The sequence below is a fragment of the Archocentrus centrarchus genome, chromosome 22 (assembly GCF_007364275.1).
Source record: "Archocentrus centrarchus isolate MPI-CPG fArcCen1 chromosome 22, fArcCen1, whole genome shotgun sequence".
NCBI classification, from domain to species: domain Eukaryota; kingdom Metazoa; phylum Chordata; class Actinopteri; order Cichliformes; family Cichlidae; genus Archocentrus; species Archocentrus centrarchus.
In genome coordinates this window covers 27,617,000-27,743,427 of record NC_044367.1, presented here as the reverse complement: position 1 = coordinate 27,743,427, position 126,428 = coordinate 27,617,000, and the positions used below count along the sequence as shown (strand labels likewise).

The 126,428-nt window shown below is 43.2% G+C and overlaps 15 protein-coding genes across 26 annotated transcripts; 7 read left to right on the top strand and 8 right to left on the bottom strand.

The window, feature by feature from the left end:
- Positions 1-16,281: 16,281 nt before the first annotated feature.
- gale (UDP-galactose-4-epimerase) lies at positions 16,282-19,770 on the top strand. Of its 3 annotated transcripts, none has more exons than XM_030719055.1 (11): positions 16,282-16,446; positions 17,013-17,156; positions 17,288-17,403; positions 17,743-17,817; positions 18,313-18,357; positions 18,443-18,556; positions 18,672-18,738; positions 18,857-18,942; positions 19,024-19,101; positions 19,211-19,325; positions 19,455-19,770. In XM_030719055.1, the coding sequence occupies exons 2-11, from the start codon at positions 17,036-17,038 to the stop codon at positions 19,514-19,516; spliced, it is 879 nt and encodes a 292-aa protein (XP_030574915.1). In that variant the 5' UTR covers positions 16,282-16,446; positions 17,013-17,035; the 3' UTR covers positions 19,517-19,770. The 3 variants fall into 3 exon arrangements, with proteins under 3 accessions (XP_030574915.1, XP_030574914.1, XP_030574913.1); XM_030719054.1 differs by having other exon boundaries at positions 17,743-17,856; positions 18,181-18,357; positions 19,211-19,330; positions 19,455-19,769; XM_030719053.1 differs by having other exon boundaries at positions 16,283-16,446; positions 17,743-17,856; positions 18,181-18,357; positions 19,455-19,765.
- Positions 19,771-20,072: 302 nt separating this feature from the next.
- Positions 20,073-23,810, top strand: zbtb8a (zinc finger and BTB domain containing 8A). 2 transcript variants are annotated; one of them, XM_030718239.1, is made up of 4 exons: positions 20,073-20,233; positions 21,445-22,307; positions 22,414-22,583; positions 22,733-23,810. In XM_030718239.1, exons 1-4 carry the CDS (start codon positions 20,169-20,171, stop codon positions 23,048-23,050), a joined length of 1,416 nt encoding a protein of 471 aa, XP_030574099.1. In that variant the 5' UTR covers positions 20,073-20,168; the 3' UTR covers positions 23,051-23,810. The 2 variants fall into 2 exon arrangements, with proteins under 2 accessions (XP_030574099.1, XP_030574098.1); XM_030718238.1 differs by having other exon boundaries at positions 21,445-22,319.
- Positions 23,811-26,243: 2,433 nt separating this feature from the next.
- Positions 26,244-29,256, top strand: hmgcl (3-hydroxy-3-methylglutaryl-CoA lyase). Its single transcript, XM_030718240.1, has 9 exons — positions 26,244-26,387; positions 26,631-26,714; positions 26,844-26,951; positions 27,058-27,153; positions 27,267-27,415; positions 27,511-27,574; positions 27,657-27,845; positions 28,296-28,421; positions 28,561-29,256. Exons 1-9 carry the CDS (start codon positions 26,292-26,294, stop codon positions 28,660-28,662), a joined length of 1,014 nt encoding a protein of 337 aa, XP_030574100.1. The 5' UTR covers positions 26,244-26,291; the 3' UTR covers positions 28,663-29,256.
- Positions 29,257-30,775: 1,519 nt separating this feature from the next.
- On the bottom strand, positions 30,776-33,615 carry gjb3 (gap junction protein beta 3). The gene is made up of 2 exons (XM_030718245.1): positions 33,342-33,615; positions 30,776-32,669 (listed from the first exon to the last, which is right to left on the bottom strand). The coding sequence occupies exon 2, from the start codon at positions 32,605-32,607 to the stop codon at positions 31,756-31,758; it is 852 nt and encodes a 283-aa protein (XP_030574105.1). The 5' UTR covers positions 32,608-32,669; positions 33,342-33,615; the 3' UTR covers positions 30,776-31,755.
- Positions 33,616-36,501: 2,886 nt separating this feature from the next.
- Positions 36,502-38,561, bottom strand: gjb10 (gap junction protein beta 10). 2 transcript variants are annotated; one of them, XM_030718247.1, is made up of 2 exons: positions 38,425-38,561; positions 36,502-38,051 (listed from the first exon to the last, which is right to left on the bottom strand). In XM_030718247.1, exon 2 carries the CDS (start codon positions 37,947-37,949, stop codon positions 37,158-37,160), a length of 792 nt encoding a protein of 263 aa, XP_030574107.1. In that variant the 5' UTR covers positions 37,950-38,051; positions 38,425-38,561; the 3' UTR covers positions 36,502-37,157. The 2 variants fall into 2 exon arrangements, with proteins under 2 accessions (XP_030574107.1, XP_030574106.1); XM_030718246.1 differs by having other exon boundaries at positions 38,366-38,527.
- Positions 38,562-40,322: 1,761 nt separating this feature from the next.
- On the bottom strand, positions 40,323-45,785 carry ppie (peptidylprolyl isomerase E (cyclophilin E)). 3 transcript variants are annotated; one of them, XM_030718242.1, is made up of 11 exons: positions 45,647-45,785; positions 45,295-45,393; positions 45,170-45,213; positions 44,123-44,149; positions 43,792-43,873; positions 43,601-43,704; positions 43,389-43,512; positions 43,066-43,251; positions 40,825-40,967; positions 40,491-40,571; positions 40,323-40,458 (listed from the first exon to the last, which is right to left on the bottom strand). In XM_030718242.1, the coding sequence occupies exons 1-10, from the start codon at positions 45,675-45,677 to the stop codon at positions 40,503-40,505; spliced, it is 909 nt and encodes a 302-aa protein (XP_030574102.1). In that variant the 5' UTR covers positions 45,678-45,785; the 3' UTR covers positions 40,323-40,458; positions 40,491-40,502. The 3 variants fall into 3 exon arrangements, with proteins under 3 accessions (XP_030574102.1, XP_030574104.1, XP_030574101.1); XM_030718244.1 differs by having other exon boundaries at positions 40,323-40,454; XM_030718241.1 differs by having other exon boundaries at positions 40,323-40,571.
- A 2,660-nt stretch (positions 45,786-48,445) lies between these two features.
- Positions 48,446-58,019, bottom strand: pabpc4 (poly(A) binding protein, cytoplasmic 4 (inducible form)). 2 transcript variants are annotated; one of them, XM_030718235.1, is made up of 15 exons: positions 57,449-58,019; positions 54,940-55,133; positions 53,215-53,330; positions 52,154-52,293; positions 51,431-51,525; positions 51,219-51,356; positions 51,020-51,115; positions 50,654-50,923; positions 49,913-50,003; positions 49,742-49,834; positions 49,518-49,621; positions 49,321-49,411; positions 49,110-49,240; positions 48,897-49,021; positions 48,446-48,802 (listed from the first exon to the last, which is right to left on the bottom strand). In XM_030718235.1, exons 1-14 carry the CDS (start codon positions 57,639-57,641, stop codon positions 48,920-48,922), a joined length of 1,854 nt encoding a protein of 617 aa, XP_030574095.1. In that variant the 5' UTR covers positions 57,642-58,019; the 3' UTR covers positions 48,446-48,802; positions 48,897-48,919. The 2 variants fall into 2 exon arrangements, with proteins under 2 accessions (XP_030574095.1, XP_030574093.1); XM_030718233.1 differs by having other exon boundaries at positions 49,491-49,621; positions 57,449-58,017.
- Positions 58,020-58,496: 477 nt separating this feature from the next.
- On the bottom strand, positions 58,497-61,126 carry zpcx (zona pellucida protein C). The gene is made up of 9 exons (XM_030718232.1): positions 60,692-61,126; positions 60,504-60,616; positions 60,358-60,434; positions 60,112-60,283; positions 59,935-60,040; positions 59,772-59,857; positions 59,629-59,702; positions 58,650-59,544; positions 58,497-58,575 (listed from the first exon to the last, which is right to left on the bottom strand). Exons 1-9 carry the CDS (start codon positions 61,109-61,111, stop codon positions 58,554-58,556), a joined length of 1,965 nt encoding a protein of 654 aa, XP_030574092.1. The 5' UTR covers positions 61,112-61,126; the 3' UTR covers positions 58,497-58,553.
- A 2,443-nt stretch (positions 61,127-63,569) lies between these two features.
- Positions 63,570-70,149, top strand: tmem54a (transmembrane protein 54a). The gene is made up of 6 exons (XM_030718249.1): positions 63,570-63,711; positions 64,789-64,982; positions 65,726-65,785; positions 67,129-67,305; positions 67,392-67,529; positions 69,740-70,149. Exons 1-6 carry the CDS (start codon positions 63,678-63,680, stop codon positions 69,860-69,862), a joined length of 726 nt encoding a protein of 241 aa, XP_030574109.1. The 5' UTR covers positions 63,570-63,677; the 3' UTR covers positions 69,863-70,149.
- A 92-nt stretch (positions 70,150-70,241) lies between these two features.
- Positions 70,242-74,904, bottom strand: LOC115772202 (histone deacetylase 1). Of its 2 annotated transcripts, none has more exons than XM_030718236.1 (14): positions 74,762-74,904; positions 73,975-74,087; positions 73,757-73,874; positions 73,606-73,680; positions 73,345-73,483; positions 72,643-72,784; positions 72,474-72,566; positions 72,266-72,374; positions 72,023-72,163; positions 71,815-71,923; positions 71,577-71,707; positions 71,294-71,464; positions 71,115-71,166; positions 70,242-71,023 (listed from the first exon to the last, which is right to left on the bottom strand). In XM_030718236.1, the coding sequence occupies exons 1-14, from the start codon at positions 74,811-74,813 to the stop codon at positions 70,996-70,998; spliced, it is 1,473 nt and encodes a 490-aa protein (XP_030574096.1). In that variant the 5' UTR covers positions 74,814-74,904; the 3' UTR covers positions 70,242-70,995. The 2 variants fall into 2 exon arrangements, with proteins under 2 accessions (XP_030574096.1, XP_030574097.1); XM_030718237.1 differs by having other exon boundaries at positions 71,312-71,464.
- Positions 74,905-76,639: 1,735 nt separating this feature from the next.
- lck (LCK proto-oncogene, Src family tyrosine kinase) lies at positions 76,640-93,010 on the bottom strand. The gene is made up of 13 exons (XM_030718210.1): positions 92,865-93,010; positions 91,145-91,257; positions 90,509-90,569; positions 89,589-89,679; positions 88,043-88,141; positions 87,787-87,890; positions 85,142-85,291; positions 84,898-85,050; positions 82,041-82,220; positions 80,085-80,161; positions 78,197-78,350; positions 77,924-78,055; positions 76,640-77,823 (listed from the first exon to the last, which is right to left on the bottom strand). Exons 2-13 carry the CDS (start codon positions 91,250-91,252, stop codon positions 77,627-77,629), a joined length of 1,506 nt encoding a protein of 501 aa, XP_030574070.1. The 5' UTR covers positions 91,253-91,257; positions 92,865-93,010; the 3' UTR covers positions 76,640-77,626.
- Positions 93,011-95,494: 2,484 nt separating this feature from the next.
- fam167b (family with sequence similarity 167 member B) lies at positions 95,495-97,960 on the bottom strand. Its single transcript, XM_030718714.1, has 2 exons — positions 97,573-97,960; positions 95,495-97,116 (listed from the first exon to the last, which is right to left on the bottom strand). The coding sequence occupies exons 1-2, from the start codon at positions 97,882-97,884 to the stop codon at positions 96,853-96,855; spliced, it is 576 nt and encodes a 191-aa protein (XP_030574574.1). The 5' UTR covers positions 97,885-97,960; the 3' UTR covers positions 95,495-96,852.
- Positions 97,961-100,025: 2,065 nt separating this feature from the next.
- Positions 100,026-107,021, top strand: LOC115772942 (myotubularin-related protein 9). Its single transcript, XM_030719403.1, has 11 exons — positions 100,026-100,430; positions 100,707-100,763; positions 101,134-101,242; positions 101,367-101,492; positions 102,482-102,655; positions 103,423-103,640; positions 103,722-103,883; positions 104,799-104,940; positions 105,385-105,605; positions 105,719-105,870; positions 105,990-107,021. The coding sequence occupies exons 1-11, from the start codon at positions 100,246-100,248 to the stop codon at positions 106,088-106,090; spliced, it is 1,647 nt and encodes a 548-aa protein (XP_030575263.1). The 5' UTR covers positions 100,026-100,245; the 3' UTR covers positions 106,091-107,021.
- Positions 107,022-107,677: 656 nt separating this feature from the next.
- Positions 107,678-111,075, top strand: tdh2 (L-threonine dehydrogenase 2). 2 transcript variants are annotated; one of them, XM_030719409.1, is made up of 9 exons: positions 107,678-107,928; positions 108,056-108,262; positions 108,839-108,881; positions 108,967-109,037; positions 109,118-109,267; positions 109,360-109,532; positions 109,611-109,701; positions 109,784-110,053; positions 110,151-111,075. In XM_030719409.1, the coding sequence occupies exons 2-9, from the start codon at positions 108,070-108,072 to the stop codon at positions 110,294-110,296; spliced, it is 1,137 nt and encodes a 378-aa protein (XP_030575269.1). In that variant the 5' UTR covers positions 107,678-107,928; positions 108,056-108,069; the 3' UTR covers positions 110,297-111,075. The 2 variants fall into 2 exon arrangements, with proteins under 2 accessions (XP_030575269.1, XP_030575268.1); XM_030719408.1 differs by having other exon boundaries at positions 108,006-108,262.
- A 767-nt stretch (positions 111,076-111,842) lies between these two features.
- srrm1 (serine/arginine repetitive matrix 1) lies at positions 111,843-124,473 on the top strand. Of its 3 annotated transcripts, XM_030719398.1 has the most exons (17): positions 111,843-111,951; positions 112,839-112,928; positions 115,280-115,402; positions 117,502-117,672; positions 118,813-118,907; positions 119,004-119,252; positions 119,346-119,528; positions 119,631-119,750; positions 119,875-120,083; positions 120,288-120,368; positions 120,891-120,977; positions 121,186-121,321; positions 121,954-122,043; positions 122,282-122,764; positions 122,869-123,055; positions 123,385-123,564; positions 123,680-124,473. In XM_030719398.1, exons 1-17 carry the CDS (start codon positions 111,931-111,933, stop codon positions 123,788-123,790), a joined length of 2,616 nt encoding a protein of 871 aa, XP_030575258.1. In that variant the 5' UTR covers positions 111,843-111,930; the 3' UTR covers positions 123,791-124,473. The 3 variants fall into 3 exon arrangements, with proteins under 3 accessions (XP_030575258.1, XP_030575259.1, XP_030575260.1); XM_030719399.1 differs by lacking the exon at positions 120,891-120,977; XM_030719400.1 differs by lacking the exons at positions 111,843-111,951; positions 112,839-112,928; positions 115,280-115,402 and adding an exon at positions 115,498-115,771.
- The last annotated feature ends 1,955 nt before the right edge of the window (positions 124,474-126,428 follow it).

Below are 126,428 nucleotides of genomic sequence, written 5' to 3'. Positions count from 1 at the left end.
GGACGTGAACCAAGGGGAAAAATGTATCTTAGTAATGCCTGGAGCACTTTTTAAGCATATTCCTCCTGTTAGAGGATGATGATGATTTAGCTGTCTCTTCATATTTACTTAAAGCAGTGAGATTGGTATTGATTTCCTTTACAAACACTTACTCTAGCAACTTAGATTGTAGGCTATGAAACAGTTGGATGCAGCCGTGACGGCTTCCATCAGATTGTGAAGTAGCGTTTTGAAGCTTTCCACTCGAGCATCTTGGATTTTTGAAAAACTGACGTCAAGTTAGAAGTGGATCTACAAAACCGAGGACACTGCTCACTCATGAAGTTAGTGTAGACTTGTCCAAAGGCATGTCCCACTTTAACATCCATTTTAATCTATGTGGGATCATAACATAAAAATTATCATGTTGTTTTTTTTAAAAAAAACCCAGAAACTAGTGATTGGGATCAGAGATTTAGCAGGAACATCTTCACTGAGGTTGTAAATCAAAGAACAGTAAGGTCATTTTCTCTTGGATTTCTATACAATGCATCTCCTTTTTGTAGCAATAGGAGTCGCCCCCTGCTGGCAGTTAGAAAGCATGCAGGTTTAGGCCACACCTGCGCTGGCTTCAGTGAAGTGTACAGTCTGTATGTAGCATGTTTCCCAGAAAGTTCTTTTAGTCTTATATACCTACTTTCAGCTGCTCTCTTATTCACCAGGGGGCGCCGCAGCGGACAGCTCCACATGTTTGATACCCTGGATCCCCTCCAAAGTTATCTGTGTCTCCTGCTGGGATCAAACCAAGAATCTTTCACTTGTTAGCTGAATGTGTGAACCACTTTTCCTTTCATTAATGCAATAAATGCTCTTTCATTATAGTACTGAACTGTTTTCCTCGGCTGCTCTCACTATTCTCCACAGAGGTTTGTCAAAGTCTAACAAATGCATAAAATGCTGGAAACATTTTGGGCTCAATTATGAAGTTCACCCTTAACATATGTACATTTCTTGACATTTGATTTGGGAATTTTCCAAACAAAGAATTCACAGAATTGGTACACTCTTCATTAGATTGCATAATTTGCATTCTCTTGTAATTGTGCTGCTTCCTTGATTATTAAATGATCACCCTAATTAGGGAGCATAATAGGGTTAATCAGACTCTGCTCGTCACACTTATTATTATTCCTGCAAAAAATGAAGGAAAAAGATACAGTACTTGATTAATTATATCAGGCTTTTCATCAGCTGAGCTCCCATCCCCCCCTCTGAAATTAATATCATGTTGTAAATGGAAGGAAGGAGCTGGCCGGACACAGACAGATGAAAGATTTCACTCAAATTAATTAAGCACTAATTATGCGGCGGGAGTTGGGAGCAGTTTGCATAATGAGCTCTATCAAAAGAGATCAGTCATGAAGAGGGACTGTAGAGTTTCTATACAGCCTTCAGATCATACAGACACACCACTGCACTGCATGAAGAGGGCTAGCAGAGAAGTGGGAAGAGGGTTAAAGCACTTTGAGGCTTGAGTCGTGAGGTTGAGGAGTGTTTTGTTTGGTTTGTCAACATGCCGAGGATCAGAGGCTTCCTCACTCGTGCCACAAATATGGATTATTCCATTCTCACTTAAAGGTATCACATCTGTCCCGGGGTTGTGTATGTAATTTTTTTTCCCTCCCAGCTTAAGAATGAGATCATGAATTCCCTGGTCTGGCGTGAGGAAATAAGAACAGAATGTACCTATAAGTCCAAGCTAATCACAAACAACCTGCATCCACACTCGAGGGAGCTTTAAAGACCCTAATCACCTCCCGTTCCAATTCTTGTGGTGTTCTGTTATTGCTGATCAGGGACTACACTGTGGCTATCTATTTAGACAATGGGAAAAGGGATTAAATAGACAGAAACTCTAGGTCTTAATCGCCTGTTTAATCACTGCAACTGTGCAGTCTGTGGAGCTGAGTTACTTGAACTGATTTGTGCCATAGCAGCAGCAGCAATCATGCATTGGCTAATCAGGGTGCACAGCCCGGAACTGCCCTTCAAGGTCTCCGAGTGGAATTACAAAGACTATGATTAGTTAATCAAATGAAGAACCCAATGTCCTTTCTTTATTTGTGTATACACCTTATCTAAATGGAAATTGTATAGCTGAGGCACTTCCAGAAGGGCACATCTACATGTGAATGATCCTCCTTGAGTTCTTGGCACTGAATGCAGAATAAGATCTTTCACTCCCAATCATCGTGTTATGGCATTGTGGGGACTTTTACATGTCTGAATGATATTTGTTGTCAGTGTGCATGCGAACGATGCAATCACTCCTTCTGTTGTGAAGTAAATCATGAAGCACTACACAGCAACTCTTCGAATGCACGTGATGATCTGTGGCAGAATGTCAAGATTGCATTATTCTGAGAAAGGACAGAAAGGGGAAGCAGACAGGAAGCTTACTGATGATAATGAAAGAATTAATCAAATGTGCAAAAGGCCATCATATATGTCACAAATAGCAGATAGAATTGTTCTCTGCTTAAAGGTGCTATATGTAAGCATTTTATCATGAAGGTCGATATGGTGGCCTCATATCCTCTTGTGTTTCCTTAACCACCAGCTGACCTGAGGCCTTTAATACAAAGTGAGTTCATCATATCTGCGTTATCTTTCCATTATCTGGATTTTCTTACCTTAAACAATTAGTCTTAATATCACAACTGTGTCATGAAGACATGGGAATTTTTATTCTTTCACCTGCAGCTTCACATCCATCCATCCATCCCTCCATCCGAAGTTGGATTCTGGTGGCAGGGGTCTAAGCACGGTATTCCTGACATCCGTCTCTCCAGCCACACTTTCTCAGTCTCAGAGTAAAGAAAAAGAAATAAAAAAAACAGAATTCAAATGTCAGCTTAATCTATAATAATAATAATAATAATAATAATCATAATAACAATACATTTTATTTCTAGGCACCTTTCAGGGCAGTCAAGGTCACCTTACAAGATAAACAATAAAATACAAACAGCCTGGTCAAATAAGGTCAAACAGGTATGCTATTTTATGATTATAATGCTTATAGGACAATAAAATTGTACAATTGAAGCCAGCAGGGGAAAAAAAATCAAGGAATAAAGTTGTGTTTAAGAATCTGTTTATTTCTGATGTTCATCAGGGAAAGACACAGATTTTAGACCACATTAAAATTTTTTAGCCCTTCCTACTATCTGCACAGAGGTCCTGCAGATCTTCCAGGAATGGTAACGCTATCCTCCAGAGAACTGATTGGTCAGTAAATGGTGATTTCATACCTGCTGATCTCTAATCTGCAACATACAACAATCAGGTTAGGTTTGCGGCACAGTACATGGTACAAGATACCATGGTGATGTACTCCAGTAAAAAGTGATTCACCGCCATAGCACAGAAAATCCAGGGTTAACTCTGAAGTTATCTGGATAAAATGAAATCCTGCTTTGCAGTACAGGGCCCTGTTTAGACTGTAAGTAAGCAAAAGATGGACAGTCGCTATGGTGTCACCCGCTGGTTTGCAAAGCCCTGTTTTTGAAGCCTTAAGGTGGCCGTTTTCACCATCAATTCAATTCAGTTCAATTTATATAGCACCGAATCACAGCAACAGTTGCTTGAAGCTGCTTTATATTGTAGGTAAAGACCCTACAATAATTACAAAGAAAAGCCAACAGTCAAAACGACCCCCTATGAGCAGCACTTGGTGACAGTGGGAAGGAAAAACTCCCTTTAACAGGTAGAAACCTGCAGCAGAACCAGGCTCAGGGAGGGGGGGGTCATCTGCTGAGGGGGGTGAGAGACAGGACAAAAGACATGCTGTGGAAGAGAGACAGAGATGATTAATAACTAATGATTAAATGCAGAGTGGGGTATAAACAGAGTAAAAAGAGGTGAATGAAAAGAAACACTCAGTGCATCATGGGAACCCCTCAGCAGCCTGGGCCTATAGCAACGTAATAAGTTACAGAATTTATAAAAAAGTAGCAGCTGAGACCATAAAGTCCTCAGGAAAGTGTTCACTGAGGTCATCAATCAAGGAAGTCCCCATTTTTCCAGAGGTTTCTATACAACTACAGGAGTCACCCCCTGTTGGAGAGTACAAAAAAAAAAAAGTTATGTCCATCTTTTACATACAGTCTATAGCCGGAGCACTGCTTCTTGTGTTTGTGTGTGTGGGAGAGTAATCATTTTCTACAGGAAGTGTTTACCATCAGTAATGTTGGCTAATACAGCGAGGGCTCACGTAGTTTTGTTTCTGCGCGCACAGTTTCTATTATGTGGCTCTGTGACCCACCTTGTTCAGTCAAATCATTTTCCAAAGAGCGTTTTTAATTGTTTTTTTTCTCCTTAATCTATTTTCTAAAATTATTTTTTGAATTTTCCACCTCAATCAAAACATATAAACCTTCGGTCAAACCTTCACTTCAGATCCAAATGTCCACTTGGCTCTAAATAAGTGACAGTGATGCTATTAAAGCATTTCTGAAAATTCTCAACTGCAGCTTCACCAAATGTGGTTTAATAAATCGCGACAATGCTGCAACCGTTTTAGTCTTCGAAGTTGTTTCAAGTTGCTTTTAAATAAAAACTATGTCGTGGTTTCAGCACAGCCACCTCCGGGGTGGAAACACTGAAAAGATGTTTGCCTAGCACCTGGCGCAAAAAAGTTAATGCATGCATGGATCTTTTATTAAAATACTTGTGCTAATGAAACTAGGAAAGTTAAATTACAAACGAAACTGTAGTTGAAGAGTTCCTTCAACTGGAACCAGCCTCCTTTGAGCTTTAAGTGAGCTTTAAACGTGTTAGTTTGTTTTGTGTAATATTAAATATTTTGTGTTAAACGGTTGATTAATTAGAGGATAAAATGTCAAGATTCAAAAAGCATAAATGTTTCCCTATATTTTTCCCACTATTTATCACTCAGAACCATCCACTGGATTACATTTAGATTGATTTTAAATAAAGTCATTTTTTAGCCTTAAACCTTTCTCTGCCTTCTGTTGGACATGCTGTTAGACATCGTGACTGTTGTTCTCAAGGAGAAAAGAATTTCCCTCCATTGCTTTGTGATAACTTCCTTCCAGGGGCAGTAGACTTGACCTGCACACTCCTACCAGAATCACCTCTATTATTAGTCAGTGACAGCAGCCCCGTGGAGGGCAGAGGCCTCCCTGAAAGGTACGGGGTCGTGGACGTCCCAATCCATCTCTGTCTGCCAGGCGATTGATTGTGATTTAGTGCGCGGGGCAGGAGTTGGTGGGGTTCCGTTCTGATGAGCGATAGTTGGGAACCCTTTGACTCCCAGCACATGGCAAGCAGAGGCAGGGCTGTGATGAGGGGTCACAGGCAGCTGGTGGGGGTAACTATGGTGGATAGAAGCAAGGTGGGGGTTGTGTGGATCACAAGATAGAAGGTGTCAGAGATGCGGGACAAAGCCCCCGTTCCCCACCAGACAACCAACCGCCTGAGTCTATCACTTTGCCCATCTATCACCCACCCAGCTTTGTAGGTAATGCAACAGTTGCTTGCTAATTGTTCATCATCAGGGGAATCCATCATCAGTGACAATCAGCGTGAATAAAAGAGGGGCAGGGAGGCCACACCAAAAATATGAGGCCCTGTGAGGGGCGTTGTGCCAGCTGGATGAAATAAGTGGGTTTATCCATGTCTAGAATGCTCGCTGAAAGAATGAATTGCATTAACATCCCAGCTTTACCTCTAGGACATGTGAACATCAGTTGATGGATGCCCGAGAGTGTAAGACAGAGCTGATTGGATACTTAGAAATGAACAGCTTCTCCAGTTTTTGATTCTGGATGAAGATTTTTCCAATATTATACTCTCAGAAACTCTGCGGACATACTGAGTCTGCCTTGATTAGGGGACTAAAATATGCTCAGAGTGAAGAGGATATGTTTGATATCCTGTCAGATGCTCCAATTTCCCAGTTCTCCTCCAAATATCACCGACCCCAGACAGATATGCATAATACACAATATCTGACTGGAAATCAGAGGGAAATGGCTTTTACTGTTTTTTTTTTCTTCTTCATTTTAAAATCTCAGTACTCAGGAGCAAAGTTCAGACAGAAAATATTCATCCCAGGTTTTTTCTCCCGGTTCAGGTCTGGTGTGAGACACAAGCTGTTCCCGGGTGGATGTTAAGCCCAGCCGCAGCCTCGCTTCGCTGGGCCGCTCCGGCAGCTTAACTCAATAATCAACCTGAGACCAGCTTTGCTAGGAAATACACTGCATGTGTTATACTGCATTTTTATATAATGAGGGGGTTTATCTGCTGTTTACTTTTTATTATCCATCCACCCATCCATTAGCTGTTCTCGCTTACCCTTTTAGAGGGTTGTGCGGGGCTGGAACTCCAAACAGCCAAACCCAGAACCTTTTTGCTGCGACGTGCACTTTATACCATAATGATTATTTTCACCCATTTACATTATATCCAAAAATATTTCACATTCGCCTGTTTGTTGTCTCAAATGCATGTGACCATAATATTATGAGGCCAGCAGTGAACAGGGCCAGCATATTGTCAGTCACAGGAAGTTGTGTCAGCCAGGTGAATGTGTAGCCAGTAACCTGATCTGCTGTTGACAGAACAGGGACAGGTGCACCAGCCAAACTAATCCATACGTGCATGCCAGACACAGGTCGTCCATTAGGGCAGATTGATTCAAAGCATTAAAAGACTGTTCCTCAACAATCCCTGGCCCGGCCTTACCTTTGCTGTTGCCACGATACCAAATTGCAGTAATTCAAGATGGCCTGGACTGGAAAGGGAAAGGAATGTTCACTGTTTGCCCAGCTAATGCTGGAAACATTTTGCCACACAACAGCTGAGGGAACATTTCTGGAAGTTTTGTCTGAGCTTTAGAAAATGAAAATGAAAGAGCTGGTTGGTTTGGTATCTGATGTATTAGATATAAAGAATCCTTATTTAATCTAAGTTTCTTTGTGCAGAAATATCGAGTACATTGGGCTCGTGGGAGGACGCGGGCCCTGCATAGCCATTTCACATAACAGCCTTGTATAAAAGACACATAAAGCAGATTTCACTTTGATTCAGTGTTATTATCAAACCCACTCCTATAAGGCCCCAAATGCCAAATAAAGGTTTACTGACAGAGGCCAGACATCTGCTCTCTGATTGGTTGAAAAGCCAGCAGTAGTTTCACCTGTTTTCCACAGCCCAGCGCGTGGTAAACACCCTGAGTCAGACCTGCAGGGAGAAGGAGCCCATCTGGTCAGCAGCATTAACAACCAGCTCTTTAACAATGGCTTCCAGGAAAAGGAGAAGGGCACAACAGGCCATATCAGCCAATAAAAACAGGCTATGCATGACATTTAGCGCCTGATGTGGGGCTTAGCAGTATACAGGTTACCTACTGTCCACACCAGCCTCTGGCAATAAAACAGAAACCAATCTCACAGAGCGAGGGGGATGCTGTGCATAAAGCTGCCTGTTTCAGCTGTTGATCTTATAAAATCTGTATAAAGATGCACACAGAGCATAAAGGAAGGGGATCATTTTCATATAAATATCAAATATTCAAAGACCACTTTGAAATCTTTTTCATAGCGACCACAATGGAAAAGCGTCGTTATAATCAAGGACTGTCAGATTTAGAAGGATGCAAAACAGGAGAACACGAGGCAGATAAGAGGAGAGAACCATGTCTGCTTCTAGACGTGGAAGTGGAACCAAAACCAGGAAGAGGGTATTTGACTAAATAGTGCCATCTTGTGTTCTTCTGTTAAACTTTGAAAGTGCAAAATGCCAAATTGCTGAGTTTTGGATCACAGCAGCTTCTTCCCTGATATTAAAACACCCAGTTTAACATTATTTATAAATTATTGCACACCAGCTGCTTTCTTTGCACATTATTAAGCCTTCTGTGGAGCTGAACTAGAGCACATGATGTCAACAGGCTGGACAGGTTAGGAAACAGAGGCACCTCGGTTTATTGAATACCTGATAGTCTCTGTTTTTACAAGTAGGATGCAAAGGATGGCTACAAACTCTGAATAAGATCCTGGGTATACAAAGAGGGATGTGAAGGCAGAAATGTTCAGGGTGGAGTTTGAACAGCAAGCAATGGGCTCTCTACAGCTGCTGGCACTAATGAGGATAATTACCCCAGTAATAACATTAGCCTATCTGAGGGAATGGAGGGGAAGGACAAGTGGTTGTGTTTGTGTGTGTGTGTGTGGGAGTGTTTGCAAGCCTGTGTGTGCGTGCGTGCGCGTGCTCATGCCTTTTCTTCTATCTCACTTGCGGTCTCTCCCTCATTCCCTGAATCTCAATATCTCTTTGTTAGCCCACAATAATTGTATTTGGGCCTCATATCCGCCATATCAGATTTGAGTTTGTACAAGGTAATTAGCAGAGGAAGGGAAGCCTCCACACCAGGAGGACAAATGCCCCCATGACATCATTCTGGCTCCACTCAGGAGGGGAAGCTTTTTTTCCTCTCTTTCCCTCTTACTCATCTTTCTTGTCATTCAGCTGTCAAGAAAGAGCAATTAATGGGGGCAGACTTGTAGTAGCAGGCAAAAGTTGATGACATTGAAAGGGAGGAGAGCTCGGATTAAGAAGATAAAGAAATGAAGAGACGGAGGAGAAAATGGGGCGGAAAGTGATTTGAGATGAGATGGAGGGCTGTGTTTTTGCAGCAGGCCAGTAATCTCCAATCAGCTTCTACTAACAGACAGCAGGGGAAAGTTCCTCGGCGTTAATGCAGCTTACCATTCAGAAGGAGCCGGTGTATCCAGCGGGGAGTCGGGGGGGATGAGGGGAGGATTAACTGGCACTCAGGTGGAGAGAGATGAAGAGAATCAGACGGAGACCCTGTGGATGGTCACACCCTCTCTCGCACCATCTATCACACTCCTTTTTATTCTCGGTGAACAAATGTACTCTGTGTTTAATGAGTGGAGTGTTGGAAGAGGGAGAAAATGACAGAAGCTTTACTTTAGGGGTGACTTCTGTATCTGTTGATGATTTTAATTTCTAGTCAGCTATTTCTCTCTCACTGTGAATGGCTTGGATTTAGAATCTGCTTGCTATTGAAGAACAGCCCAGTTTTTCCTTACACTTCTTCACAATGCAGTTTACAATGATCATACAAATTTAAAAAGCTCCACAAACCCATTTGACAGTGATTTACTTTTTTTGCTCTAATACATCGTTGTAAAAAGGCTAATTATTGCAGAAGCATTGCTGAATCAATCATTCGTCATATCAAACGAAGCACGACTGACAAACATGTCTTTTAATTTGAAATCTTTTGGCTGAGCCCATGTGCTGGTTGAAACATTTTTTTCCTGAGGCCTCCTCATCAGCTGCTCCTCTAAACTGACTTAAATTAATGGCAGGTAATCTCCAGTTGCCAGCTGTGCAGCACGACTGCCTTTCTCCAAATGATCAAAGGATTCTTCTTCTTCTTCTTCTTCTTCCTTATGGCCGCGTGGCCTTTCATCAACTTCACCCCTGCAAAGTAGATTTATAAAAAGAAAAAAATATGCTGCTCAAAAAAAAAAAAAAATGAAAGGAACACTTTGAAAACACATCAGATCTCAATGGGGGGAAAAATCCTGCTGGAGATCTGCACTGATATGGGCTGGGTAATGTGTCAGGAATGAAAGGATGCCACATCATTTGAAGGAAATAAAAACTATCAACCTACACAGGCTGAATTCAAAGAAACCCCGAAAATCAAACTGAAAAAAAATGATGCAGCAGGCTGAAACATTCTGCTGAAATTTAATTGTTTTCAGTAGTTTGTGAGGCCCCCATGTGCTTGTATGCATGCCTGATAACACTGGGGCTCCTAATGAGACGATGGTGTCCTAGAGGATCTCCTCCCAGATCTGGACCAGGGCATCACTGAGCTCCTGGACTGTGTGAGGTGCAACCTGGCAGTGTTGAATGGACTGAAACATAATGTCCTATTGGATTTAGGTCAGGCGAGAATGGGGGGGGGGCAGTCAATAATATCAATTCCTTCATCCTCCAGGAACTGCCTGCATACGCTCGCCACATGACACCGCACACTGTCCTGCACCAGGAAGAACCCAGGACCCATGGCACCAGCGTAGGGTCTGATGGCAGTCAGGGTGCTGTTGCCTAGCATGCAGAGGTCTGAGTGTCCCTCCATGGATATGCCTCCCCAGACCATCACTGACCTATCACCAAACCGGTCATGCTGAACGATGTTACAGGCAGCATAACGTTCATCACGGCTTCTCCAGACCCTGTCTGTCACGTGTGCTCAGGGTGAACCTGCTCTCATCTGTGAAAAGCACAGGGCTCCAGTGGAGGACCTGCCAATACTGGTATTCTATGGTAAATGCCAATCAGGCTCCACGGTGCCGGGCAGTGAGCACGGTGCCCACTAGAGGACATCGAGCCCTCAGGCCACCCTCATGAAGTCTCTTTCTGATTGTTTGGCCAGACACATTCACACCAGAGGCTGCTGGAGGTCATTTTGTAGCTCTGCAGTGCTCATCATGTTCCTCCTTGCACAAAGGAGCAGATCCCGGTCCTGCTGATGAGTTAAGGACCTTCTGTGGCCCTGTCCAGCTCTCCTAGAGTAACTGCCTGTCTCCTGGAACCTCCTCCATGCTCTGAGACTGTGCTGGGAGACACAGCAAACCTTCTGCCAATGGCACGTATTGATGTGCCATCCTGGAGGAGTTGGACTACCTGTGTGACCTCTGTAGGGTCCAGGTATGACCTCATGCTACCAGCAGTGACACTGACCCTAGCTAAATACTAAACTAGTGAAAAACAGTCAGAATAGATGAGGAGGGAAAAATGTGACTGTCCTCCACCTGTAAAACATTCCTGTTTGGGAGGTGTCTCATTGTTGCCTCTCTAGTGCACCTGTTGGTAATTTCATGAACACCAAAGCAGCTGAAACTGATTAACAGCCCCCTCTGATACTTACTGACCAGATCAGTTTAATATCATGCATTCATTTCTTCTAGGCTGGACTATTGTAATTCATTATTATCAGGTTATGATCAGGCCTAAAAGCTCCCTGAAAAGCCTTCAGCTGATCCAAAATGCTGCAGCTAGAGTACTGACAGGGACTAGAAAGAGAGAGCAGATTTCTCCCATATTGGCTTCTCTTCATTGGCTCCCTGTTAAATCTAGAATAGGATTTAAAATCCTTCTCCTCACATACAAGGTCTTGAATAATCAGGCCCCATCTTATCTCAACAGAGCACTTCTCTCTCAGACTGCTGGCTTACTTGTGGTTCCTAGGATACTTAAGAGTAGAATGGGAGGCAGAGCCTTCAGCTTTCAGGCCCCTCTTCTGTGGAACCAGCTCCCAGCTTGGATTCGGGAGACAGACACCCTCTCTATTTTTAAGATTAGGCTTAAAACTTTCCTTTATGATCAAGCTTATAGTTAGGGCTGGATCACCTGATCCAGCCCTAACTATAAGCTTGAAACTATAACCCTGAACCCTCCCTTAGTTATGCTGCTATTGGCCTAGTCTGCTGGGGAGGTTCCCATAATGCACTGTTTCTTTTCATTCTCCTTATTTACTCTGTTTATACTCCACTCTGCATTTAATCATCAGTTATTATTAATCTCTGGCTCTCTTCCACAGTGTGTCTTTTGTCCTGTCTCTCTCCCCTCACCCCCATCCGGTCCCAGCAGATGACCCCCCCTCCCTGAGCCTGGTTCTGCTGGAGGTTTCTTCCTGTTAAAAGGGAGTTTTTCCTTCCCACTGTCACCAAGTGCTGCTCATAGGGTTGGGTTATTATAGGGTCTTTACCTTACAGTATAAAGCGCCTTGAGGTGACTGTTGCTGTGATTTGGTGCTATATAAGTAAAACTAAATTGAATTGAATCAATATCCCAAATATTTAATTGACTTGATGCTATACTGTGATTAAAAAGTGTTCCTTTAATGTTTTGAGCAGTATATGCATACTTACTTACTTAGGTCCTTTGCCCACTGCGGAGCATGGCCTATCAATGAACTCTGGGCCCCAGATATGCTGTAGTGCCTCATCTCCTTTGCTATCTGTGGCACTCTTCCTGTTTCATACATCATCCTGACATTGCAGTTCGATACTCTGATGGTCTTCTTGGGTTGCCTCACTCAGGCCCGGCTGGTGTAAGCGCAAGAAAAGGGCAGTATATGTATAGTGTAGTTTTAAAATAATGGGTTTGGCATTCAGTTGACAGACTGTTCATCATATGAACACTCATTTCTTCTTAACTGTTGTGGCTGATGCAAGAGCAGACGCCTGCCTCAGAGGCCCTGTTTTTGAAGCCAATCCGAGACCGTGAAGTTCTGGAGACCATCTCAAACCTGTATGCATGAGACTTTTGTCACTAGTATGGTTGATGTGATCATTTGCATAAATATTGGATCTTTTCATTTGCATTACTACTAGTTGCTTTCTGGAATAGACTCTAAAACAGGCTTGTTTTTTGGCAGGTTACCATTTAGCCACTGCAAGAAAACAATGGCACAGCACACTGCCATGTAGGTGTTAAAGAGTAGGGTCTGCTCATTTTGTTGCTACTGTGTCATCTCAGCTTTTCAGGTCAGAGGCTCTTTGTTGGAAGATGATAGAACATATGACTCAACAGCAGCTATTTCTTTCTTTGGTAAAAATAGAGTAGTTTCTCTATCTGTAGTCATTTATTTTTCATGACATGGCCATGTTCTGGAACCTCTCCACACTTCCATGTATATATCTGATGGTAGGAAGAGCAGCCATCCCTGCCTGTGCACAGACAGTTAGGTCCGAGGTGTCAGGGTGAAGGTGGGATGCAAAGCAGCTTGCAGATGTGCAACATCTGCATGCAGGTTGAAGCAGCTTGGATAGTGTGCCCTATGAGCGAGCTGCCAATAGGATGTGGAGAAAGGCATCAGTGGATGTGGAATGACATTGTTGCTCCTGTTGGAACGAATGGTATGCTCAGTTTTATGTATCCTTATATTTATCATCATATCATCACATATTTTTCTTACATTCATTCATAGTGTAATCAACATAAATTCTTAATGAAACGCTCAGTAATGCATAAAACTGAAGGTCTGCTCAAACCTGAACAGAAATGTTTGGATCGTCTGCTCTCAGAGGTTACACCCTGTCCTACCCTGGTTCAAGTTTGGAAGAGGTTAGGCTGAGCTCCCACAGCCAAAAATGATGTAATTGCCTGGATAGTTGGAGAGAGTTATGGGACCTCAAAGGATACAGGAAACTGTGGTAAAAGGAAAGGAGCACTCCAATATTTAATCCCCTAAATTTGTTCCATATCAAGATAACAATGCCTTTACATCTTGAAAATATTAACTTTCCTGGAATGATGATATCTGAAAGAGAAAAGTGCAGTAACTGGAATAGCAGGCCCCCCTCCCACTGAGCTTTAGGGTTGTGTTGCTGCAGCTGGCAGCTTCTCTCAGCTGGCAAATATTGGGGTGGGTCCACCCATCTGAGCCACACACAGGGCCTTTCTCCTGGCACACACATGAAGGTTCTGGCTTAGTCCTCTGGCAATTTAAACTGGCATACAAGGCACTCTCCACAGTGGTCATTTAACTTCTAAGCCCCATCTGGGTCATACTACACATTTTGTACTCCATTCACAGCATCTGTAATTGTCCTGCACCCAGCCTGCAGAGCAGCTGTCCAGCACTGGAGGGCAGAGGTGCTCGTCGCACTCCCTGCAGCCCTCCACCTCCTCCCTCAGCCGCAAACAAACACGGCGCCGGGACGGCAGCCCGAGGGAGGTGTGCGCCCATACATCCGTTCATATAAAGACACAAGCAAAGCTGAGCCCTGCTGCTAACCTGCATCACTGCACAAAGTCAAAAATGAAGTCTGAAGTAACCCACTGAGGCCAAACACTGTAACTCTGAAATGGTTGCAAAATGAAGCACATTCATAAGAGAGATCGTGTTCTTGTTTTTCTCTTACAGCCAAACAGTAACACGTTGTCCCTCCGCTGAGTTTTAAATGTTTCCTTCTGGCTCCTCTGCTCTGTCCTCTGCTGAATGGTTGGATTAGCTTTTGTTGTTATTACCATTGAACATTGCTGAATTATATTGCCATGCTCACCACCGCCCCCACCACCAGCCCCTTGAGATTTCTTCATCAGCTCCAAGTCCTTTTTAACAAAGAGATGGAATTTATAGGGAATGAAGCGAGCAAGCTTCATCTCTCAGGTATCTCTTTCTTTCTTTTTTTTTTTTCTTGCTTCACTCACTATTCTGCTGCCTTTCATCGTGTACCAGCGACACTGAACCGGCCACTGGGATCAGAAACGGTCCACGAGATAAAAGAGTCCTGCTCCGTGTGCAGGTTTCTGTTCAGTGTTGGGGAGGTTGAGTGAACAGAGAGAATCATTTTAGAAAGAACGTCACTAAACATGATGTCATTTATCAACAGCATGTGCCTGTTTTTCTTGATTTCCATCATTATTTATTGATCTAAATATTGTTCCAGCTATATCATGTTTGGATTTTAAATATTATTACAGTTTGTGTCTTAATATACTTTATTTCAGCTTCCTAAAACACCTTTTCAACGTGTTCACTGAGATGTGCTGTGCAGCTTAGCTGAGTTTCTTTGGCCTATTTTGAAGGGTGGAGGGCAATAATTTATTCAACCACGTATTAATTTTTTTCCTTATAGCCTGTGAATGATTACATGGATAAACAGACTGTTTAATATGACATGTAAACGCTATAAACCTCTTTTTATTTCAGTTTTCTTTGAGAAAGCTTTCTGTATTTGTTGTAGTCCTACGAAGCCGCACTGCCACTGAGACTTCACTGTCTTTTTTAGGTAACGTGGCACTTTTCGCTTTGCCATCTGGTGCAGCTCAGAGCGTGCACAGAGGTGGAGGATCGGCACAAACACTTCCCTGTGTGAACGGCACGGGGGCGTGGCCTGCTTCCACGTCACGTCGCTCGCGTACACGGCAATGGGGTTAGAGATGCGTGAAGTTAACGTAAGTGTGTCATTTAAATCCGTTTAATGCTTCAGAGTAAGAAATAATTTTAAAAAGTATTTATATGCTCAGTGAAAACGTCAAAATGCAGCATGTTCCCAATAACCTGTACAATTATAACAAAGCACACGGGACCAAACACAGAGCTAATGAACTGCTCATTGTTCTTTTAGTTCCTCATCAAGGAGTCGCTTACATCTCACTGCATCCCTTCATCCTCCTCTGTCACGACAACCCTCTGCATCTCCTCCTTCACTACATCCAGGAATCTTCTCTGTAGTCTTCCTCTTTTCCTCCTGTTCCTTTGTCCAGTATATCCACTGTCCCTCCTCTGGACATGTCCAAACCATCTCAGCCTGGCCTCTCTAACTCCAAACTGCTCACTCTGAGCTGTCCCTCTGATGTGCTCATTTCTGATGTCTCCCAATGAAAATCAGCTCTGCCTTTCTGTCAGTGCCTCCATCTCCAAACAGACATCATAGCAGGTCTCACTGCCATGTTGTAAACCTTCCTTTTCACTCTTGCTGCTGTCCTTCTGTCACAAAGTGTCTCCTCTGTCACTTGTCTCCACACACTCTTGTGCACCATCTGTTGCTTTGGGTGGGAGGTCCCGGGTATTTAAACCAAACTCCACCTTTTCTCCTGTCTCCCAGAACCACAAAATTAATAAAGAAAAAAAAATAATAATAATAATAAAGGGTGGCATGGTGGTCCAGTGGTTAGCAATGTTTGTCCACAGTAAGGAGGTACTGGGTTTGAATCCAGCCCGGGCCCTTTCTCTGTGCGTGTTCTGCTCTCACAGTCCAAAGACATGCATGGGGTTAGTTTAACTAGTGATTCTAAACTGACCCTAGGTGTGAATGCCACAGGCGGCCTGTGCACTCTGCCTCTCACCCTATGACAGCTGGGACAGACTCCAGAACCTCTGCGACCCTGAATTAAATGAGATAAAGAAAATGGATGGATGCAACTACTGATAATAAAGCATCTAATTAACATCAGTGTAAAAATAATTTTCAGTGTAACATGAACAGAATTTAAAGAGTGAAGAAAAACATCTATGTTGGACTCTAAACTAAAGGATGTAAAGAAGTCAGGTAGTTAAACATAAGTCCATCAGTTACAGTTTTCCTGTATGGTTTTACATACGCTGGTTTCGCTTACTGATGAATGTAAAGTTGAGCTTTGGGACGATTATAAGTTGTGTGCTTTTATTTTGAAAGCAGGCGTGCAGGAAGTTGCCTGTTAATCTTCCCTTGACGTCGCTCCGCGTTTTATAGGAAGTAAAGAAATGTGTACAGGGAAGAGAAGACTTTACTGAATGAACTGACGAGAAACCTTCATCAGTCATTTTTCCTGCTTCTGTATCCGACCGCATTTCTCAGGAGTCTCCACCGGAAACGACCGTTTACGCTTTCAGAGGGAAATTCAGTGAGTATTTTACAGAAAACCCAAATGAAACTGGAAGCTGCGCTCTCATTTTAGCAGTTTGGTAATGAAATTGTGTCTTTGCTCTTGAGTAAGACTTCAGGATTTGGGTTTTTAGCCTGAAGAAGCAGTGTTTACATATTTTTTTAATCACATACATAGAAAAAAAGCTTCTAAAGTTTCATGCATCCAATAATTCATCAATTTGAATTAAGTTTAATCTGTGGAGACCTGCAGGTACATGATTACTGCCTTGGAAAAAACTCTTAAGGTCTTAAGGTTGAGTCATAAAATGTCATTGCACAAAGCACAAGGAAGTTGTAGAATCTATGAAAAGAAGTGGGTGTTAGTGACTGACGTATTACTCTTCAGACACTTTGTTTCCTGTGGTCGGACGGGTTAGATTTAAACCTGCTGACGTGGGACAGTTCAGGTGTGTCACAGATACGTAGACATTCAGGTGTGTTCAGATATTCTGCTCCTCCAGCAAAGGTCACATCTTTTTGCTGCAGGACTCAGGCTGGGAGAGGATTTCGAGTGGAGGTCTGACTGACTGTCTTTGATTGTAGGTTTTATCTGTCAGGCTCAAAGAATGGCAGAGAAGGTGCTGGTCACAGGTGGAGGGGGCTACATTGGGAGTCACTGTGTGGTGGAGCTCATTGAATCAGGCTACCAGCCAGTCGTGGTAGATAACTTCAGTAACGCTGTGCGAGGTAGGCTCTGCTACACACACCAACAAAGACATTTATGAAGAAAATTCTCAGTTTGACACTTTAATTTTCTGTGTGTGTGTGTGTGTGTGTGTGTGTGTGTGTGTGTGTGTGTGTGTGTGTGTTGTGTTAAGGAGAGGGAGATTTGCCAGAGAGCATACGCAGAATAGAAAAGTTTCTAAACACCAGAATTGAGTTTCATGACCTGGACCTCCTGGACCGGCCCGGACTGGAGAAACTGTTCAAAAAGGTCAGAAAGTTGTTACAGTTTTATTCTTCCTGTAACTGTTATAAGGTGTTTTTTGTTTGTTTGTTTGTTTTTTTAGTAACGTCAATAAATATTTAGCTGAAATAATTGTTATTTGCAGCCCAAATTCTGCTTTATTGTTGCACAGGTAAAACGATCAGGGCGATCAAATAAATGCAGCAACTTTTAGCTTTTATATCTTTTTTTTTTCTTAAAAATGTTCCTGTTGGCCTCATAAATCCTTATGAAGCAGTTATTATGTAGTGTTTGCTTGTTTTTAATCTGAAATCTTTGTGTTGCCCGTATCTGTCACACATGCACTCCTGTGTGTGTGTGTTGCAGCATTCCTTCAGTGCTGTGATACACTTTGCGGGTCTGAAGGCTGTGGGCGAGTCGGTGGAGCAGCCGTTACGCTACTACAAAGTGAACCTCACCGGCTTCATCAACCTGCTTGAGGTCAGTGGCTCTTTGGTGATCTGATCTCAGACGTCTGTCCTCCGTTAAATCTGCACTTTCTCTCTTTGCTCTGAACTCATCAATAATCTCTAATCCGTGTTTGCTGAGTGCTGATTTGAAAATGAGCTGATGAATTCTAACACTGCATCCCTCTGAAATGTGTGTGGAGCTCACCGTGACTGCCAGAATCTGCCGTTTCCTCCTCACCCCTGAGCTGAATGTGTGCGCATTGTGGACTGCTGACTCGCTGGCCGCTGACTGTATGTGTGTGTGTGTGTGTGTGTGTGTGTGTGCCGTGTTTGTGTGCATCTGCATGTGTCCCAGGTGATGCAGGCTCACAGAGTGCGCAATCTGGTCTTCAGCAGCTCGGCCACAGTATATGGAGACCCCCAACACCTCCCCATAGATGAGCAGCACCCCGTGGGGGGCTGCACTAACCCATACGGCAAGACCAAGTACTTCATCGAGGAGATGATCAAGGACCACTGTAAAGCTGAGAAGGTGCTAATCTGAAGATTGAAGCACATTCACAGGCGCGCACACTTGCACATCACAAAGTGTCTCATTATTCCTTCTATGCGGGCAGGACTGGAATGCAATGCTGCTGCGTTACTTCAACCCAATCGGCGCTCATTCCTCCGGTCAGATAGGAGAGGATCCTCAGGGTATCCCTAACAACCTGCTGCCGTATGTTGCTCAGGTATCTAGAGTCTCTGCCAGACACCATGCTGAGTGCATCAGAGGGATTGTTGTTCACTGTTTCATCTATTTCTATGAATGAGATGATTCTGATTTGTTTGCATTGCTTAATTTAGGTCGCTGTTGGGAGAAGACCGTGTCTCAGCATATATGGAAATGACTATGACACGATCGATGGCACAGGTAACGAAGACGAGTCTTAAACTTCACCGATTTGTGGTTTGAAGCAGCTTCAATAGAGCGCTCTGGATAACAGCCAGATATTCAGAATCATTCAGGTGGGATTTCTCTCTGTTTCTAGGTGTGAGGGATTATATTCATGTTGTGGATCTGGCAAAGGGACACATAGCTGCTCTGAAGAAGCTGAAGGAGAACTGTGGGTGCAAGGTATAACAGCTAAGAACAAGTTTCCACTGCAACCATTCTCGCTGAGATGCTTCAGGTATTTATTATCATGTGTGCCTGCAGGCTTACAACCTCGGGACAGGAAAAGGCTACTCTGTGCTGGAGATGGTGAAAGCCATGGAGAAAGCTTCAGGAAAAGAGGTGAGCCGTCGGTGGGTTTGGAGACGGGAATCAGGCTTTGTAATGTGTGAAAATACCCTCTGATCCACTTATTCGTCAGTGCAATTGACACGGTGCCTGTTCTGTATAGATCACGTATAAGATTGCCCCTCGCAGAGGAGGAGACGTAGCATCCTGCTACGCTGACCCTCGTCTAGCTGAGAAGGAGCTGGGCTGGAAGGCTGAATTTGACCTGGAAAGAATGTGTAAGGAAAGCCACGCTGGAAAATCTGATCTCCTTCTCCACAAACGTTTCTACATTCAAACAGAAGTGTTGTAATACACACCCACACACACCCAGTGATCTCTTGATGTCATTTCTTTGCTCCATGTAGGTGAGGACCTCTGGCGCTGGCAGACCATGAACCCCACCGGATTTTCCAACGGAGTTTCCTGATGCAACCCGAGCCGACTGCTGCTTTAAAATCACCAAAGCCAACCATCAGCTTCCTCATTTTTGCAGTGACCTCAAGAGAAGCTGCATTTTTTTATGTTTTACTGAGTCTAATTTTCTATTTGTTCAAATAATGATTCAGGTGATTTTAAGAATTGTCTAAATGTCTGTTTACTCTTTGCTCAGATAATAACATTTTCTCTATAAATGTATGGCTATGTGAGCCCCAACAATGAAATAATAAATTAATTTTCTTACTGAAAAGCTGAAACATGCACTTCGCCTTCATTGTTTGTAATGATCGTGAAATTGGCTGCTGTGCTTTTCGTGTGTTAGTAAGGCCGGGGCAGATTTAAGACCTCTACCTGCGGTAGGTTAGAGGAGCCTCATGAATCCCCGCAGAAATACGATGCTCCGTTTGCAGCGAGGGAGCCTGTTCGGTGCGTTCATACGGGGCATTTAAACGGGGCACTGGGACTTTAAATGGCTTCTTGAACCCTCGGGCACCCAGTTAATAAACACCCACGTCAGCACAGTGCTCCAGTCGGTCTAACCGGGTTTCGGTCTTTAGGGCTGAGCAGGAAGTGCCTGACTGTGGACCCTGGTCGAGCAAAGAAACGAGCGGAGGGGGGCAAAAGGCAAACAGAAATTAAACATGGATATGGTGGCGGACTTGGGGGCGAGCAGACTCTATAGGGCGCCGGGTGAATCGAGCCACCAGTGAGTATCGATGGATTTTGTCAGGGGTATCAAGGCGTGGGGCGTAAGCGGGTCCTGCCGACACCTCGCGCCTGGGAAACAGTCGCTCGGTTTGGGCAGCAGTCAAATTCTCCCCGCTGCTCGCTGCTGCGCTCCGGACCTCCGGCGAGAAGCGGGGGTGGTCTTGAGGATGAAAACGGGCGTGTTAGCGCGTCATTACCCCAGACTGTTACACAATGCGAACAGATAGATTTCTCCGCTCGCAGCATGCTCAGTTGCCGGAGGTTTGTGTCTGTTTTTCTATTGTGTGCTGGCTGAAGCCTGAAGTGGGCGTCGCTCCAGGACAGACTGGGCTGCTCTGGTGCGCCGCTGCCCGCTTTTCTCTCGCAGGACTGCAGCACTCTCGTGTCGTTTTGTAGGTCGAATGATGTGTGATTTTACGCGCAATAGCTCGGTGGAGATTTTAGACTTGATTTCGTGTGCCATGAAACGCACCGTGGAGTCTCGCGGGCGGGCGTTGCACCGTGGGGTCTCGGGCGCTGCGGAGCCTGTCACACAGCCTCGCTTAGATAATAATAAACGAATGCGTGCCATCCAGAGCCTGCACGAAGACGGATAAATAGGTTACCATGAAATAAGAACTGTTCTGCAACTGAAGCTGTTGTAGATCTGTTCTTTCTTTCTTTCTTTCTTTCTTTGCATGTCCGGTTGCAGTATTTTATTTTCTCTTCCCACAAGTCTGATGCGTTTATTTCATCGGGGATTTCTGGGCGCTTAAGCCCTCAGAAATGATTAAAAGGTTTTGTCACCCGATGCTCTCTGACTGACTTGAGTCGGGTGTAACCCGTTAGAAGAAGATTTTTGCTTGAGGGATCCATCAACAAATCAAAATGCAGAAAAAAGTCAGGTGGGCGGGCCCTCTGCTGAGCTTGCGTAAAGACAGAGATGCAATAATTGACAGCTACAAGCATGGGGTTATATGCTGCGCTTGTTATGTTGAGATGAGTGTAGCATGATTACCATCTGAGGCTGTTAGCAGACTATTTGTCCCATGATTTAAAATCCAGGATCCTGTTTTTCCCTTCTTTTATTTATCTTGTTAATTTGGGATTGTGAAGAAGTTCAGTAATGAATGTCGGCTCGGTCTGCAGGACTTCTGTGATTTCTTATTTTCATGTGAGTGTGTCCTGCATACAAAGCCAGTGAGCGAGCTGTCATGTTGTGTCCTGCAGGCAGCCTCAGAGATGGTTCAACACGGCTGACATCACAGTGGCTCACCAAAGCAACCTGCTGAAGCAGCTCAACCAGCAGCGCCGCCAGGAGCTTTTCTGTGACTGCAGTGTGTTGGTGGAGGGCCAGCTCTTCAGGGCCCACCGCAATGTTTTGTTCGCCAGCAGCGGCTACTTCCGCATGCTGCTGTCCCAGGGGCCCGATGACTCTGTCAATGCCACCTTCGACGTCTTCAGCCCAGAGACCTTCACCGTCATCCTGGATTTCATCTACTCCGGCCAGCTGGACCTCTCCAGTCACAATGTGATTGAAGTCATGTCTGCAGCCAGCTATTTGCAGATGAACAATGTCATCAGCTACTGCAAGAACTTCATCAAGTCCTCCTTGGACATCAGCGTGAAAGACGAGGACAGCGATCGCTGTCTCAGCTTGTCTGAGACCTGCAGCTTTACCAGTGGAGCAGGAGAAGACTCCACAGAGCAGCATCAGGGGCCCTGCTCTGTCAGCCCTCCGCCTGCGCTCTGGACTCGGGACAACTCCAGATCACAGTCTAGCTTCATGGGGAAGGACTCGGACCAGGATCCTTCAGCCTCAGCCCTGAAGACTAATCCAAGTAGCCCTGCTAATGAGCTCAGTGCAGAAGCAGAGGACCTCCAGGACCCTCAGGACCCTTTGTACACCTTGCCTGGATCAGAGCGTCGGCGTGGAAAAGGGAGTACAAAGAGGCGAGCAGCCAACAGCACTCGGTCCAACCAGCATGAAGACTTGGACATTCAGGAGGCAAGGACGCGAAAGGCTGAAAAGGCAGAGGAGCTTTACGCCACTCTACCACCGATTGTGGGTGTTATTGGACACTTTAATAAAGGTGTGTGCAGCTGTAAGTGAGAAAATAAATGATACACTTCATGATGGCTGTAACGCCTGGACAGAGAGGACAGAAGAAGTCACATTTTCTCTGTTCCTCTTTGCAGATTCAAATCCTACCATGCGCTTCAAATGCCCCTTTTGTACGCACACGGTGAAGAGGAAGGCAGACCTGAAGCGTCACCTGCGCTGTCACACTGGGGAGAGGCCGTATCCATGCCAGGCCTGCAATAAGCGCTTTACTCGCCTGGAGCATCTCCGCAGCCATTTTGAGACTGTAGGTGTAATCACAAGCAGGTGGTAAATGTATGGTTTCTTCTGTAGCTGTGTACGCATACAGCTCCAGGGAAACAAGCTGCTAAACAAACTCACATTAATATTTAATAACTCTTTATCTGATCTTTACATTTTTTTCCAATCTCCCAGATCCATCAAGCCAGGAAGCTGGTGTGCAGGAAGTGTAAGTGTCATGTGACAGAGGAGACCGGGCATGTGGTGTGTGAAGGCACGAGACGCTACCGCATGTGCACGGCGTGCATCCAGGAAGTGGGCTGTGACGACATCCCCATGAACAGCCTGGAGGGGCATAACGAGGAGCCGGCCCTGTTACTAGGCGTGGACGGTGAGGAGGAGGGGGATGCAAAGAGGAGCTGGATGGTGACCGATGACGATGACCTGGCCGAAGACTCGGGGGCCGACCTCATCATCCAGCAAGTGGACGACAGCGATGAGGAGCTGCAGTGAAACTGGACCAAAGTGCGCGTGTGTTCAGAGATGTACCCAAATTTGAATTGTGTGTTTAAGGTGCCCCTGGTGTGCTACAATATTTTCAGTCATTTTCATTCTTGGAGCCTCGCAGTTGGTTTGCTGACATATTTTATAGTTAGAGTTGGCACAAAATGATGTAGCGGGAAATGGTGGCAGATTTCGAGGCAGCTAGCTGCATCTGGGTGTAGCTGCTAAATGGTGACGTAGATAAGTGACAGAAGAACAGCCTGCACTAAAAATGTGTTTTTGTGGGGGTGGACGCAACAAAGAACAGGAGAAAAACCCCCAAAAAGCACAACAGGGGTACTTTAAAGCCATGCAAGAGAGTTTATGCATAAAATATTGGATTCACTCCTGTAATAAAAAACACACATTTATGATATATTGTGTATTAGTTTAGTCTTTTTTTTTAATGAGTTTGTTGATCTTTGTGAAAAAATGGGAAGTTTTCTGTTAAGCTTCAAGAAGATACGCCATATCTGAAGCATGCATATTCTGTGTTTGCTTTGCTTTAATTATGATATAATATAATATCCTTTCAATAAGTTTTTTCTTTCATGCGCATGAAAAAACTCCACAGCTTCGTCCCTTCTTGATGCTTTCTGCTGACCAAAACGGTGAAGAACAGAATGATGACCTGAAGGGAGGCTCGTGATCGGAGTTTTAAAAAATGTTTTAAGATATGCAGTATGATACAAACACCTTCATAATTTATTTGTTTGTTTGTTTTTTACTTTTTGACACATTAAAGATATTTTTATACATTTGTTTCCGAGTCTTTAATCACGAATAAATGAGTGAGTGCTGTCGTTCCCTTCTCCTCATCCAAATGAGGTTCTGTTTTTTATTATTCTAATAAAAATATTTGACTGCATAAAAGTAGGATTCAGTAAAATAATATCAAAGTAAATAAAATAAAATGCAACAGTTGTGGAAAAATGGTAACAATGAAAAAGTGTAATAAACTGTACCTTGTGTATAATTTTGTCATTTGTAGGTATTAAAGAGTCTTCTAGCATTAACATGACTGAATACAAATTGTCCCATTAATGCCACAATATTACCAATATAATCAATTTTGGATCATTATGGCATCTCTGAGAAAATGTGTTCAAAGCAAACATCTATAAATGATTTGCTCATAAATGTATTTTATGTTACAGTTAGGTCCATAAGAATTTGGACTGACACTTGTCATTTTTGTGGTTTTGCCTCTGTACCACCACAGTGAATTTTTCAGCAAACAACTGAGATGTGACTAAAGTGCAAACTTTCAGCTTTAATGCAAGGGGGTTTACAAACGTTTGAAAGAATTACAGCTATTTTCATACACAGTCCCCCATTTTCATGCACTATTTGGATGAGAATCTTTTGCCTACCTGAAGTCATCAAACATTTGGTGGTGACCCGTGGACATCACCATGCCCTCCATTGAGATGCTGTCTCGGGCCTTTACTGCAGCCACCTTCAGTTGCTGCTTGTTTGTGGGTCTCTCTGCCTTCAGTTTTGTTGTCAGTAACTGAAATGCTGCTCTGGGTTGCTTTCAGTCATGATCCATCTGCTCTGTGCTTCTACGAGCAGTCGCATCAATAAAAACCAGTGACCTGGTTCCACTGAAAGCCATACATGCCCACGCTGTAACTTTACCTCCACCGTGTTTGACAGACGATGTGGTATGCTTCAGATCTCGAGCTGCTTCTCTCCATTATTCTGGTACGAGTTCATCTTGGTTTCATCAGTCCGACTGTGCAGGTGCTTTTAGAGCAGGGGTGGCCAACTCCAGGCCTCAAGAGCCGATGTCCTGCAGATTTTAGATGTGTTCCTGATCCAACACACCTGAATCACATATAGAAGTCATTAGCAGGACTCTGGAGAACTTGACTGCAAGGAGGTAATTCAGCCATTTGATTCAGGTGTATTGGATCAGGGACACATCTAAAACCTGCAGGACATCGGCTCTCGAGGCCTGGAGTTGGCCACCCCTGTTTTAGATGTTTCCTACCAAAGTCTAATCTGGCTTTCTGTTCTTGAGTGTCACCGGTGGTTTGTCCCTTGTTGTAAACTCTGTATATTCCCATTCATGAAGGTATCTCTTGATTGTAGACTTTCACAGTGATGCTCCACTGTACTTCCTTGAGTGTTTTGGACTTGGTTAGATGTAAAATTGTTTTTCTTAACTATAGAAATATTTCCGTGAACATCCACTTTAGTTGGTGTTGCTGAGCTGGTCAGTGCACTCGTTCTTTTTAAAATGTACCAGATTGTTAATTTGGCCATGTTGGCTTTGCTTCATTGACTCATTGACTTCATTAAATACAGACTCACATGTAAAATACAAGGTCTTGAATAATCAGGCCCCATCTTATCTCAAAGACCTCATAGTCCCATATCACCCCAACAGAGCACTTCGCTCTCAGACTGCTGGCTTACTTGTGGTTCCTAGGATACTTAAGAGTAGAATGGGAGGCAGAGCCTTCAGCTTTCAGGCCCCTCTTCTGTGGAACCAGCTCCCAGCTTGGATTCAGGAGACAGACACCGTCTCTATTTTTAAGATTAGGCTTAAAACTTTCCTTTTTGATCACACTTATTGTTAGGGCTGGATCAGGTGACCCTGAACCCTCCCTGGTAACAGGAGGTTTCTTCCTGTTAAAGGTGATTTTTTTTTTTCCTTCCCACTGCTGGGAAGAAACCCCCTATGAGTGCTTGCTCATAGGGGGTTGCCTGATTTTTGGGGTTTTCTCTGTAGGATCGTTACCTTACAATATAAAGCACCCTGAGACTTGCTGTTGTTGTGAGGTGATGATATATAAATAAAATTGAGTTGAATTTACCACAGAGCCTCTGAAAATGGAGGCCTGTATATACAAATATCTGCAATTCCTAAACAGTTACTGCAATACTTCAGTTAAGCCCCTTGAATTAAAGATAAACACATCCTGATTGTTTGCTTTGATTTGACCACAGATGCAAAATTACAAAATTTGTGGACCCAATCACATTTTTCAAAGGAAAAGAAATGTAACTGCTCACACTGGGAAAATCAGAAGTGAGCTAAATTATATATTAAAATATAATAATCTAAAATTAAATCCGAACAAAATTATTTTTCACTTCCAATCTTTCACCCATAGATGGCGCCCACGCGGTGCCTTCGTTAGCCGTGACGCTTCCGCTCCTGGAGAGGACGGCATGACGTCAGAACGGGGGCTGGACCAGCATGGCGGCCGTCCTGAAGCTCGTCAACAGAAGCGCTTTCGGCTCTGTAATGGGGCAGCACTGCCTGGCGTTCAGCTCCGCGGCGGGGCTCAAAGCTGTGAGTTTGTATCCTGCTTGAATCCCCGGCAGGTGGGACTGCGCTCCGTACCTGAGCCGCTGTTAGCGTCCCCTGCTGTTGTGCTAGTTATCGTTACATAACCGAGGCCCTCCAGGAGCTGCTGGTGATTTAACACCGTTTGTTCCGTGTGTGTGTGTGTGTGTGTGTGTGTGTGTGTGTGTGTGTGTGTGTGTGTGTGTGTGTGTGTGTGTGTGTGTGTGTGTGTGTGTGTGTGTGTTGTAGGCTGGGGTTAGAGCAGGTCAGGCTCTTCCAGAAAAGGTGAAAATAGTGGAGGTGGGACCCAGAGATGGCCTTCAAAACGAGAAGGTAACGTGTGTTTATGGTGGAGCAGGTGCATGCTTCTTGTATTGCGTCAGCGGAAGAAATAACCTGAGTTAAGCTCTTCTTTTGTTTATGTCGTGCCTGTCATCAATCCTCTCTCCTTCACACTTTCAGACTCTTGTACCCACAGAGGCAAAAATTAATTTAATCAACCTGCTGTCAGAGTCGGGGCTGCCCGTCATTGAGGCCACCAGCTTTGTCTCTCCGAAGTGGGTTCCACAGGTGAGCATGCGCCCCCACCTGTGCTGACACACCCCGATAAGGGCAGTGCAGAGACTGCGTGGCTTCATTCCTTACATACATTTGGTTTCTGTCATGCAAATATCAGATGGCAGACCAGGTGGAGGTGATGAAGGGAATCAGCAGGAGGCCCGGCGTGTCTTATCCGGTCCTCACCCCCAATCTCAAGGGTTTCCAGGCTGCTGTGAGTGTGAAGCATCATATCACAGCACTCATCACTACATAAACATCCTGCATATCCAAATTCAGGCGCTGTAGATGGTGCTTCAGTTGGCTTCTTGCTGTTATTTACTGCAGGTGAAGGCAGGAGCTGCAGAGGTAGCCATATTTGGCGCTGCGTCGGAGCTCTTCAGTAAGAAAAACATAAACTGCTCAGTGGATGAGAGTTTGCAGCGCTTCGACGAGGTCATGCAAGCAGCTAAAGAGGCCGGTGTGCCAGTTAGAGGGTGAGATTAATGGTCTTCCTCTTCGACTGTCAGCAAACCTTTAAATCACCTGAACTGCACTTTAATTCTTGCTGATATGTTTCTCGTCATCACAGTTATGTCTCCTGTGTCGTCGGGTGCCCTTATGAAGGCAGGGTGGCACCTGAAAAAGTAGCACACGTGAGTTCTGACTTCTTTAAACAAGCACAAATCTGTGTGTCGTTAATTGATGTCCCCACTCAACCTTTCTTCTGCCTCGCAGGTAGCTAAGCGTCTGTACTCCATGGGCTGCTATGAGATCTCTCTGGGAGACACCATCGGAGTGGGAACTCCGGGCAGCATGGCTAAAATGTTGGAGGCAGTGACTAAAGAGGTGCCCGTCAGCGCCTTGGCCGTGCACTGCCATGACACCTACGGCCAGGCTCTGGCTAACATCCTTGTAGCCTTACAGGTCAGGCTTATTTGGGACTACTAACTATTAGTAATGCAGTACTGTAATTGGATGTTCTCTCATTCACAGCAGTTTGAGTTCACCTCTCTGTAGCTAAATTAGTGACTATTTCAGTAGGCTTATTTGCTTTTCAACCCTTTAACCTTCTAAAAAAAGCACCCTTGGGGGTGGGGGGTGGGGTTCTGCTTTGTAACTGGAACAGGAAGTTCACTTGGAGAGTGAGGAACATCTCTGTGCACAGTGAGTGAGGCTGAGGTTGTTCTGTGTGAAGGGGGGAAAAGGAAGTTATTCTATTGCTTCTAATTTTCTCTTCATGTGATAATAAATCACATGACAGCGTTTTGCTTCCAGCTGGTGGTGGTATGATGATGCCGCTAATTACCACCAACTCTCTGTACCCACTCTAACTGAGAGGGCACTGTTGTCTTTATTTTCCCTGTGTTTTTTTAGATGGGGGTCAGTGTGGTGGATTCATCAGTAGCTGGACTGGGAGGCTGTCCCTATGCCCAGGGGGCTTCTGGGAATGTTGCAACAGAAGATGTCATTTATATGCTGCACGGACTTGGAATTCAAACAGTAAGAAAAGACGCTTGTTCTGTGGAGATGCTGCTTTTGCTGTTTGCATGGCCCGGCTACTTGATATTTATTGCGCTTAATGTGAGCTATCTGCTGAAGGGCTCTAATGTGACCCTTGAACTCTGTGTCTTCACCTCAGGGAGTCGACCTCTCAAAGTTGATGGATGCTGGAGCGTTCATCTGTCGAACCCTCAACAGGAGGACCAGCTCCAAAGTGGCGCAGGCCACCTGCAAACTGTAGAGCCAAACTGCAGCTCTGTGTCTCAGACTGAACGCTGCTGTGTGACCGTGTAACCCGGAGCCTTTCTGCCCTGTCTGGGATTTTTTTTGGTTAACATATCTTCTGTGAAAGATTGGGATCAGTAAGATATCACAGTAGAATCAGAATGAAATATGTGAGTAGATATTAATGACATGACAGCATTGCTGGAACAGTGCCTTAAGTAAAGTCAGTCTAATCGTAGACTTCATGTCACAACCTGTGTGCCTGTTTTTAATGGTGTGCTTACACTGGTTTCCAGGCAGTGGGCAACATGACGCACAGACTTTATAACAATAGATTATCCAGTAAGCATGTCGTGAGTATGGATAAACTCACTGTTGATGGTAGAAAAGACAAAAGTGTTGTTTTGATTTTCCATCATCCTCCACGAGCAGTAATGTCCGTCTTCAAGGGGAAGCCGAGTCCTCGTGAAGTCGAGCGTTCAGCCGGCTCGTGAAACATCGCAGATGCAGCTGATGTCTAATTTGAGGTTATTTTTATTTTAAATGTATTTATTAAATCCAAATGTTTCTGTAGACTTTTAGTTGTTAAAATAAAGTTTATTTAATCGTGTGTCTGAAGTGTAAAATGTAACGTGGGGGTTTGATCTGGTTTGTTTTCAGTCATAAAAATTAGTTATAATCATAAACTCTAATGCAGTCACCTTTACACCTCACACCTACAGCCAGTTTACAGTCACCAGTTAACATGCAGACACCATTACAGGGGGTCCCAGCACGGTTTTGAACCAGGAACCTCATCACCGTGAGGTGGGCGTGCTAACGCTTCCGCCACTGTGTCCATAGCAACTGCAGCAGGAAATGGAAGTGAGACTGCATCTCAAAAGTCTCTAACTTTCCGGTTTGAGGAAATGACTCGGCATAAACAAAATCTGTTTACTGCACCTTTTAAAACCTGATTTGCGAGCCCAACAGGCGGAATAACATTCTTAAACACCCACAAACCTGCCCGTTAAGCATCTGAGAGGAGAGAACGGCGTAACCATCCAGAGAGAATTCCAATGGCTGAAATCTTACGGTCACGTAAGCCTGCTGCTGGTTCATCCAGTCTGAAAGCAATGGGGGGGGGGCAATGATTAAGCAGAACTGTGGGAGTAAAAATGTGCTGGTACAATCTTTAGATAACGCGACACAGCCGGCCAAAAGGCATTTTCTAAAGTGTGTATAAATGTAAACGTATTTTTCCAACTCAGAATATGTTTCAGAATCAGGAAAACTTTGTGAGCTTCGGGTGTTTCAGGGTAAATATCCGGTACTGTGCACCTGGACTCTCACAAGTGGAGCTCAGGGTAACATATGGATGGATGCATGAAATCCATAAAATCTTTGGATGTCCCACCTTTGACAGGCCTGTAGGAACCGCAGTTGGGGACTGATTTATTTTTTTTATATCCAGCCTCTCATAAACAAAGTTACAAATATTCCTCACAGGAGTCCAAATCACAGATATAAAAACTTGAAAATGAAAAAGCCATTTTTATCCAACTCCAGTGGCATTTTCCCACGTATGACACGATGACAAATCCATGCTGCTGTACATATTTATGTTATAAAATTTCCATTAATGTTACTGGATAGCATGATGGCGTGGTGGTTAGCACTGCTGCCACACAGCTGCAATGATATCTAGAAGGCCTGGGTTCAAGTCCACCTCGGCCCAGGTGTGTAGTTTCCTCCCAAAGACATGCAGTTACTGAGGTTAGGTTAATTGGTCACTCTAAATTACCCGTGAGTGTGGATGGTTGTCCATCTCTGTGTTAGCCCTGTGACAGCTGGGATGGGCTCCAGCACCCTCCCCCACAACATGGAACAGGATAGGTGGAAGAGAATGGATGGTTATTGGATCTGACATTAACAGAAATTTACTCTTTCTAAAAATAATGTTCATTTGGATTTGGTATCTCCATCCCTTTAAATATTTATTTGAGAAAACTAACACCAGTAGGGACCTGAAAGTTTGCATAATTCTTATGAAGACTTGTTTCCTTCACCAAGATTTTATTAGATTTCATTCTTCAGGCAAATCTGGGATGATCAGGTGGGACGCATTTGATGAAAAGACCAAACAGAAACATATTCAGGATATTTTATATCTTTACATTTATAAAAGTGAAATATTAACAAGGACAGGAAATACATTTCCAGGACGACGAGTGACTCATAAAAATACTTAAATACAGTTCAAAGCGCCGTCTGTGTGTCACCGTCCTTGTGGTCGCTCCACAGTGTCCCAGCTCTGCCAGCACTGAGTTAAACAGCAGCATTCCTTTCGCCTTTTTGAAGATCAACAGTGGTCTTGGATCAGGAGGCCTTGTGTACAAGAACGTCCAAACACAGCACGTCTACAACATTAAACCTGAGACCAAGCAACATGTCCACCGAGGATTCACTCACAACAATGTAATTTACACATTTTTGTTACCATCGTGAAGCTTTTTGGAGAAATAGATGCAACAGAAACCTTTTTTTTTTTAAGCCAGCTTACAAAACTTCAAGTATCACTCAAAGCTAAGTATGACCTCTGGAACCTCCACACTCCACCAAACAACTGTTTACTGCAAAACTGTGAGAAATCAGTTGAAGTTAAATAAAAAAGGGTCACTGAAGCACAACAAGATGGCAAACACACTGCAACAATAGCGTGCTCTGACACACCACTGTGCACACTGGCAGGGAGGGCAAATACCTCTCCAAGGTGTGTCCTCCTTCCATGTGAGAATTTTTGCATCCCCTCCTGTGTCAAAACTCCAAAGACAGAGTAAACATTTATTCAAAAAATTCAAACCACATTACTATCAGATCATTCCTGTCTCGAGCTGACTTGTAAATATTGTGGGAGTTGATTTGAAAACAAAAGTTCATGTGCTCTTTAAGTCTTACATGTGGACACAAGGGCCCACAGGATGGATCCAGTACTCATGACTCAACTTCCGCTTTCTGGCACAAGCTGTAGTTTGGCTCATTGTTCTGAGTCTGTTATTTTTTTCACTGTCACTGGGTTGTAGCCTAAGCTCTGCAGAGCTCTTGCTCTTTGGCCTGGTTTCAGCTCTGATCATGAAACGGAGAGGTTAGGAGCAGAGGCTCGTATCTTCTCCTCAAGTCTGAGTGCACACGATCTGTATGGAGACTTGCATGGTCTGAAGGCTGGAGGCTTTTCCTTCAGCTCCTGCAACCCAGCATGGTTGCAGTTGTTAAAGGGGTCCTCAAAGTCATTACTTTGGACGGCCATGTTGCGGTTGTGCCTTTTGACCTTGTTTGCGCACCTTACAAAGCGCTTGGCGATGAGATAAATGATCTCACAGATATTCAGGACAATGCAGAGAGCCGAAGCTCCAACCATGAAATATGTGAAGACCTTCTTCTCAGTGGGGTGGCCGATGTAGCAGTCCACTATGTTGGGGCAAGGCGACACTGTGCACTTGACCAGCCTTGGCAGGTAGAAGCTGTCGTAGACTCGGTGGAGGATGTAGAGGAAGGAGATCTCAATGCCTGTCTTGACAAAGAGGCTGATCAGGTAGGTCCACCACAGGCCGCCGTGTTTCTTCCCCGTGTTGTTGTACAGCTTGCGGTCCTCGCCAAACTTGGCCCTGTACTTGCGCTCACGGTCCTCACGATATGCCACATGCATGACCACCATGAATGATGGGCAGGTGACAAAGATAAGCTGCAGGGCCCACAGGCGGATGTGGGAGATGGGGAAGAAGTGGTCGTAGCAGACGTTGGAACAGCCGGGCTGCTTGGTGTTGCAGTCAAAGTCTTTCTGCTCATCACCCCACACTCGCTCCGCTGCCACCACGTACACCATCACCCTGAACACAAACACCACTGACAGCCAAACCCGCCCAAACGCTGTGGAGTATTTGTTCACGCCACTGAGGAGGGCTTGAAAGGTCTTCCAATCCATGTTCTTGTCTGACAGTTAGATATCTCGTCTCTGGAATCACTGCTAGTAGTTTATCTTCAGACCTGCATGTGGCAAAATGAAGAATGGTTGAGCATGTATTCAGTGTCAGCTGCAGTTTCTGCTTTGAGACTCTGAATATCAGTGTCGGTGAGGTCTTACATAAGATGTTTTCATTATAAATAACTGTTTTTCCTACGTAAGAGAAAACAAAAACAGTCTATCTTCTAATCAGAGCGACCAGAAACACCCACAGACTGTAACACAGTTATGAGAAGACCTCAAGCCAACTTACTCACAAAGGAAATAGCTGAACCAACATCAGCACGCCCAGAGTTCATACACATAAAGAGTCATTCTTGGAACTTTATGGTTAAAGAGTTAAACATTAAAAACAAAAACAAATCAGCACCAGCCTTCTTATGAGAATCTGTTAAAAAGCAGACTTCGGTCATTTGAAGCTTTATAAGTGTTTAAAAAACAGCCTTTTACGCAGCGGCCAGATTGCGTTTTCTGCGGGCTTTCGACTTTGTGGCGAGTAGCTATGACTCTATATAAACAGCTCTTCTCAACAACCAGCGATAAACTAATAGTCACATAAACTGCTTCGTGAAAGTCCGGGAATCGACCACTCAGACGTCGAGACACGTGGCTCAAACCGCGAAACACGTTTAGGAAACTGAACTCATCTTTAACACATCAGAAGAAGAAGAAGAAGAAAAACGGTTTTCACTCACCAAAGAAGCTTTAAACCATAATGGTTCCAGACGGATTCCGGTGCCTGTGTACACCCCGATGATTTCTCGTTGCTCTGAGATCGTTTTGTTCCTTCAACCCGCAGATCTGGTTCCAGTCGGCAGGTAAAGGAGCGCAGCAGCGCTGAGCAATGCGCCTGTGGGTGTGGGTGTGGCTAAACAAGAAAGGCTGGAGCTTCACCCCAGATGTTCCTCTTCTCTCTCCCTCGCTGTGCCCCTGTCTCGCCTGCAATGCTTCAGGGCCTTCTGCAAACTAAAGGACACATTCGTCACTATTTCACAACAAATTAGACAATTCAAAAAAATTCCTCCTCTCCATCTCCGCACATCTTCAGAGGCACAACAACATTCACCTGATTGATTCAATCTTTTGAGACGGTGTTAAATGGCACAAACTTTCAAATTTTCTTATAATTTATTATTATTATTATTCAAAGGTTTCAGAGGTGAAGTGCTTAGTTTCCTGTTTAAAGATTCCCAGGACAGGATTGCTGCCTTGTCTCAACTTGTTTCTCTGTACTTAGAGTATTTGTAAGAGGAGGGCACACCCTCAGGTGAATACATTTTTGCTGTTGCTATGTGTGACTGCTGGGCTATGACGAAGCTTTCCTTACATTAAGTGTGGGGCAACCTTTTGTTTTTTTTTAGGAGGTTAAACCCAAAGATCAGAGCCTTTTGTTCTTGGGGAGATCAGTGTGTTAATGAGACTTTTGTTTTATCGTGTCATTAGAAAAAAATTCGGATTCACTTTTCTTCTTTTACTTAAATCCTGCTTTTATGTGACTTTGAAGGCTGAGTATTGTGTTTCCTTTATTCTTTTCAAAGCCGTGCTCTTCTCAGATGACACCGTTTCACTCGCTCGCCCATCTTCACTGTAAGATCAGAGGCTGCGGCTGTTTTCTACACTTCGACTCTTTACCTCCTGATTTTTTTTTTTTTTTTTCTGTTGCAAAACAAACATGATCTTATTATTCTGCAGATGAATGTAAGCCCTCTGATCCTGTCTGGAATATCCAGCATCTCTTTGGTTCCAGGCCTTTGCTACTACTTGCAGACTCTTGTGCTGAAAGTATTTGAATTACATAATGTTAAAGAATAAAGAACAAGTATTTCTAGCCCAGAGTCAAGTCAGGTTTGTTTGTACTGCTCAGAATCACAAACACAATGTCCTAATGGGCTTGTTTCAACCTCAAAGGAGTCCAGGAAATGCTCTCAGAAACCCTTTCAGAAGAAGATCAGAAGTACCTGTTCAGGTGCTGCATGAATCTTTTTTTATATAATTTGTGTTCAAACAACAAACAATTTTCTGTCACTTTGTAAATGACTGAATCTGTGAAAGCAGCACTTGTGTGTGTGTGTGTGCGTGTGTGTGTGTGTGTGGGGGGGGGGGGGGGGGGCGTATTTAAGCTTGAAGCTTTAACTGCAGTTGTGCTTTTCAGGAAATCCTGTCAACACAGCATCTGTACTTGGAAACTTTGATCAGTTCGGTGGACATGAATTACACTGAGTGAGGGGAGGGTTAAAAAAAGAATCTTCTAGACACCAGATGAATAACTGGTACAGGCACGCCTGGAAAAATGCAGCCTGTAACTCAAGCATGGCAAGTTTTAACTCGACAGCCCAGAACAACATAAACACATCGCTGTTCTCTGCTGGCAACAGGAAAGTGTGGAAAGAGAGGAAACTCAGATAAGACGACAAAAAATATCCCGAAAGATAAAATCTCATTAAAGAGAAAAACACACTGAAACAGAATGAGGAAAGGACACAGCTGAGCATAAATAGGATACATTACATTACACTCAGCACAGCCAAGGCTGGATCACCAAAAAATTGTGTCTGCATTCATCTTGTGATTCTTCTTGTGGAAGAATCGTGTGAGAAAATTTACTTTTATGATGATAATTGATTCATTAATTTCACACTGAGCCAAAGTCCTGTTTGGTGACTTCTGCTGCTTCAGGCAAAGCTGTATTGTTCCATGACAGGAAAAAATTATGGCCATTACTACAATTACTCTCATTATCGTTGGCTTGTGTCTGACATGGTGGAAAACAACAGATTCCAAATTGTTCTCCCAGTAAAAGCTCAAACTCAACAACTGTGAGGTAAATACAGCACTGTATGTATGAAACAGTGGAAACCAGCAAATGTTCACATTAAAGAAGCTGTTATCAATGAGTTCATTTCAAATAATCACAATTATTGACACTTAACATTCAGCTAATTGATGCACAAAATATTGAATTCATCTCTAGACTGATGATTGCTTTTTGAATGCCTGATGAAGTGAGGACCATAACATGAACAGTGGGGGTGGGGGAGGTGGGGGTACCAACATGGACCCAATGAGCACCTTTGGCAGACTTCTGCTGCTGTTCTGCTACAATAAAGGTGAAATATTCCAAGAGAAACCAGGTTTCCAAATGTTATGAGGATCCACAGACCTCACTTGTTAACAGATATCCTCTGGAAACAATGTCTGCTGAAATATATGTGAACAGTTCCAGTGAACTGTTGAGGCTGCTGCCTGCAGATTATCCTATCATTGTTTGTGGAAAGATGTTTTGCTGCTGGAGTTTTGCAAATGCCATGGTAACATGTGGTCTCACAGTTCACAAAGGCATCTGAAAACCTCAGCAGATCAAACTGGAGGGCAAGAAAACGTCACCTTACTCTCACTTCATCTCTCTTACAGTGTGAAAAACCGGAGTTGTCCATTCAGAGGGTGCGTGGAACAACAAATTCCTGCACTGGGTGGATCCACACGTCAGCACGGATGAATCAAACAGAGGAGTGGGTGGGCCCTCCTCTGCCCTCAAAGTACCAATCAACCTTAAAAAAGTTATGAGGGCACTGCTCCTAGCAACAACAAATCACAGCAGGGAAAGGCTATTATGAAACACACGGAAAAAGGAAGAAGGAAAAAAGTCACAGAACTTCTGCAGATTCAACTGACCCCTTTCCTCTGGACGGGCTGCCTGCTGTTCTTGTGTATATCCCCCATGTGAATTATTATGCAACTTTATGTTTACTACAGCAGCATTCATGCTGAAGTTAATACATTATGTGCTACTGTGCGCGGACCTCGTGAGTCTTCTTTGTTCTTACAAAAACACACTCAAAATGCAAAATTATAGCCTTTAATGAAAAATAGTCACAACCAACATGCACCTCGGTGCAGTGAAATATGCACATCATGATATCATCAACAACTGTTTATCATAGGAATTTTTGATATCTTTGCTCTCCACTGCACGTAAACAGGAATTAGTGTAAAACAACAACAGTAAGGACAGTAAAACGCACAACTTTTCAAATCTTTCCATAAATAATGAAAAATACAGTTTACCAGCATACACGTCTGAGTCAGAGGGAAAGAGCGCAGTTTGAACCAAGCATCTGGAGGCTTGGCGAGCGCAGAGGAGAATCTTACACAGAAAACCACATGTGTGTGTGTGTAAAACCACACTCGCCAAACCAGCGAGTGACTCATGTATTTGATCTGAAGGCTGGATGGGACACTGCATCACACACACTGGCTTTTATTCCCTGCGAGGCCTAAAGAAATGTAAACTGTCAAAGAAGTCTCTACAGATCCCACATCAATGACACTTCTTGTAGTGCAGAATTTTACATTTTCAAAACACATGGAATAAACTACACTGTAGTTCAGCCTCCGAGAAGAAAAAGAAAATCTGCTGACACGTCTTTCAAGGAAGTTTCATGTAAGTTGAAGAGAGATGGCTTTCCTTTCCCGTGTCTTTTTCATAAAGTCTTTGTCATGTTCTCAGTATCTCAAGATACAGCGACACTGTACGAGGGTGCGGGAGTATCCGGGGTCCTTTTGTCCGTCGACTTCAAAGTGTTCATCTCCATCAGTTTGCTTCCGCTGGACATTGCGTGGGTGTTGATGTTGCGAGAATGATGGACTGAAGTGAAAAACTCACGGCAGCGTTTGCCGAGTAGGTAGAGGATTTCAAAAAAGGACAGGAGGATGCAGGCCAAGCTGGTGACCACCATGAAGATGGTGAAGATTCTTTTCTCAGTAGGCCGAGCGATGAAGCAATCCACCGTGTTGGGACAGGGCACCTGTGAACACTTAATGAGAGTGGGAAAGTCGTAGCCCTCGTAGATGTGGTAAAGCAGGTAGACAAAGGTGGCATCCACACCTATTTTAAAGACCAATGTGAGGATGTAGGTCCACCACAGGCCTCCGCGCTTCTTGCCAGTATTTTGGTAGAGACTCTTGCAGTTCTCGCCATACTTGAGCCGGTGTTTCCGTTCCCGGTCCTCCCTGTAGGCCACGTGCATCACCACCAGGAGAGAGGGGCAGGTGACAAAGATAAGCTGCAGGGCCCACAGGCGCACGTGGGAGACGGGGAAGAAGTGGTCATAGCAGACGTTATGGCACCCGGGCTGAGCTGTGTTGCAGTTGAAGTCTTTCTGTTCATCTCCCCACACCTTCTCTGCTGCCACCACAAACACCATAACCCTGAAGAGGAAGACAATAGAGAGCCACACTCTGCCGAAGGCTGTGGAGTATCTGTTCACCCCGCTGAGGAGGCCCTGGAGGAATGCCCAGTTCATGATGAGTTTTGTTCACAGTCTGTCTTCTCGTCCTGCTGATGGAAGACAGAGGGATCCCTTTTCGGCCGCAGTGGCACAGACCAGCGTCAGTTCTGTGCCAGCCTGAGACAAAAAGAAAATACAGTTCAAGCCCAAATCCATAAAAAGGGAAAAGAAACTAAGTGAGGAGGAGCTCGCTCATAAACGCGCACGTTCGCGTGTTTACGCCGTTTCAAGGCAACGGTAACATAAAAACGTTTAAAATGAGGAGAAGAGCGACTTTAAACTTAGGTTATAAAGTCTGTTTTCACTGACATAACTTCTAACTTTAGCATTCATCTATGTGCGGAGACAAGTCAAACCAGCCTTTCAAAGTTTTAGCATTCCGTGCGCAATTGCGCAAAACCAAAGCACACACCAAAAGCACCAAAACTCACAGAAACAGATTGGCTTTAGTATCAGATCAACTTCTTTCCAGGTCCGTGTGAAAACTTACAGCTTAAACGCTGTTTTCGCGAGTCGGAGTCGGAGCGCAGGAGCGGAGTTCGGACGATCCTCTCCGATGAGAGTCTCACAACAGTTCCCGACAGGATGGGAGTGGAAGGGGTGGAGCCGCTTGCCAGTCTTGCCCTCTCAACTTGTTCAGGTGAGGCACCTCTGCTCCACCTAGTACTTGATCAATCATCGGGAGACATTCGGCTCATTTGTAATGCGTAAGAAGAACTTCTCTGCATTTAACCGTTTTTAGTGTTATTTCCTTAAAATGCACATTTTAGCTGAATGAATGGAAATGAATGGAGAGGCGGTTTGACACTGAGCCTGCTCAAGAGCACATCAAAAAGCTTACAGGGAGACCCTACAGGCAAATTATCTGCAAGGCGAACGGAAATATATATAAAACAAATATGTGTTTACAACACTTTGTGTATGGACATTTATGCAAATATGCTGCTGTTTAATGAGATTTCTTATTTGCATATTCAGTGGGTAACGTTTGACAAACAAAACGCCTTGAAAAGTCATTTCCACTGAGATGTCAGAAACAGTTTACAACTGTCTGAACTTTGGTTCTTATTCTGAGGATGAAATCACTGCTTCTGCTGCACTGACCAAACTTCAGCCCTAACGCTTTTACAGTAGGATATTATTCAGAGCCTGATCTACAGGATGCTGTCTCACTCCTCCCTGAGCCTGGTTCTGCTGGAGGTTTCCTCCTAGAAAGGAGGTCGTCTGGTTGTTGGGTTTTCTCTCTATTATTGTAGGGTCTCTACTCTACAATGTAGTTGAATTTGAATCAGGCTTTATTCAGTATTTAGATTTCTGTTCTGGAAAGTGTGGAAATTTGTGCATATTTAGGTATATTATGCCTAATTTGCATATTAAACACAATTTTCGTAAAACAAACTCTTAGCTTTGTACTGTGCGGTTCACATGAGATATTCCTGAATTGGATATAGTCCCACCCACCTGCTATTGCTGTTTGTGAGGGGCAGCAAATCAGAGAAAAGCTGCCTTAAAGGGAGGGTGGTCTTCAAGGAGGAGCTGCTGAACTGAGCGCCTGCAGGCTGAGATAAATTCAATTCAATTTTATTTTTTATAGCGCCAAAGGTGCTTTATACTGTAAGGTAAAGACCCTACAGAGAAAACCCAACAGTCAAAACGACCCCCTATGAACCAGCACTTGGTGACAGTGGGAAGGAAAAACTCCCTTTTAACAGGAAGAAACCTCCATCAGAACCAGGTTCAGGGAGGGGGGGGGTCATCTGCTGGGACCGGATGGGGGTGAGGGGAGAGAGACAGGACAAAAGACACACTGTGGAAGAGAGCCAGAGATTAATAATAACTGATGATTAAATGCAGAGTGGAGTATAAACAGAGTAAAAGAGGTGAATGAAAAGAAACAGTGCATTATGGGAACCCCCCAGCAGCCTAGGCCTATTGCAGCATAAGTAAGGGAGGGTTCAGGGTCACCTGATCCAGCCCTAACTATAAGCTTGATCATAAAGGAAAGTTTTAAGCCTAATCTTAAAAATAGAGAGGGTGTCTGTCTCCTGAATCCAAGCTGGGAGCTGGTTCCACAGAAGAGGGGCCTGAAAGCTGAAGGCTCTGCCTCCCATTCTACTCTTAAGTATCCTAGGAACCACAAATAAGCCAGCAGTCTGAGAGTGAAGTGCTCTGTTGGGGTGATATGGGACTATGAGGTCTTTGAGATAAGATGGGGCCTGATTATTCAAGACCTTGTATGTGAGGAGAAGGATCTGTGAAGGATGAACTGTGAATCACGCAAGAATAAAAATACAGAGCAAAACATACAACGGAAAATATGTGCTACAAAATGACCTTTAACTTTGAGTAAAAGCAAGCAGTCAGAAATAAGTGGCTCAAAGAAACAACTTCATTATAAAATGAGTTTATTGAAATATTTACACGGCAGAAGATCTGGTTTCAAAGTACAAAAGACCAAAAGATAATCTTGCTCTCAGAAATTTGCTGCCTTCACACACACACACACACACACACACACACACACACACACACACACACACACACACACACACACACTTTGCTTTTTATTCACACGTACTCTCCACAGTCTGAGATGATCACCTTCTGCTTTGGCTTTCCGTCTTTTGTTCCCTGAGCCTGCAGAGAGAAAACAAGAAGTTATCTCAGAGTGACCTCTGAGAGCAATTACACTGACCAAGAGAACAGTTTCTCAGTCCTTTAAACCTGACACATACCCCCCCCTTCTCATGAACTCCCAGGGTTATGGAGCACAATGAGACAGAAACAAACAGTGATGTAGAAGAACAATAAGAGTTGTTTTTGTTTTTTTAACTAAATCAGTGAATGTGAAACAGCAACCTAAAACTCATACTGCAGCTCTGACCCTTACCTCCATTGCTCGGAGCACATCCATCCCCTCCACCAGCTCTCCAAAGACCACATGTTTGCCATCCAACCAGTCTGTCTTATCGGTGGTGATGAAGAACTGAGAGCCATTTGTGTTTGCCCCAGAGTTCGCCATGGAGAGCTGCCCTGTGTGCATAGGACACGAAGGTTAGTCGGTCACCCTCATCCCCCGACCGGTCAGAGCAGACGGCTGCCCCTCCCTGAGCCTGGTGCTGCTGGAGGTCGCGTCCTGTTAAAAGGGAGTTCTTCCTTCCCACTGTCACCAAGTGCTGCTCACAGGAAATCATCAGATTGTTGATTTTCTTCTAATACTGTAGACTGAAAACCTCACGACCTGCTGCTGTAACTGAGTGTTACAACAGGTCTGCGCAATCTGTGGTCATATTACTCAATATTGCAAAGATACATTTGTGATAAATAAAAGAATATTAAAACGTGCATGTGAGCTATACAGCCCCGTCCTTCTGCTTTATCAGGTGCACTCTGCTAGCATGAGCCCCAAACATTGAACAGCCACAATCCGCTCAATAAACAAAAGTATCCTTCAAATATGCTTTTACTGAATGAGGTCAAATATCTGAGTGTAACTGTGTGCTGAGTAAATAAAACAGCTTTTCTTATTCACTGTGGTTCACGGTCTTATGCAATGTCCATACTGTGTTCATATCACAGGGATGAAGAAATTATGATTTATCAGTCATGATACCAAAATCATGCCTTTTGTGCAGAACCTACCAAATATATATCGATGCTGATAACCCAAACAAAAGCCTGAAGTGCCCAAGTGTAACAGTCTCTGTTTCAGTGTTATGTGAAAGGAACAGTGCACGTTCAGACATCAGTATAAAAATACAAGATTTTAGAAAAAACGCTCATTTTCTGTCTTACACATAACAACAACAACAACACACTCCACGCAGGTTACAACGATCACAGAGGTGCTTTCTCATCGTGTCTTAAATGCACTGCAATGACTTTCCTCTAATCACTGCACAGCTCGTGGAGTGGGTCGAGCCCACGTGGCATTAATCATGTAGCCTGTAAACGACTTTAGAAAGAGCTCGTTCTCATCTATAATCTTAAATTTGAGTCAACAGTGCAGACCTCCACCAATCAGGTTCATTATAGCATTCAGAGCATTACTGTAGTTTTCAGGCTAATAATCCTGAAGTGGCACAATTACTGTTAATGCCATACATGGATATACAATACTCTGATGTGTACTCTACTTAACTAACTTTATACATGCAACCAGATTTCACTTATAAAAGAAGCATTTATCAGGACTCAGCAAACCTGTGTATTACAGTCATCAATAAACACTTAGCATTGCTACCATCACAAGTAGTTACTGAACATAAGTGGAGTGCTAAGCAAGTCTTTCTGAGACGCAGACAGTGCTGAACAAATTTATTAGCCCATCTGTCATAAAACAAAGAAAACAAATATTTTAGAAATCTGTCAAAAACTGTTTAAAACTAAAAATTATATTTTTCTTTATTCGGCAAATAAACTGAATTCAAGTTTTTAAGTCAGAAATTAATCAAGCACAATGTTCAACCACTAAAACTATTGTTCTGGATGCAAGTAAATCACAATCTAAAAACAGTACATCTGCAAATGCATGCATAAAAACAATAATTATATTTTAGCATAAGAATATAATTTTGATTAAAGAGCTTGTGCACGCTGGTGGATTAATCGTTACCGAAACATTAAAAATGATTTTGGTCATTTCGAAAGCTGCTAATTCAATGGCAGCTGAGCATAAGCCTGACACCGGCTGCTGGTCTAATAACTTTATTAATCACTGTAACCGTGAAGGCCAAACTTTTAGCAGCTTCAAGTTACATTAAAGGATTGTTTCCTGTTGATAAGTTAAAAAAAGCAGTAAAGCCAAATTAAACAATTACTGCAGCTCTCAGTTATGTTTGCATCCAACGGTGAGAAAAGTAAGTTTGTCATGAAATAAATCCTACTACAGTCTGACTCATATGAAGGTGAGAACATGATGCTTTGATCTGTTACATTCACTAACCTGTAACTGAGTTCTTGATACATGATACTGACAGACTGTTGTTTATAATGCTCATAAATCAAGGAATCAAAATACCTTTCCAGTATTGGTATGGCATAAAAATAAAACCATCAGCTACTACCTACAAACCAGGAACCTTACTAGGAGACACCACACCTTCTGAGATCACCACAAACGGCTGCTCACCTGGAGCGGTGTGTTTAAGGACAAAGTTTTCATCATCGAACTTCCGGCCATAGATGGACTTTCCGCCGGTGCCGTTGTGGTTGGTGAAGTCGCCTCCTTGGCACATAAACTGCGGGATGATGCGGTGGAAGCTGCTGCCCTTGTAGCCAAAGCCCTTCTCGTGAGTGCACAAGCAGCGGAAGTTCTCTGTTCAAAGTTTAAGAGGACGTTTATTTTATAGGCACTACAGGTTTCTTTTTACACACGTGGAAATCAGTGCAGTATTTCTTTCTCATCTTTTATGAATGAAAACTTTGGGATGTGCAGCACGCACACATACACACCTGCCGTCATGGGAACGATGTCAGCCCGGAGCAGGAAGCGCAGCCTCCCTGCTGGCTTGTTGCCGATCTTTATGTCCATGTAGACCTGAGGATTTACTCTGCCCTTTTTAGCCGGGGGCTCATCCTGCAAGGACAAATCACTGCTTCATATCTTAACATATTTAGAGTCAAGACCCCACAAATACACACAGTAGAAGTAAAAATCCTCTCACCTCCTGTGCTGTAGTTTTGGCCGTTTCTCCAGCTGCTGCCTCCCCCTCAGCTTCCTCCACAGTCTTCCCAGAAAACTTTTTCAACCAGTCATCATCCGACCACACTGCAGGAAAGGCAGACTTAAGGTCAGACCTGCTCATTTTATAAAGTCACTCAACAAACAGACTGGGTAAAGGTGTTTACGACTCACCTGGTCGAGAAGAACCTTCCTTGATTCTCATGGGTTTGGCGATATTGACGCGGACTGTCCTTCCAAAAAGTTCAGACTCATTCTAGCAGCATAAAAAAAACCAAATTAACAATAAGAAGGCTGCTAATTTTTTTAATAGTTTCAATCTGTCACAGAATGTGAAAAAAAGTCAATACAATCACCAGATAACCACTGATTTATTTATTTTTTTGTAGATGGATGCTGTGCTATTTTTCCTCGTGTGACTGAACCATTAGCTTTCTCTGAATTAGCTGGTTTTTTTTGATGATTGCAACACTTCACTGGTGTAGCAGTTATGTGAGCCACTTACCATGTTATCAATAGCTGCTGCAGCATCCTGCAAAGACCAAGAAGAAGCTATAAATAGATTATATGTACAGAAATGTGCTTCCACTGAATTATCATTAACCATCTGGTGAGCTGCCAACTCTTAAAACTGCAACATGCAGATAAAAAAGATGAGTGACTAATACCAAAGTCAATACTACACACTGATCAGTGCAGAAGACAAACCACAAGGAAGCAGAAGGTTAGCAGCAGGTGGCATTCTATATTAATACTAATACATGTTTAATTTAAGTGTAAGTACAGAGAAGAGATCACCATGTGCATAAAGTAAACTCTGCATCCAAACTGATAGTGTGTTTGTGAACTGATGGAGTAACACAAGACATGGGGTCATTCCATCAAATTTAAAAAAAAGAAACTTCCCACCGATTCACAAATTCTGGATGTAATATGAATAGAAACCTCCTAATAATAGGAAGATCATTTGGATTTGGCACATGGTGTCACATCTGTGGAATATCACGCTGAAGTTGCATTAATTTTTTTTTAATATGTGTGAAATCATTCTTCTGATTTGGTCTGTTTTAAAGAATATCGTGTGTGTTACATGTGAGAACCTGTAGCTCACATCAGCCCCTGACCTGCTGAACTGTGGTTTCCACAGGCCTCACATTCAGATTTCTGGGAATTCAAGCAGTGTCGTTTTTTTTTGTTAACTTCGGCTCCACTCCTGAGAGTCCACAGACACAGATCCACAGTACCAGATATTCACACAAAAACATGTGATGGTCCGAGTTCAAGCACCTTCCCTAATAATGGATTTTTAAACTGGCTCCTCAAAAAATGATGCTAGAAAAATGTCCAAAAACCGCCCATCAAATTTGCATAGTTTTAATAGCGTTATAAAGACCTGAAAAAAAATTACATAATTCATATTAAGAACTGGCTTTTTTTTCCAGGAAAGTCTGAGCTCATATGGAATGACCCCCATGACATGCAGCATTTAAGTATATATTTTTTGACTGTTGTGTCATTCACGGGTTAATATTACCACACTGCACGGACTTACCTCTGCCAGCTCAAATTCAATGAACGCAAACCCTCTGTGCTTCTCTGAAATGTAAAACACAAACACACGTTAGTATGTGAGCAGCCTGCGGGCTCATTAATCCCGGGTAAAACTCCTGATCGTGCCTGTTTCGTAGTCCAGCGGGATCTGGATGTCGATGATGTCTCCAAACGGAATGAAAGCTGCATGGAGCACCTTCTCATCCACCTCCTCCGCCAGGCCACCTGCCGTAAACACGCAGATTTAACATTCACTGTTTACGGCCAAACATTTGAAACACAGTAAAGTGCAGAAAGTACAGAAAGCACGGGCGGTGTTTACGTGCCGGCTTAAACTAACGTGCACTCTCACGCGTGACTATCATGTTCCTGACATGCGCAGAATTACTGCCGTTTGCCTCGTTATAACACAGCGTTAACCGGACGCACCAAAACAGCGAAAGTTTAAAAAGTTTAACGAAAAACAGCCGCAACTCACCCACATACAGCACCCGCTTGTTAGCCGCCATATTGGATTTAACCCTTCAACTCTGACCCCAGCAGCTTCCTATTGGTGGAGAGAAGCCAAACTAAAGCGGGCAGCTCCTGTTCAGTGAGCTCTACCGCCCCCTGTCGGAGGAATCTCCCATCATCATCACCCATATGTTGTGCATGTTATTTCAGTTTGGACTACATTTGTAGTTCTGAAGCCACGATGCACTCTGAGCTTTTATTTATTTTTTAATAAGTTTTTTAAAGTATCTTTAATCAGCCTGCGTCACATTTGAAAATGTGTTAAATTATGGTTGCATTGTCAAGGATTAATTTTTGATTATCTTCAAATTCTGATTATTTAAAAATGATAAACAGACTCAAGAACAGTTTCTTCGCCAGAGCAATCACCACCCTGAACTCTCACACTCACCCACCGTAACTGTGCAACACCCACATCTCTGTGCAATATTATATTATTCATACTGAACAATATCTGACATTCCTATATTGTGTAATATCCAGTATTCATTCACTAGTGCAATATTCATCATCTTCATTATTATATGTATACACATATTTACTTTTCTTACATGTACAGATGCACCAATGTATGTATATATTTTTATACATTCTATTTTTTGTATATTTTACACATTGTTTATTTTCTGTATATCTCTTGATTATATTGATTATACTAGATTATAATATTTTTATAATATTTTTATTTTTATTTTAGACAGTTTGATTTTCTGTTGCATGGCACTGAACAGGAGTGGCCCTCCAATCTCATTGTACATCCTGTATAATGACAATAAAGGCATTCTATTCTATTCTATAAAACTTTTTTGTGGCACAAAATGCTGCTTATTCTGAGATAGAGGAGTTTTTTTTAGACAGGTGTCCCACTGTGTGCTGGGAAAATGGTCAAGAACCAGGGCTCTAAAAAGGCAGCAATACTGCCACCCATGTGACAGTGAGCAAAAGAAGTACCTCTATATCCTTACATCCTAAAAATGATTAAGACCTCAACTTAAAATCTGAAATCACTTTATTTGTATAACACATTTAAGAACAGCAGCAGGAATTTGCCCCAGTGACTGTAATTAGAGTGAGAGATACAAGAAGTAAAAAAAATCCATTACAGGTAACCTTCCATGTTAGTAATGAAGCCAGCATCAGCAAAAATAAATAAACAATATGGGTACAGAATTTTGTTTCAGGCTTATTCTAATATTCATGATGGCTTAGCTCGGTGGTTAGCATGTCAAAATCAGAATCTTAAAGCGGATTCTGAAGTTAACTGGAAACCATTTCAACTGAATTAGCAATTGGATGATGTGATGAGTTAGTCAAAATCTGCAGACCTTCCAAGGAAGTTTTGTTCAGTAAACAATGAGTTACAGTAATCTGGATTTGATACAGTAAAGATATGTGTAACAATTTTCCAGTTCAGAGTGTGACACAATAGAACAATGAAACTTGGCAAGATTTTTTTGAAGTGATTACAACAACAGGGAAGCTGAGATTTAATGTGAGCATTCAAAGTCAAATTGTAGTCAAAAAGGTTCCTGATACAAGATCTAGCAAAAGTGGCACGGAGACCTAGAGTTTCCATTACTTTAGACACAAAGCTACAAAAACAAGGACTTCCTTTTTCTCTTCATTGTCAGCCATGCAAACTTTAATATAATCTAAGCACCTAAAAAAGAACCTGGAGCTTTACAGGATCAGCCATTCTATTCTATGTGGCCCAGCCCTGCCAGCGAGACGTAATATGTGGCTGTTTAAGCTAAATGGAATTCAGCCTTCATTCATTTCACTGTAGACTTCCTGTGACTGTCACAAACCTTTTGTGCATGCTGTCACATCATCATCATGATGACTGATTAGGGAACTTAATAAGGAAAGAGTGCAAATCATTTCCTCCTTTGACAAAGGTATTCAGAAAGACCCAATTCTCCATTTCAAACTCCACTAATTTCCACCGTTCTCTCCTAACTAATATTTTCCTCCCCGACTGACCCCCGTCCTTTGAGCTGCCAAACAAATGATTATATACTCGTCAAATTAAACCATCCAAAGTCTGCTTCTCTTAGTCGACTCAGTAAGATTAACCTAATGTTACCAACTTCAGTTCAGTTAAATATTATTAATCAAAGAGTAGAAAACAATAATAGACTTCCCAATTCTGCAAATCTGTTAATAGGACAACCTAAAAATTTTTGACAAAAATGATTGAATGTATTGAATGTACTTGTTACCACAACCCAATACTTGAATCACGCATTTTCAGAAGTAAAATCAAAGCATCACAATGATCTTTACCACGATGTTTCTATGCAAAGGCACTTTCACAGCATCCTCTTTGGATACTTTTGAATATAGGGAAATTTTTCCAGTGTTTTTTGGATTCAGTGCAACAAGGAAACACTTTAAATAATCCCCCGTTACCCAAACACAACTTACAAGTATGTTTTTATTAGTTATGCAGACGTTATGATGTTTTGGTTTTCGCTGGCATACTACTGGATGGCCAAGTGTTTGTGAGACACACAATTACACTTAAGTATTTGGATTTTAAATCAAACAGTCAACACGTGATTGAAGTGCAGACTTGGAGCTTTAATTCAGAGGCTTCAGAGTATTTGCAGCATCTGTCTGAATGTGAGCAGCGTGTGTGGCTCTGAACACTTCACAGTTCATCCTGTTACGTCGTCCAAATATTTGTACTGAACCGTTTATCCTTCAACCAGATTAAAAAAAGGTTACCCGCAACAATTAAAATAAGAAAAGACGAGTTATCTTGATATATCATCCCTTTATTGAAATTACCACACACCCGTTGATAACATGTTAGGATGGAGGAGTCATTTCACATCAAACATAAAGCTTTCAAGCAAAGACAAAGAACAAGAAAAAGGTTTCTCTCCTTTGCCACAAAATAAAGGGCCTTCGTTCAAGATTCCTTTGCCTCGCTGCATTTGGTATGCAGCTTAAAAGTATTACAGAACTACAAAATTATGCATTAGTAATATTTTCTTTTTTTAAAGTATGTAAAGTTAGATTTTCCATTTTTTTTCTTCATTTTTGTTTTTGTGTGATTGTTCAGAAGACTCTGGGCTTTGTGTGTCTCTTCCCATCTCTGCTCATTTTCTCTGCCCTGAAACAACAAAATGTATTTGATTACTGCCACAAACCCTTTATTCTGTATATCAACCTGATTGGATAGCTCGCCTAAATATGTATTTCCATACCAAGTTACAATAGCACAGAGTCTTCAGGATGTGGCGGCAGCAGCAGTAGGAGCAATGCCACCCACTTTCTGGGTAGCGTCTTTCTTCGCCTGATGAGCCTGTAGAACTGCCACAGCTTCCTCTACCTGTGCAAACATGACGACACACATGAAGAGTGACACCGTTTAGAGTATCCATAACAGACTTTTCAGCATCCCTGAGGTAGTGAAGTACCTTTGAACGCAGAGATTCGTGGGACTCCAGCATGTGTAGTAATTCAGAGTTGTCGATCTCCAGCAACATGCCGGTGATTTTTCCTGCCAGGTTGGCATGCATGGCCTGAATCAGTGGGAACAGACGCTCCCCTGTTTGGGGAAAAAGAGTGAGTGAGTATAAATTAGCCAAATCAAACTGAACAGCATTAGTTGATAAATGTGAGTCTCACCCAGCATCTGTTTCTGCTCCTGAGGGGGTGCAGCAGCCAGCATGGAGGCTGTGAGAGGCTCCTGGCCCTGAACATGCACCGCTGGCTGAGTCTGGAAGTGACAGTTAAGACATAATGAGAAAAATGTGTCAAAATCTGGATGCTCAATATGGGAGAAGATGATGTGATACCTGCTGTAAGGCAATAGGCTGCACCACCTGGGGGTTGGGGTTACGGACACCGGTGGCATATTTGTAAGGAGGCATGGCCCGGGGGCCAGGGACTCCGACTGAAGGACGAGGAGCCATGGACTGACCGGTGGCTGGAAGAGAGAAAATGAGGCAGAATTTAATGTTTTATTAACATGAAAACATCTTTAAATCAATAAATTCTACAGCCAAAGTCAATGAACTGATGATGTTAACTGTTTGTGTGTCTGCACCTCGTGGGCCTTGTGTGCCACTGGGACTCATGTGTCTCAGGTTGGCACGGGGGCCTGGTTGACGCAGCGAGCTGGGCATTGCTTGGAAACCACCTGGGAGTGATGAAAGGACAATGTGAGTGAAAAAAACCTTTTCAGTATCACAGACACGTGCACCATCATCGTGCTCACCTTGACCTCGTCCACCTTGTTGCTGCCACCGGGGATTTGGTCGCATTTGTGCCAGCTGATTGGGTGCATAGTAGGTAGTCCTATTCTGGGCCTAGAGGGCAGGAGAAAGTAAAATGTATCATCTAAATAAATTCATATTGAAACTTCTGATGGAACAAATTTTACTTCATGTAATCTTTTTTCTGTCTTTACTAAAATTCTGAAAAACTGCATCTGGAGCCAATCGAAACAATCCTGACAGCACAATACTGACTTATTAGCCCTTTAAAGCTAATGAATGAAAATGTTATTAGCAAAACATTGCTTAATTTTTTTTAACCATGAAATACTTTTAAAGTGTTAATATTTGCTCCATAGTCTCTCTCCTTTTAGCTCTGTTATTGGTCTCTACCGGCTAATTGCTAAATGCTAAATGCTAAATGCTCCATTGCAGTCACCGGGTTGTTCCTCTGACAGTCTTTGTTAAGCCCAGTTCAGACAGGCCATGAAGCCAATCCTTGTAAATTAGCTATTTATAAGTATTGGCTCTGCAACACACTTTGCAACCCACCTCCATGCCATTAATGCCTGCTCTGTTCTGAGGTGTTGCTGCTGCTCTCCCTGCTTCTGTCTTTCCATGTATGCACATGGGAGAGTAGTACCACTTTCATATTAAATATAGTGATGCAATCTGTGTTTGATATAAAATATTCATTCGAGCCTTTTTAAAATGCACATCAAGCCTGAATGTGATTCTCACACCTGCGGCACAGCTGGCATGAAGTAGCCACTAGTGGGCTGGAACTGATTAATGATGGCATTAGCCGGCATCGCCCTCATGCCAGCTATACGCTGCATGTACTGGTTGGTGAGGTGGGCTTTGCGTTCCTCTTTGCGCTGAGCAAGAGCCACGTAGAGAGGTTTAGAGCCAACAATACGTCCATTCATTTCAGTCACAGCCTTGGTAGCCTCTTCAGGGGAGGAGAAGCAGACGAAGCCAAAGCCCTTGGAGCGGCCCTCCTCTAGCATCACCTAAAATACAGACAGCTTAGGTAACTTAAAACATTCGAGTGTTGATGTCTCTTATTTATTCATAGTGTATTGAGCCATCAGCCTGATTCCTTTTACCTTAGCACTTGTAATTGAGCCAAATGGAGAGAACTCCTTACGCAGTTTCTCATCATCTATCGTGTCATCCAAGTTCTTGATGTAAAGATTAACTCCCTGAAATAAAGGTAAGATTTATTCACAAACAGCAGCTTATTTAATAACATTAAAATATAGAATTACTTGGACTAATATGACAGAGGACCCAGTTTCTGCAGACCTGATAACGACTGATCCGTTCTTGTTTCAGCTGCTCAAACTTCCTCTTCAGCTCCGCCTGCCTCTCCATTTTCTTCTGAGCTCGGCCCACGAACACAGTCTTTCCATTGAGCTCAGTGCCATTCATTTCCTCTACAGCCTTTCAACGAAGCCATATTCATCAGAGAAAACAGATAAACTTACACCTGACACATTTCCAAAAGCCCAAAGTACCTTGTTGGCGTCCTCGTGTTTTTCATAACTAACAAATCCAAACCCTCTGGATTTGCCGCTGGGGTCTGTCATCACCTTCACACTGAGTGTTTTACCTGCACGGGCCAAAAAAAAATGAAAGAGCTTGAATACACGAGGATACTGATGAAGCACAGAGAAGGTGTAACCACAATGTTTTACAACTCCATCCATTAAAGGTGAAACACACAAACTCCTTTCAGTGCACATGCTATGACTGTCTCTCTCCCTGGAAGTTTGGTTCTGACCACATGGGCTTCTTTACGGTGTCAAAACAGTGACCTTCAACTTGGCTTTCCTTTTGGGGAAGAGGTCAAAGTGACAGAGAGCCAGGCCTGGCGAGTAGGGTGCAGAGCAGTGAGCAAAGCCTTGACACACTGAGCCACAGTTCAGGTCTTTTTGTCGCAGTGATCTCTCCCAGATACGGCAAAATCTTAGAAGAGAACTCAGGACAGAACGAGCACGCTCCCGGTTGCACCACCTTCAGGCTCGGACTCAAGAATGATTATCAGCCGGAGACTCAGCTCTCGTCACCAGTAATGATCCTCGTCATGCAAGTTGATGAGGACAGAAGTTTATTTTTGCTGTTGTTGAAAGTCACAGGTCCACGGGGAAATTACACATGAAGGTGGCCAGAACAGAAATTTTAATGGAGCAGTCTAAAAGTAGCAGGAGTGCTGGGGTAACAAACAAATTTAAATTTACCGTATTTGTCAAAAATCTCCTTCAGCCGATCGTCATCCATATCATCCCCAAAGTTCTTGATGTAGACGTTGGTAAACTCTTTGGCTTTGGCACCGAGCTCAGCCTCCCGTTCCTTACGAGATTTGAAACGCCCCACAAACCTGAAGATGGAGGGAGAGCAGCACAGACACACTCTTGTAAAACAGTCTCGACCAAACAGGAAAAAGAAACAAACAAACCAGGCTCCATCTGACTTCCATTTTCCAGTCTAAAAAACACTGGCTGTCCGGGGCTCCACGTTAAGACTGAGCAGCAAAAACCTGACCCCGCAAACACAAAAACAGGGACAACATCCACAAGACAAATTCACAGCTACGCTTCATCACGGGACTCATCATTCCTGGGGTAAACAACGGATACAATACATTCAACTGCGGTTAATATCACCAGAGGCAGGCAGATACGCTGGCATGCTAGACAACACAGTGGCAACCATCTTAATTCTTGGTCCAAAACTTGATGTGGAGGTAGATGGAGAGGGATGGAGGAACAGTACAAAGGAAAGCTGAGGAGGACCAAATGATCTTATATACCTTGGCGTGATGACCTCTCCCCTTCCGCCATCCAGTATTGCATTCCTGCATTCGATCCATCACTAAAACACACAAGCATGGTCATACACACACACACAAACACTCTAAGATGGGTGACCAGCAAGTGAACTGAGGTAACAGAAAATGCAACTGGTAGGAAGGAAAAGTAAGAGGTTTTAGTCTGTGGTCTCTTAGTTTAGAGGTTATCTTCAGACTGGCAGTAGTAAGAGATGAGTGGATTAGTCATATTATTCACACACAAACTCACCAACTGAAAAAAGACAAAAGAGGTCAGCTCACGCAACACAAACTTAGAACAGACAAGTCAAATTTATACAGTAGACACAGAGTAGAACACAATTTCAAATAAGCTGTGACTTCCAATATCATGAAAACTTTCATATAATATCAGAATCAGTTTGAAGTTCAGGCAAAGCCTTCAAACATGAAACGTCCACAGTCTCGGCTCAAAGGTGATCGGACACTCACACCTTGCGGTCATTCAGAAGCATGCCGTTCATCTTCTCGATGGCGCGATCGGCCGCGTCCTGGGTCTCAAAATGGACAAAGGCGTACCCTTTGGAGCCGTTTTCGTCACACACCACCTAGAGGACAGGAAGACACGCGCAGGCATGATAGATCGATAGCTTTTATTGTCATTGTACTAGAGTGCAACAAAATTGAGCAGCAATCCTTAAGGTGCCTAAACCCAATAAAAACATTCAATAACTCTAAGAACATTCAATAAACTGCAGATTATTGCACAGGGCCTAAGAAGCTTAAATAAATAAATACTTAAATAAATAAATAAAAGAAAATAAAAATTCATGTGCGTGTGTTTGCAGTATTCAATTCCCGCACAGCACTGGGGTAAAAGCTGTTTTTCAGTCTGTTTGTCCTGAATGTGATGGACCTGAAGCGTTTTCCAGAGGGCAGCTGTTGGAAAAGATGATAACCAGGCTGGAAAGAGGCTTTCAGCATGTTGGCTGCCCTGCTGAGGCAGCGGGAGCTGAACAGGTCCCCCAGACTGGGCAGTGGACAGCCAGTGATTTTCTGGGCCGTGTTGATCACTCTCTGTAGTGCTCTCTTTTCTGCCACTGTGCAGCTGCTGTACCATGTTGAGATGCAGCAGGTCAGCACGCTCTCAATGGCACAGCGGTAGTAGGACACCAGCAGCTTCTCCTGAAGGTTGTTCTTCCTCAGAATTCTCAGGAGATAGAGTCTCTGCTGTGCCTTCTTGACCACAGCTGTGGTGTTGGTGGTCCAGGAGAGATTTTCAGAGATGTGCGTACCCAGAAATCTGAAGAAAGGGACTCTTTCCACACAGTCACCATTTATGAAGAGTGGTGCAGGGTCTGTGCATTTCCTCCGAAAGTCTATGACCAGTTCTTTTGTTTTGGAGGAGTTCAGGGAGAGATTGTTCTCTGCACACCACTCAGCCAGTCCCTGGACTTCATCCCTGTAGGCGGTCTCGTCTCCACCAGATATGAGTCCCACCACGGTTGTGTCATCCGCGAACTTGATGATTGTGTTGCTGGAGTGGGTGGGGGTACAGTCGTGGGTGTAGAGTGCGTAGATGATTTTAAAGCAAGCTCAATAAATGCACTTTCCCAGGAAGAATGTCTGCTGCGTGAAGATCTCATGAAGTAAACTCAACACTGTGTGGTGAGGCGACTTCTCTGGATCTGTCCAGAGTAGAAGTCATGTTTTGTGGTTTTACAGAGATTTCCTTTCACAGTTTTTATTTAAATTTCTTTTTTTTAGATACAAGTTGCAGATGCAACGAGCTACAAGCTGTAGCATTTTACATTTAGCGAAGAGTGTCAGCAAGAGAGTGAATAAATGTATTTCCCCAAACTGTTTAAGCATTGCTTTAAAGGGTCCATTGTGCTGTTTTTTACAGTAGCTTTGCATGATTAACAGTTTATATCTTATATTAAGGCTTAGTGGAGCCTCCAGTTCATTAAGAAGCAGGTGTGGGGATCTTCTTATTCTTTTTGTACATCTGCAACTCCCAAAACATGCGTGCTGGGTGGATTCTACAGAGAGTGACGTAAACAGCAGCTGATGTGTTGTTTTTAAAGGAAACACATTTTGTCCTGTAAAAGCTTTGATTAACTTTGGCTCCCAATTATTATAAAGCACAAGGTGGAATTTAACTGGTTTGAGTTCAGTTTCAAACAAAACATAAATTCAGTGTTATGATAATTGTACCTTGCAGGAGAGGATGTTGCCAAAGGCGGAGAAGGTGTCATACAGGGCTTTGTTGTCGATGGACTTGTCGAGGTTCTTGATAAAAACATTGCCCACACCCGACTTCCTGAGGGAGGGGTCTCTTTGGGACCACATGATTCTGATTGGCTTCCCTTTCACCACGTCAAAGTTCATGGTGTCCAGGGCTCTCTCAGCTGCCAGAGGAAGGACAGAGAGGTCAAAGGTCATTGTTCACATGACATATTAGTTACCTATATGCATCATGCACGAGTTGTGTACACAGTTATCTGCTTATACCATGCAAAAATTATAATGCAGCCATTTTTAGGCACAAACACCTGCACTATTATAATAAAGAGCTAAAAACAAAGCTACAATAGAACGTACTGAAACAGGGCACCAACATGTGTAAAGGGGTTAAGGTGCTGCAGCAGACAGCGAGGCTGATGAGCTGTCTGCAAGCAGCTGGGAAAAGCATGGGGGGCAGCTGCAGCGCGCAAGCCCGGAGCACATGTCTCCCTTTTCTGATTAACCACATGCTGCTGGGCCACATGCCACTTAGCAGTGCAGCAGGCCTTCATCTAAACACTATCAGAATATCGGCTCAGATGGTAGAGAGGTTCCCATTAACCTTCATTCTGCATTTCCTCAGATTATTCTGTGCTTCGTTGCCCCAGTTCAATAAATGTACACATTTTTTTTCCCTCACGTGGGCACACATGCCAAACATCCTATTGTTCAGTCACTCTACAGCAACTGACACACACACACACACACACACACACACACACACACACACACACACACACACACACACACACACACGCCAGGCTTTCCAGCTGAAAGTGTCTGGTAAACAAAACGGAGCTGCCTTGCGTCTGCTGGCATCAGCAGTTTGGATTGCAATTGTACTTCACAACCTGTGTGCTGAGAGAAGGTGTGTGGTCACCAGCAAACATGGGGACTTCAGGAAGGTTCACAGTTGGAAACCTTGTTTAAAAAAGGCCAAAGTGACCTCTGTAATACATTCATATACTTACTGTGTCACTTAGCATGGAAAATGGAGCCGGTAACAGTCTTGAATTACCCACTATTGTTCACCATTTGTCATTTAAGCATTACAGAGCAGGCACATTTTGGGCTGCTCAGGGGGAAGCTATATTTAGAGAGGGGTCCTGAGAGGTATGTGCTGGCATGGAGTCCGAGAAGAGCATTCTCTACCATTGATGGGGAAGAGACGAGTTTAACAAGAATGCTCAGGAGAGCGACACCCGGCTTTATGACTGTTTCCACATCCATCTGTGACATTATTAAATCCAACAGAGATCACAAAGAAGCATGAAAACCACTTTGTTTCCTCTTCACTAACAACTCCTTTGGTAGACTTTTTCATTAGTAACGATTGTTCAGGCAGAAAGCTACTGCCCCCCCGCACACACACACACACACACGTGCTCTGAGCTCCATTTAAATACCCAACAACTAACACCCCACCCCCACCCCCGGTGTCTACACCTCCACTAACAAATGGTGTCTTCTAACTTGTGGCTCTTCTCATGTTTATAACGGAATGATATCTTGGAAGCGATCCACTTGTAACCTATCATTTACTTTGGCTTTTGGTAACCGCCTCGAGCGCAGATAAGCTGTGACAGGTGTTTTTGTTGATAGGACAAACGGTGTCAAACGGCCTGCAAAGAGAACCACAACACCTGCTACCTGTGCTCAGCGCTTCCATACTGTTGAATTGTAACTGGAAACATTTTATCACAAAAAGGTGCTTAACAACATTGCTGATACAGTTACATATACATTCATGTTTGTGTATCACGACAGATTAACAGCTTTAGTAGTCAGGATCTTACAGATAATCCAACCATTAAAGCTGGGATTAAATTCAAATTGAAGCAGGATCAAGTTTTTGCCATTTAAACCTGCATTAGATATACACACAACCAGCAGGCCAAACAAGCAACAAGCAGCCTGGGGGGGTGGGGTTGCTCAGCTGTTCTTGTCTCTTTCATGCTTTCAGTGAACATGCCAGCAGAGGGCAATGGGAGTTAGTTTCACTCCACTCATTGGCCCTTTAAATAGGAACAGAAATGGGTCATTTTGGGTTTTATAAAGGTGCAGGACAGCGCTTCATATACCCAGATACAGACCTGCAATTTATGGGAATTATTTAACTTTCTTTTTGCTGGCCAACTTTTGAAGACTGTTTAAAGTGTGCATGTGCTGAGGGCTTTAATTACAGCAGAGACACAGGCTGCTATATTACCAACTGTATACAAGAACTGGGACGTGCTTATGTAGGTCAAACTGATCCAGTCTGAAGAACTGCAATGACCGTTTCAGACCGCAAAATTAACACAAACCACATTTATTTGCATTCGTTTGAGGCTATGAACACAGTTTAAAGGGCAGACTGGAAACATGTTGGTACTATATGGCAACATTTTCATGCTTTGTGGAGGCAATATACTCAAACAGCACAGCGATCCCTTCTTACCGTCAGCCGGCTGCGAGAAGTTCACATAAGCATATCCCAGGGACCGCCGGGTGATCATGTCTCGGCAGACCCGAATGGAGAGCACCGGTCCGGCTGGGCTGAATTTCTCATACAGCATCGCCTCCGTGATGTCGGGGTGCAGATCGCCAACGTAGAGAGAAGCCATCGGATAACTCCCCGTCGCTGTGTTCATATCGCTGTTTTCAGAGGACAAACGTAAAGCTTCGCTCAAAAAGCGGCAGAAAAACGCTGGTTTGGGCTGTAATCCGGATCCAAACTGCGCTTAAAGGCACGCTGTGCAGACCGCTGATCGGGATAAAAAGCTGAAAAAGCAGCACGGAGTCTGAAGGTTTCCTTTAAAAAACGACAACTTCGAGTTAAGCCGGAGGCCTGATGTTTATTTTTATTTTTTTTATAATTAATATTTTGCTGTTTTTTTTTAATGTTTCTATTTCTTTAATTAGAGCTGCACTTTTTAAGATTTTGTTGATTTTATATTTTTTTATAATATTTTTATTTTAAGTTTTTCACGAACAGTGAGTTGGACACTCACGGTTGTTTTGTGGCCGGGGAAAGAGACTGCGTGGGGGGAAGCATGGGCACTTTATAGAGAGTGACGGTGCGGAGGAAATAGTGGCCAGGGTCAAACTTGGGATAGAAAAAACACTGAGCATGCGGCGTAAAAGGGAGAGCGCACATGGTACTGTCCCAACTACAGAGCTCAGCTCCCGACAGCGACATCTGGGTGGGAATGAAAGGCTGTCACTGAAGCGGATAAAAATTTTTTTTTTTTTTTTTTAACATGGGCTTTGTAAAAAGAGAGATTATATATATATATATATATATATATATATATATATATATATATATATATATATATATATATATATATATATATATATATATATATATATATATATATATATAAAATTTTTTTTTTTGTTTTATTTAAAGTGATGTACGGATGAACACCATTAGAGAAGCAGGTTGTGAAAGAGCACCTTATTTCTTAGACAAACGTCATTTAAAGAGAAAGTGAGACCAGATCGCTGCACAGCACTTTTATTCAGTTAAAGCACAATTTTAAAGTCTTCTACAGCTGCAGTTATTCAGCTTTATTCATCCTCCTGGGGGGGGAAATAAAGTAGAGTTATCTTCATATGCATTAAACATGCCAATGAACTTCCAACAAGTCATTTACCTCAACAAGTTCAAGAAAGTTGAGCACAGTCCCTTGAGTCTCAGCGGTTCTCTTTCCACAGGACTTTTTTGCTTCACCACCTCTTCCTCATAACTCAGCGTCTGCGATCCATCAGCAGCTTTGGAAAAGGTGAGTTTTGAGCGAGTCACTGGTGGAATTTCATCTGTCAGCATCTGGGGCAGCTCATCTCTGTTTGGGTCCTTAATCTCATTGTTCTGCAGCCATTTTTCAGTTTGGGGTTCCTCTGCAGCTGTGTCATCTGATTCTGGGTTTGGCCCTTCAACCAGCATAAGGTAGTCTGCGTTAATCTCAGCCGGCAGCGAGAAGTCAACCTGTTCCTCTTTGCTGCCAGAATTCCCAGATCTTCCAAACCGGCTTTTTATTTTGAATTCCTTTGGAATTGCTGGTTGTGGAGGAATCGGCCACCCGTTAACCATCGTAAGCAAATTCATATCGGACACAGAAACGTCACTGAAACTCTGACTTTTGATCTCATTGGTTGGATTCGGATGAGGTTCTTGATCTGTGGTTGAAGAATGCAGCTCAGGAATGTCATTCGAGTTTTGCTCTAACTGACTTATTACACCATCTTCAGATGGAGAACCTAGGTTCCCACCATGTTCTGCACTCTGCACCTGTTCAGGTAGCCAGAGTGTCACCCTGGTGGCCGGGTTCTGACTTACAGCCACGACACCCTGTGGGGGAGCTGCAAGCTTGCTTCCTGGAACAGGAGCAGCAGAAACCATCGCTTCAGAAGGATCAAGAGCAGCAGACTGCATGGAGTTGGGTACAATGTTAGGGGTTTCTTGTTGTTCTGAGACTGAAGGCACAGGATGTCTCTTAACATCTTCATCCACAATGACAAAGGGACCAGTGCTGACCATAGTTTTGGTCTCTGAAATGACACGCATGCAGCAGTTCAGTCAAAGTTTATTTCTAGTTTCCATCACTTTTAGACAGGAAACCACAGAGCACTTACCAGGAAGGGTTTTCCCCTTACATCTTGAGCTACAGCACTCACATGCCTCTAAATCACCACTTAGTTCTTCCCATCTGAAAGGAAGTTTTTATTTTAATTAAATGTACTATAAATTTAAAAAGTACACATGTAAATACAGATACCTTGACTGGATCACATTGTAGTTGCAGGATTTGGAGCCAGAGGTGACGCCTCGGTCTGAGATCAGCACACTACAGTGGATATACAGCTTGAAGAGACAAGTTCAGAAGGTGGTTCAGAGAAGGTTCAGAGTCACGTCAGTGAAATCAGTTTATAGAAACTTACCTCAGAAATGAGATAAGATGTGTTCATAACAAAATTAACCACATCTGCTCTGTTGGAGGCCACAAACATCGCTATCGTAGGCGAAGCCCCCAATGGGGTTACACACCTGCAGAAAGCAGAGATATCTCAGGTGATTAGAAGGTTAGACATAAAACACACAAATACTTGAATACTTACCCTTTATTGAATATGACTGTAAGCCTTGGTTTAGCCCGAGGCTCAGGGGACACCGAGACAAAGCAGAACTGGATGAAAACCTGTTGATTTGGCCTGATTTTGGCAGAAACCTGAAGACTGACAGTCTGGCCTCTGTTGTAGACGTTTGACTCTGCGGCACTCGTCCAGGATGCTGCAGGAAGGAGAACGCCTGCACTTACAGACGAAGCTGCAGCCAGAACATGTTGGAGCTGTGGCGTTACTCACGAGTCATGGCTTTGATGTCAATGTGCTCGGCATTTTCAGGAAGTGTAGCAACGCTAAAGTTTGGAAAACCGTTCAACCTGTAAAGACACGCAGCTGCTGTAGGTATGGTTGTGACAAACTGCATGCGTTTAAGTAACAGAACACACCTTTTTGTAAAGCAGGACACATGGACTGCTAAGGGAGTTTTCCACCAGGCGGGGGAAGTTTTTCTTAGATTCAAGTGGAGGGTGTTGGTGAACACCTCCAAGCCATTCGCCACCTGTATGATGGAGCAGTTTTGGTTAAAGCTTCATAAAAAGATGCAGAAATGCAACAGAGAACTTTGAATGCTCACCGCAGATGTTGTTCCACATTCATCAAAACCGTAAGTGAAGACAAATCGGTTTGCAAGCTCTCCATTGCTGATGCAACCATTGCCCAGCTGCATCTCCTCCCCAGTCAGTTTGAGACCACCGATTCTCTTATCAACCAGCACAGTTAGTGCAGATGCATCGCAATACACCTGTACCCTGGGAACATTTAGGAAGGGAGAGAATCCAGCAGGCCTGTGAAAGTCAGGCGTCCAGGATCGCCAGGAGCTGAAGATGGTGCCACGCGGAGTAAAATCAAGGTTTCTTTCAAATGAAAAAGGCTCCAGGTTCTCATAAAATCCCACAAAATCCTGGGAAAATCTGGCATCAGGATATGTTACAACAGACTGGACAACAATAAAACAGCCAAGAAGCATGCAAAGAGCGCGCTGCACTGTCCCCATCGTGAGCCCCAAACTAGACCAACAATTCAGATCCCGCTCCTGCTGCTAGCGTGTCATTAATAAGGTGCAGTGGTGACAGGTGCTGCCAATCAAGCCAATGAAGCTGGCAGGAAATGATTCTGTGTTCATTCTCAACACCAGTGCAGTGGGACGAGAAGCATTTAAGATGCTTTGACTGAGAATATACAGAGTAAAATGAAGGAAAATTTGTATTTTTGGCTGTTCAGAGTTTAGTATTTGGAATGACTCCACTGTTCCTAAGGAAGCATTACTCACTTGAGGAAAATGTTGAGGATTAGCACAGAAAGCCCACCCAGCTGCTGTTTAATGCTGTTTCTGAGAGCGGATACAGTCAGAAGAAAGCTGGGGTAAAGGAAGGACATGGAGCTAAAACAGCTTGATTCAGGCAGAGGAACACTGAAGGGCTGCACCAAGGCCCCATATAAGATAAATCAGGGTTATTTGGCACTGTAAATTATACAAAACTATTTTAGTAGAGTCCAAGAATAAAAATATGGTACTGGAAATGAGCATGAAACAGAGCTGCGGGGCTATCAGTGAGGACATGAAAAGCTGTAGATTAGGGTTTGGGTTCAGATGTCATGCAGCTCGTTCTTCAGCCACAATCTGAACAAACCTGTGAGAACAAGTTCTACAGTTAATTTCAAGGTCACGTGTAGACAAAATCACACTGTTTCAGGTCAGCACATCGTTATTATTTTTCACCTTTCGTTTCAGTAACTTTGGGCCATTAAAGAAAGACCTATAATGGCAGCACACCACCTTCTGCCTCATCTAGGTGGAGCCATTGTCAAAAAGCTGACTAAAGGAGACTTGGGTGCAGATGCTTTCACCTGAAGGCAGATGTGTAACCCAGATACAGAGAATCTGTGAGATGAGTGTCAGATAAGGAGGTGGTTTGTTGTGAGGGAAAAATGATTTATTGCTATTTTGAGATATTTTAGGGCTCAAATTTTGGTTTTTAATTTGAGATTTCTTAATAATTCAGTGGGACTTCTTACCCACTGACTGGAACAACGTGTGAGAGTCTCTGTGGTTAAATAACATATTAAGTTATGATTATAAAACATATACCCAAGACTTTGGTATTTTTGTGATGGACTGTACAAAGTCAGAAAAAATGTGTAATATACCTCACACAGGTAAATACAGTACTGTGCAAAAGTCTTGAGCCAACCCAAATGTCTACGTTTTGTTTCCAAGGAGCCAGACTTTGTGCTCTTGAGCAACAGCAACTCTCCGAAGGTCTTTCAACGTTCTTCTTTGGACATCGGCTGCTTTTTCACTCATTTTCAGTCCAGTCCTGTACCTGAGAATCTACAGAGGAATGTTAGTTAGTTAGTTAGTTAGTTAGTTAGTTAGTTAAGTATTTAACTCTGACCTATGAGTCATTCAAGCATAAAAAAGGCTCCTGACTTAAGGGATGAACCAGTGTTGTGTCTACACAAAATCATATAATTTCTTCCCATTTCTTTAGTTGAATCAATGAAAAATGCCAAAGATAACACAGTTTAGTAGACACAAAACAGTATTCAAATAACAAAAGAGGACAAAAGAAGAAGTGGCAGACCAGAAACAAAAACAGGAAAAAAATCCAGCAAAGCCCTGACACGGTATCTGGCCCTTCAGCTGATCCATCTGCTGTTCACTGAAGCCTAATCAGAAACGGTCTCAGTGGAAGGACGGCTGTCAGGAAGCCGTTCTTAAGGGAAACAGGTATGCCACAAGTCGGATGGAGCGATGAATACAAATTTGAAACTCTTTGGTTCAAGTCATAATGCAGGAAAAGCAGACCTGGTTAGAAAAACAGACCATGGAAGTCTATCAGTCATGGATCAGCCTCCTCAGAGCCGGACCCCAACATTACTGAAGCAGTTTGAGATCATGCTGACAGAGAACAGAACAAAACTTGACTCTCAAGCTTGTTAGAATTGTACAGCCTCTGCTTGCACTTTATGTATTGTATTTCCATATATGTATGTAGCCTACACGTTTAAATAAATTGCTGCACCTGTTTCTCATTTTTCTAGCTAAATTTGAAGAGGTGATTCAAGACTTTTGTACAGCACTGTAACTAACAGCTTGTATTTTTATTATAGATGATTAGGGAGGCTAACTCCTGGTTTAGTTTGATCCTTTTTGCAGACAATAAAAGAGCCTAAAGTCAGCAGCAGTCGTGAGTTTAAGTGTTTCACTTCAGCAGACAAACCCTTTCTGACTCCTGCTGAACCTGAGCTGAACCTGCCGCCACAGGTGTGCGACAAAATACTGTAAAAGTTACAATTATGAGAATCAGGTATGATTCAAAAATTCTAATAACGACTAATAAATAGCTAGTCTGAGTAAATCCGCATCATTTAGGAACATGTGGATGTTTTTCTTTTCTCCAACAGACGCTGCTGCGTTTTTTGAGGTATCGTGGGCGGAGCTTCCGCTCAGGTAGAGTCTGTTTGTTCCCAGGTGAGCGGCGTGAGAGGAAGCAGATAACTCTCCGAAAAGCGGAGTGTCAGAAAACTGTGAAGAATGACTTTAAAATTACAGTAACATGGGGAATAAAGGAGGCAGAAAGGCACACACAGGTAAGTTAACCTTCCACCCACAGGTACAGAGCAGGTATCTGCGCGCTGAAGTTTTAGGCGTGGTCTGTGTTCGTGTAAATGGAGCTGAGAGAGGAAGAGACATAGCCAACCCACAGCTGTGTTGTTGGATTGTAACTTAATATTTGAGTGTGTTTTCCGCAGTTTCTGCCAGTTTGCAATAATCCAGCTGATTGTATCGTTAGGTCTTACTGTGGGTGATATTTCTTTAGAGTTTCTTTAATATAAAGTGAAACCTTTTATATAACTGTGGATTATTGGATGCTAATAAGTTGGATATGCTTTCATACTACAGTGTGGGACCTCTGGCCTTCTAACCAATCATTTATTATTATGGAGCTAAACAAAGTCAAAGTCTGTTTGCTCTTGATAGTCTTTTTGTACATTTCAGTGACAAAATATGTGGCAACAAATGAGAGACTGCCAATATTATGACTAAAAACACTGAGTATTTCCACAGTACCCACTTGTGAGACTGACTGAGAGAGCAGTTTGCCCCCGGGCCTCCTGTATGTGGTGGTAAATGTTTGCACACCCCACCCAAAGCTTTGTCTCGTTTGGTTCAGGATTTGCTTACACGGGTTCGTTAGGTGGGTGGGTGATTCACGTTTTTTTTTCTCATACGGAGGGTCACAGAATCGTGCAGCAGGAGCGTGCTCAGACCTGCAATGTTACCATAGCTGCAGCATGTACTGCATGCAGTGGAAGGCATCTTCAGCCCTCTCTGCAGGGGTCGGGGATCATTGTGGTTACTGCCTCGCTCTCATGCTAACCACTGCCCCACTTCCTCTTCTTCTTTGTACAAGCCGCGATGAAGTGTGCAGTAAACTCACACAAGCTTTCAGTGTTTTGCAGTTGGATCGCATTTCAGTTCAGATCATATTTAATAAACCTGTGCGCATACACCTCATGCTGGTGTGTGCACAGCTGCTGTCTGACTGTGTGAACTGTTGCACACACAATGCAATGATGACTTAGTTGTTTATCTTTTGGGGGGCAGATGTAATGTTCAAAGCTAAGTTAAGCTTATGATTTAATATGTTTTTTGGCTTCCCTCAGGACTATGCTGTGCCAACCTCAAGGACAACAAAGTCTTGATGAAGATGGGGTTGGGGCTGGTGCTTGTGGGCCATATCAACTTTCTTCTTGGGGCGCTGGTGCACGGCACTGTGCTCAGACACAGCGTGTTCCCTCAGTCCAGCAATAAGGTGTACACCATCTCCAATATCATCGCTATCTTGGCAGGTCTTTTGGTAAGCGTTAGGAGATCTAACACTGACAGCTGTGTACTGTTAAATACATATGATATACTAAAAGCTGTGATACAAGGCAAATAATATTAATCTTTAACCTTCTAACAACCAAGCTATTTTAGTGACTAAAATAAAAGTGGGTTAAATTATGTACAGAAGTATTTCTTTTAATGGTTCTATTTTATTTATCATGCTTTTACTTTTTCTTTCTTTTCTGTATGTGAGAGAGATTCTAAAAAGTTCTGTTCATTGTTATACAAAAATGAGTTTAATCCATTCATCTCCATCAGTATAGATGTTTCCACCATCACTGGAGCAGTAAATGTTTCTACTCTGGGTCCACTTTAGGTTTACTGTAAAACATTACATGTAGGAACTACAAGAGGAAAATCACAATAAAATCAAAGCCTCAAAATTACATTTTAAAAATAAAAAGAACAGAAACAAATAATATGTATTTATTTACTGGGTCATAAATGACAGCCACACATCTTTCCATTATCCTCGCCATGACAAAGGGCCAGCTCCTGCATTAAAAAATAAATAAAATAAACTCTAGAAGCAGACTGGCAAATTCATGGCAGGAAACAAGACCAAGAACATCACAGTGGCACATTTAAATACAGAGCTGGGGCCTCCACTCCGTCACTTGAAGGTTAAACTGTACAGTTTGAGGAGCATTATTGCATCATCTGTGATTAATGTTCTTTCTTTTTTTTTCTGAACTTCTGCTTTCTCCTTAGGGGGTAATTGGTGGAATAACAGCTATAGTCCTATCCAGAAACAAGAAAAACAGGATCCTGGTAAATACTCTCCCTCTGTCTCTGTCTTTGGCAAGCGGCTGTCATTTGCTGGCTGCTGTCAGAACCTGTCCTTTGTTTTTGAACCCATGCATGTGTGTGAAGATATGCAAGCTATTTAAATATGTAACGTACTTATGTGCAAATGCAGAATCAAAATATATTCAAAACACTGGATGCCTTTTCTGCTACATCTCCCCTCTCACGCTTGAAACGCACTTTATCTGTCACTTCCCAACAGGCAGTACTGTGAAAAATTCTTGAGCCACCCCTCATTTCTTTATATTGTGCTTCCAAGGAACCGGACTTTCTTTGGCTATTGGCTGCTTTTTAACTCATTTTCAGTCCAGTCTTTGTACCTGACTGACTTCAGAGGAATGGGTTTTTTGTTTAAGCCACTTAACATTGACTTATGAATCATTCAAGTATAAAAAGGCCCCAAACTCAAGGGATTAACCAGTGTTTCCTACACATAACAGACAAGTTGGCAAAGAATCAAAGCCTGTTGCAAAAACACATCATTTGTTCCTATTTCTTTAATTTAATAAATGAAAAATACCAAAGATAACAGTTTTGTCATAAAATTGTGTTTTTGCACCCAAAAAAAGCACTATTAGCCATGAACTTGACTTGCCTCGGCATGGCGTGCAGTGGAAACTGGACCAGTGGAGGGCCAAAGAAGAAATGGTCTCAGTGGAAGGGTGGCTGTCACGGAGCCATTTTTAAGGGAAACAGGAAGAAAAGGCTGACGTATGCCACATTACACAAGAACTGCACTAAAAATCACTGCCAACAGGTCTGATGGAGCGATGAATCCACATTAGACTTTTCTGGTTCAAAAATCATGAACATGCACAGAGGAGGTCAGGAGAGAGATCCAACAGTGAGTGTCTACAGCCATCTGTAAAACACGGTGGAGGAACTGCCATGGTTTGGGCTGCATCTCAGCCAGTGGTGTTGGAGATCTTATAAAAATTGTTGTTTTGTTTCATCATGCAAAAGCATGTGGAAAGCATCGGTTTGATTAGCAACAGCTTCATTATTCAGGAATGATGGTGATCCCAAACACACTCCCAAGGCAGTGAAAGAATACCTGGATAGAAAAACACACGATGGAACACTATCAGTCATGGATCGGCCTCTCCAGAGCCCGGACCTCAACATTATCGAAGCAGTGTGGGATCATCCTGACAGAGGACTGTTCCTGGAGACTGCTTAAAGAAATTACAGGAAGCTGCCTCAGAGAGTTCAGACTGTGCTGGAGAATAAAGGTGTTCATACCAAATATTGACTTTCAAGCTTGTCAGAATTGTATAAACTCTGTTTTTGTTGTGTTGTCCTTGCAGATGTGGGTCCTGTTGGTCTTCAGCTTCCTGGCAGGTTTGCTAGCACTTGCTTCCACCATGGCCGTGTTAAGTTCTGTGATTAAAGCCATTATGTCTGAGGGACATAGCCTGCTAACACACTGCACCGACATTCATAAAATCACAGATGAATGCCCCTTTGACCCTACCCGTATCTATGTGAGTTGAATATAAACGTTTAACCGACTGCCACTTTTGATTTGAACTGCTGTGTAATGATCAGTTATGCCTTTTATTTCATTAAGGGGACCACCATCATTCTGTGGGTGCCTCTCATCTTTATGTCCATTGTGGAAACCGTGTTCTCCTTCCACTGCTTTGCTGCCTGCACTTCATTCATCCGCCTCTGTCCATGCAGAAAGAAGCCAGTGGTGAAGAACCGGGTAAGTTAGTCAGCGCAATGACTCTGTCAGCAGTGTTAGCCTCAGTTGGGCCTGCATTACTTGCTAGACCGATTTAATCTAGGTCAGTCTAGCTCTACATAGCTAGATCTTGATCTAGATATATCTATCGAGATATCAATCTCAGCATAGGTCTATCTATATGGATAGAAATGTAGATCTATATAGATATAGATCTATAGATATTCCCCACTTGCTCTGTGGCCGGTGTTTGTCCTTCAAGCTCAGGTCCTCTACCAGAGGTCTGGAAGCTTGAGGGTCTTGCGCAGCAGCTTACATGCTCCTAGGACTGCACTCTTCTGGACAGAGATCTCGGATGTTGTTCCAGGAATCTGCTGGAGCCACTCTCCCAGTTTGGGGGTCACTGCACCGAGTGTTCCAATTACCACGGGGACCACTGTTACCTTCATCTTCCACATCCTTTCCAGCTCTTCTCTGAGCCCTTGGTATTTATCCAGCTTCTTGTGTTCATTCTTTTTGATGTTACCATCACTTGTTGTTGCTACATCTATCTACCACCTTCTTCCTCTGCTTGTCCACCACAACGATGTCCGGTTGGTTATCTATCACCAGTTTGTCTGTATCCTACAGGATCTTAGTTATTCTCGACCACCCTTGGGGGCATTTTGACCTCAGGACTTCCAGGTCATACTTGGCACAGATGTTCCTGTATACTATGCCGGCCACTTGGTTATGGCGTTCTATGTATGCCCTGCCTGCTAGCATCTTGCACCCTGCTGTTATGTGCTGGATTGTCTCAGGGGCATCTCTGCACATTCGTTGTATCCACTAACAGCAATGTGATTTTTTTTTTTTTTTTCTTCTTTTTGAGTTAACTCTGTGTGTAAGGTGGAGAGACCCAGGTATTTAAACCCCAGTGGGTGTTGTCTCCTGGAGGTGGTTGTGACTCACTATTATTTGTGTACATAATCACATGGGCCAAGGTGTAGAGGTGGGAAAAGTACTGACATTCTGTACTTAAGTAGAAGTACAAGTACTTGTGTAGGGATGACAATGTTGTTCTTCTTGTCATTCTTGTTCTCCCTAGTTTGTGTTTGACCTTCTTTCCTGTGCATCTTGGCTGATTTGATGAAAGCCCAGTTGGGATAACCACATGTTTTAAGGGCTTTCTTTACATGTGTGTGTTCCTTTTTGTTTCCTTTCCATCTTGGAGGGAACACTTTCAGCCCGGTGTTGCAGGCTCCTGATCACCCCAAGTTTGTGTTCCAGAGGGTGGTGGGAGTCAAAGAGGAGATACTGGTCTGTGTGTGTGGGCTTCTGGTAAACTTCAGTGTTGAGGCTTCCATCTTCCTCAATAAGCACTGCACAGTCCAGGAATGGTAACCTGTTGTCTCTGGTGTCCTCCCTGGTAAAACATGTTTTTATCCACTGAGTTGATGTGGTGATGAGTGGTGTGCGATAATGCAAGATTTGGTATCGATCGATGCCAAGTAAATTCAGGGTCAGTATCGCCAATACTGATACCGATACGATACCTTTTAATAACTATGAAGAATTTTCATGAAGTTTAAGTGTTTTGTGATTTTTTTTTTTATTTAATTTTGATCATTAATTAGTTAAAAACCAGAATAGAATTGATCATTCAAGAACAAATTAAAACTTTTTTCAGGTAGAGTGTTCAGAAAGTATAATACAAAAATATCCCTTCATTTGATAATTTTCAGGATTTTTTTCTTAAATAAACAAGCTGTACAAAATGATCACTCTACAGCGTTATAAAACATTTATGCTTCTGGCCCCACCCCCTACATCTGGCCTGCGATTTGATGTCAAAAAATATAACACAATTTAGGCACTTTTAAGTTACTTTTTTGATCATTTGCTTTCCCCTCCAATTAAGAGGAATTATCGAAATGTCAAAAAAGTAACTTAAAGAGCCAAATTGTCTATTTTTTGACATGCTTTTGTCTGTAGAATCCATCAGTGTATTTGTAATATGCTGTGTAACCTAATTTTTGCATATATGTATTAATATTGTACTAATTCTAATCAAGAGAAGTTGAGCTCTTACAACAGAGATTCACTACAAAGTATCCTACGCTGTTTAATGTATCCCATTCACATTATATGAAAATAGCATGAGATGCTGGATACAATATGCGATCAAATCGTGAAGGTTTCACTGCAGCTTAGCCTCTCACGTGAAATCACACCTCGTGTTTCAATTGCAGAGACGTGTTGAAACGCCACGGTCTACAGCACGAGATACAGAGGCCGATACTGAAGCAGGACCCACGGAGCGGGATGACCTGCTGGACAGCAGCACTGCTGAGGTGCAGAGCGCATGGCTGTGAAGCAGCTCAATCTAACAGAATAGGTTACAGACTGCTGCGCTGAGCTGGATTAAACGGGATTCCTTGTGCAGCATGGGTTTGTTACATATTAACTGTCAAGACATTTGTTGGACTCAAGCCAGCAAAAGCTTTATTTTATCAAAATGAGGAGTATCAGACAATACTGTTACTGATTTGTTTTTTTTTTTGTTTTGTATGTATTGATGTCTTGAATATAGAGCTGCCACCTGTATGTTAAAATCAAAAATGATTTCCTTTGAAATGTTTTGTACTTTTAGTTCAAAGAATTAAACTTTTCTGAACAAACTTTTTATGGAAGCTTTTGTCGTCGCTCAGTTTGGAGTTTGTCAGGTTTAAAGAACATTTGGAAGCTCTCATCTTTTGTGTTGAACACTTTTTTACTCACATTTTTTAGAATACAAATTTATATATACACAAAGAAATGATCTGTGACATGTCACCCCTCCCAAATTCCTGTGGAGTCTAAGCCTTACACCAAATGTGATCTAACCCGACCTCAGCATGATCGACACGAGCCTCAGAAATCCCCAAACGATGTCACCGTGTCTATGAAGGATATAAACTACAAGATTAGAACCTAAAATATAAAAATATGCTTACGATGTGTCACATAAAAGCTATTCAGGAATATGCAAGAGTCTCACTGACTGGAAAGACCAGTGACACAAATATATTACAGAAAAGGATCGATGGCACCGGCATGCTGTTCAACTACATATTCAAAGGCACAGGACAAAAGTGGGACTGAAATACATAAAAGGAAGTAGCCAAAGTATCGTATGATTTAAATAAATTAAATCCATCAGATATATAAAAGCAGACATGTGCAAAGCCATTTTTACATTGTTCACGAGGAGAAAAAGCAAGTATAAGAGCATAAAAAATGAAAATGTATACAAAAACAGCACTCTTCAGTCCATAAACAGCAAAGATTTCCTAGAAAAACACAAACTAAAATGTTTGGATCTCCGTCCACCAGCGAGGTCTCATTTTAAAGTCCAAGTCCTTTATTTGTCTCCACTGCAGCAGGCTGGAAACATGATTTATCCAAAAACATCTCCACTTAACATCCGCTCTGATCTGTGTATTGGCATCACTGGGTGCTGAGGACTTCAAGGTGTCTTGGACTCCTCTTTCGGCCTAAAGGACCCAGAGTAAGGAAATGATTAGCGCTCCCACTCAGCCACCTCCTGGACACCAAGTTCAATATGTATGTGCAGTGTTTTCTCACTTTGATGTGTCCATTTTCTCCTCCTCCGGCACTTTCTCCTCTTCTTTGACTTCTATAAAAAAAAAAAAAACAATATTCAAAGCTACGTGTTACATAAAAGTCAGATTTAATAATCTAAGAGCTCATTATGTTACAGAACTACATGAGATAGGCGAGATGAGAATGAAAAGAATAGATACCTTTTGTTTCTCCCTCACCTTTCTTCTCCTTTTCTTCAACCTCTTTCTCTCCTTCAGTTTTAGTTCGCTTGGCTTTTTTGAAGCTGGCTGTGTTTCTGCGGCCTCCTTCACCTTCGTCCTCTGAGTCAGAGAACTCCTCCTCGCAGGCTATCCTCTTGTCACGAGAACGGACTGAAGGGTTACATTTGAACATGTTAGACTCTACCTTCTGGCAGCTTGAACTGCCAGAGAAGAGATCTGGGATTAGTGTGAAGGTAAACTGTACTGTATGAGAGGTTCTTACTGGATACGCGCTTGTTGGGATCCTCCTCTTCCTCATCCCCGCTGTCCTCCTGTACAGCATCTTCAGGGATGGCCTGCATCTGAACGCCAGGAGCGTGAGGGAGCATGCGCAAGTTCTCAAACAGGCGCTGCCTAAAGAACACAATGAAGCTGCTCAAACTACTGAAACATGACTCAGGTCACACATTAGGCACCCTGATATTTCATATACATGATTTAATGTATTTTCATGGGCTCACTTGATCTTCTCCAGGTAGTCATTGGTGTTTTGATTGGTCATGTTGGAGGGGCTGATGTGCAGCTTGAAGTCCGGCCCAAAATACTCAAAATAGTCGTTGTATGGAAGCTCTGCGGAGGAATTTTTATTGAAAGTATGTTAATGCTTTTAGGAGGCTGTTGGCCGACTCACTACTGTATCCTAATTACAACACAGACATAAAAACGCACCATTTGGAATTGAAGTATCAAGGGCCACAGCAGTCTCATACGTCCAGCAGCGCGCCACATTGCGGATAGTATAGCCGCCTCCACCCAGCATTAGCAGTGGCAAGTTGAAGCTCTTCATGTACTCCACACACTTAGCGTGACCTAAGCACACAGCATGGAAACAATTAAAACCTCCTGAGATCCAGTTAAACTCGGACCAATCTGCTCGTAACATCAGGAGGAGAGTTATTTAAGTTTACTGACCTTTAATGGTGAGGTTAAAGCAGCCGAGCCTGTCTCCAGACAGAGAATCAGCTCCACACTGGAGAACCACGGCACTGGGTTGGTACATCTCCATCACCTTAGCCATGATCTACACAAGCAACATCAGCTGTCAAGAATGCTTCTGTACAAAAATGCCAAATATCAAAGTGCAACAGTTACGAGAGGTTTTCTTTTTTCTTTTACTCACAGGTTTGAATATGGCTTCATAGGACTCATCATCAATCCCATCCCTCAGTGGGTAATTCACAGCGTAATATTTACCCTTTCCAGCCCCAATATCCTACAAAGAACAAGACAAATATCAACTCGCTGTCTCACCACACTGACATTTTGAGTTGTATTTATCAAAGACTTACCCTGAGGTCACCGGTGCCGGGGAAGTACTCTCCATACTTGTGGAAAGACACGGTCATGACACGGTCTGTGGTGTAGAAAGCCTCTTCCACACCATCTCCATGATGGATGTCAATGTCTATGTACAGAACTCTCTGGTGATATCTGAAAGGAAGAGAAGTTTTTAGAGTCCAAATAACATCAGAAATATCATGATTTAATTTTGAGGCTATATGACCCACCCCTACTTTACAATCAAACGGTCAAATCTTAAATGTAGTAACTCACAGCACATGCTTTGTCAGGGAAAACAAACTAATTCTCTGTACCCTGTAGAATTATTTCTGTTCATTAACATTTCTGGGATGTCTCGATTGAAGGTCAAGCCACGGTCATTTCAAACCCAGAATTATCTTTTTTCCAGCCATTCTGTTGCTGATGCACTCGTGTGCTTTGGGTCAGTGTCTTCCTTCATTTCTCTACAACTCCTAGGGTCCTGACATTTTCCTGTAAATTTTGTTATTAACTGTCTCCTCGGTGAGTGAAAGGCACCTTGGCCCTGAGGTACCAAAGGAGCCACAAATCAGGATGCTTCCTCCATGTTTCACAGCTGGAATGAGGTTTTGGTGTGCCGTTCTCATTCTCTTATTTCACTCTGTAGCTTTTGGAGAAGTGCTTAGCAGAGATTTTTATTTCCTAACCCTGCTGCAGTATTTTCCACTTACTTCAGTAACTCCAGAATAGCCAGGACAATGTCATTGACATAGCAAAACCCAGAGGCCTCTGACTTCTTAGCGTGATGAAGACCTCCAGCCCAGTTGATAGCAATGTCTGTCTGCTGTTTGTTCAACTTCACAGCACCAGCTGGAGGACAGAATTGAGGGTCAGATTAAACTGAATTTAACAGATTACTGAGGTAATAATAGCATTGTATCAGTCAGATGCTGCACGCCACTCTGTGACCATTTTAAACAAAGAAAACTCACCAACGGAGCCCCCCGCTGAGAGCTGGCAGAACTCAAATAAACCATCAAACACTGGACAGTCCTCCCCCACATTAACTGCAGAATAAAGTACAAAATTAGTCAATGTACACAGTTAGTGTGATTAACTTCACCTAGACAGTGGGTGTCTTACATCTCTGCATTTGTTTGCTGTATTCTGACATGTTATCAGGCCGGATTGAACGCAGGAACTTGATGTAATCATCGCTGTGATACTTGGTCATCTCTTCTCCGCTGGCTTTGTGTGGACGCTGCAACAAGCAGGACAAATTACTTCATCGCACACTCACACACACAGCAAAGAAGCTACTAAAGTCAAGCACTAAGCATCCAGACTGTAACTTCACATACATATATTTCCATCTTTCTGTAGAGGCCATAGTTGAGCAACAGGTTGTGTGTCATGCGGATTCGGTGGGGCTTCATGGGATGACCCTGGCCGTAGTAATAGTTTCCAACATCCCCTGAAATGAGAACAAATCAAACACGCTGGATTACTGCTTTATTCTATAGGCACGACCTGAGTAAGAAAAGGCAAAGCTGAAGCACGTAACATCCATCCATACAGCGAAAAGCCAGTGAAGGAATTCAACTACAACTTCGTGCCTTTCTGTGATGGACCTCCAGCCAAGATCCGGAGATCAGAGTCCCGGGGCACACTGAGAGCTCAGTGCACCGGGGGTTATCGATGAAAAGCGGGTGATTTTTTTTTAACCAGGACTACCGGCATTTGAGGGAAGAAAGCTGACCCATCCGAGTGTTAGCTTACTGTTAACCAACTGTATCAACAATGAAGTACTCATATCCCCATTGTTAGCCTGCTAGCTAGTAACATTAACTAATCCAGTTAAAGTCAGAAGGTCCGGGTAAAAAGGCATAAAACAGCATCTTAAAAGAAACCCGAGTGTTTAGAGAGGCTGAGCAAATATTATCAGAGCATTAACCCTCCGCTTGGACCCAGCGACATTCTGTGAGGCTGTAATGATGCGAAGCCGCCTGCGACCCGAGCTAGCTACGTTAGCAACCGGGCCAGGTTAGCAGGAGGTAGAAAAGAAACGGTAACCTTTGTTAGCGCGGAGAGGCGGACCTCATTCACCGCTGCGCCCGCCGTTTAGGCTGCAGCCACGCCGGTACTCACCGTCATAGTAGTAGCAAACTTTTTTCTTTGTTCCTTGAGAAGTAAGCGCCATTTTCAGTCCGTTTTTAGCTGAATTTCACCGCTGCCGCACGCACCGCAGGAGACAACGGCGACAAGAGGCGGAGAGTTTGTACCGCGGCCAATCAATGGGCGCAGTGCTGGCGTCTCACCACAGGGGGCGACACAAGCACAGGCTGACTGTGTTCACAGTGGGAATCCACCGTATTTGTTTCTATTCATATTTACTTTGTTTACTTAATTAAAGATAACAATATCATAATATATATAGAAAAACTCAATTAGAAGTGATACCCCTGCATCTAAATGTCAGCTTTAAAGCTGAAGTATGTTTAAAGCTGCTTTTAGGACCCTGTCCCTGCCATCCTCCTCTCCCACACCAGCCCTCCTTCAATATGTCCACGAACCTCCTCTGTGGTCTTACTCAATTTCCTCTATCCAAAATATCCACTGTCCTTTCTCTGCACATGACCAAACCAACTCAGCTTTGCCTTCATCTGTCTCCAAACCACTCAACCCTAAGCTGTTCCTCTCCTCTACTACTCATCTCTAATCCTCTCCATCCTGCTCACTTCCAACAAAAATCTTAACATCTTCAGCTCTGCCCCCTCCAGCTCAGCCTCCTGTCGTTTTATTTCAGTGCCACTGTCTCCTCACCATCCATCATAGCAGGTCTCACTACCCTCTCGCAAACCTTGCCTTCACTTGGGCTGTTATCCTATCACACATCACGCCCCAACACTCGTCTCCACCTCTCTTTAGGGTCATGGTTGACCCCAGATATTTAATCTCAGCCACCTTCACTACCTCTGCTCCTTGCAGCTTCACTGTTACACCCTTCAAACTCTCATTCACACACATGTATTCTGTCTCACTTCTACTGACTTTCATTCCTCTTCTCTCCAGAGCATACCTCCACCTCTGCAGGCTCTCCTCCATCTGCTTCCTACTCTCACTACAGACCACAGTGTCGACTGCGAACATCATAGTCCACAGATCCCCTGCCTGACCTCACCACTGCTTCTCTCCAATATCAGCCCAGCCAGCTCTCTCTCCCTTTGCCAATCATAGTCTCTACATTTAAAGTCCCTACTCTCACCTTTGCCCCCCAACCTGCCTCCTAACACACCTTCCACCTTTCTTCTTCCTTTGTCTTCACCCAACAGCAGCAGAGTTTCCACCAGCACCCTGTTGGCCAACAGCACCAGAGGAGGTCATTGTTAACCTGGGCCCTCACTGATCTGGTATGAAAATGTCATTCTTGATGATCCACGTTTGATTTGACAAAGATTTTACAACAGACGCCCTTCCTGACACAACCTCCCCATTTATCCGGGCTTGGGACCGGCACTAGGAGTACACTGGCATGTGGCTGGGCAAAAACAAGGCAGTTAGTACATTTCAGTAAAAGTAAAGCTAAAACTGAGTTTGAATTTTTTATTTATTTAGAAAAAAAAAAAAGCTCAAACAATACTGCAGTACTTAGAAAAATATATAGGAAATGTCTCCCAATTTTATTATAAAAAAAAAAAAACCTGAGCTACAATTTAGGCCTTAACTATTTTAAACTAAACTAAGAGTAGATATTTTTACACAAAAACTAAACTGACTGAGTCAAAACCAGCTTTGGAAAAAATGAACTGAGCTAACCTGAAAAGAAGAAGCACCCTGAGAGTGCAGACCTCCACCAGGGCAGCTCAGTCTGGCCAGTATTTCCCGCTAAGGGATTATAATATTGTATGTTGTATATATTCATTTTATTTTCTTTGTTCTTTTTAAAAGTACTTTAATAAGTTTGCAGCGCAATAAAAATCAGATCAGGGCAGCAGGACAGATGTTTACTTACACAAACATTATGCAGGAGCAGGTCATGATAATATGTGTTTGTATTTATTTGTAAATAACTGGACACGAATAACTTGAGCTTATTATATAATATTAATCTACAGCATATTTCAAACTAACCTGGCAGCTCATTCTCTTTTTCTTGACAATACAAAACATATGAAATGTAAAAGTGAGGTCAGAGGTCAAATGTGACATGATATTTGGATGCAAACTATAATGCGATATATCCCTATATATCATTTGTCAATGCAAACAATGGCAGTAAGAAACCTAGTTTGAAAAAGCTCTATATATCATTATTAATGGATCGTGAACATGACCCCGCTCTGCACTCCTACAAAGTTTTATCAGAATTCGCTCCAAACTTTTCCATCTATCGTGTTTACAGACAGAATGGCACACGCACACATGCAACACTAACAAAAACCTCCTTGGTGTAAAGTACCCTGGAAGCTTACAGTACTCGATCAGCTCCGGAAAGCTGCAGTTTGTGACGGCTCTCATAATTTTAGGGTGACGTACTGCAGCATCACTTATGAGAAACATCATGTACATGTAATATGACAACAAAGATCCATAAAGCACTTTTTCTTTACTGAAATTAAAACACTTTAAAAAAAAACATTTATTAAACAGCAGAGGTAAAACACAGCTGAAGCAGTGGACGGTATTTACACGTTCATAAAGAGCACCAGGAGGGCAGCTACTTATTCAGTTACATCAGTCAGTCCCAGGTCATTCGAGCAGCTCTCTCCCCGCTGCTGCCGGCTCTGATCCAGCTGTTCTCCATTCATGTTGATAGTATCATATCTAAGAGGTCACTTCAGAATATATTTGATGCAGAAACTTGGAAAATATCAGTTATATCCCTGTCAGTAGAAAGGCATGCATTCTTCAAAAGAAGAAAAAAAAAATCAAATGCAGCATCCACTTTCACAGGCTGAGCCTTAGTTTGAATAGATTTATTGTATATGTCTGTGCCTTTACACTCCACCATAGCTATTCCTGGTACTGCCTCTCTGTGGACGTGGCGAAATCTTCCAGGACATTCCTCAGGTACTCAAACGTCGGTCTCTCCTCTGGGTTCTCCTTCCAGCAGTGACACATGATGCTATAAAGAGCATCGGGGCAGTTGTCTGGCTTCGGCATTCTGTAGCTCCGCTCCAGGTTCTGAATTACCTCTGGGTTGGACATACCTGAAAAACAGGTAAAGTGTTTTAAGCAGTTCTAACTAATTTGGTGCTATAAAATATTTGGTGATAGCCTAGAATAAGTAAAGTGAATATGATTATTTACCCGGGTAAGGAATGCGTCCATATGTCACTATTTCTGTGAGCAGGATCCCAAATGACCACACATCAGATTTTATGGAGAAGGTTCCGTAGTTAATAGCTTCTGGGGCGGTCCATTTAATGGGGAACTTTGCACCTAGATACAAGGGAGAACGTTTAATTAAAAAAGACCAGGTGGAAGTAAGGCAGACAAGAGATGGGAAACACCATCTAGCCTGATAAAAGGTTCAGAAATAGGGCTGAAGCGATGCTGTGATGTAGGTGAAGCTGCTGTTACCCTCTCTGGCTGTGTATTCATTGTCCTCGATGAGTCTTGCGAGTCCAAAGTCAGCTACCTTGCAGATGAGCTCATGAGAGACCAGAATATTGGCAGCTCGCAGGTCTCGATGGATGTAATTTTTCTGCTCAATAAAGGCCATGCCATCAGCCACCTGCAGGGGGCAGCACATGATAAAACAAGCCATCATTGTGTGTGTGTTCAAGCACAAAATAAATGGCAGTAGACGTCCTGTGTGTATTTTAGCACTCTGTGTTAGACACATGAACCATCCGATTTCCTAGAAGGGAGCTGAGCACCTCCCCGGGTCAGTTCTTTCTGCCCTTTTACCGCTGTACTCCACCCAGGTGCACAACACCAGCTCTACTTCCTGAAACAGAAAGCTGCCTCTACCTTCCCACAGTCTGAGAGATTATCACTGCGACAGTTTGTGATTCATTTAAGTAGAACACAGCTCATTTCCAAATACACGGACCTCATAGGAAGTCTGATAGCACACCAAATGGGAAATTGGTCTTGGGAAAAAAAAAGCTGAGGTTTTCGTCAGAATCCACCATGTCACCAATTCATTTATGTAATTATCAAGTGTTTCTAAAGCAGTGATGCATATCTCAGGTATGAGAATGTGTCACATAGGCAGCACTGGCCTGGGGAGTCCTGCCACCTCTGCCTCTCTGTAACATGTTTCATTCATTTGATTTTGGCATGAAATATATAATCTAAAATATTTTAAACTTCTTAAGAACACATTTATATATGTGCTCTGCACTCTAAAAATACTCAAATCTGTAATTCCTCTAACTGCATGCATGAACTTTGATTTAAACATAAGGCAGGGTTGTGGGTTAAAGTTTCCAACACTGAGGGAAGACCAAGATAATAAATCACATTTGTCTTTATGGTCCATTGCACGGTGGTAAGAGTTACCACAAACTCTATCAGTGCAGTCGAAAGCTTTCATTCTGAGAAAAATGTGCATAAACTCCAGCCCTCTGCAGCGAGCTCTGAGGCGCTGTAGAATCTGCCTCCCGCACATCAAGACTCTTTTGTCGGGTTAGACTTTGAAGCTTCAGCCTGCCTTCCTGTGGGTTTGTTTTCCATTCCCAAACCCACAACACGTTTAGCTTCTTTTACTGACAGGTTAAATTTCCAAGAAGCAGTGGGTACAAATAGTAATGTACGCTTAAACTGACAGAAAAAGTTTGATGAGTTTGGGAAACCGGCCCTGCAGCTGAGGCTCATGTGAAGTCAGCATTTAGCTGGTTTAGCTTAGCTTTGCATTAAGAAAGACAAAATTCAACTACACTTTTTCATTCTCAGCCTGAGCTTATTATAACACTTTCACTGCTGTGTCAAAGCCCATACTTAACTTACCAAAAAAGGAAAAAGTGAGTCAAATAAATTCAGTCACCTTATTTAAAGGTGACATTTTTGTTAACACAGAATCAAAAAGTCAACTTTTTTTTTAAGTTTCAGGTTCTGTCATCACACCCCCAGTTTGTTATTTCAGCACAGTTTGCGTCTTTGTGCAGACTCAGCTGAGAAAATGTGCGATAAAAAAAAAAAGCTTGTTTGTATAATTGTCCCCTTGTCCCCGGAGATAATAGGCCTCTGTAGTATTACAGTTTTATATGTGCCAAAGTGTCTAGACCTGCATTCACCAACATGGCTTCACATCTGCACACACACACACACACACACACACACACACACACACACACACACACACACACACACACAGGCCTGGTATTTTCAGCAGATTAGTCTGAGTCTCAGCAGTCGGCCTTGTGCTAGAATAATAGGAAGTGAAAAACTACATGAAAGTGAATCTCATAAATGAAGTGTAGAGAGGCTAGTGGTGAGTTCACAGTGAAAATAAATATCTTGCCTGAGCTGACATCTCTATCAGGACGTTCATGGGCAAACCGCTGCCCTCGGTTGTTTTCAGGTAATCCACCAGGCTACCTGTAAGAAAAACACAGTTTTCAGGCACTCAGAAAGAATCACAGGCACAATAAAGGCACATCCACATTACTGACTGTTGTGCACAGAAACTTGGGCAACAATGAATTTTAAAAGGAATTGGAAAAACCATGCAGTGCCCACAAGACTAATTACATTTTCCTTTATTGAAAAAAGCCCTCTCGATTCCCCACAGCCATAAATAAAGTGAGCCGGACCAGAATAGCAGCTCAAATCAGTGAACATAACACTGTGAGGAAGTACAGAGAACATCAGTCAAGTTTCTGATAGCTGACTTTGTGCTGACTTTGATTAGCAGAGAACAATACCTCGGTACACCACCCAACCAAGTCAAACCAAAGGAAATGCTTTCAGAGGAATGACTGTGCCAGGAAAGAAGAGGCAGTTATTCCTCTGTTTAAGTCCGGAAGACACCTTTTTAAAATCGGAGGATCAGAGTAACGCTCTTTGTCGAGGTCACAAAGGCAAGCTGGGATGGCACGCCTGTTATTTTCCATCTTTGTTGTCTCTGATAATATAAAAACAGAGAGAAACTGAAAAGATGGGAGCTCCAGAGCCATCATTTCTTTTCACAACAGAAGCAACAATTGTGTCCCGTTCACACGTGGATCCCAGACAAAGAGACGGCCTCACATAGAACCAGAGCTGCTCACAGAAGACTGTACAAAGGCACGCCATTCAAACCGGCTGCAAGGCTGCTGTTGTGTTTGTGACGGCATCTCATTTTGTGATTATTCCTCTAAGTGATTTCTGAGGTTCAAATGAGAAAGATACAGGATCGCTTTCACGTGAGAGCCAAACTTGTGAGCAATAAACCTTTATTGAGTGTACTGCCACTGCCGCCATGATTTGTGGTTCACATATGTTATGTAAGAGGACAGGGGAAAAAGAGGAAGAGCCAGCGGCGAGATGCTGAGCAAACTGTTATTCAAAGGGCTGCAGTGTGTTTGTTTACTGCCGCGCGGTGCAATGTGCCGACACTTGTGTAAATGTGTCCCTGGAAGAGAGCCAGGCACCATCAGGGGTCTCTGTGAGCAATAACACAGTGATTCATCCGCTCCTAATTTAACACCCTCCGTCTCAGACCGACCCGGAGAGACTTCCTCCTGATGTGTAAACACCAGTAACCTGTCTGGAGGGGGGGCCCAGGAAAGAAGTGAAAGTTCATGTTTGCTTTGAAACATTTCAGCACACAGCAGCGAGGGCCGCGAGGAGAAGCTGAAAATAGCCTATCAGAAGCGTGGCCTCTTCATGCGCTGAGGGGAAAGGCTCCTGAGTTACTGTAGCGCCTTATTCAGGTTTCCTCAAGTGGCTTCGCTCGTGTAAAAATCACAGGTGGACGGCTCTCTTATCGTACATCAATCAAACAAACAGAGGGGCAGCTGTGGATCAGAAACCTACTCCACTAATTCAGCAGGCTCACTGGGGTGGAGCAGACGCATGATGACATTATGACTCATGAAAAAGGAGAAACGCGTTAAGCTGCCGGTCTTTTGTTCAAGCATGTGCTTTCACCCAGAGTCTGATAGCAGATCAACATGTTTAATCCTGAACGTCTATAACAGCACAACGACTTATGAAAGAGGTTTTTATTTTTTGTCTTTGCTGCAGGCGCAGAGCTCGCCCTATCACAGCAGGAGATTAAGGCGATGATGATTTCAGACAGGCTCGGACATATTTTAGATGACTTAATTGAACAGAAAGGAGTTGACTACAAACTAATATCTTTTTAATTTACTTGGAAATATTATGGAGTCACGATTTCTGATGCTTCCGGTGATATCTGGAACTCCCTGTGGGTGCATTATTGACTGATCAGTGAAATCCTGCCGGCTGTGGCACACGCTGTGTTTCTACCCACCGTTTTCCATGTACTCTGTGACAATGTAGATTGGCTCCTGGGTGACCACAGCGAAGAGGCGGACGAGGCGAGGATGCTGCAGGTTCTTCATCATGTTGGCCTCTGCCAAGAAGGCTTCCACTGACATTGTGCCCATTTTCAGATTCTTGATTGCCACTTTCCTGTCATTATTGTAGACACCTGAAAACATGCAAATATGTAGATATGACTGGGTTAAACACAATACTCCATGCTAGTGGCTCTGTGTACTTGCACACTGTTGCAAGCTTACAGCAACAATGATTACCTGCTGATGTATTTACCATGTTCACGAGTCAGATATCTGTGCAATGCACCGGCACAGGCTATGAATGCCACCTGCCAACAATCTCAGTGAGACGCTAAAATCGAGGCTTTGCTCCACATTTGCCTCTATGGTTAATATTTATTAAATAACATTAAATACTGCATCATTACTTTTGCAAGTGCGTGGCCATGACTGAGCACACTTGAAAAACGTCAGCCAGGTCACCTGGAGTGAGAAATTTCACAGGATTAGGAGAAAGATTTTTGAAACATTTGGGAGAAATAAGAGTCCATGAACCAGAGTCATGACCGTGGGGCCGTGGATAATTAAACGTGATGCCTGAGATGGTTCAATGCAGGTGAAATGGTTGTAGTTGCTGGAGTCAGAACATTTAAAGCTGTATTGATGTATAAATATGTTTGCAGGCTCAGTGCTTCTCAAAATAAAATTATTGTGGATCAAACAAGTACAAGATTTATTACCACACATCACCAGTTCGAAGACATTTTGATGCAGCTGTTTTTTTGTAGGAAAATGATCTTTATGCCTTATTTTTACTTCCTATTTGTACTTTATAACATTTTATGTGATTTTCTTGCTAGTTTTTTCTTCGTCTGTAATAAAGATTGATTGATATCATATCTCGAAGAAGTGCAGAACTATTGGAAATCCAAAAATGTCAAATTAAGCCGGCCTCAGCTTTAACTGTCTTTGCAAACATTTAATGATATTCAAATAGTCAAATATTAGATTATCAGATTGGACTGACTAACAAACAATGCCCCCCACAGAGCCATGCCACTACTACGGCTAACATTGTTCTGTACATGAGAATTACTGAGCCCAGACTCCCAGGTATTTAAACCCCAGGGGGGAGGGGAGGTTGGCACTGACCCTCTATTGTTCATGTGCGTCATCACGTGAGCCAAGGTGTGAAAAAAAAAAAGGCGTGGGTCATCACTACCAGCAGTTTCAGGTGAAACCACTGTGAGACCTTGCCCCACCCTATCATGTGGCCTACTGAGGCCACCTGAAACAAAGTGTGAGTGGGGTTTGAGGCACTTGGGAAGGGAGCTCAGGACTGCATTGTGTGTGGCTGACAGCTGGTTCATCCCGTGGACAAAAGCTAAGCCACACAGTGCATGCTGTGCAGTGAGGAGTGCTGGGACCGCTGCATCAGAGAAACCACAAACGCACAGCACAGACGAGCCAGGACAGGACTCAGCTGCACTCCTGCACCTAAAGGATAAAGGGCACTCTGTCGAGTACGTGCAGAGGTGGTGGCTGATGACACCAGCTTTCAGTCACCTACAACACCGTCCTGAGCTCCCTTCCCAGGCGCCCCCACTCACACCTTACTTCAAGTGACCTCAGCAGGTCACATGATAGGGTGGAACAAGGTCTCACACAGTGGTTTTACCCAAAACCCCTGGTGGTAATGACGCACACCTTTTTTCACATCTTGGCTCATCTGATGATGCACATGATTATGTGTGGGTCAGTAACCCCCACTCAGGTTTAAATACCCAGGACTCTCCACCTTTTGAGACGTCTTCAAAAACTTAAAGAAGTCTAGTCTCCCTTTTTTTCAGGCTCCTGAGAATATGCCCGGATAATCACATCTCTAAACACAGTGCTTTCGACACAGGTGGAGCGATTCAGCGTGTCCCGAATGAGTGACAGTTTTCAAAAAAAAAAACTTTCATGCAAACAGGATCTCATTCCAGCTCTGGTGAGGCCAATCAAAGCCACAACCGAACAGTTTCGCTTTCAGTCACATGAAGCACTGAACACTTCACATCAAGCATGAAGTGCAGCCATACTGTGGGCAAATTCTGTTTACTATTTAAAGCATCGCTCTGCTCCGTTTATCTATTATGGAAATCTGGTTTGAGAGGGTAGTTACATATTTTCATGTGAATGTGAATACACAGTTCATAGCCTGTGACAGTCACTCCCATTATTCAAGTATGTCACTGAACCAATGTTTGGATGAGGATGAAGAAACAAACAAAGCTCTGGCTACATGCAAGCCAATACTGTAAATACAAAGTGGCTGTGAGAGCAGTTCCATGGTTGGCAAAGTTTAGCTCTTAAAGAGCGGTTTGTTTGGGATGTTAAATGGTGCTGATGGGGGACAGAGAGAAAGTTACCCCTACAATTGAATAATAATGGGTCTGTGGTGCAGATTAGTTCAACTGATACCTCGATGATCAAAACATCTTGTGTCTTGTTTACCTTAATGCTTCACAAGCACAATAGGCATTTGTGGGCATATTGTTAGGAGACATGAGCTCACAGGAAAGCCAGATTTATGTTGTTTGAATGATGTTGTGTAACAAGGTTAATACCTCCCATCATTCTTCAGTTAACCAGCTCAAACAAGCCTACAATTAAGACTGCACTGAGGAAACGCTTCTGCATACACTGCAGAAAAACCCTGGCTAAAACTTTCTGGCAGGCACACAGTCAGGCCCACAACCAGATTGAGCAACTGGGCTTTGTACACATGATCTTTTTCTGCAAAACTCTGCAGAAGTTTCAGAGTCGTGGAAGTGGAAATGCACTGACCCATCCAGACTTCTCCAAACTGTCCAGCTCCGAGCCTGCGCTCCAGTTTCAGGGACTCGCGAGGAATCTCCCACTCATCCTGCCACCAGGGCTTCTGCGGTGCCCTCGACTGACACGGCTTCACCAGCTTTGTGCACAGCCCGTCTGCTTCACCTGGATGACAAAGAAAGGACGAGCATAAAATTATTCAAAAGAAGACTACACAGTAATCATTGATAACTGATAATTAAGAGGCTGCACGCACGTGAGTGATGCTGGACGAGCTCCTTCAGAGAGTTAAAAGAAATCTTCGCTGTGATGTAGAAGCCACCGTTGTCCATGTTGCGGATCCTGTAGTGCTTCACTCCTTCGCCTGTGTTATGGTCCAAATCCCTCACTGATAAGGAGTATGATCCTGGAACAGGAACGTCAGAACCATGCTGATTTCACCTCAAGCATCTTAATCACAGTCAGACACTGCAGGCTTTCCAGCAGACAAATACATAATCTGCTGTGATGAAAAGGAATAGTCATGGAAACGTTGATATTCATATATTTTTGTACTTTTAAGTTGAACATTTTTACTTTTCCCATGATGTAGATAAGAAGTATTATCAGGCAAAGGGGCAACCTCAGGGCTAAAAGTAATGCCAAGATCAAAGTGCCCTAAACTGTGGCTCCTTGATTGGCCACTTGAAGCTTTAATGTTAAAATGGCCTTGACAGGAGAAATAAAATGACAGCCTGCTTTTGTTCTCCACAGATAATTTCCCACTTCATGAAAGCTGTGCTGTGGGGGATCCAAAGTCCTTGACCTCAGATAAAACTGAGGCAAATGCATCAGCTACTCCCATGCAGAAACAATGATTGTTATCGGGGAACATAAAAATGTTTGTTTCCCAGAATGCTTTAAACAGGAAGTATAATGGTGTCACAGAGTTGCAACCTGTGGGGCTGACAAATGAAGCAGAGGCTTTGGTGAGGCAGCATCAGGGGCTCCGCTGACAGCTGGATGATGCTCGGAGCTGTCTGCGAGGTGTCACCTGAAATCCACGTCTTCAACCTTTGGTGAGTGAATCCGTACTATTCTCATATTTATATGCTAACGCTAATGTTAACACACTGTGTGCGTATCTGCGTGCATCTTGGAAACCAGATGCATGCAGACCCATATTAAAGATGGATGCAGCTCCTGAGTCTGTATTTTTTTAATGGTTATCAGGTAGTTGCAAAAAGACTTCTGGTGTTCTGCCAAAAAGTGATTCCGATGTTTCTGTGTGCTTTTATGTGCAATGTCTTTGCTTATATTGGTAAATAGAGTGCAGTCAACCTGATTTAAGAAGGGCTTATATATAAAATGAAGAAATAACCAGTTTTTCAACAATCTTTAGGAGTCTGTGTTATTTTACCTACACTATAATCAATCCAGTGCTTTTTGGCCATTTATAAAATATCTTTATAGATCTGTGATGTTATATTTGTTGCAATTTCTGCAGCCTTCTTAGACAGATTTCTGTTTAAAAAACATTTTTAATGTCAGTGACAGTTTTTACCTTGATAAAAAACAAATATATAAAAGTCACTTTGCCAAAAACTGAGTGCAGCTTCTACCTTGTGACAGAAATGCTGCTTCTCACTCAAAATGACCTGATATCATTCATGAGAGATATGTATGACACATGTTTCACAGATTACAGGTCAACAAGTCATTTACAGTCACTTAAATACAGGCGATCATTTTTTGGCAGATACCGAAAATCACTTTTGGGCAGAGGATCACTTTTTGGCACAACACCGGTCCCACAGAAGTCTGTGAAGACTCGGGTCTGGCCTCTAAACCGTTTCCTGGTCAGTTTCGGGGTTCAGTCACGCTGAGTAAAGCATTAAGTCCATTTTGCACACTTTAGTCGAGGGTATGCTCACAGGCTAACACTCAGATAAAGGTCCATGGTAGCATTTCACCATCTGGTCCAAATATCGTCACTTTTGGTCATAGAAATCCACCATAGTGAAGCTCATGATAACAAACTTGAAGCTTCAAAGCAGCAGCGTGCAAACCAGTGGACAAAGCTCATCTTTTATGCACAGCCTGCAGTTTTTAATCCTGTTACAGTTTGGAAAATTTACCGCCATTAAAAGTATGTCAGGTAGATGCAACCATCACTTTATTAACCTGGCAATGAAAAACGCTTGATGATGATTTTTGGGCAGGTTTTGGCCCTCTGTAATGGATATAGGGTTTGGCACCACAGTCTTCATTGTGGAGACACTGGTACAGTTGTCTCTTTGTGAGAAGCTGCTTTAGGTTTATTTTTTATTTGTTTCTGTGGACTATGAGTCTGGGATAAATAAAGATTGATCAACGGATTTATGGTCATTTTTACCACAATGTGCAGAAACAGCAGTTTTCTTGCAAACTGTGAGTCACACTGTGCTCTGGTGTATTATGACTCAGAGGTAGATACATGTGGTACTCACACTATGTGGGCACGTTTGATTACTTCAACAATTACAAGGTTAATGTACCGATGTTAGAACATCAGAGTGAAGATTGGCGCATAGAAATGTGTGTCAGTGGTTAAGATAATGATTCATGGCACACTTCAGGTGGGATAGCATTCAACAGCTGTGCAGTTTGAAATTAATGCAAAAAAGCAGGAAAGCAAAACTGAAACCAAATTGATGAGGCAAGTTGGGAAACAGGGAGTGGGATTATGGGAAATGCTTGTAATAACAAGACTGATTGATACAGAGGAAACAAGTCATATTGAGTGTGATCTCATTTGTTCCATTTAGGGTTTTAAACGGTTTAAAATGTGTCGTGAGGTGTTTAAGGTCATTTAAACATGAAGGAAAACAGACCGCTGAGAAACCATCTTTAGAAAGACCGGCCGATGTCAGAGCGTTTTACCTTTGGCAGTCTCACTCTCTCGAATCAGGAAGGAACCCTGCGTATTCCCAGGAGCGAGGAGCAGCCTCATGGCTTCATTTCTCGAAATGTTCTTGAAGAACCACCTGCAGCGCAAACACACCAAGTGCTTCACACTTTGAGCTAACCACTTCCCTTCCCTCAGGGACATGTCATGCATTGTATGTATATGAGATGGTGTTAAAGTTGAGTGACATGGCTTTGAGAGGCGTGTCGGCGTGTTTCCTGTATGACGTACGGTTCGGTCTCCACCGTGGACATTGCAACAAAGTTGTAGGGGATGTAGCCCTGCTGGCCCGTGGTGAGAGACTCTGCCAAATACCATTCTGGATCATCCCTGGATGTCAGAAGAGACAGCAACAGTTAGATATCGTAGCTGTGATACATGTCACACAGCTCCAGAAAGCAGGCTCGGTTTGCCCTGAGAAGGCCCCACTGTTCTCTAAGACGTGAATGAAATGGCAGCAGGCAGAGGAAGGTCTGATGTTGTGTATAAGCAGAAAACGCTGCAGAGGAAAGAAGGATTCTCACTGCAGCCTTTTATTCTGCGTAAATGCATCTTTGCATGTCTTTAAACTGATCAGACCAATAGCCTTCATCAATAATTATTATATTTTTAAAACAATGTTAGTCAGGAGTGGTGCCAGGAACTTATAACAGCTTGAGGAAGGAAACCTTTCTATATCAGAAACATATATTTTTTATTAATCAGTTGGTAAATTCTGTCTCACTGCATTATTATGTGTGTACGTGGAACACCAGTTTTTTATTTTGATATATTAGCTTTCATTTTCACATAAAAAAGTGTGAAACTTAAAGCTGAGCGAGCTCACTGGTGTTTATGATTCATATCGTGGTCCAACTTTTCTCTTTCAGTTTGCTGGATACCAAATAAATTATTCCCCTTCAGTTTTTTTCTCCATACATGATCTTATGAGTTTTTTCATTCAGCTGTGGACAGCAGAGAGCGACAGGAAGTGTAGGGTGAGATCATATATTCACATCATCTCCCATCAGAAAATAAACCGGTGACATTATAAATACCTGGCGAGTCTTTACAGACATGCAAGTCCAACAGAACCACGTTCAAAAGAAATATTTGTAAATGTGTAACAGTGAATAAAAACATTTAAATCATTTGTAAATAATTAAATTCCAACATTTAACTGAAAACTGTACAAAGACTGTAAATGTGCTCATTTTGAATTTGATGTCAACAGAACATTCAAAAAATAAAAAGAGCAGTTAGACTGGAAAAGTTGACACTAAAATAGCAACTGCAGAGCAAGAAGCCAGATCTGTTAGTCAGTAACATGATCGGGTATAAAACAGGCGTCGCAGAGATGCTCAGTCTTTCTGATGCTGAGGCCAAATTATCAGTATAACTAAAATACCCACTCATGACCAAGAAATGCCGCAGCCATCTGTTGATGCAGTTCATTTGAAATGGACTGAGGTACAGCTGAAAACAGTCCTGTGGTCCAACCAATCTGACACTAAGGTTTCGAGTTATTATAACGCATGGTTCAAAAGCCAGACTGGTAATGGCTCGAGGCTGCACTGGTTAATGTTGAACCATATACACAAGTTTTCAGGAAAGAGCTCAGTGCACAGCGGTAAACATGCTGCTGGCATCAAATTGAGCATATTTATGTGAAAGAGCAAGTCTCTCAGTTTGGCTCGTCTTTGTACGGTTATCAGTTAAATGATTTTTATTTACAGCACCCCGGAGTTATGGTGTTTCAGTTTTTATGGGGTGAGCGGATAATGATAAAGCAGATTACTTGTTGAGGATCTTGAGTTTGTCTCCTTTCTCGAAGCCGAGGTCACCGTCATGAGTGGGTTCGTAGCTGTAAATGGCCATCACAAAGTTGTCTGCAAGAAAAAAATAGATTTTAGTTTTAATTATTTGAGATACAATTTTACTTACACTTACAATCATAGAAACACAATAAAAAGCTTGTGTCTCTTATATTTATTTATATAAATTCTTTTAAATTTTACAGTTCTACCATATAGTGCTAATTCTCAGCTATGCTGTACGCTAAGCCGCCGATCACCTGTGAGTGAGAGCCGGCTTTGGCGATGGCGATGGTCCCACAGCGTACAGGAAAGCCACATTTCTCTGACATTTACAGGTGACTGCATTAAGGATTCAGGGGAGGATGAAGGCTCATTAAACTGCTGAGTTTTCTTTGATTACTGAACTCGCTGTGTGTCGTTTCTAAAGCGATTCCAGCTCGTACAACAGAAACACGAGAGATAAAAACAGGAAGCTGTTTCCTGTATGAGAAACGCGTCACTACACGATTTACTTTATTGTTTTTATGTTTAATAATCACCCAGATTCCATATTATCCAAAGGATCCAGAAACAAAGTGTGGATGTGGTCGCAGTAACTCAGTTATTTTATGCACACTTTGGCTGGTTACACAAAAATGACAGAGAAACGTCACGGAAACAGAAAATGGAAAAAATGGGTGTTAACAAACAATGAAATGGAAAGATTTACTGTGAGACGGGACAAAGTGCAGAGTTACTCACACTGAAGTAATAAAAATTATTTTTTAAACATTACATGCTTATCTATACTTGTGTATCTCATATGTTGTTCTCATTGTAATGTGTAACACATGCACATATACACACACACACACACACACAGATAGAGACACAGAGAAATACACTTGCTGTTTCCTGTTACCTGGTAAAGGTGATGTAGGAGGTGAATGCTGGGATGGATACGGAATCAGCTGATCTGTGTACTGTGAGAAATAAACAAGATTAGACTTTTTTTATACTTTGTAAGATTCATGTGGAAAAACGAGGCGCCCTCGCACATCGCCGCCGCCGTAAAACCCTGCGCAGTCCTGAGTCTGATCCGTGCATCTTTATGGTAGATCGGAAACGGTTTGGTTTTTTTTTCCCTTCCAGGTAAAATCTCTGACACACACACACACACACACACACACACACACACACACACACACACACACACACACACACACACACACACACACACACACATGTGGTTTTCTCCTTTATTTCTGCTATTTCCAGCCTAATGAGAAATCTAATCTGCAGAGAGGAAACAAACAACACTGGGAGGACACTTTCACCCGCATTTAATTGCACAACCAAAAGGAAACTCCAGCTGAATGAGGAAACCTATTACAACACTGCACAAACACACTGTGGGTTCACGGCTTAGGTGTTTGACCCCCGAGTGGTCATTCACACTCACCACTCAGAAAAATCAAAAGCAGTTCCCACCACAGGCAGATGCTTGTTCACGCACTTATATACACACACACACCACACGTTCATGATGAGCACTTACGGGGTTGCATGACTGGGGGGGTATGGGGCAGTTGCAGTGTTCACAGATTTCATCCAGGTTCTCGATCCAGTCGCTGTCCGAATAATCCGAACTGCAGTTACAGCCCATCTTTCCTGCAGGTTGGAAACTTGAGGTTATTTTTCATAATGTGCTGGTCATAAAATATTAACACCTTAGATCAACAACAAGCGGCAGTTCAAAAACCAGATTTTAGGCATGTATTTAAAATTATGTGAGTCAACTTCTCTTAGAAAATATACAGGAAAAAATAGAGTATAAAAATAATCTTTTATGGCTGAATTAGAAAATTATGTGCACTGAAAATGTTTTACTGCCGAAAACCTGCTTCAGTCGGATGTGACTGAGGGCCTTGCCTCAAAATGGAGGCTTAGAGGTAAATGAGGCTCTGAGACCTGTGAAAGCGCTGCTAACCTAAATCAGTTAAATCACACCCAGATCTGACAAAGTTTGAACCCAATGTTCAGCCGGCCTCGCAGCACTGTACCAATGTTAATCTTGTATAATCCAGCGTCTGCACGTGCTCTGTTTTGTGTTTTAGACTGCTGCTCTGCATGAACCGGCTTTCTCAGGCTCGCCCGGCTCCCATCGGACCATTCGTGGAACAGGGTCAGTGGGCCAATCGCCACAGCCGTCTGTCCCGAAGGTTCAAAGCCGTGAGAAAAATCTGGAGAGGCCTCATCCGGCAGCCACAGCCCTCCACTGCCCTGAGACCCCGAGAAAGGACTCGCAAAGGGATCAGCGGGCCAGGAAGAAGTTCTTATTTTATTAGCAGCACTCCTACACTTACTGGCACACACTCAGAGGGTAACACAAGTCAGCATTTTCCACCGAGGGACTACCCTCTGCTTTCTGTCATCTGCATCTGAAGGCCTTTCCAAACTCAAGCTGTTGTTATTGTTTTCAGTCCGGCTTCAGTGAGGGGACTCCAGATATTCAGCCTTCAGGAGGTGATGCGATGACCCGAGAGGATGAGACTTCTGTCTGACTCATCGTCAGCGACGCTTGTAGAAATAAACCATGAAAAACATCTTTTTGTAACAGTAATAGACTGTAGTAGAGTGAATATAGAGTATATTAGATACATTAGATTAACTGTATTAGAGTATAATAGAGCTTTGATTGAGTTTTTATCTAAATTGCTGCAGCAGCAGTATAACAGCATACTGTTACATTTTTACCATTTTAATATTTCTCAGTGTCTGCATCCTTTCCCACACACAGACAAACCTATGTAACAAATATTCTTCTATTAAAACATTTAAAAACAAATGTATTAATTAGATTCACGAAAAGCGTTTGTATTTAATTACAAGAAATCGGATTGCTCTTTTGTGGTCACGGCTTCCTTGTAATGCTGATTTATATCAGCAGAGGAGAAAACATAACTGTAACTGAACGCGCTTTGTTACTGTGCTCTGTGTCAACACAATAAGAGAGATTTCAGCAGCCTGAACATTATTTATTTTTTTAATTTATTTTTGCGTGCTGCTGTTCTTCAGCTCCGAACGTTAGATTTCAAATCCAATAAATTTCACACAAATGTCTAAATTTTAAAACAGGCCTCTGGTTTATGTGGAATATTTGCTTTAACACATTGTAATATGAAAGGAGTTCAGATGTTGATATTTTTATATATTAAATCAGGGTTATTTGTTTCTTTAACCGAATCTCAAAGTGAGGCTGAAACTCTGAAACTCACCTCTCGAGATATGAAACGTCTCCTCAAGCGTCCGGTGATGTCAGATTTCAGGCGCCCCCATCGAGATCTTTTTAATTAAATACTTCTATTCATTAAAAGAGTTGTTTAAGAGCAGCAGCACTTGAGCCTGGGTGTGAAGATGTCATCATCCGCTTCCCTTATTATAACACTATCACAGGAGTGCTGATGTGGTGCCTGCACGCACACATGCGCACTCTGAAGGAGAGCGACCCAGAGAGTTTCCTGTCGTTGAGGGTTGAGGGTTGCTCTGCAGGCTTTTAACAGGTGCTTACTGTGCAGCTGTGTGTGAGCAGGGGGGAACGTTACAGGCTCTACGGTAAAGGGGTCAGGGCAGCGCCTTTCCCAAAGAGGGGAACAACACGTGAATTTTCCAAAACAGTTTAGAAACGGAGGGGCCTTTGTAGGCCGCGAGACAGCCCCCAGGTTACATTTGCATGCTGTTTGCATTTAACATGCGAGTCCCTGACCTTTAAGGCAAAGAAGGTCTTCCACATGCAGCTGAGGTGGTGGTCCAGAGGTGTTCAGAAGATACCATTGCTGCACTTGGGGCAGTGGTGTTTCCTGTGGTGGTTTTAAGCGTCAGGTGTTCAGTCAAGAGGACTACAAAGATTTCTTTTTACTCAGACGTGCGGTTCAGGGATATTTTTGTCTGTGGCCAATAAAATGAACCTTTGGTCTCAAGTTTTTTTTTGTTTTTTGTTTTTGTTTTGTTTTTTAGCTTATTTATTAAAAAAAAAAAAAAAACTAGTCACAAATACCACACCTCCTCTATATAGTACATGTAGTAGAGTGCAGTTTATTCATTATTGTGACGCTCGATCGTGGTCACATTCAGCCCTGAGAGAAGACCTAAAATAAAAAGCCTCTCTGGCTGTTAACACCCTCTGAGCCTGCGCTGTCGCATCTTCTACATTTCATACGACTCTAGCCGTGGACCGCATCTCTTCTCTTGTGGTGAACAACTGCTGCTACAGAGCATGCACCGGCAGGAAGTCAGTCCAAACATTACAGGAAGTGCACAGAAATATGTGCTTAGAAGACTGCCACAGCATAGATTGTCTCACTCACGATGAAACCACCTGAGTTCAGGCTTTTTTTCCGTTAAAGTACAGAGTGTAAATCTAGGAGGATGTGTGAAATGAGCCTCAGTTTTTGAAAGTTTGAGAGTGATATTTGTCACAGAAGCAGCTTAAATACGAAGGTGCATCTTCACGTAATCTGCTGCTGGAGATGAAGTCTAATTTAAAAAAAGGGTCCCACCATGTTTGGAGATCAGCTCTGTGTGGGCCTCCTGAGGGTATTCCTTTCTTCCTCTCTGCCACAGTTGTCACTACTTCCAAATGTGGTTGGAAATCACATTCTGTTACGCAATCAAACTGAGATGCTATCAGAAAGTTTTCCAGCCCTCCTACCTCCTGCTACTCGATGCAGGTGCTGGCCTCTTTCATGAATCTAAATGAGGTGTCGTCTTTTCTTTTCTTTTGGCTCTCATGCTTACTCATGTACATCATGTAAGCTTGCTTAGATTATTATTCTGTATTTACTCTGTAATATCAGCTCCTGCTTATTTGATGGAGTGTGGAGTGATACGGGGGAAAAAAGGGTCACGGGAAAGTATCTGCAGGCCAAAGATCGAGCAGCCTGAGAAACACAAGTCTGCAGCTCTTTATTATGAAAGCATTCGCTCGAGAATAAGGCCTCAAGCTACAGTACTTAATCCTCTGTGGTTTCCATATGATCCTCATTTCCATGTCTCTCCCTATTGAGGTCCCACAACACACATGAGATCATACAACTCCTGAAGTATGCCACTTTGTGATCATTTCAACAGTCCTAGTTGTGCTCTCGTTTAACAGAGTGACCGCGCTCTGCCAAGGCATATTTGGTGTCTTGGTTGGCTGTGTCTGCTTCTGCACATCCCTCCAGGGCCCCATTCATATGTTAGTGTCACACTGGGTCACGACTGACTCCTGGGAGGAAAGAAGACACCATTGTGCCTGGGTGGCTTTGGGGCTGAGGTTGGATGATAGAGATGGATGTGAAGAAGCATGTGGTGACGTTTTCCCCTCGGTCGCACAGACACGAATGGTGCGGTAATCAACATTTTACATGTGATTTCATTCGCTCTGCTTCAAACCTGGCAGGTGTGCTGCTGGGGATCCGGGTAAGTGCAGATGATCATCTGAACTCCTTTCTTATTACAATGTGTTAAAGCAAATATTCCACGTAAACCATGTATCATGTATCATGTTTGTTTGGCTATCTTTGCAATCTTTGCAGATTAAGTTAAATCTTCATATTTAAGTGTCAGGCCCTCATCATAACCTGATCCCACACCTGATTCTAACTTCAACCAAGTCTTAACGGGTCTTTGAAGGGCTATAAGATAATATTTAACCAAAAAGTTCAAGCTTTTACTAAATATCATCGCTCCACAGCTCAAACTGGTTCTCAGAAAGATGCCTGGGAATGTTTTCATTTTCTTTACTGTGTGGTTTCCTGAGACAGACTTCAGTCACTGCTGTTCAGCTGCAGCCCGTTGTGATCAGGCTGAGGTGCAGTTAGCTTTCATGTGCAGGAAAAAGATAACAGCAATTTGCACTGTAAGGTGTTTTTCTTTTATATTTATTTAAATCATTGCATTCATATTACAGCGTGATTTAACAATCATCATAGAGTAATACAGTTAATAGAAGTTTTACACATTTAATACAAAGTTAAATTCATTCATTCTTTTCTTTTTTTTTTTAATGAAACTACAAACAAATCAATAAGGAAATAAAGTACACTTGGTCACAGAGCAGCCATATATAGCCTAAAATCAGTGCTGGTAGTGGAAAACAGAGAGCATCAGGCGCAGGCTCCTGGGTTGTGTCACTGCAGCGGTGAGGTTATAGAGATATTTTTGGTTTGTGAAGAAGAGGTGTAAAAATGCTGGAGTGTGAGGGCCTGTAGCTGCTGTACAAAAGGACTCTGTTTACTTCAAAGTGTTACTGACCAGAGCTGCTGCCTTCATGCTTCTGCAAAGCTGTGGTTCCCAAACTTTTACAGGGAATCAGTCTTCCACAATTCCAAAGTACATGTGCTATTCAAAGGGCCAAAATATATATATTTAAAGGGAATACAGTGGACTCTTTTCAGAAACTGTGAGCCAGATTTTTAAAAAAGCAGTTAGTATGTTGCTGTGCAGAAGCCAATCATGATGACAGCATGATGTGATGTAAGCATTAATGATGCTTCCCCTTGTTTTCTGCCGTGTATATAAATCATACCTGTTCCAGGTACGCTGTATGCACAAGTGCAGGCTATACTTTTTTCTAATGATCTCAATGAGAGCAGATAGCCTTAACAAAATCAGCTCACCTCTTTTTGAGAGGGGCAGCCAATCAGAACAAAGGTGGTTTCAAAGGAAGGGGAAAGGAGCTGAAATGTCTTGTTTCCAGCAGTGGATGAAGTGAGCTCAGCAGAAGGTAAATAAGCATGTTTGAACTCTCTGCTGCGCTCCTGCAGAGTCCAAGAGTAAAACCCGAGCAATGATAAGTCGCCTTTAAGGAACAGGGCACTAGTCTCCTCTTACACTTGTTGGCAAATGTGAACTGTGTATTTGCATTACCAAATCACTTTGGTATAAAATAATAAACTCTTTAATTTCAGTCCAGCTCTTAGTCTTCATTAATTCTCTGAGTCAGCAGCAGAGCAGTCCAGACCTCATCCAGCAGGAAGCTGTGTGCTGATAAAGGTGTGTGACCCTGCAGGTCTGTATGCAGAAGCTTCCTCATGCATGCCATACCAAGGTAGGCATCAGTCTAATCATCATTTTCATTTTCAGTCATGGCTGCAGGCAGCTGCTCTTTACTTTTGCCCCACTGCACCCCCCAAAGAGGAAATAACCCTTTACAGCATTACCTACACAAACACAGAGAAGGTGGCGGAGCATCCTGGTTGGCACGAGTAAGAGCTGCAGGGTTTAACACAGTGAGAAGCGTCTGGAGTTGATGTTCATCTTGGTGAGGCCCAGATGTTTTAGGGGGGTGGACAGAGCGAAGGCAGCCTTCATGGGGATATCACACAGCAAGTCCGACTCCTCTCCGCACTCCTCCAGCTCGTACGTGGCATCGTCCAGCATCTCCTTGTGACGGTGGCACACTTGCTCCACTTTGAGCCGATGGATCTCCCCCCGCAGACGGATCAGCTGTCGGGCCAGTCGGTTGTCTTGAACTTGCATTTCCCTCTGAGGGTAGAGCAGAGGTGGGGCGATTTGGGGGAGTGGGGTTGAGAAGAAAGTGAGCTTAAGTGATTTAGCAGAAAATACGAGGAAGTTTGGATTTGGATGGTGCCTATCTGCTCATCAAAGGGTATAAATCATGGGGAATATATGGTTTGCGGCCTGAGAGAAAACAGGCATCATATTGTTTCATAATCTGTGTGTTTAGACTTGATGAAATCAGCCCTGCTTTTTCTCGAGTTAAGCCAAGCAGTCAAGTGAGGCATATCTCAGACACCTAAAGAGATGGATATCTGTCTTAAAGGTGAAGTAGGAGATGGATATGTATCTGTGATTCTCAGGAATGAACGAGGAGTCTGTGCTATAATTTATTTTTCATTTGACTGATTAAAGGGTTAAATTTTTCACTGAGTTTGATGCGTCTTTGGGGAACATAAAATAAAATGCCCTGGAGGAACTCACCAGCTCTTTTCTCAGATACTCCAAAGCATCGTCAATGGTGTCAAAGCCGCAGATGCCGCCGACAACCACTTCTGAGCTCGCATTCCTCAAGATTGCCGGCACGGAGACGACTTGCTGTCCGCCGGGTCCCGGACCGTCCGCTGAGTTTCTCTCCGTCCACGCTCGGCTCTGTACGCGCTCCTGCCACTCCAGATAGGACGGTCTGCGGGTCTGTAGCTTCAGCTTCTCCGTGAGCGCTTTCACGCTGTCCAAGTCCTCCGTGTCTCCCTCGGAGGAGGAGGAGGACTCGTCTCCAAACTCTTTAAAGTCCATCGAGGCAGCAGATCGTTAACAAACGCTGAGCAGCTCGTTTTCTGCGCCGGCAGCTGGAGCGCAACAGGTCCATACCTCCTCCTTTATAGGGCGAAATCAAGCGGTGGCCGCCCATCCCGCACAGGACACGGAGGCTGGATCGTTTCCAAGCTTTTTTCATGCGAGGGAATAAGATATCCTGAAACTTCACCCCGAGACCTTACAGCTAATTCTGATTGTCAGACTGATTAAAAAACACAATACAAACTACCGGGCATCCACAAATTTAAGGAATTAAAAATAGTTAAAAATTGAAAACACTTTAACATTACAGGAGGGAACCCCATCAGAGAAACGCACACACGTATATGGATTTATTTCCTCGACATCACATCCTGGATAATATTTGACGTATAAATATCATTTTTCTGTTTTGGTTTGCCTTATTTTGCGTTCTGAAGTATTTTGGATCTAAAAGTGGGGCGATTAACTGCACGCATATTAGATTAGATTAAATTTCCATCAGCAGAATCAAAATGGAAATACTCGAGTAAAGTACGAAGATGCAACATCATCCTGTCCTGTGCTGTTTGTGGGTGTATGAGTAAATCTTTACATATCTAACACACACACACACACACACACGTGAAAAAGAAAGTTTGCACAAGAAAAACTAAGCACAGCGTCACTTTTTCCAGAGGAATTAAGGGGCTAAGTAGCAGCCAGCACTTAATTAACTGAGTGTGAGCACCTCTATACAAGGATAAGCTTTGGCAGTTTGCAGTTGTGTGTTAACACAATGCCACAATCTTCACAGGAAGAGGACGTGCCAACAAATTCACTACAAGGTCGGAGAAACCCAAGAGCTCCATCTGAGACTCCGCAGGCCTCAGTCAGCACGTTAAAGATTAAAGTTCACGACAGCACAATTAGAAAAAGCCTGAACTAATATTAAATCTTTGGAAGAGTGGCAGCAGGGCCTAGGTTTGCAATCTGAACAAACTACGAGACTTCTCATGTTCTCTGTCAGCACGGTGTTGGAGGGCTGATGACTTAGGCTTGTTCTGCAGCCACAGGGTCTGAACACCTTGCAGTCATTGACTCAACCACAAACTCCTCTGTGAGCACATCTGTCTGGCAGATAAAGCTTAGCTGAAATCATGTCATGTCATGCAAATCTCCAGCAGAATATCTAAAAAAGAAAAGACTCAGTGGCCCAGTCAGAGTCCAGACCTCAGCGTGACTGGATGCTGTGGTGGGACCTTCAGAGAGCTGTGCATAAATGCATGCTGCAAACCTCAATGAACTGAAGCAACACTGTGAAGGAGACAGGGCTGAAATTTCCTCCACAATGATGTGAGAGATGATTCCTTAATGCTGCTAAAGGTGCTTCTACAAGCTACTGAGTCACGGGGTGTGCTTGGTTCTTCACAGGACTGCGTATAAAAGTTAGTGGATACATTAACCCATAGATATAAACATATACAGCATCCACCCTGGTTATTATAGGCCTGTCTTACTCTGTTTTAATTTATTTTTAAATGTGTTTTCTTGTGTTGGTGTTTTTATTGTGGTTTATTTGGGGGGTTAAATATGACTTATAATCCCAGAGGAAGTGTCTGCATGAGTGGCTTGGAAAAGACAAAGGTAAAGTATTAAAATGATATTTTCCAGGTGCTTCAGTGGCCTACAGTTGGGTGCATTGTGACACTGTGCTGTATTACATTTTAGAGGGTTCTTTTTCTCGTTACATTTAGGTTATTATGAGTGAGTATATTTAATTCAAAAAAAGTCAAATTGCTAAATATAATTAAACTAGTAATAGCTGAAAAAAAAATTAGATCCGATACCAGCTGCAACTGTTTACACTGTGGTGCATCACTGCAGAAGCCAACTTAGTATTTGACAGCCGTGTTGTGATTTATGCTCTTTTATGCTTGCTTGTTGCGCCATCTAGTGGTACTTTACCATGCTACAGGCACATCACTGTGGCGTCGCCCCCTCCAACAGTGCGCAGTTTTGCCAGAGATGAGTGACATATCTCACTCTGTGTCTCAGGAAACGCCGACTTCCGCCTTTTGTCGCTTAAAGCAGCACATTTTCCATTTCTACAGCAGTGGCGCTCAAACATCTGTGTGTGTAAAGGTGCAGCCACATAAGAGGACAATGTTTAGGAAAATATGAAGCTTCTTCTATTTATAGAGTCCTTATCTCCAATCAAACTGAGACTGCAGCGCTGTCCAACCAGCTGTGTGTGCAGAGGAGGAAGTTTGCTTTCATTTTCTTACAATAGAGGCGAGGAAGTGATTTGCAGTCAGTGGAGGTGCTCGGCCGCTTCTGCAGTTAGAAAAAAGTTCGGTTTGGGTGTTTGAAGGGGAGCTGATGGAGTTTTCTGAGCACATCAAGACGGCCAATGTGGAGGATGTTGTGCTCCGACAGCCGCTGCAGCCCCCGAGCAGAGGAACCCTGTGCATCACCGGCCACCACCTGCTCTTCTCGGACAGGGAGGAGAGCAACTCTCGGCAGGTTTTATTGCTCCTCAGGAACATCGATGCCATTGAGAAAAGGTGAGGGAAGATGATGAAAGGGCTAGATCAAAAATGTTTCTTATTAATCATGCAGGAACAATTTTTTTTAAAAAGTCACTTGTTGATCTTTTCTTTGTCTTTATGAAGTTTTAATTGATAAAACTGCTAATCTGTTGATGGTGAAATCATGAATCTTTCAGAACTTATTATAATTCACATGGCCAAACCAGTAATCACACTAATCCACACAAAGCGGTGTGAATGTGCCAGTAATTTCTCTAATCGCCCATTCCTTCCTCAAATCTTTTTAACCAGTGTGGAAAACCTTATGGGCTATTCGGGCTTCTTCTCTAATGCAGGCCACAGTGAAAGGTTGGACATCCTCTGTGTTGCTCTGTTCTGCCTGTGCTGCTCTCGCTGCCCGCAGTGCTGAAGAAGTTGCATTTCCTAAGAAGATTACAGCAACTTTTTTTTTTCCGTTTGCCACCTTCTACATGCTCAAGCGGCGTGTTGCTTGCTACTAACTGTTCTGTTTTTAGCTTTGTGAATGCAGTGTTGAAACCATTGGGTAGGTGTTGCACACTCACTCAGGAAGAAACACACACACACAGTCCAGCTGGCTGATTTCGCATACCTTTTCTGCTGCAAGTGGCGCTTTATGCACGGCTATAGTCGATACATGGGGTGGGGGTGCTGTTTCCTTTGGTTTGTGTAAGAATCATATAGTGGTATGTGTGTGTAGGATGTCTGGATCATCAGGAACAATTACGATGAAGTGTAAAGATCTGCGTGTGCTCCAGCTTGACATCCCAGGCATGGAACAGTGTCTCAACATTGCACACTCTATCGAGGTATATTAAATAATAACACAGCACACAGGGATAAGAAAATCACTCTTAGAGCAGCCTATTGTTTTTCTACAATTGTGTTTCACTGCTTTGCATCTGACAGCAATCTCTCCTTAACGCTCTGCAGACCCTGTCCTGTCTGGACTGCGTGTCGGAGATGTATCCTTTCTTTTACCGACCGCCTGACCTCAGCCTGCAGGACCAGTGGGGTCTGTCATCTCCTGAAATGCACTACAATCAGATGAAGGAGCTCGTAAGCAGCATATAAAACTCTGTATACACCTTTCTGCTTTACAGAATGTAAAACTTATAGACACAGAAGTCTCTCAGGTACACTGTGACCTCCTCCAGCAGTGATCCAACAACCACATGACAGGAAAATGCCAGGGAAGTGTAAGGGCTCAGATTCAGGATATCCTTCTTGCTTAGCTTTCATTTGTTTTCCCCTGAACTTCAGAATGTGCTGCACACAGCGTAAATGTGGCTTCCCATGGGAATGGCGTGTTGCTATGGTGAGGGGTCGAGGGCAGCATGTTTGCATCTGTTTTACAGGCACAAAATTCCCAGAGCGTGTAGGATATCTGTGCCTTTAATCAGGCCAGCCTGGTTAGTGTTTTACACCCAGGATAAGGAGACTGGAATTTAGGTGTCCACATTATTTCTGTCCCACTGCCTCTTGTTGGCGTCGAGCTCGAGGAACTGAATGATTTCATTTCTTGATCAAAATTAGAAAAGGCAGAAAGTTGTCATAACTTGGAAAAGAGCCGTGCTGTTTACAGTATTTATGCTAACTACCTGCTCACAGTAAGTTTTTATATATTGAGGAAATGACACATTCATGAGGTTAACCAATAAGAATCAAGTTCTGCAAATCAGTTTTTCAGTGCCGCACCTAACCAGGTGTAGGTGCTACTGAGAGAACGTGTCCCTGGAAGAGTTCCCACAGAAAGGTGCAGGCCACCCTAAACTCGTCCACTGCACATGCAGGAGTACTCATGGTGTTAGATTTTTTTTTTTTGTCCTTAATCATTTACCAAGAAATCAAATCACAAGACAACTGTTAATGAAATTCCACTGAGGATTAGCACAGAGCACGCATTGTGTGCTAGTCATTTCTCTCCCATTAAGATAACGGGACTTTCCTCACCTATGAACTGGAACACTCCCGAGGGAGGTTAACATGAGTAACAGGTTACTTAATACTAAACTTTACCTTTTCCTTTCTCTCTACTCTGCTTCCAGCATGAGAAGTGGAGACTGAGCTCCGTGAACAGAGATTACTCGGTGTGTCCCTCCTACCCTCTGGAAGTCATCGTCCCAAAAAGCATAGATGACGACACGCTGAAAAAAGCCGCCAAATTCAGACAGGGGGGACGCTTCCCTGTTCTCTGCTACTACCACAAGAAGAATGGCATGGTGAGGTGATTCAGTTTCAGTGTCACAGTTCGTAGCAGGGTGCAGGACCAAAAATACAGGACGCAGACAGGATAACTAAAAACAATCCAACAAGTCTACAAAAGAGCACATGCTCAAATCCGCCCTGTGTGGCAGGCAGAGTTGGACTGCAGGACTCAGCAGGCAGGCATCAGCTTAAAGGAGCTTTAATGCTGAATTTCTTTCAAAACATACTCCAAGAAGCAGAACAGGAACTCATAATCAACACACAACCATGAGGGGACATACGAGAGGTAATGAGGGAAGAGTGGAAACAGCCGGGGAGAACAGGTGAACTAAATCCAACGACGAGATGAGGGGGAAGAAAACCTAACACAATACACACGAGAGACAAAGAACTCATAAAAGTAAAACAGGAAACATGGACAGGAGAGGCAGGCACGCAGAGGAACTCAGGGAGACGAGGAATCAAATATTAATAACCTATAACCAAGAACATAACTTGGTTAAATAAACTAAGAAAGAAGACACAAAACTGTAAAACTCGCAAATAAAACAGAAAACGTTGGGTCCAAGACCGAGGACCAACATGAACAGAAACCAGCTGAGGGACAATTAAACTCTTATACAAATACAACCTGGTACCATAAAGATGCAAAATACATGAAGGTCAAACCAATCACACAAAATCAAAAGAATTCAAAGGCCCAAACTCAGAAACTCAGGATCTTGACAGTCGAGCCTAAACATCTGTCTGAACATTGTTACCTGGATGGAATTTTTTGCAGGTAATCATGCGCAGCAGTCAGCCGCTCCCAGGAGCCAATAAGAAGCGCTGCAAGGAAGACGAGCTGCTCCTCCAGGCTGTGATCGAGGACTCGGACAAAGGCTACATAATTGACACTCGCTCCATGCAGCAGGCTCAACAGGCCAGGATGATGGGTGGAGGGTTCGAGTCTAAATCCTTCTACAACCGCTGGAAGAGACTTCACAGACAGATGGAAAGGTGTGTGCGTGTTTGCCGACTGTCTGATAATACTGTATATACTGCTCATATCGCTTACCTGCTTCATGTGTGTGTGTGCAGAGGGAAAGCACTCCAGGAGAGCCTAATTAAACTGGTGGAGGCTTGTGGTGATGAGTCCAACAACATGGACCGCTGGCTCAGTAAGCTCGAGAATTCAAAGTGGCTGTCGCACATCCAGACTGCTCTGTCGACTGCTGGCCTGCTGGCAGAGTGTGTGGAGAGGTATGAATAACACCCACGCTGTTTGACTCAGAAAACTTTATGGGAACGTCTTCTGATTATTATGCTACTAATTTAATATTTAAACTGCACATTCAGTTCAATTAGATTTTATTTAGAAAGTGCCGATTTACAACAACTCTCATCTCAAAGTGATTTATGTTGTAAGGGAAAGACCCTTTAACATTAGAGACCAACCCCCACAATCAGACAGTCCCCATGAGCAGCACTTAGTGACAGTGGGGAGGAAAAACTTCCTTTTAACAGGAAGAAACCTCCAGCAGAACCAGGAGCACATAGAAAATGACAAAATACAAACTATTTACTATCGTGCACATGGGGGAATGAAAAGACGGGAGAAGAAATCCTCAGAGCATCATGGGAAGTCTCCCAGCAGCCTGAGCCTGCAGCAGCTAAGGGATGGTTCCCGGTTCCCTGATTCAGTACTGACTATAAGCTTTATCAAAGAGGAAGTTTTAAAGCTTAATCTTAAAGGCAGAGAGGGTCCCCATCTCCTAAACTCAAACTGGGAGCTGGTTCCACAGGAGAGGAGCCTGATAGCTGAAGGCTTCCTGCTGCCTTTTAGAAACTCTTCAAACTCCAAGTAAGCCAGCAGTGTGAGAGCAAAGTGCTGTATTGGGACAGTATGGTTCTATGAGGTCTTTAAGATCAGGACTTTGTGTGTGAAGAAGGATTTTAAATTCAATTCTGGATTTAAAGGTAGCCAATGAAGAGAAGCAAATATAAATGATGCAGCAAATGCATACCACAAATAGATGCAAAAATACCACAAGCAGACGCAGGACAAGGAAGTGAGGGCAAACCAACAAATCCTGAAGAAGCGTAAAGAGTTTTTCTGCAGGTGTGTTTTTCTTATGCACGTTAATGAACAGGACGGATGACTGTCGTTTTCTTCAGGGATGGCCATTCTGTTCTTGTTCACGGCTCTGAAGGGACAGACTGTTCCTTGCTCATCAGCACTCTGGCTCAGCTCATCATGGACCCGTGCTGCCGCACACTGGAGGGCTTCCTGGCGCTGCTGGAGAGAGAGTGGATACAGGTGAGTGCCGGAGTTTCAGTTTGGAAGGACTGGGAAGAAGCAGCCTAAGATCCCTGCGGGGCTGCGGATGGCCCGGGTCCCCTGGGTCTTTATCTGCCTCTGGCTTCTGGGGGGGCATTGTTGCAGCTTTCTGCCCTCATTTCATATATATGTTTGTTTTTTGTATGTGATTTTTTTTTTTTTTTTCTTCTTTGGTGACCCGTGCTCTCTCTCCTCTGGTTCTTATTTTTTTTTCTTATTCTCTCCGTTTTCTTTTTTCTTTCTTGCTTTTTTTCCTGCCTGTCAGCTCTGGCATTGCCACAATAAATTTATGTAAACAATAACACAAATGAATAACAGGCTTTAAAAAAAAGTGTTTGAATTTTTTAAGATAGCCGGCGACTGCAGGATTGCCACAAATTAGATTACACACCCAGAAGCTGCCATGTGTTTGTGTGTTTGCAGGCAGGACACCCATGCCAGCAGCGATATGCTCACTCGGCCTACTCCCATGCCCGTCTCCAGCAGGAGTCTCCGGTCTTCCTGCTGCTGCTGGACTGTGTGTGGCAGCTGTGGCGGCAGTTCCCCCTGGCTCTGGGCTTCTCTGAGGCGCTGCTCCTGCGACTGGCAACCGAGGTTTATGCCTCGGACTATGGCACCTTTCTGTGTAACAGTGATCAGGAAAGGTTCGTTTTTTTCCTGCACATTTAAGGATCGTTGTATTCCAGGTTTTTGAAGGGCGTCATTACTCCAAACTGAAATTCACCTGCAGTGTTTTTCCTCCCTCATTTCCATTCAGGTGTGCCCTGGGAGTAAAGGGAAAGACTCACTGTTTGTTCCAGGCTCTGCTAAAGCCCACAGAGAGGGATTACTACTCTAACCCCTTGTATGAACGCACCGAGCTGGCAATCTGGCCCTCAGTTCACCCTCAGTCCCTGCAGCTGTGGAGAGGTGAGCTTTAACCAGCACTGGTCTTCATACCTCACCTTTGCCTCTAATGTATTTGCATTGTTGCTCCTTTGATTTACTTTAAGTGTTGGTGCCCACTCTGTCCCTTGTCTGACCCTCAGGCTATTTTCTGAGGTGGACCCAGCAGGTTCGTCACCTTGAAGAGGCTCAGGAGGAAATAAGGAACATGGTCATAGAGTGGGGGAAGCTAGCACGCAGTTGATGCCTCTTTAGTGTGTATGAAGTGTGATCACATGGTTCCAAGGCTAAAAATAAAATACCTGATTTTGATTTGCCTCCTGTGCACATCTGGACTGCACATCCGGAGACCATTTTCATTCCATCATTCCCTGGAATTCTGATCACTTTCACCATGGACCTAAAACATCTGTGTCAGTATGATCCAACTTTCACCATCACTGGTGAAGGGGCTGGGACCCAGACAAACCGTATCCATCAGTGGCAGACTCTGCAGCATCCAAGTCAGGTGAGGAGCGCGACCAGGAAAATGCTCGAGGCTGAGCACCATGAGCTTATCACCTGGTGGATGAGTTACTGTTTGTGGAGATTACTGCACACTGTGGATTGTGCCATCGTCCCCTGGCACAGAGTGCACTGAAAAAGCAATCTTCAGTCACTGCCCACCCTGCGTCTTCCTCTTCAAAGTGAAAGTCAGGGTCACACATTGCAGACACAGAAGTGCAGGAGACTTTCAGGAGTATGGTTAGATAGCACATTTCTGCCATTCAGCTGTTTACCCCGGTGTCTCTGTCTTTTGGAAGACATGTCTTTACAAGTCTTCCAAAAGACAGTAAAGCGTGAAATATAGCAGCATCAAGCAGCATATACAATGTAGGAAACCTCCTGTGAAGCAGAAGTAGCAGAGACTGAATGCTGTGCTTATTCCTCAGTCAGACTCAGGGCAGAGTAAGAGAACAAATAAAGATAACCGCTGTTCTCAGGGCTGTATATTTAGGCAGGATCTCAAAAAAGTGGCGGTCCGCAGGTGACACATCTCTGAAAGAAAAATCAGCCATATTTAAATCAGGTGTGTGTGTGTGTGTGTGGGGAGGGGGGTATTTTATTTTTAAGAGCAGAGTTCCAGAAGATGGTTAACCTGAACATGTTTCAGAGATGGATGTTAACAATGTGCAATGCCTACTATGTTTTAATGTACAGTATTTTTTACTCGTTCATAAAAGTTTTATTACAAAAAAAATGTGGCGCTTGTGTGATTTAATGCATTGATGATACATTTTAGGAAATGCAGACAAATTGTTGCATTTTCATACTGATTTGGCAACATTGTATTGTATTAAATAGTGACTGCTGTTAGCCTTGGACAGAGCCAAGCTTTTCTCTTTTCTAACCTGTATGCTAAACTAAGCTGACTCACTCACAGCTGTAAATTTACATTTAAAAGACTGAAGCAGGGATACCTAACAGCTCCCTGTTCCTGACTATGAACAGGCATCTTTTCCCAGCATCCCAAAGTATTGAGTTCCTTCTCTGCTCCTGTCTGGCCCTTTGTATTTTTAATAGTTTTTTACTGCTTTCAAACCTGCCCGAGGAGTCTTATTTCTCCAGTGTCTGGTATCATTGCAATGTGATAATTATTTTCTGACATATAATCACTCATAAATATTATGAATAGAAGGAGGCTGTATAACAGACACACCTCCCAGTCCTGTTAAGCTCAGCTAAACACTCTTCACAATGCAAATCCCTGTGCACAGCAAGTCAGCATGTTTGCACACACGCTGCTTTGCACGCTGGAGACTGTAGTCCCGGTCAGTCAAGAGCCACGAGCCCCGGTGATTACACAGAGTGGAGGAGAACCACATAGCCCAGCATGACTTACTGCGCCTGCTTATTTATCCAGCAGTTACTGGGTGAACCTATGGGATGGTAATCATTTTGATTCTCACATCTAAATGCCTTCTTATCAGCTCCTGTTTTATAGTTTAGTTTTGAGGTATAGTTGTGAATTCGCCAAGTTCCATCTGCTGGTTTTGGATCAAGAATCATCTGCCTGGGATTTTTGAATCTGTCAGGACACAGGTAATAACATTTTCCCCCTTTTTGGTTAATTTTGGAACAACTTGTTTACTCCCCAGTTGTCATTCTCGTGATTTCAGAGGTTCGGTGTAATCGGTGTTGTGCTTAAGTTCGGTGTAACTTTATTAAGGACTGCTCCTGGACATGCACCCGGGTGTGCGGGTCTGTGTGTCCTCTGCGGCCGTGCTGGGCTCCTTTTGCCGAGGCTGTCTCAGCAGGGCGCGGAGCTGGCCCGGCCGCACCTTCAGTTCTTTGCCCAGGCAGATGAGCAGGTGGAACAGCCAGGACACCTGCAGCCCCCCACCTCCTCAGGAAAACGTGCGCGTGCTCATCACAGGTGATACAAATTTCCATCCATCATTAGTGCATAATAGTTGCTTGTGTTTGACGCTGATGCATTCAGGAAAGGACTTTTCCACAGCTACCCAAACACTGAGCCTGGGAAGCTCCCATTGTTTTCTACCACTTTCACTGCACTGCCACTGTTCGGAGAATAAACCGGATATTTCCAAGCAGATTCCTAGTTTGACATCAAATCAAATGTATGAGCATTATAATGAAGAATTCCTGTTACTGGGGTATCAATGTGAAATACTACAGACATGTGCTGCAGTTTTTTTTCGAGTTGTTTTCACTTTGCCCCAACAGCAGGACCCCATTTTGAGTCATCACAATAGGGTGTGTACAGACAGTACTAGTGAGATAAAAGGCCCAGTGAGTGGCTGTGGGGAGAATAATAGCCTGCTGTCACTTTTTGTCCTGGGATCAAGCGTTGAAACAAACACAAAGCCTTTTTTCAGCTGAAAGTTAAAACCAAAAACATGGATTTTATTTCCACCTATGTGCCAATCTTCCAGCATATGTGTACAAATTATTTCTGTGGACTCATACAAACCCGTGCCTTTGTCTGCAGGTGGGCTCGGGCAGTTAGGTGTGGGACTTGCACAGATGCTGAGGTGAGATATGGAGAAATTCCTGAAATCTTACAACTTGTTTAAAGGGTTGAATTTTAAATGTGATCATATCTTTGTTGATGTCTAGAAAACAGTACGGAACCGATAATGTTATCCTGTCAGACATCAAGAAGCCGCCGCCTCACGTGTACACTAGTGGTATGTAAAATCCACTTTCTGTTTTCAGTATGTTTTACATATGATTTTTTCTCACTTCACTCTTGCTTTTTCCCCTTTAGGCCCGTTTGTATACGCTGACGTTTTGGACTACAAGCACCTTCGAGAACTTATTGTAAATAATCGCATCACTTGGCTGGTCCACTACAGTGCTCTGCTTAGCGCTGTGGGTGAGGCTAATGTGGCTTTGGCACGAAAGATCAACATCACAGGTCTGCTTGAATGCACACACACTTTACATGCACAAAGATTTTAAGGATTATCAAGGCTTGAACTTGTCCTCTCTGCTCTTCTGCCCATCCAGGCCTACATAATGTGCTGGACTTGGCCCTGGAGAACTGTTTGCGCCTCTTTGTCCCCAGCACTATTGGAGCATTTGGTCCTTCTTCTCCACGTGACCCAGCCCCTGATCTCTGTGTTCAAAGACCTCGAACCATCTACGGCGTGTCTAAAGTGCATGGTGAACTGATGGGGGAGGTAAAATCCTTTTTGCATGCATGTTTACAGAGACACCTATGACTCCATTTCATTTTCAATCAGGTTCTCTTTCTTTAGTATCTCCATCATAAATATGGTTTGGACTTCCGCTGCCTACGTTACCCTGGCGTGATATCGGTTAACACACCTCCCGGTGGAGGAACTACAGGTACTGCCTGTGTGTGTTGTGTAAATACACTCCAATCAGCTGGATGTCATGGACTAAGTACTCCGGACTTCTGTCTTCACAGACTATGCAGTTCAAATCTTCCATGATGCTCTCAGCACAGGTCACCACGAGTGCTACCTGCGACCAGACACCCGTCTTCCCATGATGCATATCTCTGACTGCCACCGTGCCACAATAGAGTTCATGCAGGCTCCAGAGTGCCAGCTGTCATTGCGTACCTATAACATAGCTGCCATGAGCTTCACTCCTGAAGAGGTGGCCCAAGAAATCCGCAAGCATCTCCCTCACCTCAAGGTCACCTACAATCCCGACACTGTCCGCCAGACTATTGGTATGGTATCTTTCTTTGTTTTTAAATCACTGGTAGGATTGATAATAAATCATAATAAAACTATTTTATTTTGTCTTTCTTGCTTGTTGCTTTGCAGCAGACAGTTGGCCTGTGAGATTTGATGACACCAATGCCAGGAGAGACTGGGGCTGGGCACCAGCCTTCGGGCTCGAGGAGCTGGTGACAGACATGCTGCGCTCCATCCGAGACAAGAGGACCAATGAGGGTTTGCCGGTCAGCTAGCAAAACCTGCTCCACAAAGACTAACCAGGACCTTACCCCTGACTTTTCTTCAGTCTGCATTTACCAACAGTACATTTTGTTTTACTTCACTTTTACAAATTGTCATCCAGAAACTTCTGTTTGTCTGGAGCATCACTGCAACGTGCCAGGGACTAACTGTAAAATGGGAATTCTCAGTCATAACCTCTTTATATTCAGTGGAAAGTGCGATGTCATACACATGTACACCAAAACACACACTTCAGTCTTTTCAGGGAATCATATAATGTCAAACCTTCTCTTCATCTTTGTTGTTTTTAATTGTTCTCATTAGTATAAGCATCACTTTACACATGGGCAAGTTGCCTCAGATGGAAAAGAAACATTTATTAAACTTTAAAGAGTTTCAAGCGTCATGTTAATCACATGCACGGACACGGCCATGTGTTACAGTGTCTGTTACAATATCTAATACAACATGGACGAGTTTCATGTGTAGAATGACAAATCTGTTGGACATTTTGAATCCAGGATCATCTGGAATGACTGGCTCAGTTAACTTTGGATTGTAACAAAACATAATGTATTCTGGCTGTTCTGTAAAGCACTCTTTTATAATATAATCTATCAAGTGAAACTCACACTACATACAACCCCACTACCCTTGCCGTGGCACCGAACAGGAAGCCTTTATTTTACCTTTTTGCCAGCGGTGTGATTACGGATATGAATGAGTAACAGTATCAAACAAGGCCTTATTTACTTAGGAAAACAATATATTTTAAAAAATGCTGTGTACTTTGAATCAGACCTTTAATAATAAAATTTTTATTTTACCCAAAGAGTATTAAATATTGTATGCTACCAAGGTTTCCTTTTTCTGTGTCATTTTTACATCCAAAACACCCAATCAACACCAAAAATGGATGCGGTCTTATAAAATGAACAATTCGTCCATCCATTCATCTTCTTACGCTTACCCGGGGCCGGGTCACGGATGCAGCAGCCTAAGCAGAGAAGCCCAGACCTCCAGCCCCCCAGCCACCTCCTCCGGCTCATGGGGGGGGGGGGGGGGTCCATGCATGACCCATGCACGGGCCTCATGTAAGTCAACCATCTGGGTCCCAGTGAACACACATTCAGGGCCTGTTAAAATCTATCTGGGCAAACCCCTGTAGGGCCACCATGGATATTTTCTTGGCACACTTTGGGCCCTTTAATACTGGCTGAGCATTATTTATACACCACAGCCTACTTGAGTATTGTTGCTGATGGACGGAGGAAAGAGGAAGACCACAGCAATGATTCATGGATGTAGTGAAGGAGGACATGGTGTGACAGAGGAGGAGGATGGGACACGGTGAGATGGAGGCAGATGATCCACTGCAAGAAGAAGGTGTATAGAGGCCAATTTTTGTCATTTAAACAGGCCTGAAGAGCTGTTATGCAAGCTGGAGGGTCTCAAGAGAAACAGAAGCGAAGCCACATTCTGTGCATCAGGTGAGGGGCAGGATCCGCTTCCTCCTAATTGTAGCTGCAGTGCCTGTTGCTTCCTGTGGGGGCGCTACGTCCGTCCGGCTCGCCACTCTGAGTTTCACCGGCGGAGCGGCACACGTCTTTCTCCACAACACCAGTTACTCTCCGTTTCACCTAAAATGGACGCGGGATTCTTCCGCGTAAGTTCTTCTCTCTTATTTCTTTCTCTTTACTTGGTTATTAAGTAGGTGTACGAAGATATATTACTGCTTTTATAGCATTAATGTACCCTGTGTGTGTTCAGTGGAGAGCCATGCAGATAGCCAAACAGAGCGGCCAGGGCTTCGTCTATGAACTGGGAGCCAACAGTCTCGGGTTTTGCCATCATTTTGCATTCATGTGGGCTATTCTGGGAGTTGATGCGTGTTAGCTATATTAATGTTTGCTACCTTATAATTTACGTAACCGTATAACTCCATGCTCTAGTAGCCTTTACGTGTTATTTTATACACACATTTGCAGGAAATAGACGAGTCAAGCTAGCGAGCTAACTAAAGATGGCGCCCGGGCGGTGCTTCGCTCGTGGAGACAGCTCCATGAGCTAGTCACGACCGCTGCCGCGCTGGCCTTAGCGAGTCCACGGTGTTTGCTGAATAATGACATTAACGTGGCTTTTAATATTCTGTCAGCGTGAGCCCCACTGTCAGTCAAATCAGCCTCCAGGCTGTAGCTGATATTAGCCCATCGGTTCCCTTCAGACGATTAAGCGAGCGGCTAGCATGGCTAATGCTAGCCTGCTGGTGTCGTATGTGGCTCAGGCGAAGGAGCTAAATAGGACATGATACTGTGCTCACAGGAACCCACATGTCTTAACTCTTTACGTTAAGCAGCGTAAGGTTTTCCCAGCTTAAACTTTGCTTTCTTTGATGGTGTTACCGGTAAGATTGTACTAACGGAGATGGGCCAAAGACCGAGGAGGCTGTGCAGCCTGACACCACAAACACGCGTTTCTGGCCTTCCCTGATGTGACCTGTGACTGTCAGCTTTCATTAGACAAGCCGTCTGAGTTTGGCTGTTATTTCTTCAGGGTACGAGTGCGGAGCAGGACAACCGCTTCAGCAACAAGCAGAAGAAACTGCTGAAGCAGCTGAAATTTGCAGAATGTCTGGACAAAAAGGTAAACGATCACCCAGAGTTTGTTTTAACACACGGTTTTCTGTTTCAGAGCACTGTTAATGCCTGCTAAGAGCCCATCATTTTATTCTTTAAAAGTCATGTCAAAAATAAGGCCGTTTCTGATGGGATGTGCATACAGTCCAGGTGCATGTGAAAGATTTTGGTGCCCACCAAACATGTTTTGTCCTCCATCTCACCAGTAGTGAGATTAATGCGCTCAAGCTTCAGTCAGTTTTTTGTTTATCAACTGGTCAGGAATATATGGAAGCTTGTGCCACAAAAAAAAATAAAATTACCATCCGTAACTCGAAATTGAGTTGTTTGCTCGAAATTTTGAGTTGCGCGTCTCAAATTTTCACGTTAATAACTCGAAATTTCAACTTAGCACTGCCAATCAGGAAGCTCCATGAAAGAGGTCATGTCCTTGTTAAGGAGGCTGAAGGCATCAGCTGTCCAGCGGATCAACATGAAAACATCCTCCTTACCTTTTATGCAGCTGTTTTTTGCTAGAAAGCATTTTGACCGTTGACGGTCAAAAAGATGCCTACAATTTGTTCACGTTTGCTAGACACTGCTAGCTCACTGATACTGTCGTTACCCCATTCTGAGTACACATGCGTTGGTGTCATTTGCTTCCAGGTATCAAGGAAATTACCTCTTTCACTGAGCTTCCTGGTTGGCAGTAATAACTGGAAATTTTGTTACTCATGTGAAATTTTGAGATAAAAATAAATAAAAAAAAATTTTAAAATTGCAATCTGTAACTCGAAAATTCGAGTTAATTGAAATTTCGACTTACGGATGGCAATTCTTTTTTTCTTTTTTTTTTAAATTTTTATTTATTTTTTCTTTCTTTGTGTGTGGCGGAAATAAGCTTCCATAGAAATAAGAGGAGAATCCTCAGTCTTATGTTAGTTAGGTATTACTGTCACTCTGGGTTAATTATATGCAGACTAATCCTGCTTGTGATGCCTGTTTTAAGCCTCTGGGGGGACTGCCTGGTCAGTAACAGGTGAAAACACTTAATTTAGTAGAACTATGTTTTAAGAGAGCCATAAAACATTTTCATTTTGCTACTGCAAAAGAGTGACAGTGGGATTGGCAGTAGGATCTCAAGAAGAAGAAGAAGAAACAGCCTTTATTGTCCCACAGAGGGGAAATTTGGGTGTAAGAGGGGACTGTAAGTAGAGGGGACTGTGAGGTTTCTCATAAGTGCCCCACATTTGGATAAACTGCTGTCAGCAAAGAGAAGTAAATTTGAACAGCTTATCACTTATAATACGGGCAACTTCACATATGACTTAAAAAGCAGATCTCGAACAAACTAAATCTGTGATCACTTGATAAGTTAGCATTTTGTGTTATTTGTCTTCTGTCCATGTTTGTTTTTATTTGTATATTGTACAGTTTCGTGTGACCTGCGCAGGGTCTTCAAATGTAAATGAGCAGTTTTACTAAATCTGACATGTCTACATTTATATTTTTACAACAATGACTTCATAGTGTGGTGGTTTACACATCCACCTACCTAGCGGAAGATCCTGAGTTCATTTTCTGGAGGAGACACCAATTACTTTGGGACTGTGTCAGGAAGGACATTAAGTGTTTTTAAAACATACAGACGGAGCTTGGTGTCCAATAATATTCACTGTCATTGTCAGATAAACAAAAAATAAGATTTGTGGTTATGCAGCAGGTGATTTTAACAGGACATAGGATAAACTGTACCGCAGTTAAAAATTAAGTTAAGCACAACAAACATAAAACCAAATAACTTAGTAAAATAGAATATAATATTGCAAACATCTTAATAAGGTAAATTAAAATGACTACAATAAAGTAAAACAAGTATACATTTAAACAGAAATATTCAGCAAGGTTTGTCCTACATTTGTGGCCCAAAAGCCGTCCCCGGTGAGAAAATTGTAAATGTTTTGGAAGACTTTGAAATTTACCTGTTATCATTTTTAAATACATTTACTCAGCTGTTTATTTTTACCCTGTAAGTCAGACATTAAGCTGACAGTGAAGCGTTTTTTTTAATCCTTGGATTTAGTGGCTGTTCTGAGCCAGGAAATACCCTGTGACATATTTATTTTATAAAGTAATATGTCAAATTCAACAAAGCAAAATGATGGAGAATGGCCTACTAAAAAAAAAATGGCATTAAAGTGGCTGTGTATAAAACAATGTGAAGTGCAGGGTTAGATTAACTGTTGATGAACAGATGAGTCTCATTGTAGAGGGTTCGTTAATGAGCTGTGAAAGATTTCTAGTTCCTGTTCAGGTGCTCATAAACTCCATGTTTCTCGTCACTAACTGGGAGCCCTCGATTACCTGTTTGATGTTCAGGTGGACATGACCAAAGTGAACCTAGAAGTCATCAAACCTTGGATTACTCAGCGAGTGACCGAGATTCTGGGGTTCGAGGATGACGTCGTCATAGAGTTCATATTTAACCAGCTTGAGGAGAAGGTAATATCTTTAATCGTGTTTATTTTTTTGTTCTGTCAGAACTGTGATAGATTGGAGGGCATTGCTTAGTCAGTAAGAACGATATAAGCAAATAATTACACGTCCTAGTCAAACTGAAATTGAATGGGGAAAGTAACAATTGGTGTAAGACTGATTTATAATGACATTACCATGTTTTGCTGTTATGTGACAAAGTGCCTTTATTCAGCAGTCTTCTAATGATGATGTGATTTATGATTTAAAAGGCCTGAACCAATATGGATGTTATACCTTGCATCAGAAGTATAGCACCAACATCTAATTAGCTCTCTCCTGAGCCCAAAGTCACTGAGCCCAACTCTCCCTTCATGATGCTGTGTGTGGTTTGAGGTGAGTTATATGCAGGGATCACCTATATCATGTCAGTGAAAGAAACATCTTACAAAAAGAAAAAAAAAATGTCATAATCATATTCTTGTGAGGTATTGGCAGTGCATCAGTAGACTGCCCAGCTCCCTTTAAATGTAACCGGAGGTGCAGGCTGAAAGCAGGACAAAAATGGGCTGAAACACAGCCTGTTTTACTATACTTTCCATGAATTGGGTTATCACGCAAAACTGAAAAGTATTGTCTCACTGACCACCTCTGATTGCAAGTTTCACCGTATTTTTGCACTGCTGTTGGGTGTGGTCAGAAGTGTTTTCGCTTCCACTTGTAACCACGCGTCACAGTCATGTGACAGTGCCAAGAACACAACCCAACTATATTATAACTTCACTGCAGCAAGTGGAGAACTTCAACCTCTGGAGGTCAGCATAAACAATATTTTCATCCATAAGAAACAATACTTTTCAACTTAGCATTAAGTTATTTTTATGTACAAGTTCACTTTTTTATTTTCTACTTTGAAGAAAACCTGTAATGCTCTAGATCTTATTTTTGTAGGCTAAATTGTACGTCCACCCCCCCGCTGTTTTTAATTTGAAAACATTCTGTCCAGCTGTTTCCTTTTCCATAACATGTACTCTGACCCACTGATGGATCAAACCCTGTAAGATGTCTGGAACATGGGTAATTTCCATTGCACAGGCATACTTTTTTTTTTTTTACACAGGATAAACATTAAGTAATTTATACAGTTTCTGACAACAGTGTGATTTATCTTCGTTAATGGCTCATTATTCTAAGAAAATCCAGATCTGTGTATTTTCATATTTTATGTCACCAGCATCACACACACATTATTTTTATATCTTTTATTTCATCTTTTGCTTGCCAGTGGGTGGGGTGGGCTGTTCAAGCTAAGTTTAAAGGGTACTGTTGCATAATGGAAAACAGGGTAATACAGTTGAGATTACGGTATCTCACAATAATTCTATCAGTTGTTGAAATAAAACTCAGTTTTTGTGTAACTGTGTACTCATTATTGCTTGTTCGTCTCTTGCAATTTAGATAAATGATATAACATTAAGCTCAAGGTGGTTGAGTCTCAAGCAGTAGGGAGGCGGAAGCAAGCCAAGGGAGCTCCGTGCCCACTGATCCCACGGGACTCACTGAAGACACCGGAACTGTACTTGCAGTGTTGGGTTTTAATGCACTCTGTATTGTGGCTGTTTGTTTACCTCCTAAAGTGTAGACTGTGGGGAGACTGCAAAACAAGGGGTGGGTAACGACCAAGGGGATGTATGGTAGTGGGGTAGCACTGAAGAAATCAATTATAACTACAGATTTTTTTGTGTTATGGGAGGGTTTTTTATGGTAGTCTGTTAATCTAGGGCAGCAGAGTTGCATGCAGTTTTTTTTTAAAGCAAAATTAGATATGTCTCCCCTCAGCTAGCTCACAATCTCAGTTTCATGAGTTTGTGAGTACAATTTAAATCAGTCTTAATTTTTGTAGGTTGAGTCTAATATTGGATCCAGGGATGTTAAATATTCTAGTCAGTGTCTTACATGTTTTTAAGATGGTTAACTTAAATAGTCTCAGGTATACTTTTTAGAGAGGAGTAGAAGGTAGGGAGCCCCATTTGTGGGACCCTACCTCCCCCTGCTATTTTGTCTTCAGAGATTTCAATGGCTATATGTTTTTTTTCTTTTCTCCTCCCTTCATGTGTGTGTTACAGCACCCGGATAGCAAGATGATGCAGATCAACTTGACAGGCTTTCTGAACGGGAAGAACGCCCGGGAGTTCATGAAGGACCTTTGGCCCCTGCTGCTGAGCGCCCAGGAGAACATTGCTGGCATCCCCTCTGCGTTTCTGGAACAGAAGAAGGAGGAAATCAAACAGAGACAGGTGAGCTTTTCTACATGCTGGAAGCGGGAATGAGCATTCCAGGCAAAAATATTATTCGGTATTTAGCAGGGACAACTGCTCTTCAAAGATCACCTCCCACCCCAACGTGCCCTGAAATGAGGTCTGTAGTAGTCTCTGGAGCTTGAAAAAGGCGACTGGACTTCTTTTTGTTTCTTGAAGACGTTTCACCTCTCATCCGAAAGGCTTCTTCAGTTCTCAACCAAAAGGTGGAGAGACCCAGGTATTTAAACCCCTGTGGGCGTAGTCCCCTGGAGGTGGTTATGACCCTCTATTGATCATGTGCTTGAACACATGTGCCCAGGTGTGAAGGGGGCGTGGGTCATATTTAATCAGTGGTTTCAGTTGAAACCAATTTAGGACTCCGCTCCATTGTTTCCTGTGGCCTATTGAGGTCACTGGAACAAAGGTGTGAATGGGGGTTGAGACGTTTGGGAAGGGAGCTCAGGACAGCACTGTAAGCGGGGGAAAGTTGGTGACGTAATCCACCTCCTCTGTTCAATGATGGTTGTTCACAGTGGACATAGATGGCTTCTTTCACTCCTCTTTCAAACCATCTCTTTCAAACACCTGGGCACATGTGTTCACGCACATGATCAATAGAGGGTCATAACCACCTCCAGGGGACTACGCCCACAGGGGTTTAAATACCTGGGTCTCTCCACCATTTGGTTGAGAACTGAAGAAGCCTTTCGGATGAGAGGTGAAACGTCTTCAAGAAACAAAAAGAAGTCCAGTCGCCTTTTTCAAGCTCCAGAGACTACTATGACCTGGATGACTGAGAATCTACACAGACATGATGTCTGTAGTTGTGGCAGACTTGGTGGCTTTTTCATGTATTTTTCAAAAAGAGTGCCTCACAAACATTTTGATGGCTTTGGTTGTTTTTTTTCACCAGTTTGCACAGCGAGACTCACACAGACCTCACTCTGCTGCACACACTTTACTGGTCCAAAGACTGGTAGTTAATGTGTTCTTCTGCTTGTTTCTTTTTCCAGAGAATACAAAGATAATCACACTGAACACAGTATTGAAAAGCACAGATCAGAGTATTTAATCACTGCAGTTTAGAAGGTTTTAGTGTTTTTAATGAGTCGTCTCTCATTGCTCTGCTTCTGGCAGATTGAACAGGAGAAGCTTGCTTCTCTGAAGAAAGTGGATGAGGATAAGAAGGAAAAGGACACCCGAGAGCGAGCTCAGTCAAAGAGCCCAAGAAGGTACGACTGTTTTCATTTTGTGACCAGTAGATGAACCCGTAAAGTTTAAACTCCTTGCAGAACGTGCAGACCTGTTAAATTTGCTTCTCTGGGCAGGCGAAAAACGAGGTCACCGTCACCGCGGAGGAGATCGCCGTCGCCGCGGAGGAGGTCACCGGCGAAGCGGGAAAGGAAACACAGCCCCTCACGTTCTCCGAGACGCAAACCAGTTAGTCCAGTTGGTGGCAGTTCACCCCCTCCGCCCCTGATGCAGCTGACCACAAAATCTTCTGAGCAGCTGGTGGAACCGGATACTTCAGGAAGAGCTGTGCCAGAGCCGGTCGTCCAAGAAGCTTCTTCCACCTGGTTTGTAAAAAGCTTGTATTTGCTTTGAAATGAACATCTGGTGTGACTTGTATTATTTAGAACTAAACACTTTTTAATGCATTTCTTTTGCAGTGACACAGTCGTGGAGGTGGTGAAAGCCGACTCGGTGAATGAAGTCAAAGAGCAGTCGCCGGAGAAAACTCATAAGAAAGAAGAAAGACCAAGGTCACGAGAACGGGAGAAGGACACGAGGAGGGAAAGGCACCACCGCTCACGCTCTCATTCCCGTTCTCGCAGACGCCGCTCTCGTTCTAGGTAATCTGACAGTCTTGGTTTTGACTCATACGGATGTTATTGTCCAGATTTTTAAAAGACTGTAAAGTTATAACTTTCTTTATTTGCTCTCTGCCCAATCAGGTCTTACTCCCCTCGTAGAAGACAAAGTCCTAGAAGAAGAATGTCTCCTCGCCGAAGGAGCCCCCCTAGACGTGCCCCCGCTGCCTCCAGGCACAGACACAGGCGCTCCCCTGTCCGCAGGTCAGTGAGATGCTTGCTAAGGTGTACGACTTTTTTCTTTGTTTCTTTTTTACTAGCACTGGTTTCATATTTTTACATCATTTTTTGTCATACAGAAGAATGTGAACTCTTTTGTGTCCTGCAGGAGGCGCTCCCGCTCTGCGTCATCCTCTGGTAGCAGCTCATCAGGCTCTCGTTCGCCTAAAAAAGCAGTGAAAAGAATATCTAGCACGCCACCCCGAAAACAGGTGCATCATCCCGACACTTCCATTAGTCCTGCAGGGAAGGACAGAAGATCACCGTCTCCACGAGCTAGAAGGGGCCGGGGCTCTCCTTCCCCACCCAGATCATCAGGTATGCTTCAGTTCCTCCTTTGTACATTATATTAAAATATCGTTGTCTGTGCTCCAGGGAGACTGGCCGGGTGCTCCCAGCTGCACTAATTAACCCCACCCACCTGTGGGACAAACGGGGAACAGCAGCAGGCCCTGTTGTTGTAGTGTGTGATCACTCAGATCCTGTGATAAATGCATGTAACACTTTCTTTGCATTTTTCAGGGTTCAAGAGAAAACCAGGAGGAAGAGTCGATTCTCCCACTGACAACGTCAAGCCCAGACCATCTGAAGGCTCTGAGTCGGGTAAGTGTAAAATCATTTTAAAGGACCATACCGGCTTTCACCTCATGGATCACAAAAGGTGACGACCGTTCATATGGAGTCTCCCGCCACTTTAACTCAGCATTTTGTGCCCGGTGAAATGACCCCGGCTTTCAGCAGGGGGTCCCAGATACATAGGGTTGATCTTTGTTTATCTTTTGAAGTAGAGAAATTAATTTACCAAGACATTTCCAGGGACCTGTGTGAAGTCCTCATGCTTTGGCTTGCTAGTACAACATGGAGACAGTAGAAGGTTAAATATATGTAACACAAAGGATCTCTTCACAGGCTAACCTGAGTGACCACAATCGTTAAGAAATGTACTTTGTACTAATGCCAGGGGAAATGGAACTATACATGTATGGTCAGATTACATTATTACATGTTAAAACATGACCGAGTGTCAGGGCTATGAATCTGTTTTCTGTAATAGAAGCATTTCCATGGCAGTCTGTTTCACGGCTTTGCTAACACTGATGGGACACTCAATGCTCTACATTTCAGAGGAGGATAAAAATGAGAAAGGGGCAACAGCAGATTCGGTGCAGCAGCGACGTCAGTATCGCAGGCAGAACCGACAGTCGTCTTCAGGTTAAAAGCATTTTTATCCCCGTTCTTTCTTTTCCCATACCCAAACCCTCTCTCTCTCTCTAACAAGTCTGTCTGTCATCATGCACTCATCGTCTCATGGACTTTTGAAGCTGTGTCCTATCCCCAACCTTGGTGTTCTTTCCCTGACCGCATACAGCGAAGGCTTCTCTGAAACAGCTCTTGATGTCTTCTGTCTGTGTGGTTTCAGAAACGGGGTCTTCCTCTTCAGAAGATGAGGCCCCCAAGAGGCCAACAGGAGGGTCAGGTGCCAGAAACGGTGAAGTCAGGAGGCGGCGTAGCCGTACACCATCTCCTCGGAGACGACACAGGGATCCTTCTCCAAGGTCAGATAAGAGTGTTTACACATTATCTGAGCAGTTCAACCTCCAGAGTCATAGTAGTTTGTTGTTGCCCATATGTATTTTTATGCGCCGACAGAATCATACTCATGACCAGACAGTGTTACGTTAAGTGCAATGTATCACTATCCACCCACCTGAATGCATAACGTGGCACAAATGGAGCAGTGGAGCTGCGTAGGCGCTGCTCTTCCTAAAACAGGATGGAGTAACATAGTAACGTAGGCTGTACGAGCTGGATCGTAGTCAGCCTTCTTTATAAGATAGCAAGAAAAATGGCTTATATCTTCTTTTTTTTTTTTAATGTCGTGCTCAGCAAGCTCGGGCCTGACAGTGGGCCCGCCTGGAGCCCAGGATTGGTTATTGGCTGAAACTGTCAAATATTCTTGCAGATATCTGTGATAATAATTTTCTTTTTGTCACTGGTATCATACATTTTTATGTAGTCATAACTTCTCTTTTTTGGTCCCCAAAAAAACATTTAACCAAATTCCTTCAAGGTCTTTGTTATCAAAGTTATGACTCTGAACAGACCTTGAGTGAAAGCTGCGACTTGACTAGATGTCAGAGGCGGACGAGCACGAGGTGGTTATTCTGACTCTGTTTGTTCCCTTCAGGAAACGACGTTCTCCGTCTCCTGTACGCAGACGTCGGTCGCCTTCTCCCCCACGCCGTCGCAGATCTCCCTCTCCCCCTCCAAGACGCAGGTATAAGAATGTTCCTTTAAAACTTAGACGTGATTTGAATGTTGCAGGTTTTGTGCTGCACCTGCATGCTGTTGAAGTTGTCAAAAATATATTTGCAGGCTTAATGAAGGTGTAATACAATAGCAGGTGTTTCAGGCAGGAGTCCTTGACTCTTTCCTGCACACCTGTTTTTAGAAATGTGCAAACTGTATTTTTCTCTTTCAAAACTTTCCTAAAGATTGAATTTGTCGCTTTTCAGGTCTCCTTCCCCACCACCCCGTCGTAGATCTCCATCCCCCAGACGATATTCTCCGCCTATCCAGCGTCGCTACAGCCCTTCACCTTTGCCTCCTCCAAAGAGGAAGCTATCTAGCTCACCCATGAGACGCTCTTCTCCGGCTCCCAAGCGACGCCCCTCCAGGTCCCCTAAGCGTAGAAGCTCTCCCGCTCCAAGGAGACGATCCCCTCCCTCCTCCACGTCTCCGCCCAGACACAGGCGGAGCCCCATGTTGCCATCTGGGCGGCGAAGCAGAGATGCGCGATCCCCTGTTGCAGCAGCCAGACGCCTCTCCCCATCCCCTGCGAACCGCAGTCATGCAGTTAGGGGATCCCCGAGTCCCCCCCCGCGACGGTATGAAACCTCGAGTGCATCTCCGTCTAACCAGCGCAGACAGTCGTCACCTTCACACAGTAAAGTAATCCGCAGAGTTTCACGCACCCCAGAGCGCCGAGACAACCAGAGGTAGGGACCACTCGTTTATCAGACAGAACAAAGTTTTATTCTCTTCACCTGTGACATTTTTCTGTGCGACCATCATCTGATGTCACCTGTGACATTTTTCACAGACCCTCTCCAAGCCCCCAGCCTATAAGGAGAGCGTCCTCCAGATCCAGGTCCGTTTCTGCTGAACCAGCAGTTCAGAAACGCCCGGCCCCTGCATCTGCCTCCCCCTCCCCGTCTCGCTCTGTCAGTGCGTCTCCACCGCCAGCCAAGAAGGCCAGTAGTGGTTCTGGAAGTCGCTCTCCAAGCAAGGTTTGAGCTTATTGGCAGATATAAAAAGCTTTTTCTTTTTTGAAAATGGAAAATAGGCTGTTGGTCTTTTTTTTTTTTTTTTTTTTTTAAAACATCAGTTTAAAAGTGCAAACAATATCGGCACAAATTTCCAGTCTGTGCACCCTAATCATGATGGTCACAGGTAGTTGGACACTTAACAGCACTGTTAAGGATAAACATCAAATCTGTTCAGTGACTTTAAACTCTGAGATTCCTCAAATTCCACCTGAAACACAGATGAACTGTAACTAAGCTGGAGTCATCGTCCTTCTCCTGCCTGTTGTCACATTGTATCGTTTCTGTTTCAGAATTCGGATGTTGACGGCAGTTCAAAGAAAAAGAAGAAGAAGAAGGAAAAGAAGCATAAGAAGGAGAAGAAGCACAAAAAGCACAAGAAACATAAGAAGGAGAAGAGTGGTGGTGCTGCTGCTGTGACTGCAGACCCTCAGGAGACCCAGGCTGCAGAGGAGGACAGAGATTCCAGAAAGGTAACATCAGTTTGGGTGGTTTTAGTAACGACGACCTGATTTCTGTTCAGTACAGCAGTGAATGTAATGTTTATCCACGTGGCCAAAACGAGTAAATGATGTTCTTCTCGTTCAGGAGTCGGACACCGACGTGGAGAACACGTTGGACGATCTGGAAAAGCACCTTAGAGAGAAGGCCCTGCGCTCCATGAGGAAGGCCCAGATGTCTCCGTCACAGATGTCCTGAAACCGAGCGGCTCTCGCTCTTCCACTCACTCTTGATGTTTGTCATCAACCTGGTTCAGCTTTAGAATGTACAAATTGTTAAATCTTGACTTTTGATTTTCTTTTTACTGGTTTGGTACATTTTGAAGGGTTTGATTTGTTGGTTAGTGTGTGACCTGAACTGTAAAGAAGCTTGTGATGTTCATCATTTTAATTTGTCGAGCAGGGTTTTGATTTGTGCAGGTTAAATATTATTTTCACAGCCTACAGTAGATTCTGTTGAAATGATTGCATGTGCAGTGATTGTCTCTGATGTGCATGAACCACTGACCTTATGAAGTGTAGGAACTGTACAGTAACATACAGTTACTTTGCCTTTTAGTCGTGAGAGACAGCTGTGTCCACTATTAAAGAGGCTGTAACAGAGCGTTTTGTCCCATATTGTAACTTAATAGAGGTGTTTGACATCATTTAACCTGCTTTTTTTTTTTTTTTGTTTGTTTTTTTTTAATTCTTGTTTGGAGACGACATAAACCTGCTTTGTTTTTTGTTTTGTTTTGTTTTTCCCCCAAACATAGATGATGCCGTTTGTGTTGACACCCCTGTACCAAGCTAATCTCTGTGGGACTGCTAATAGTAACTTTGTATTTAGTAACTTTGCCTCTTGTCATCCTGTCCTTTCAGAATTAAAACCTTTTTATAGGATCTGTGGTTTCACAAGATTTTGTCATTTGTGTTTTGGTGGAAATAAAAAATTTAGATTGAAATGAATGTAGGAAAAAAAATAGATTTTTAAAATAAATGGTAGGTTTAACATGTAAAATGTAAAAAATTATATAAATTTTTTTTTTAACTTTACATTTTTAAATGTAGATGTTCTATATCATATATAGATATATAAAATAAGGCTTAAAAATATATGGCTTTGGATGCAGGTTACTAGGTAAAGTTTCTGCAGCATTTTTACTTGTAGCCAAATTTGTAAAAATGCTGCTTTGGATTTGAATCTCCCCACAATCAAAAGCATAATTTCCAGACATTTTTGTGTTAAATTAGTAAAATAAGTCCCTGAATGGTTAAGAATGGACTTCAATCCATCTTAAACATTTTGGAGCAACACACTACAGGACACAAGTTACAGTTTGAACTTTTTAACTGGATTTAGTTTGAAAAGAATTGTCAGGATTGGGTTTTCCTCTTAATTTTTATTGTTTAATGTTAATCTTCTATATGATGTATATCATGTCAGGGCCAAATTTATTAAGTCTAGAGCTTTATGATAATACAGCAGCACGAACATCTGACACATGGGTGGAAAGCCTGCCCTCAGTAAAGATTTACTGAAACATGGAAATGCAGTATAAGACAAGAGTTCGTACAATTCTAATAAGTTTGAAAGTCGGTACTTGGTTCGAACACCTTTGATTCAGCACAGTCTGAACTCTGAGGCAGCGTCCTGTAGTTTCTTCAAGCAGTCTTCAGGAAGTTCTCCAGAAGTTCCTGAAGGACATTCAAAGCTCTTCTTTGGATGTTTTCTGCCTTTTGTTCTGTTCTCTGTCAGGATGATCCCACACTGCTTCAATGATGCTGAGGTCCAGGCTCTGTTCCACTGTGTGCTTTCCTAACCAGGTATGCTTTTACTGCACTGGCAGTGTGTTTGGGATCATCGTCTGCTGCAAAATGAAGCTGCTGCCAATCAGATGGTTTCCAGATAATTTTTCACGGTGGATCAAAATCTGACGGCACTTTCCTGCATTAATAAATCCATCTATTTGGACCAGATCTTAACACCACTGGCTGAAATGCAGCTCCAAATCGTGACAGAGCCTCCACCGTGTTTTACAGAAGGCAGCAGATGTTCAATGTTGTACCTCTCTCCTGACCTCCTCTGTACATGATGATGATTTGAACCTAAAATTTGGATCCATCGCTCCATCAGACCTGCTGCCACTGATTTTTCAGCCCAGTTCTTCTGTAAAGTGGCAGACCTCAGCCTTTCCTCCCCGTTTCCCTTCCGTAAGAACGGCTTCCTGACAGCCGCCCTTCCACTGAGACCATTTCTGATGAGGCTTCTGTGAACAGCAGATGGATCAGCTGAAGGTCCGGAGGCATCTCTCAGGTCTTTGCTGGATTTTTTCTTCTCTCTTAAGGACATGATTTGAGAAACTGTTCATCTGCTGTAGATGTTCTTTTTAGACCTGCCACTTCTTCTTTTGTCCTCCACGTTTCCATTTTCCTCAGTTTTTTTAAGAACACGCTGCACACCACGCTGAGATATGCCAAGTTTTGAGCGAATAGCTCTTTGGGAATCACCTCATTGTTGCAAAAACACGATTTCATGCCTGCGAATTTATGTTTTCTTTGGCGTTTTCCAGAGATTTTACTAAAGAAACAAATTATGTGTTTATCAAGACAAAATTATCCAGTCAGAAATTCCTTCACATACTGTAACACTGGTTCATCCCTTGAGGCAGGTGCTTTTTTTATGCTTCGGTGATAGTTCACTGTTAAGTGGTTTAACAAACAAACAAACAAACATTCCTCTGTAAATGATCAGCTGCAGCGACTGGACTGAAAACGAGTGAAGAAGCAGCTAACTGCTGCTCAAGATTACAAAATTACAAGTCTGGCTCCTTGGAAACAAAATATAAAGCAATGAG

Excerpts from the sequence above, each read along its gene's own strand:
- gale (XM_030719053.1), top strand. The coding sequence starts at position 17,036 with ATGGCAGAGAAGGTGCTGGTCACAGGTGGAGGGGGCTACATTGGGAGT. Across the intron at positions 17,404-17,742 it reads TGGAGAAACTGTTCAAAAAG|CATTCCTTCAGTGCTGTGAT; the intron begins GTCAGAAAGTTG and ends TGTGTGTTGCAG. Across the intron at positions 18,358-18,442 it reads ACCACTGTAAAGCTGAGAAG|GACTGGAATGCAATGCTGCT; the intron begins GTGCTAATCTGA and ends CTATGCGGGCAG.
- zbtb8a (XM_030718238.1), top strand. The coding sequence starts at position 20,169 with ATGGATATGGTGGCGGACTTGGGGGCGAGCAGACTCTATAGGGCGCCG. Across the intron at positions 22,320-22,413 it reads TAATAAAGGTGTGTGCAGCT|ATTCAAATCCTACCATGCGC; the intron begins GTAAGTGAGAAA and ends TCCTCTTTGCAG. Across the intron at positions 22,584-22,732 it reads TCCGCAGCCATTTTGAGACT|ATCCATCAAGCCAGGAAGCT; the intron begins GTAGGTGTAATC and ends CCAATCTCCCAG.
- hmgcl (XM_030718240.1), top strand. The coding sequence starts at position 26,292 with ATGGCGGCCGTCCTGAAGCTCGTCAACAGAAGCGCTTTCGGCTCTGTA. Across the intron at positions 26,715-26,843 it reads ATGGCCTTCAAAACGAGAAG|ACTCTTGTACCCACAGAGGC; the intron begins GTAACGTGTGTT and ends TCACACTTTCAG. Across the intron at positions 26,952-27,057 it reads CTCCGAAGTGGGTTCCACAG|ATGGCAGACCAGGTGGAGGT; the intron begins GTGAGCATGCGC and ends TGCAAATATCAG.
- gjb3 (XM_030718245.1), bottom strand. The coding sequence starts at position 32,607 with ATGGATTGGAAGACCTTTCAAGCCCTCCTCAGTGGCGTGAACAAATAC.
- gjb10 (XM_030718247.1), bottom strand. The coding sequence starts at position 37,949 with ATGAACTGGGCATTCCTCCAGGGCCTCCTCAGCGGGGTGAACAGATAC.
- ppie (XM_030718241.1), bottom strand. The coding sequence starts at position 45,677 with ATGGCGGCTAACAAGCGGGTGCTGTATGTGG. Across the intron at positions 45,214-45,294 it reads CCCGCTGGACTACGAAACAG|AGAAGCACAGAGGGTTTGCG; the intron begins GCACGATCAGGA and ends TTTACATTTCAG. Across the intron at positions 40,572-40,824 it reads ATGTGCTCCGAGCAATGGAG|GCTCAGGGAACAAAAGACGG; the intron begins GTAAGGGTCAGA and ends TTCTCTCTGCAG.
- pabpc4 (XM_030718233.1), bottom strand. The coding sequence starts at position 57,641 with ATGAACACAGCGACGGGGAGTTATCCGATGGCTTCTCTCTACGTTGGC. Across the intron at positions 51,116-51,218 it reads AACGGATCAGTCGTTATCAG|GGAGTTAATCTTTACATCAA; the intron begins GTCTGCAGAAAC and ends CCTTTATTTCAG. Across the intron at positions 50,004-50,653 it reads TCATGCCAGCTGTGCCGCAG|GCCCAGAATAGGACTACCTA; the intron begins GTGTGAGAATCA and ends CCTGCCCTCTAG.
- zpcx (XM_030718232.1), bottom strand. The coding sequence starts at position 61,111 with ATGGGGACAGTGCAGCGCGCTCTTTGCATGCTTCTTGGCTGTTTTATT. Across the intron at positions 59,858-59,934 it reads CATCTTATCTCATTTCTGAG|CTGTATATCCACTGTAGTGT; the intron begins GTAAGTTTCTAT and ends TGTCTCTTCAAG. Across the intron at positions 58,576-58,649 it reads ACTTTCTTGAACTTGTTGAG|GAGGATGAATAAAGCTGAAT; the intron begins GTAAATGACTTG and ends TTCCCCCCCCAG.
- tmem54a (XM_030718249.1), top strand. The coding sequence starts at position 63,678 with ATGGGGAATAAAGGAGGCAGAAAGGCACACACAG. Across the intron at positions 64,983-65,725 it reads CTATCTTGGCAGGTCTTTTG|GGGGTAATTGGTGGAATAAC; the intron begins GTAAGCGTTAGG and ends CTTTCTCCTTAG. Across the intron at positions 67,306-67,391 it reads TTGACCCTACCCGTATCTAT|GGGACCACCATCATTCTGTG; the intron begins GTGAGTTGAATA and ends TATTTCATTAAG.
- LOC115772202 (XM_030718236.1), bottom strand. The coding sequence starts at position 74,813 with ATGGCGCTTACTTCTCAAGGAACAAAGAAAAAAGTTTGCTACTACTAT. Across the intron at positions 74,088-74,761 it reads AGTTTGCTACTACTATGACG|GGGATGTTGGAAACTATTAC; the intron begins GTGAGTACCGGC and ends TTCTCATTTCAG. Across the intron at positions 73,681-73,756 it reads CAGCAAACAAATGCAGAGAT|TTAATGTGGGGGAGGACTGT; the intron begins GTAAGACACCCA and ends TTTATTCTGCAG.
- lck (XM_030718210.1), bottom strand. The coding sequence starts at position 91,252 with ATGGGCTGTAACTGCAGTTCGGATTATTCGGACAGCGACTGGATCGAG. Across the intron at positions 85,292-87,786 it reads AGAGAGTGAGACTGCCAAAG|GATCATACTCCTTATCAGTG; the intron begins GTAAAACGCTCT and ends TTCCTGTTCCAG. Across the intron at positions 78,056-78,196 it reads TGAATACACAGCCAGAGAGG|GTGCAAAGTTCCCCATTAAA; the intron begins GTAACAGCAGCT and ends CCTTGTATCTAG.
- fam167b (XM_030718714.1), bottom strand. The coding sequence starts at position 97,884 with ATGGACTTTAAAGAGTTTGGAGACGAGTCCTCCTCCTCCTCCGAGGGA. Across the intron at positions 97,117-97,572 it reads AGTATCTGAGAAAAGAGCTG|AGGGAAATGCAAGTTCAAGA; the intron begins GTGAGTTCCTCC and ends CTCTACCCTCAG.
- LOC115772942 (XM_030719403.1), top strand. The coding sequence starts at position 100,246 with ATGGAGTTTTCTGAGCACATCAAGACGGCCAATGTGGAGGATGTTGTG. Across the intron at positions 105,606-105,718 it reads TGTAACAGTGATCAGGAAAG|GTGTGCCCTGGGAGTAAAGG; the intron begins GTTCGTTTTTTT and ends ATTTCCATTCAG. Across the intron at positions 105,871-105,989 it reads GTCCCTGCAGCTGTGGAGAG|GCTATTTTCTGAGGTGGACC; the intron begins GTGAGCTTTAAC and ends TCTGACCCTCAG.
- tdh2 (XM_030719409.1), top strand. The coding sequence starts at position 108,070 with ATGCACCCGGGTGTGCGGGTCTGTGTGTCCTCTGCGGCCGTGCTGGGC. Across the intron at positions 108,882-108,966 it reads GGACTTGCACAGATGCTGAG|AAAACAGTACGGAACCGATA; the intron begins GTGAGATATGGA and ends GTTGATGTCTAG. Across the intron at positions 109,268-109,359 it reads ACGAAAGATCAACATCACAG|GCCTACATAATGTGCTGGAC; the intron begins GTCTGCTTGAAT and ends CTGCCCATCCAG.
- srrm1 (XM_030719398.1), top strand. The coding sequence starts at position 111,931 with ATGGACGCGGGATTCTTCCGC. Across the intron at positions 119,253-119,345 it reads CAAGAAGCTTCTTCCACCTG|TGACACAGTCGTGGAGGTGG; the intron begins GTTTGTAAAAAG and ends TTTCTTTTGCAG. Across the intron at positions 121,322-121,953 it reads CACAGGGATCCTTCTCCAAG|GAAACGACGTTCTCCGTCTC; the intron begins GTCAGATAAGAG and ends TGTTCCCTTCAG.